The sequence below is a fragment of the Microtus oregoni genome, unplaced genomic scaffold, assembly GCF_018167655.1.
Source record: "Microtus oregoni isolate MIOR12 unplaced genomic scaffold, Mior012 000007F_ref0000211, whole genome shotgun sequence".
NCBI lineage: Eukaryota > Metazoa > Chordata > Mammalia > Rodentia > Cricetidae > Microtus > Microtus oregoni.
The window spans coordinates 58,535,450-58,657,420 of NW_024543066.1; the positions used below are offsets into that span (position 1 = coordinate 58,535,450).

At 45.0% G+C, this 121,971-nt stretch overlaps 3 protein-coding genes across 10 annotated transcripts; all 3 read right to left on the bottom strand.

Moving 5' to 3' along the window:
- Window positions 1-33,505: 33,505 nt before the first annotated feature.
- On the bottom strand, window positions 33,506-39,501 carry LOC121450753 (extracellular matrix protein 1-like). 3 transcript variants are annotated; one of them, XM_041656026.1, is made up of 11 exons: window positions 39,057-39,501; window positions 37,928-37,990; window positions 37,400-37,501; window positions 37,210-37,284; window positions 37,036-37,116; window positions 36,557-36,607; window positions 35,982-36,295; window positions 35,338-35,712; window positions 34,606-34,826; window positions 34,230-34,317; window positions 33,510-33,861 (listed from the first exon to the last, which is right to left on the bottom strand). In XM_041656026.1, exons 1-11 carry the CDS (start codon window positions 39,328-39,330, stop codon window positions 33,628-33,630), a joined length of 1,878 nt encoding a protein of 625 aa, XP_041511960.1. In that variant the 5' UTR covers window positions 39,331-39,501; the 3' UTR covers window positions 33,510-33,627. The 3 variants fall into 3 exon arrangements, with proteins under 3 accessions (XP_041511962.1, XP_041511960.1, XP_041511959.1); XM_041656025.1 differs by having other exon boundaries at window positions 36,557-36,610; XM_041656028.1 differs by lacking the exon at window positions 35,338-35,712 and having other exon boundaries at window positions 33,506-33,861; window positions 36,557-36,610.
- A 132-nt stretch (window positions 39,502-39,633) lies between these two features.
- LOC121450752 (threonine--tRNA ligase, mitochondrial) lies at window positions 39,634-55,452 on the bottom strand. The gene is made up of 18 exons (XM_041656024.1): window positions 55,315-55,452; window positions 54,909-55,105; window positions 52,911-53,034; window positions 51,443-51,567; window positions 50,676-50,793; window positions 50,514-50,578; window positions 50,227-50,305; window positions 48,693-48,839; window positions 48,238-48,336; window positions 47,639-47,856; window positions 46,615-46,777; window positions 46,155-46,292; window positions 45,908-45,985; window positions 42,503-42,603; window positions 42,260-42,361; window positions 42,049-42,121; window positions 40,947-41,061; window positions 39,634-39,961 (listed from the first exon to the last, which is right to left on the bottom strand). The coding sequence occupies exons 1-18, from the start codon at window positions 55,393-55,395 to the stop codon at window positions 39,813-39,815; spliced, it is 2,172 nt and encodes a 723-aa protein (XP_041511958.1). The 5' UTR covers window positions 55,396-55,452; the 3' UTR covers window positions 39,634-39,812.
- Window positions 55,453-60,505: 5,053 nt separating this feature from the next.
- LOC121450414 (regulation of nuclear pre-mRNA domain-containing protein 2-like) lies at window positions 60,506-114,794 on the bottom strand. Of its 6 annotated transcripts, none has more exons than XM_041655260.1 (12): window positions 114,109-114,794; window positions 91,335-91,464; window positions 87,099-87,199; window positions 86,153-86,230; window positions 84,869-84,921; window positions 83,418-83,544; window positions 79,566-79,741; window positions 77,420-77,702; window positions 75,640-75,900; window positions 72,241-72,441; window positions 66,316-66,735; window positions 65,182-65,413 (listed from the first exon to the last, which is right to left on the bottom strand). In XM_041655260.1, the coding sequence occupies exons 1-12, from the start codon at window positions 114,311-114,313 to the stop codon at window positions 65,325-65,327; spliced, it is 2,124 nt and encodes a 707-aa protein (XP_041511194.1). In that variant the 5' UTR covers window positions 114,314-114,794; the 3' UTR covers window positions 65,182-65,324. The 6 variants fall into 6 exon arrangements, with proteins under 6 accessions (XP_041511192.1, XP_041511193.1, XP_041511194.1 ...); XM_041655262.1 differs by having other exon boundaries at window positions 65,554-66,735; XM_041655258.1 differs by having other exon boundaries at window positions 60,506-66,735.
- Between the last annotated feature and the right edge of the window lie 7,177 nt (window positions 114,795-121,971).

The following is a 121,971-nucleotide window of genomic DNA, read 5'->3' on the forward strand; positions in this document are numbered from 1 at the left end:
GGGGGTTACCTGGACAGCTGCACCGCACACCTTTCTGGGGTCCCCCGCCTTACCCCACTTCCGCAGGGCACACTGTCTCTAAAGCTGCCATCCTTCTATAGCAGTAAGAGTAAATTCATTTCATCTAAATTTGAATCGAGTCTCAGTCCTTGGTCTTTCCCAGTAGATTTGAACAAACCCCCAAACAGACCACACCTAGTTCACCTCCCTTTCTTTCATGGGGGAATTTAACTCAGGGCCTCAAGCAAGCTAGTTCTACCTCCCAGTTGCTCTTGGTCTGTCTGGGTGACCAACCTTCCCTTCCTGTAAAGGTGTGAGTCCTGAGAAAGAGAGCTGACTCACGAGCCCCTCCTCTCCTTCACTCAGGGCCTTTGTGACTGCCTGCTTCAAAGCCTGTGCCGGCTAAAGAAGCTCTAGCTTCTGTTTGCTTGCTGTTTGAGACAGGGTTTCTTGTAGCTTTGGGGCATGTCCTGGAGCTCGCTCTGTGACCAGGCTAGCCTCGAACTCACAGAGATCCACCTGCCTCTGTCCCCTTAGTGCTGGGATTAAAGGAGTGCCCCACAACCTGGCAAGAAGCTCTATTTTATGCTAGGCATCCATCTTGGTACCCGTCATCAGCTGTTTGTCTGTGACCCCAGTAACCCAGTGACTCCCAACAAAAATGGACAGTCCTGGTTATGGTATGACTAGTTGCTTTTTTCTGTCTTCTGTAACTTGCTTTCACAGATACCCAAAGATTGTTTGGAGTTGTTTTAACCACTTAACCTGGCACAACAGAACAATTTTCACTAGCTAGCACAGATATTAAAGGACTCTGTGTGCTTTTCCCCACACACCTTTTACATGGCAATCTCAAATTTGGTCCTGAGATTGTTCCTCCTGCTAGCAACTAATCAATAAATCGTTCAATTAATTGGATTAAGTCTATGACCTTTTCCCAGGGGTCACAAACTCCGTAGCAAGCCCATGTACTAAAATCACAACCAAGCAGAGTGGTGATGGCACAAGACTTTAATCCCAGCACTTGGGAGGCAGAGGCAGGTGGATCTCTGTGAGTCTGAGGCCAGCCTGGTCTACAAGAGCTAGTTCCAGCACAGCCAGGGCTACACAGAGAAGCCCTGTCTGGAAAAGAAAACAAAACTAACAACAACAAACCACAGGGAATGACACGGAGATGGGATGGTCCCTGTGACGGTGACATGCTGACTCCTGAAGTGTGTCAGGACTCTCTGCTCCCTGTTTGTTTTTAACCAGGGTCTCCTGTCGCTGAGGCTGGCTTTGAACTTCTGAACCTCCAGGCCTCTAACCTCCCTCAAAGGGCTAAAATTACAGACAAACCCCACCATGCCTGATTAGCTTACAGTTTCATAGCTTAGAGAGAGAGAGACCGACACAGAGAGAGGGAGAAAGAAAAAGAAAGAAAAGAAAACACACACCTAAAACCCAAGACTGAGGCCAGAGAGTCTCAAATTTGGGGCTAGCCTGGGCTATGTGAAGTAATAGCGTCAAAACCGACACAGTGAAACCTTGTCTTGAAAGGCAAAACAAAAAAGAACAAAAAAGTAACCATCAATCCTAAAAGGAATATCTTCATCAAACCCTTGCTCTTAGGGTTCAGGGAACTATAGAGAAGAGGAGAAAGCTTTTTTTTGGGGGGGGGGCGATTTCAAGATAGTCTCTCTGTGTAGTCCTGCGTGTCTTGGAACTCACTCTGTAGACCAGGCTGGTCTGGGACTCACAGAGATCTGCTTACCTCTGCCTCCCGTGTGCTGTGATTAAAAGTGTGTGTCACCAATGCCCTCTAAAAAAAAAATTAAAATCAAAAGTTCAAGGTTACGCTTAGGTCAGGTGGTCATAGCATAAGCTTTAATCTATCCATATATGTAAAGTAAAATAGCTTTACAATATAAATAAACCAGTAAGTGATGACTGGTGGGCAGGAGGGCAGATGTGTCTGACAGCAGCCACGGGGTGGGCAGAACTAGGACTCCTGATTTCAAGATCCCCAGGGCTTTGTCACCCCAGAGTGGGAAAGTCAGGGAGTCCCAAGAGGAAGGAGACAGGGGAGAGGCCTAGGTTTAATCACTTCCTCTCTCTGCGGCTCAGTTCTTCAGCCTGTGGGCTGTGGTGAGAGACAGTCTGTGAGAAGATGCTTTGTAAGCTGAGAAGGTTCCAGAAGACAGAAAGCGTGGGAACCTGGTGGGAAAGGCTTGACTCCTCAAGGAAAGTTAGCCCTGGGGGAGTGACAGTAGCAGAGCTGCCATCTGGGCAGTGAGTCAGCCACCAGAACCCTGGAGAAACCCCACAGCCACCAGGAAGTGTTATTATCACCCTTTCATTTGTCTTTTGGAGACGGGAGCCTGGCTGTGTAGACTGTGTAGACTGTGTAGACTGTGTAGACTGTGGACCCGACTGGTTCAGACTCCCGAGGATCACGATCACAACCGTGGACGACCATGCCTGGTTATTAACTCCTGTTTTAAAGATGAGGAAAATGAGACGCAGAGTGAGGAGACATTTGTCCAGGATCACACAGTGAACACAAGGACAGAGAACGGCTGGATCTCGTGACTTACACAAAATGAGCGGTGTAGATTCTAAGTCAGAGTCATCGTCTTGAACTGTAGATGCCCAGTGTGTGCAGTGTCTTAGGTTTGATCCCCCGGAACCCTAAATATGCACGAAATCTAAAAGTCCTTAGCTGGTCATAGAGCCAGCTGTAGTCCCAGCTGTAGTCCCAGCTGTAGTCCCAGCTGTAGTCCCACCTATAGTCCCAGCTGTAGTCCCAGCTGTAGTCCCAACTGTAGTCCCAGCTGTAGTCTCAGCTGTAGTCCCACCTATAGTCCCAGCTGTAGTCCCAGCTGTAGTCCCACCTGTAGTCCCACCTATAGTCCCAGCTGTAGTCCCAGCTGTAGTCCCAGCTGTAGTCCCAACTGTAGTCCCAGCTGTAGTCCCACCTATAGTCCCAGCTGTAGTCCCAGCTGTAGTCCCAGCTGTAGTCCCAGCTGTAGTCCCAGCTGTAGTCCCAGCTGTAGTCCCAGCTGTAGTCCCACCTATAGTCCCAGCTGTAGTCTCAGCTGTAGTCCCAGCTGTAGGAAAGGATTTCAAGTTTGGGGCCAGCCTCAGCTACTTGAGACCTTGGGTCAAAGCAAAACGGGGCAGAACATGACAGCACAGAGTCTTTATTATTTATTTATTTATTTTTCTGAGACAGGGTTTCTCTGTGTAGCCCTGGTTATCCTGAACTCCCTCTATAGACCAGGCTGGCCTCGAACTCACAGAGATGCTACTGCCTCTGTGTTTATCTCTCTCATTTTAAAGATGAGGAAATGAGGCTCAGATTGATCAAAATCCAGCAATAAACAATAGTTTTTAAATGTTTATTTATGTAATTTATGTATATGGGTGTTTTTGCCTGCAGGTATGTCTGCCTACTGGAACAGTCTGTAGGCTCCCACGGAACTACAGTTATAGACTGTCCTGAGTCACCTTATGGTTGCTGGGAATTGAACTCACGACCTTTGGAAGAGCAGCCAGTGCTCTTAACCACTGAGCCTTCCCTCCAGCCCTAATAATAAGAATTATTAATTAACTAAAAATTAACTAAAAATAAATGTTAGAAGACCTTGGCTCTCCTTTTTTTTTCCTGTCTCTAAAAAAAAAAAAAAAAAGGCCAGGCGGTGGTGGCACACGCCTTTAATCCCAGCACTAGGGAGGCAGAGGCAGGCGGATCTCTGGGAGTTCGAGGCCAGCCTGGTCTACAAGAGCTAGTTCCGGGACAGGCACCAAAGCTACAGAGAAACCCTGTCTCGAAAAACCAAAACCAAAAAAAACAAAACAAAACAAAAAAACTGTGTGTGAATGCCGATCCTGACTCCTCGCTCCTCCACGTTAGTCACACAGACCTTGCACAACCTCCGAATTACATATTCCCGGCTGGTTTGACTGTTAGAACCCTCGAAAGAAGAAAACTCCCCAAGATGTCAAGTAATTTCCTCAAGGTGGTACAGCCCAAGCTCTGGGCTTGACGTCTTTCCCTCCACCTGGGTCACACTCCGGCTTAGGGGCAAGCGGGTTGTGCCCATCAGTCAAGCCCTGACGGGGGATTCTAACCTCATGTTAGCGGGCGCACGGTCGGGACCACAGACCCTACAGGGAAGAGCGCACGCAGGCTCACACTGTCTTATGTTCTCGGGAGCCCGTGGACTCCTCTGCTGTTGTCTAATCGTAACTGCTGGGCAGCTAAGTGGTGAGGGACCGCTTGCAGGACGGATGCTGAAGCCCAGGCAGTGTTCCGTCTGGAGAAAGGATGCGCCTCCAGCTCTGACCGGGTTCATTCCCTGGAAGGAAAAACCCACACTTGCTTCCCCGTGCTCCGTCTAAGAATACAAAGCGGCCAGCTCACAAGCCCTCATTTTTTGATTAATCTAATCAGTTTCTTTCCTACATCCAGGGTGCTGTGGGGGAAACGTCTCCTAATTCTGCCAATTCCTGCCAATGCACATTTACGGTTTCCGGGCGCAGTGACGTCTGTAACACTTCTTGGCAGCTCTCCCTTGAACAGGAGCGCGCACGCCCAGCGGTCTCAAGGCCCTTCTGAATGGGCAATGAAGCTTTACAGGTTTTCCTGTCATTGAAGAAGCACGTGTACATACTTTTAATTCCCACCTCTGTGTTTTTGTCCTGTTCCCTCCCACCGGCTAGTTTGTTTGTTTGCTGAGAGGGATCTCCTGTGACCCGGGCTAATTTCAGAGTTACTATATAGATGAGGCTGGCCTTGAGTTCCCTGTCCTCCTGGCCTGCATTTACTGAGTGCTGGGATTACTGCCTTGTGTCAACACACTTGGTTTTATTTTCTTTTCTTTTAAATTTTTTTTTGAAAGGAGCTGGGCAGTGGTGGCGCACGCCTTTAATGCCAGCATTCAACAAACAGAGGCAAGCGGATCTCTGGGTTCGAGGCCATCCTGGGCTACATAGTAAATTCCAGGACAGCCAAGGCTACACAGAGAAACCCTGTCTTTTAAACAAACAAACAAATAAATATAAATAATAAACATGAAAATTTTTTTGAAAAGGTTTCAGTTTGTAGCACAGCCTAGCCTTGAACTGATAATCCCCCTGCCTCTGCATGTCAAATGCTGGGTTGCAGCTGTGTGCCACCATGACCACTGGGTCTTTTGAGCCTGACGCTGGGGGCGGTGCCGGGATGTTTGCACTAGTCTTGATGCAGGGGACACTTGAAGCAGTAAAACTGACGCTAGGAGGATTTACCAACAAACGCGCTTAACGCGCTTAGGAAATACCAAGTTGCCTGAGGTAGAATTTAGCTCAAGGAAGGCTGCTTCAGGTGACTGGAGGTAAGCAGCGCTCTTGCAGGCTGACTAGACAGTGTACTAAAGAAAATCTGGACCGTGACTGATATTTAGGGTTCCTGAGAAAATTTCTGCTAACATTTTTTTCACCAAGACTGGTCTCCAATGGGCTCCATTCCACAGGACAAACCTGACTTAAAACTGGCCATTAGCCCATTCTCAAATCACAGAACATGCATCTTCCCCGCAGTTCACGGTCACAACCATAGCAAGTCCTGGATGCCGTTAAGCCCTCTTCTCTCTTAACAGGAAAGCATAATCCTACAGGTGGGCACAATAGACCTGTGTAGCAACTGCTCAAAAAGAACAGCATTGGTGGACCTAAGAAATAGTTCTGGGGCTGGAGAGATGGCTCCGTGGCTAAGAGAGGGCACCCACAGGGCAGCTCACTACTGCCTGGAACTCCAGTTCCAGGGGATCCAAGACCCTCACACAGACATACATGCAGGCAAAACACCAATGCACACAAATTAAGGCAATATGTGTAACCTGGGGAGTGGAGAGAGCTTTAAGGATGACAGCATACACGGAATGGAAGAGCCTGTGGTGTATATATATATTGAAATCTTCCCTTCCTGGCCGGCTCCTCTTTGAGCATCATTCAGAGCTGGATGCAGTAATTTCTTCCTTTACTACCTCTAAGTGGACGAGCGCTTTCTCTCTGGAAGGCAGATTAATCCTGTAGCGCTCGTCCTCCTGGGTCCAGAGACAAAGACAGAACTCAGCAAATAATCACAGTGATGGTGAGAGGATTTTGAGGCAAAGTTAAGGGGACTTTAGATTGCTCTAATCTGAGGGTTTCAAGGATGTCTCCTTGAGAAAACGATATTTCAATGCCTTCTTCTTCTCCTTTTTTTTTTTTAAAGACAGTTTCTCTGTAGCTTTGGAGCCTGTCCTGGAACTAGCTCTTGTAGATCAGGTTGGCCTCAAACTCACAGAGATCAGCCTGCCTCTGCCTCCCGAGTGCTGGGATTAAAGGCATGTGCTACCATCACCTGGCTCTCAAAGGGTTCTTCTTTTTTTTTTTTTTTTTTTGGTTTTTTCGAGACAGGGTTTCTCTGTAGCTTTAGTGCCTATCCTGGAACTAGCTCTTGTAGACCAGGCTGGCCTCAAACTCACAGAGATCCACCAGCCTCTGCCTCTCGAGTGCTGGGATTAAAGGCGTGCGCCACCACCTCAAAGGGTTCTTAAGTGATATGAGAATTAGAAAAGCCTGGAGTTGTTTCCCACAGCATGGAGTCCTAGGGATTCCTGCGATTTCCATAACATGGCACGCTCAAGAAAACCCAGAGCCAGGTCTTGAGGCGGGACCCACAGTGCGGAAGGAGGAAACAGCCTCTGGAAAGCTGTCCTTGAACCGACGTGCCAACCACCACCACCAACACACACACACACACACACACACACACACACACACACGTACGCAAAATAGGTAAATAAAGATGTAATAAAAAATACCCAAGGTCACCAACTGACAGCAGTAGTTGTTTTGGTTTCCTTTAGTCAAGAGGGCTGAGGTGAGGGAGACGTCCTTACGGAGAGCAAGGTCTCAAAGCAAAAGTAGAAAGTAAAAAGAGGGGCCGGGCGGTGGTGGCGCACGCCTTTAATCCCAGCACTCGGGAGGCAGAGGCAGGCGGATCTCTGTGAGTTCGAGACCAGCCTGGTCTACAGAGCTAGTTCCAGGACAGGCTCCAAAAACCACAGAGAAACCCTGTCTCGAAAAAACCAAAAAAAAAAAAAAAAAAAAAAAAAAAAAGAAAAAAAAGAAAGAAAAAAAGAAAGTAAAAAGAGTCTAGTCTCAGGAGCGTGGAAATTCATCTTCTTGGGTCTCTGGGTTCCACATAGGTCACATGCCTGCCTCAAATAGGCAAGGAACAAGAGGCAACCAAGACTGATTTGGAACAATCATGATTTATTTTTCAATTGCATGGTATTGTGAAAACCCCATCTTACCAGAGGATAGAGCTGCCCAGGGAAAGATCATGTGAGGGGTAAGAGGTCCTCAAACCCTCTACCAAACAACACTTTATTTTTATTTTATTTATTTATTTTTTTTGAGACAGGGATTCTCTGAGTAGTCCTGGCTGTCCTGGAACTTGGTCTGTAGACCAGGTTGGCTTTGAACTCAGAGATTCACCTGCTTCTGCCTCCTGAGTGCTGGGATTAAAGGTGTGTACCACCACTGCCTGGCTTCTTTCTTTCTTTCTTTCTTCCTTAAAAAAGATTTATTATTATATGTGTATGGCGTTTTGCCTTCATGTATGTCTGGGTATCATGTAAGTTCATGCAGTGCCTGGGGAGGCCATAGGAGGGGCTTAGAGCAGATGCTTGTGAGCTGCCATGTGGGCGCTTGGAACTGAACCCAGATCCTTTGGAAGAGCAGTCAGTGTTGTTAACCGCTGAACCATCTCTCCAGCCCCCAAAGAATACTTTCTTTTTCTTTTTTTTTTAAATATTTATTTATTATGTATACAATATTCTGTCTGTGTATATGTCTGCCGGCCAGAAGAGGGCACCAGACCTTATTACAGATGGTTGTGAGCCACCATGTGGTTGCCGGGAATTGAACTCAGGACCCTTGGAAGAGCAGGCAATGCTCTTAACCACTGAGCCATCTCTCCAGCCCCCAAAGAATACTTTCTTACATAGACTTTTTGTTTTGTTTTTCGAGACAGGGTTTCTCTGTGCAGCCCTGCTGTCCTGCATCTCGCTCTGTAGACCAGGCTGCTCTGTTCTCGCAAAGGACCTGAGTTTGTGTCCAGCCCCCACATTGGAGGATGGTGCCCAGTGCCAGACAGCCCAGCTCCAGCAGATCTGACACTCTCTTCTGGCTTCCGTTGGCTTCCGCATTCACACACCACCCCCTGTACAAACCAGATAAAAACGAAGGATGTGACCGACCCAAGGTACAGTTGAGCAGGAGGTGTGTGTTTTAGATATGAGGGTAGAACAGCCAGAGGCATCTGGAAGACTCCAGAGCAGGGGAATAGTAAACTGAACACTGCACAGACCGGCCTTGGCCCTGAGAGGAGAGACAGGAGGAGAGAGAAAGTCAGAGAGCGTGGGCAAAGGAGACCAAGAAAGCAAGACAAGAAGAGTGCTCATAGTTAAGACAGTAGGATGATCATGATGGAATGAGAGCTGGAGCGGGAGTAGACCATGGGCTGGAGAAGTTTAAGGCAGGTGCGGAGCAAGAAGATCATGGGTGTTCGTTTTGTTTTTTAAAATATGTATTATTATTATTATTTTGCTGTTTCAAGACAGGGTCTCTTCATGTAGCCCTGGCTGTCCTGGAACACACTCTGTAGACCAGGCTGGCCTTGAACTCCCAGAGATCCTCCTGCCTCTGCATCCTGAGTGCTAGGATTAAAGGCATGTGCCACCATGCCTGGCTTATTTTTATTATTTTGGGTGATGTGTTTATGTCTGTGCGTGGGTACACAAGAATGCATGTACCAACAGAGGTCGGAGAAGCCCCAATCTCCTGAGAGCTGGAGTTATAGGTGGTTGTGAGCCACCCAATGTGGGTACAGGGAATTGAACTTGGATTCTCCGGAAGAGAGGAACATGGTTTTCACCACGGAACCAATACTCTAGCACAAACCACAGGTATCTGTGATACCGAGTGAGCCTGGAGGCCAGTATGTGCTTTGTTGTGCTAATAGGTACCACAGACAGACATTTGTTCCAAGTTTCTTTTGGAACCGATCCCCTCAAACATATTATATGATTAAAAATATAAAAAGTCAAGATTCAAGCAGGCTATGGCATTTGCCTTTGATGCCAGCCCTCAGGATGTACAGGCAGCTAGACCTCTGAGCTCCAAGTCAGCAAGGGCTACGTAGTGAGACCCCCATCTCAAAAGAAAATAAGTAGCCCGACAGTGGTGGCACACACCTTTAATGCCAGCACTCAGGAGGTAAAGGCAGCTGGATCTCTGAGTTTGAGGCCAGCTTGGTCTACAGAACAAGTTCCAGGCTCAAAGCTACACAAAGAACCAAGGTTCAATTCCCGGCACCCACATGACAGCTAACAACTGTCTGCAACCCCGGGTCCAGGGGACCTGATGCCTCTTTCTGTCCTCTTTACATTCAGATATACACACAGTCTTTAAAAAGAGCAAGCACCTTTAATCCCAGCTCGTGGGAGGCAGAGGCAGGTGGATCTCAGTTCAAGGCCAGCCTGGTCTCCAAGAGCTAGTTCCAGGACAACTAGAGCTGTTCTACAGAGAAAGCCAGTCTTGAAAAACAAACAAACAAACAAAACAACACCAACAAAACAGTACAGCCTCTTACACACTATTTGCAGTGTAAGAGTCAGCAGAGAGCTAAAGCAGACAAAATTAACAAAGAGAACTTGGGATACCTCAGACGCAGCTGCCTAAGGACTAGTAACCACAGGCCACGGGTCCCCAGAAACAGCAACCTTGACGCCTACAAGGACTGGCTCCAGTGTCAAACAGACAAGTCCATTCCAGGACAAGGACACTGGAATAATGTCCCCTTTGTCCTTCTGTCAGGGTTTTTGAGAAAGTCTTGGGTCAGTCTAGATCCCTGCAGAAATCTAGGCACTATGGCAAACACCTGTGACCCCAGCCCTGGGGAGGTTGAGGCTGGAAAATTGTTGAGTTTAGGGTGTCCTGGAATCCCCATTCTCCTGCCTTCCCTCCCCCAAATGCTGGAATTACAGGCATAGTCACCATCTCGAGCTCAGTTTGAGATCAGCCTGGGCAGCATCCACACTCCGCGTCTCTTTTTAAAGACTGTGTGTGATTGAAGGTGAGGAGGCCAGAGGAGGACTTCAGGTCTCCTAAAACTGGGGCTGCAAACAGTTGTTAGTTGTCATGTGGGTGCTGGGAATCAAACCTTGGTCCTCTGGAAGAGTAACCAGTGCTCTTAACCTCTGATCTGTTTATCCAGCCACCAAACCCAGCCGTTAAGTACGCTTGCAGCTTTTCCAGAGAACTCAAGTTCCGTTCCCAGCATCCAAGTCACGCTTCACAGCTGCCTGTAACTCCAGTTGCATGGGATCCAGTGCCCTCTAACACACACACACACACGCACACACACACACACACACACACACACACACACACACACAAATAAAATTAACTCTTGCCAGGCATAGTGGAAAGTGGCAAATGCCTTTGATCCCAGAACAACATAGTGAGACCCTGTCTCAAAACAAAACAGGACAAAATCTTTAAACAACAACAACGAAGACAACAAAGAACCCGGGTGTGGTGGTGCATACCTGTAACTGCTGCTCCCCAGAGGCAGCTGAGGTGGGGTCCACATGCCTGACACCTCCACTCCACCCCCCAAAGCATCGGAAAATTAGCAGCATTTGAACAGCTACTAAACTGAGACGCTGAACCCTGAAGGGAATGTCTCCTGAAGGAAATGTCTCCTGAAGGGAATGTCTCCTGAAGGGAATGTCTCCTGAAGGAAACGTCTCCTGAAGGAAATGTCGTCTCCTGAAGGAAATGTCGTCTCCTGAAGGAAATGTCGTCTCCTGAAGGGAATGTCTCCTGAAGGAAATGTCTCCTGAAGGAAATGTCGTCTCCTGAAGGGAATGTCTCCTGAAGGAAACGTCTCCTGAAGGAAATGTCGTCTCCTGAAGGAAATGTCATCTCCTGAAGGAAATGTCGTCTCCTGAAGGAAATGTCTCCTGAAGGAAATGTCTCCTGAAGGAAAGGTGGCTTTGGGGCTTTTGTTCTGGAAGAGTCTGAGGTACCATTGTGGCATCTTGGGGTCTCAAATCTATATCTGGGTCTGAGTATGTAGTCTAGTTGCCCTGCCAGCATGCACAAAACCCTGGGTTCAATATCAAGCCCTTCCCAGAGCTGGGCATGGTGGAACATGCCACCAGAGACCTGGTCTCAAAAAAGTAAAAACAAAAACCAGGAGCTGGAGAGGTGATTCAGAGGTTAAGAGCACTGGTTGCTCTTCCAGAGGTCCTGAGTGAGCTCAGTTCCGAGCAACCACATGGTAGCTCACAACCATCTGTGATGAGATCTGGTGCCCTTCTTTGACTGCAGGCATACATGCAGGCAGAACACTGTATACACAATAAATAAATAAATCCAGTTCCGAGTCCTGTTGTCAGTGTCAGGGACAGACAGCTCCACACGTCTGGGACGGACAGGGCTCCACACGGTGAGCACTCTGAGGCTCAGGAAAACCCAGAATTCTTGGCTTCTGAATAAAGAAAAACGCAAGCAAACCAAACAAAAACTTCAGATCAAGCCAGTGTGAGGCCGAGTTGGAGAGGATTTTTGCTTTGTTTTCTTTTATTTAGTGTGTGTGCACGTGTGAGTGTGATATACCGAGTGTACAGAGCACAGCTTTGTGGGCATTGGGCCCGGGCTCCAAGGCACCTACCTGCCACACTAGGGGAAGGTTCCGGGCTCAGAACGCTCAGAACTCTTAGGCCAGCAGCTTACACAGGTGACCTGAACCAGTCAGAGTTTTGATGGCAGGAAGAACTAGAACTCCCATTTAGACCACAGGCAGGAGACAAAGAGCCAAAGGGGCAGGGAACCAAGCTTTTGAAACCTCAAAGCCCAACCCCAGTGACGTACCTCCTCTAGCAAGCAAAACCTAATCCTTCCCAAACAGCTGCCCCATCTAGGGACCACGGAGTCAAATACAGGAGCCTATGGGGGCCGTCCTCGTCCAAACCACCACAGCCTCTTATCTTGTGTCCTAGGCTGGCCAGCTGAGGATGACCTTGAACTTCCTACCCTCCTGCCTCCCACCTCTCCAATGCTGCAGTTGCGGGTGTGTGCCGCCACTGTTGGTTTACTAAGTGTGGAAGAGTGAGCCCGGGGCCTGTGTGGGCTCGGTGAGCACTGTACTAACTGAGGAGATTTTACACAGATTCTAAGCTCAAGAGTTAAGGAAAGAAAAGCCACCCAGAAGAAAGCAAGCATGCTCAACGAAGACGAAGCTTGGTGGCTCCACAATTGCAGGCGCCGCTTTGTGAGGTTTGAAGCTATTATCTTTGAAGAGTTGGTAGAGACCTAAAAGAGATCCCAAGTTCCCGGGATCACAGTTGATAAGGTGAAATCTAGATCTCAGGGGTGCAGGAAGTTGGATTGTCTCCACTGTACACAAAGTTAACGGTCTCGTTTATAATATTTCCAGAAACTGCTCAGGAGAGGAGGCCAACCCTTTTCTCATGGAGTCACTATTTTTTTAAAACCACACAACATAAATGTAACTAAGACATCACGTCACCATGTTTGGTGTTTATCTTGCCTCAGTGCCGAAGGGTGGTCTAGGAGACTTGTGCTCCAGATGTGATGCGGAGGGGTCAGTTAAATCTAAAGTGACACAGAAAACTCAAGCCTGAACTTTACTTAAGGTGGTTAGAGATTGCCAATACCCTCGGTAATTTTTTTATTTTTTATTTATTTATTTATTTTGGTTTTTCGAGACAGGGTTTCTCTGTGGTTTTGAAGCCTGTCCTGGAACTAGCTCTTGTAGATCAGGCTGGTCTTGAACTCACAGAGATCTGCCTGCCTCTGCCTCCCAAGCGCTGGGATTAAAGGCGTGCGCCCACCGCCCAGCTTACCCTCGGTAATTTGGAAACATAGCAAAAAGTTCTCTTTGAAAGGGTGTGGTGCACAGACCAGTGAACTCAGCATTAGACAAGTCAGTGCCCACACCTGCAACCTTGGCACCGGGCAGTCTATGCGCACAGCTGCGACCTCAGCTATGGGCAGTCAGTGAGCACAGCTGCAACCTCGGCACCGGGCAGTCAGTGCGCACAGCTGCGACCTCAGCTATGGGCAGTCAGTGCGCACAGCTGCAACCTCGGCACCGGGCAGTCAGTGCGCACAGCTGCGACCTCAGCTATGGGCAGTCAGTGAGCACAGCTGCGACCTCGGCACCGGGCAGTCAGTGCGCACAGCTGCGACCTCAGCTATGGGCAGTCAGTGAGCACAGCTGCGACCTCGGCACCGGGCAGTCAGTGCGCACAGCTGCGACCTCAGCTATGGGCAGTCAGTGAGCACAGCTGCGACCTCGGCACCGGGCAGTCTATGCGCACAGCTGCGACCTCGGCACCGGGCAGTCAGTGAGCACAGCTGCGACCTCGGCACCGGGCAGTCAGTGCGCACAGCTGCGACCTCGGCACCGGGCAGTCAGTGAGCACAGCTGCGACCTCGGCACCGGGCAGTCAGTGAGCACAGCTGCGACCTCGGCACCGGGCAGTCAATGCGCACAGCTGCGACCTCGGCACCGGGCAGTCAGTGAGCACAACTGCGACCTCGGCACCGGGCAGTCAGTGCGCACAGCTGCGACCTTGGCACCGGACAATGAGTGTGCACAGCTGCGACCTCACCACCAGGCAGTCAGTGCCCACACCTGCGATCTCAGCACCGGACAATGAGTGTGCACAGCTGCGACCTCGTCTCTGGGCGGTCAGAGGCAGGGACTTCTTAGGAGTCTGAGGCTTAGACAGAGACACACAATCAGAAGCTGCTCAGGAGAAAACCAAAACAAGTTCTCCCTGATGGAAGACGATATTGTCTTATCCCTTGTGAACTTTTTTCTTTTACTTTCTCCTCTCTGTCTCTCTCTCCGACAGTCTTATGGAGTGTGGGCTAGGCTCAAACAGCCTGTGAGGCAGAGGGTAATCTTCCTGCCTTCACCTTTCACGTGCTGGGATTAGACACGTGGAACACTGTGCCCAATTTAGTGAATTTCTGCAATTTTTCAAAAGAAAGATTTTATTATTGTGGTTTTTGTTTGTTTGCTTTTTTGCTTTTTTTCTTTCTTTCCTTTTTTTTTCCTCTTTTGCAGACAGGCTCTTACTATTTAGCTCTGCCTGACCTAGAACCCACTATGTAGACCAGGCTGTCCTCCAACACACAGAGATCTGCCTCTCTCTGCTTCCGAAGTGCGGAGATCAAAGACATTCTCTACCACTTCTGGGCAAAGCCAAATTAATTTTTTTAAATTAAACCTGGTCATGGACACTGGAGAGATGGCTCAGTGGTTAAGAACACTGACTGCTCTTCCAGAAGACCTGGATTCAATTCCCAGTACCCACATGGCAGCTCACAACTGACTATAATTCCAGTTTCAGGGGATCTGACACCAATGGCAAAACACCACTGCACATAAAAAATAAAAAAATAGAAAAAATTTAAAAACCTGGACATGGTAGCATCTATTTTTAGGTCCAGCACTCAGAGGCAGAGGCAGGCAGATTTATGGAAATTCCAGACCAAAAGGGAAAGGAAGTCACGCTTAGCAGGCAGAACACCAGAGTTCGGTCTCCAGCTTTGCCTGGGCAGGTGACACACACACCTGTAATCCCAGTACCTAGGAGTGGGAAGCTGGGTATTGGGTGTCCTTAGCTACACAGTGAGTTCAAGGCCAGTGTAGACTAAAGGAACCATTTTTTAAAAAAAAAAATCACAAAATATAAAGCCAAAGCAAACTACAACAAAATACAATATCCTGGAGCCAGATAAAGTGTGTGTAGTCCTGGCTGCCTGGGAGGCTGAGGTAGGAGGATCCCTGTGAGTCCAGAAATTCCAGATCCACCAGGATGACACAGACTCTAAAAATAAAAACAAAACCAAGACCAAATAGAACCCAACATGAGCACACAAAGGTAACTGGAGGGCACAACACAGCCCTCTGAGACTAGAGTGTGGCGGAGATTGTGTGGTGTTTCACGCCCACAGTCCCAACACCAGGGAAGCTATGGCAAGAGGCTCCTGGATTCCAGACCATCCCAGGCTACAGCCAAGCCAAGCCAAGCCAAGGCTTGACCAAAGTAACACCAGCAAAAGATGGTGGGTGTAAGGGTATCATAGACCCTAGGAACAGAGCCACGAGGTTTCCAGATGCTGAAAATGAATAGCATGGATCACAAAACAATCGTACATTGTGCAGTCAAGAGTAAAAGCCAGAATTAGCAAACTGATCGAGAATTAGAAATTTCAAAAAAATGACTGAGCAAGAAGTGAGTGTGGCACACACCCGGGATCCAAGGCCCGGAGGATCGGAGTTCTTTAAGGTCACTATTGACTTTATAGCAATATAGCAAGAGGCTGTTGCACAAATTCTAATTGGTATCAATAATAAAAGCCCAGAGTCAGACACAGGGGTTAATGCTGACTGAAGGTCAGAGAAGCTGAGTGACCAGCCACTAGAGAATTCTTTTACCTCTACCAATGCTCAGACAGAAGGGTGAGTCTGTCCTTAGACTGTCTCCTCAGACTTTATCTTCTCTGCAGGGCGACCCTCAGACTGCAACTGTCTTCACCAAACCTCAGACTTCCCTGAGCTCCTGTCTCCTTCCACCTTATATTCCCCTCTCTGCCCAGCCATATCACTCCTATCTCCACCTCCCCAGTGCTGGGATTAAAGCCTGGGATCCCAAGTGCTGGGGTCACCTTTGTGTGAGTGCTGTTTCTCTTTTAGACAGATTCAACCTTAAGTAGCCCAGGGTGGCCTTGAACTAACAGAGACCCCTCAGCCTCTGTCTCTCTCTCCAGTCCTGGGATGAAAGGTGTGTGCCACCACTCCCTGGCCTCTAGTGGCTTACCTCTGCACTCTGATCTTTAGGCAAGTTTTATTTGTTAAAATATAAACAAAATAAACAAGAGGCTAGCCAGCACCATATGGAATTCTGTCCAAAAAAAGGAGGGTCAGGGGTAGGGTCAGTTCCTACTATGCACACGCTGGTACCTCTGGATTCCTCCATTCTATAGAGACAACCTCAAAGACAGTGGCTGTCTCTCTCGCTAGGTGTCCTCGTTAGAGTGACATCGTCTTTAAACCCTATGTGGCAATCCCTGATACACCACTGTGGTGCCCAGGGAAGACAGGGCGACCTGGAAGTCCAACTACTTCCTTAAGATCATCCAGCTTTTGGATGATTGCCCAAAACGCTTCACTGTGGGAGCAGACAATGTGGGCTCCAAGCAGATGCAGCAGATCCTCATGTCCCTGCGAGGGAAGGCTGTGGTGCTGATGGGCAAGGACACCACGATGCGGAAGGCCATCCGGGGGCACCTGGAGAACCACCCAGCTCTGGAGAGATCTGCACTCTCGCTTCCTAGAGGGTGTACAGAATGTTGCCGGTGTTCCTCTGCAGACTGGCTACCCCACTGTTGCTTCAGCGTCACACTCTAGCGCCCATGGGTATGAGTGGGTTCTGGCTCTGTCAGCCCCAGTAAAGGCTGAAGCCAAGGAAGAGTCGGAGCAGTCAGATGAGAGGATATGGGATTTGGTCTCTTTGACTAATCCTCTCAAAGCAACCAACTCAGACAACTTAATCCGAGAAACATGGAAATAAAGGCTTACTTCTGTTAAAAAGTTGATTGGAAAAGTCCTTTTTGTTTGTTTGTTTGTTTTGACTTTGTTTTTTGGTTTCAGGACAGGATTTCTGTTTCTGGCTGTCCTGGAACTTGCTTGCTTTGTAGACCATGATGGCATCAAGATCCACCTGTCTCTGCCTCCTAAATGCTGGAATTAAAGGTGTGTGCCACCACCACCCTGCTGCCTAAGTCTTTCTTTTTTCTTTTTTTCTTTTTTTTTTTTGATTTTTCGAGACAGGGTTTCTCCGTAGCTTTTGGTTCCTGTCTAGCTCTTGTAGACCAGGCTGGCCTCGAACTCACAGAGATCCGCCTGCCTCTGCCTCCCGAGTGCTGGGATTAAAGGCGTGCGCCACCACCGCCCCGCGCCTAAGTCTTTCTTAACACATTCCACATTCCAAACCTTTCCCTCGGGCCTGGAGCTCTCTGACTATAGTAGACACATAGGTATGGGCCCTGGAATCTCATCCTCCATCCCAGGAGTCTGAGGGGTGGCGACGTTCAAACTGCCTCTAAGTCTGTCTGCAGGTGAAGCCCACAGAGATCAGACAGCCTCTGCAGTTCATACAGGAGCTGGGATTTATTTTAGGTTTATTTTTATTTTATGTGTGCGGATGTATTGCCTGCATGTGTGTCTGTGTGCCATGTGTGCAGCACCTGAGGACGTCGGAAGAGGGTGTCATGTCCCTTGGAACTAGAGTTACAGACATTGGGAGCCTCCACAGTGTTTGAAAAGCTCCATAATACAGTTAGAGGTCACGAGCATTTATTAGTGATAAACAGGACCACAGCAAAAATATTTTTTGAGCCGGGCAGTTGTTGAGGTCTGGCGCCATCCCGGACCATAAATTATTTCTCTGGACCTGAGGGGAGGCAAGGGAATAAATATACAACTCACATGGCTTTATCAGGAAGAGTTCTCAGGGATCCTCATGAAATCTGAGTTCACATCCTGAAAATCACCTGTGTTTATTCTCCAAACAGCTTTTATACCAAAATGCAAACTGAGGGGGAAATTCATCAGCATTCTGTTTCCTAGGTAACCGGGAGAATGGTTGTGGTCATGTCTACACCTTTGACCACACCTTTCTATGCCCATTTTGTCCTCTGTCTTCCTGCTCTGTATGCCAGCTCTGTCATGTAGGCCAGATTAGCATCTCCATCTTAGGCCTCCTTCAAATTACAAAGAAGGAGCAGAACAACATTAGCATATCCTGACCCTTTGTCTGTAAAGACTAGGTGACCTCCTTCTGTGAGGCCAGGTGCAAACTCTGAGCTGGAAGTCTGGCCTTCATCCACTGTAGGGATATGGGCCTGTATGGTCTACGAGCCTACAATCCGCTCTCGGTATTTAATTTTAATAAACCCTGTGTTTCTACAACAGGACAGGTGATCGCGTCTGCCTTGGGCAAAGACTTTTCCCTTTCCCCAAATTTATCCGTTGTTGGAAATTAGGAATATTTTATGTAAGCTCTTGTCTTGGGTTTTTGGGGAGGAGAAGCTTTAAACCTGTCATTGCTGACCTCTGTGAAGAAGAGAGATTAAGAGAGGATACCTTTGGGCTCTGCCTCTTGGAGCCATAATTTTTTGTAGGACAAATTATGATGCTTTATGCATAATCAGGCCATAGTCTCCTATTTAAAGGAGAAGAGAATCACCTGAGTTTAAAATGTTTTTTAGCTAGTTTAGAGCACCTCTTTAATTTTTTTACATTGTATCAAAATCTAAAATTTTTAACATATGCATTAAATCTAAACATTTACAGAGTATGTCAAACCATTCTCAACATCTTACAAGCAGTTACAAACATTATCAGGTCAATACCATAATTTTAGAATGGGAATTAACAATAAATCCACAATTAAACATATCACAGTTTTTTTAAATCCACATTCATCAAAAGACAAGAAAAGCTTTTCTGATGGGTGAGAGTCCAGTGACATTGCTGTTATCAAATACCAGTTCCAGTCTCTGAGCAGTTAAACCCTTAGGCTGCCCCCCTCTTAAGTGAAGAAAGGTTTTAGTCATTTTTTATTTTGAGTCTTTTTTTCCTAAGAGGAAAGCTGTCTTAGTTCTCAGATCCAATATTTTAATCAAAATGAGTTCTGTGTCCCAAAAAGTAAAACAGCCAAATGTTTAGTGTACATTTCTAGTTCAGCTCCAGAGCAAACAGGATTCAGACTGCAGAAAACGGCAGTCATCGTGGCCAGGTCATCTCAGTAGGACTGTGTGTGTCCCGAGTGTCTCGAAGCAGCTCAGCATCTGTCCCTCAGTGCAGCAGGGCATCAGCTGGTCCCACAGACCAGACACTCCTCTCTGTGGGGGCTGGGAAGACTGGACCAAGGTCTCCTCTCCAACTCCTTTCTCCCACTCCTCGATGGGGCGTCTGCAGCTATGATGTCATCAGGTCTGCTGATCCTTCACTGTATACGCAGTCGGATTTTCTTCCTGTGAAAAAGGAACATAAACACCCCAAATTAATAAAGGACCGGGTCTTTTTATAATTCATTGCAAGGGCTTTTTCACCTTGCCTTAGCAAAGGTCACCTTGGTGTCACCATGCCAGATCTGCCTGCATCTTTTATCCTTTTAAGTTGTTTTTTTTTAATGAATTATTTAACTTTATTTTATGTGCATTAGTGTGAAGGTGTCAGATCTCGTGGAACTGCATTTTCAGACAGTTGTGAGCTGCCATGTGGGTGCTAGGAATTGAACCCGGGTCCTCTGGAAGAGCAGTCAGTGCTCTTAACGGCTGAGCCATCTCTCCAGCCCCCTTTTAAGTTGTTTTTAAGGGGCCATGTCAGGCTTCATAATTCCTTTTCATTATTAATCATATAAGCAGTTTTTCCATTGGAAGAATCATGTACAAAATTTTAGCATAACATCCTTTAAGGGATCTTTAGCTATAACATTAGCAAAATATAGTTGTGCAAATTGCAACAACGATCACCTGGGAAAGATTATTACTCTGGCCTTTAAATTGAGCAAAGACAATTGTCCAAGAATCACTATTTTAAACTTATCACTTAATCTATTGCTTAGTATAAGAAACAAGATCACAGTCAGTTCTCTGCTAAAGTACCTCCTGGAATCTGTCCTGCTCTTTTGTATTAGACAAGCTACTGCTTTAAATTAAGAGTTTAACATCTCGGGCTGGAGAGATGGCTCAGCAGTTAAGAGCATTGCCTGCACTTCCGAAGGTCCTGCGTTCAATTCCCAGCAACCACATGGTGGCTCACAACCATCTGTAATGAGGCCTGCAGGAAGAATACTGTATACATAATAAACAAATAAATAAATAAATAAAAAGAATTTAACATCTCAACTGGCAAAATGGGAAGGTGCAGTCATAAAAGACATTTTGTTTTTCCATAAAACTTCCGTAGAATATGTTTTGTACTTAATATACACCCTTGCCATAGCTGAATCATAATTAATATACTGTCCTTGCTGATTATTGTATACTCCACCTGCTTGAGTACCGGTTTGGCAGCTTCTATAAGCGCTCTACTGGTAATTGGCTCATTGCTTCCTTTAAGAATTTTACTTAGTGGCTCAAGGTTTCCTATAAGAATATTATAATCAAGGCTTTAACCATTGTATATCTAATTAAAAGTTTGTAAACTCTCCCCCTATTAAGGTGCAAGTCTGCCTAGCTGATAGGAAAATGGAAAAAGAAAGCACATTCTACTACGGATGCTGGCGTAACTGGACAATCAACACATGGAGGAATGAAAATAGATATATATTCATCTCTATGCACGAAACTCAAGTTTAAATGAATCAAACACCTCAACATAAATCTAACAATACCAAACCCCATAGAGGAAAAGTTAGAAGTACACTTGAATGCATTGGTACATCTCAAACACATCCTCAGTGGCACAGACATTGAGAGAAACGATTAACAAATAAGATCTCCTGAAACTGAGAAGCTTCTGTACAATAAAAATATATGGTACAGACCTAAACCAAAAACTCTCAACAGATGACTGTAAGACACTTAAAAATGCTCAACAGCCTTAGCCATCAGAAAAATACAAATCAAAACTCGGAGATTTCACCTTATCCCTGTAAGAATGACCAAGATTAAAAATACTGCTGACAACTTATGCTGAAGAGAATATGGGGTAAAAAAAAAAAAATTCCTCCACTATTGGTGGAAGTGAAAACTGGCACAGCCGCTTTGAACACTAGTATGGCGATTTCTCAGAAAATTAGGCGACAATCTACCTTAAAACTCAGCAATACCACTTTTGGCCTATACACAAAGGATGCTCAACCATAAGGACACAACTATGTTAATAGCAGAATTATTTTGTCATAGCCAGGACAGTGTTTGGAAAGCTCCGTAGTACAGTTAGAGGTCACGAGCATTATTAGTGATGAGCAGGACCACAATAGCTTCCCGCACGCCTGGCCCTCTGTCAGCTACAGCCTCGCCTCCTACTTCAGTTTGAAGCTGTACGGGGGGTGGGTATAGACTCAGACAGGCCATGGAGGCTGCGCCGTGTAATCTTTTTTTGATATGCGTGTGGAGAGGCCTCCAACACTAATGTAGCTCCAACATAACAAGCAGAAAGGTGTATCTCCACGAAACTTAGAATCTAGCAGATATACAAGTATAAACTCTGTCTCAAAAAACCAAAAACCACCAGGCGGTGGTGGTGCACGCTTTTAATCCCAGCACTCAGGAGGCAGAGGCGGGTGGATCTCTGTGAGTTCAAGGCCAGCCTGATCTACAAGAGCAAGTTCCAGGACAGGCTCCAAAGCTACGGAGAAACCCTGTCTTGAAAAACCAATTATATATATATATATATATATATAAAACAGAGTTTCATGTAGCTCAAGCTGACTGCAAACTCAAAATATAGACCATACTGACTTTGAATTTGTGATTCTCCTGCCTAAGCCTCTTGAGTGCTGGAATTACAGACATGAGCTATGCTCAACCAAATAAGTTTTTAAAAATCCAATAATTACATAAAAATCTATTAAATATTGCCACCTCCCACCATGCATGTGTGTGTGTGCGTGCGCATGTGTGTATGTGTGTGCGTGTGTGTGTGTGTGTGTGTCTCCTAGGAGTCAAACCAAAGGATAAAAGTATGAGTCAAACGCTCTGCCATTAAGTTACATCCCCAGCTGTATTTGTTTTTGTTGTTTTTGCCCTTTTTGTGCTGGTATTAAAGGCGTGCACCACCACTCCCAGTAAACTCATTGTTTTTTTCTTTCTTTCTTATAAGCGGAGACTGCTCTTTCGTTCCCAGAGACCCAGATCTGAATAATCATACAGAATCTTTATTAATTACAACCCTGCTTGGCTTATTAGTTCAGGCTTCTTATTAACTCTTACATCTTAAATTAATCCATTTCTATTATTTTGTAGATCACCATGAGGCTGTGGCCTACTGGTAAGGGTTCTGGTGTCTGTCTCCTTCAGCAGCTACATGGCGTCTCCTCAACTCTGCCTACTCTCTCTCTACATCTCTTCCAGCCTGGCTATATTCTGCCCTGCCATAGGCTGAAGCAGCTTCTTTATTAACCAATGGTAATAAAGCATATTCCTAGTATACAGAGGGGAACCCCACATCACTTTCTTTTTTTTTTAAGGTTTATATTTATTATGTGTACAGTGTTTTGCCTGCCTAATGAGAGCACCAGATCTCTTTACCGATGGTTGTGAGCCACCATGTGGTTGATGGAAATTGAACTCAGGACCTCTAGAAGAGCTGCCACTGCTCTTAACCCCGGAGTCTTCTCTCCAGCCCCTTCTCTTTCTTCTTAAAAAGGTTTTGACCATGTCAATATTGTATAGTGAGCCCATTGCTTCTCCCGTTCCTCATTTTCCACCATCCCGTTGGCGTTGGTCCCCTTTGTCCCAAGTTTTCTTTCTTTCATGGCCTATGCAGGGCCCTCTCCACCTCTCCCCTCCCCCCCGCCTGCTACCTGTGAACCAGATACTACTGCTCCAACGCTGTGCCTGCCTGCTTCCCACCATGACGATCTGCCGCTCTGCAACTGTGGGTAAGTAAGCTCCCAGTTAACTGCTTTCTTTCCTATGGTTATCTTGGCTATGGTGTCTCTTCACAGTGTAGAACATCACAGTATACATCAGTGACTGGGACGGTAACTTGATATGACTGCCCTTCCATTGGCCCAACTTTCTTGAAAATGAAAAAATTAAAAATAAAATAAAAATCCATGTGGGGGCCGGATGGTGGTGGTGCACGCCTTTAATCCCAGCACTTGAGAGGCAGAGGCAGGCGGATCTCTGTGAGTTCGAGGCCAACTTGGTCTACAGAGTGAGTTCCAGGACAGGCTCTAAAGATAATGGAGAAACCCTGTCTCAAAAAAGCCAAAAAAAAAAAAAACAAAACAAACAAAAAAATAAATAAAATCTAAAATCCATGTGGGGGTTGGGAAATGGCTCAGTCGGAAGACACACACACACAATCCTTTGTGCCTGTAATCTAATCTTTAGAGAGGCAGAGATAGGAGACAGGGGATCACTAGAGCTCCATTTCCAGGCAGCCTAAATGAATCAGTGAGAGACCCTGCCTCAAAAAGCTAAGTGATAAGCCGGGCGGTGGTGGCGCACGCCTTTAATCCCAGCACTTGGGAGGCAGAGGCAGGCGGATCTTTGTGAGTTCTAGACCAGCCTGGTCTACAAGAGCTAATTCCAGGACAGGCTCCAAAACCACAGAGAAACCCTGTCTCGAAAAACCAAGAAAAAAAAAAAAAAGCTAAGTGATAGCATTTTCAGAAGAAGCTGAGTCTGCCTCTGGCCTCTGTGTGTGTGAGCATGTGTGTCCTCACACGCACACGCCATATTTCCTGTGTGTCCTCACACGCACACGCCATATTTCCTGTGTGTGCCCTCACACGCACACATCTAGATGTTGTTGGACATCTAGGTTGCTCCCATTCCTTGGCTATTGTGGACAGTGCAGCAGTAAGCATGGGTGGCTGAATGTCTCTGACATGTAAACAGCCGTGAGTGTAAGGGCTGCTGTTAGTGTTCGGGACCTTGGGGTACGCCTCCTCGGCTGCAGCCACTGAGAGCACCTCTGCACATTCACTAGGTTCCATTTTAAAAGGGTCCTTCCCTTGGCTGGACAATGGTGGCATTTGCTGTTAATCCCAGTGCTCGGGAGGCAGAGACAGGCAGATCTCTGTGAGCCTGAGGTCAGTGAGGTCTACAGATCAAGTTCCAGGACAAGTTACAAAGCTACACAGAGAAACCCTGTCTCGAAAAAAAAAAACAAAAAAACAAAAAAGTTCCTGCCCACCTCCCATTTCTGTCTCTGTCTGTCTCTTCTCTCTTCTTTTCTGCCACTCCTGTCCCCAGAGGCCCGGTCTCCCCTCGCCCTTCCTTCCTTTAACGTTCCCTTTCCCTTAATACAAACCCCTCTATATGGACTCTGTCTCACGACGCCTTTCACACGCCACTTTTTCTGAATTACAACACTGGTCTCCTGAGCGGAAAAGGCTTTTCTTCCTGCCCGCAGGCAGTTTAATCCTGGAACCTGCTTCTCCAGATTGCTGGGTCCCTCCATCCCAAACCTTTCTCCCACCTCTGCCTGTTTCCCAGGGAGGGCTCGTCTTGTCTCTTGAGCATGGTTTCTCGCCTTTTGGCCTCATTAAGCCCTGGTACCAGGCAACCACGGCCTTTGGGCTCAGCCCCTTGCCCCACTCTTTGTGTGACGACCTACTGGGCAGCCTGTTTCAGTCGCTTTTCCCGGGACTCTCGGGTCCTTTGCCCCTTGATTGACAGGATCACCACCGCGCAGCTTATGCCTTTCTCATGATCCTTGCTTGATAAAAGCCACCGGTTCTCGTTCTGCCTCACTCACGGGAATAAACCTAAAATCTGCTTCCTGGCACTCTATGTCCTGATGTCAGCGCCCCCGATCTTGTTGCACGTGAGCCCAGCGAAAGACCATCACTGCACACTGGGACCCTACCCACCTGCTGCACCCTCAACAGAGCTGCTCTTTTTCACCTGCAACAATCTGCCGTCTTGTTCTCTGGCGGCCTTGCCTTCCATTCAATATTGTTAATTGGGTCTGACCATCCATGCCCGGGGAGGTGAGGCTTCCTGTCTCGAGCACAGTCCTCTCCTTGCCCTCTGACTTTTCTCGAAGTCCTGGTACAAGGTGACTGTGCCTCTTTCGGGCTCAGAGCCCTTTGCCTCCGCCCTTTGCGTGACGACCCGCTGGACAGCCTGTGCCTGTCTCGAAATTGATCTCTGAATTCCTGGGACGCTAGGAATTGCAGCCCTTTGGGTCTTCTCACTCATGGGAGCTGTGTCGTCGTCTATACCTCCTCGCTCCCACTGGGATGTTTTTGGAGACCCACCGACCATTACCAGCTGTTGGCCACAGAGCCGGAGGCGCAAGAACCATCAAACACGTCCGGGAGACGCTGTGGTGATGAGAAAGGATCAGGTGCTGTAAGCCCTAGGGAGTCGACTTGGATCCACCTGGAACAGCATTTTGCCGGGTCCTAGCAGGCCTGACAGTTCCTCAGAGCCTGGGCAGTGAAGTGAAACATTCAGCTACTTCAGAACGTGGCCAGCACCCCAGTTTTCCCAGGTCCCCCCAAAATGAACAATGCCCCCCCCAGGTCAGCAGCAGGATGTAGTCTTGAGAACTCAGCATCCTCATCCCGCCTCACTTGCTCCCTTTTCTAACTTCTCGCCCTTTTTGTTTTGTTTTGTTTTTGAGATAACAGGTTGTCTCTGTAACTTTGGCTGTCCTGGTCCTGGAACTCACTCTGTAGACCAGGCTGGCTTCAAACTCACAGAGATCCCCTTCTCTGCCTCCTGAGCGCTGGGATTAAAGGTGTGCGCCATCACTGTTTGGCTTCACCTTTTTATAATAAATAAAAAAGGGAGGAATGTTAGCATCCAGACATTTGTACTGGCCTGGCCTTAGGGTATATGTCCTCAGTTGCTGCTGTTTGTCTCTCTCTCTCTTTTTCTCATCTCTCTTCTGCCACTCCGGTCCCCGGAGGCCAGTCTCTCCTCTTCCCTCCCCCCATTTCCCCATTCCCTTTCCCCCTGATAAAATCCTCTCCACCTGAGCTCTTTCGCATGGCATCTTTCTCTCTTGTGCCGTCTTTCTAAATCACAGCATCTGTGTCATAGGAAGACCTCTTTCCGTTTCCTGGGAAACCTCTGTCCTGATGACCTCAGTGGCTGGACTCGGTTTTTACCTCCGCCAGCAGCATATAAGGCTCCTCTCCGTCCACATCCTGGTCAACACTGTGATGTTTTCTTAGTGACTACCATTCTGACTAGGGTGAGATGGAATCCCGGTGTGGCTGCTCGCGCTTCTCTGATGGCCAGAGAGATAAAGCATTTTCCATGTTCTTGGGCCTTTGTGTTCCACCTTTTGAGAATAGTCTGTTCATGTTATGAGCCCATTCCCGAGTGGGTGGGTTGCTTGTTTAGTTACTTGAGTTCTTTGTGTATTCTAGATATTAATCCACACCAGATGTATAACTAGCAAAGACTCTTCCCTACCTGTAGGCTGTCTCTCTCTCTCGAGACAAGGTTTCTTTGTGTAGCTTTGGAGCCTGTCTTTTGCTACTCACTTTGTAGCCCAGGCTGGCCTCGAACTCAGAGATTCCCCTGCCTCTGCCTCCCGAGTGCTGGGATTAAGCCACCACCGCCCAGCTTGTAGGCTGTCTCTTAGCTCTTTGCTCTGCAAAAGCCTTTTAATTTCATGAGGTTCCCTTATCTAATTGTTGGTTCTCTCTCTCTCTCTCTTTGTTTTTTCAAGACAGGGTTTCTCTGTATAATAGTCCTAGCTATCCTGGAAGTCACTCTGTAGACCAGGCTAGCCTTGAACTCACAGAGATCCGCCTGCCTCTGCCCCCCCCCAGTGCTGGGATTAAAGGTGTGCACCACTATGCCAGGCTAATTGATAAAATTTGAAAAGAAGTCAGACAGTAGTGCACACCCATTATCCTAGTACTTGAGAGGTGGGGATGGGAGTTAATTTAAATTCTTTCTTTCTACACAGAAAGCTGAGGTCAACCTGGTTTACGTTAGATAGATCTGTCTCAAAGAAGAAACTCAAGAGAATGCTGTGAACTCTATGCCAAAAGCATGAAAATTTGTAAATTCCCACAGAGGAAAAACTGTTCACAAAAATATAGATATGAGAAATTCTGATTAAACAAGACTTTTTAAAAACTGTGAAGAAGGGCTGTGGTGGCGTGTGCCTTTAATCCCAGCACTTGGAGGCAGAGGCAGGGGAATCTCTGTGAGTTCAAAGCCAGCCTGGTCTATGAAACAAGTTCTTGGACAGCCAGAGCTGTTAAACACAGGGAGACTATGTCTCGAAAAACTAAAGAATAAAAATTAAAAATAAAAAAAATTATGAAAGGGCTGGGTGGTGGGGCACATCCCTTCAATCCCAGCACTCAGGAGGCAGAGGTGGGTGGATCTCTGAGTCTGACACCAGCCTGGTCTACAGTGTGCGTTCCAGGACAGCCAAGGTTATATGGAGAACCCTGTTTTGAAAAACAAAAATCAAAGAGCCAGGCATGGTCCCAGCACTTAAGCCTTTTAGACTAGAAGATCATAAGTTAAAACCAGAGGCTGGAGAGATGGCTCAGTGGTTAAGAGCACAGCTGCTCTTCCAGAGGACCTGAGTTCAATTCCCAGCAACCACATGGTAGCTCCAAACCATCTGTAATGAGATCTGGCACTCCCTTCTGGCCTGCAGGCATATGTGTAGGCAGAACACTGTACATAATAAATAAAACAGATTGGTAGATAAATAAACTTTAAAAGGTTCCCACAAAGCCCAATATCAAATAAACAAATGTAAAATGCCCTGTAGGTTTCTTTTATGCTGGTGATTTATTACTATGTCGCTAATTAGCCCAGCGTTATCACAGATTCCGTGCTTGGGAATTTTGGAAGGGACTTAATTGGATCTGGCTCAGGCACCCACTACAATGTCGCCTTGTAGGGAGGCAGAGCGGTTGCTATGTGTGTGTGGCTTCCGCCGTAAACAACAGTCTCATGCAGATGTAATGCCACTGAGCCACACCACCAACCCTTGGGTCTCTTTCCTTTGCCTTATTTCTTCCTGCTCTTTCTCTCTTCATTTTTGCTTTGTTTTGAAACAGGGTTTGTTGTGGGCCTTGTCTTGCCTGCCTCTCACTCTGTAGATACTCAGATACACCAGCTTCTGCCTTCCACATTCTGGAGCTAACGGTGTGGGCTGCCACTCCACCCTCTTTATTTTTATATTATTATTTGTTTGTTTTATTTTTCAAGACAGGGTTTCTCTGAGTAATTGCTCGGGCTGTCCTGGAACTCACTGTGTAGACCAGGCTGGCCTTGAACTCAGAGACCCACCTGCCTCTGTCTTTGGAGTGCTGGGACCAAAGGCATGCGCCACCTCCACCTTGCTTTATTTTTATATTATTGTTATTTTGTGGCCATTTTCTTGTTCTTTGCTTAATTGCATTTCATGGATACTTTTTTCATTCTAAGTTTCTGGACTATGAGGCACCCGCAGCCCTTCCAATGGTTCAGATGATTGTTACCTTTGTTTAGCCACAATTTTTTTTTAATTATAAAAAAGTGAATTTTAGGGCTGGAGAGATGGTTCAGTGGTTGGGAGTGAGGCTACTCTTCCAGAGGACCCTGGTTCAAGTCCCCTGGGTGCTCACAACTGTTTGTGATTCCTGTCTCAGGGGATCTGACACCCTCCACAGATATGCTGCATGGACGGCAGTGTAAACAGAGGCTGCTCATTCATTTCCCCCGATGCCCAGACCAGAATAATCACACAGAAACTATAGTAATTACAACACTGTTTGGCCAATTCCTAGGTTTTTTTTTTGTTTTTTTTTTTGGGGGGGGGGGGGGTTCGAGACAGGGTTTCTCTGTGGCTTTGGAGCCTGTCCTGGAACTAGCTCTGTAGACCAGGCTGGTCTTGAACTCACAGAGATCCGCCTGCCTCTGCCTCCCGAGTGCTGGGATTAAAGGCGTGCGCCACCACCGCCCGGTTGGCCAATTCCTAGTTAGCTCAACCCAGTTCTTTTATATTTTACCTTGAGGCTTGAGTTCTTTTATATTTTACCTTGGTTTGTTACTGCTCGCTTCTTTGGTAGCTACATGGCGTCTCCGTGACACTGCCTACCCTCTCTATGTCTCTGTTCAGATTTCCTGCCTGACTTGACTTTGCTAAACCATTGGCTGAAATAGCTTTATCAACCAATAAAAGCAACACATATACAAAAGGACATCCCACATCATGGCAAAATACCAATGAACATAAAATATAAATAAAAACTATTTTCTAAAAGTGAATTTTATTCCAATTTAAACATAGATCTCATCTTGAAACAGACATCTGTGTGCTTAGGGTCATGGAAGCTCCATCCTCTGTTTCTACCTAAAAGACCTGGAACTAATTTCCAGTAAACTTAGTGGAGTAGATAATTGTGCCTTAGATGAGCTTACTGAATTAATAATAATTTAATTATTAAAATTAAAGTGTTGCTATCACATCCGGATAGTGCTTTTAAGGTTTTTTTTGTTTTGTTTTGTTTTTTGAGACAGGATCTTTCTGTATAACCTAGGCTGTCCTGGAACACACACACACACACGCACATTTTATAAGATTTTAAAATGTAATTTAACTTTTTAACATGTTTTGTCTGTAGGTCTTCATGTCTGTATGTATGTCTGTTCACCACATACATGCCTGGTATCCATGGAAGTCAGAACAGGGCATAGGATCCCTTGGAACTGGAGTTATAGATTTATAGTGAGCTGCCATGTGGGTGCTGGGAAGAACAGCTGAGCCATCTCTCCAGAGCTATGAATCTCTCTCTCTCTCTCTCTCTCTCTCTCTCTCTCCCTCCATCCTCCAGTTCATGGCTCCTTTTGCCTTCAGCTCCCCAGTTTATTGTTAGAGGCATGGGCTACCATATTTGCTTTCTCATGGCGCTTTGAAGAGTCTGAGTTTCCTAGGCTTGCCTTAAACTCACTCCATAGCCCAAAGAGGCCTTGAAGTCATAATCCTCCTGCCTCAGCCTCCTGAGCACCTGGGACTACAGGTACAGCACACCATGCTCGGTCATTCCCCTTACCTTTTTATTTTTTCTATACTTTTTTCTATATTTTATATTTTTCTATACTTTATTTTTTTTATATTTTTGGTGTGAGTGGGCCCAGCCTACCTTGGGCAGTGCCATCCCTGGAGGTCCTGGGTTGAGCAGACCGTGAGAATCAAGCCAGCAACCTGCTTCAGTTTGTGCCTCTGGCGCCTGCCTTGAGTCCTTTACTGCAGACCTTGGGTTTTAAGCTAAAACAAACCCCTTTCCCCTCAAGTTTACCACAGATTGCCGTGGTAAGCAAACAAACGGGAGCAGGACATCTGTCTACCGTAATTTAACTCTCCACGGAGTCTGGGTGCTGCTCAGGCCAGGCTCAGACCAAGTTCATGTCTTGGTGGTGGATGGGTCTGTAATCCCAGCACTTTGGCAATTGGGAGGCTGAGACAAGAGCATAGTGAGTTCCCCTCCAGCGTTTTTTTTGTTTTGTTTGTGGCTGGGTCTATCTACATAGCGCCAGCTGTCCTGGAACTCACTTTGTTACTCAGGCTGGTCTCAGACTCAGACCTACCTGCCCTGTGAGAGTAAAGGCAGTACTACTACACACCCAGCCTCAGTCCCAGGCTGGCCTTGAACCCGTGGAGATCCACCTGCTCTGCTCTGGAGCGCTGGGGTTGAAGGTGTGCGCCACCACCGCCACTCAGCCTCACTTGATTTCTTTTGATGCTTTTCTTCTAGTTGGGCTTAGATATTTATTTATTCTTGAGTCAGGGGCTCATGTAGCCCTGGCTGTCCTGGAACTCTGTAGACCAGGCTGTCCTGGAACTCTGTAGACCAGGCTGTCCTGGAACTCTGTAGACCAGGCTGTCCTGGAACTCAGTAAGATCCACTGACCTGTGTCTCCCAAGTTTGAGGATTTGAGCTACCACCATCTTTTTTGTTTGTTTGGTTGGTTTTTGGTTTTTTTGAGACATGGTTTCTGTGTGTAGCTTTGGAGGCTGTCCTGGAACTCGCTCTGTGGACCAGGCTGGCCTCACAGAGGTCCTCCTGCCTCTGCCTCCAGAGTGCTGGGATTAAAAGTGTGTGCCACGGCTGCCTGGCCACCACAATCTTATTTCTATTTTGATTGTATGCCGCATATCTGCCACGTATCGCAGGTGCTGGTGGGGGGAGCGGGATCCCAAGATCTGTAACTGCAGGCAGATGTGAGTTGCCTGAGTCCTGGGAACCAAACTCGGGTTTTCCTGACTGCTAAACCAGCTCTCCAATCTCTTCCAATAAAAAAAATCTAAAGTTGTTTATTATTGTTTTTATTCTTTTTTGTTTGTCTTTTTGTTTTTTTGAGACAGGGTTTCTCTGTATAACAGACCCAGCTGTCCCAGAACTCGCTCTGTAGACCAGGGTGGGCTCAAATTCACTGAGATCGTCCTGCCTCTGCTTCCCAAATGCTGGGATCAAAGCCGTACACTACCACCACCCAGCTATTTTTGTAATTTTTAAAAGATTGATTAATTCTCTGCGTTTTGTCTGCATGCCTGTATGTGCCTGGGGCTAGCAGAGGCCAGAAGAGGGCTTGGATTCCCTAGAAGGGCAGTTACAGGGTTGAGAGCCACCCTGTGGATGCTGGAAATCAACCCGAGTCCTCTTCCCGCTCAGTCAGGGCTCTTAGCCACTGAGCCATCTCTCCAGCCCTTTGCGCTTTAGCGGCTCTGTGGAATTCAGCTCTCCCTCAGTTAGAAGCTCTGATTCCTGTGTCTCCCACAAACTTAAACTGTTTTTCTTTTCTTTTGGTTTTTGTTGACAGGGTTTTTCTGTGTAGTCCTGGTTGTCCTGGAACTCTCTCTGTAGACCAAACTGGCCTAGAACTCAGAGATCCACCTGCCAATGTCGCCTGAGTGCTGATGTTAAAAGCGTGCGCCACCACCTGGTTTAAATTCTATCTTAATAGTTAATTTTCACATCTAATTGCTGTGTTTTAATACTTCCCCTTTTCCTTGGTAACCGCAACCCATTTCATGCTGTCCAAACTCACCGCCTAGTTACTATCTCTGGTTCCTTCTTCCCAGCTGCTTACGATTCCTCCATTTCCCTTCTTCCCTCCCAGCACACTGTGTACCGCGGCGGCCGGTGCTGTGCAACTTGCTGCTGCGCTACAGCCGGGTAAAGACAGAAGGGTCAGAGTGCTTGGGACTTCTGCATGGACTGCTGGGGCTCTGGAGCTCAGGACAGGGGCTGGGGTGGGGCGATGAGCCGGCCGCCCGCCTATTGGCCCTAGTGCTGACAGTCAGGAAGGATCTGCTAAGCGGTTGCTTAGGAACAACCACTGACCAAAAAAATAAATAGAAGGCTGTGGCGGTGCAGGAAGCGGCTGGTGTGGGTTGGGTCCTAGCCAGGGTGCATGACCGGTCTTGGTTCGCCCTTTTGGCTAGAACTGGAACTCAGAAGTCTGTGTTTCTGGAAAGATGTTCTGCCACCACCCGGGTTCCAGAGGAAGCCCTCTCCAGGAGTATTCTTCCATCTCCAGCCTTGAGGTTCAGGGTTCCAGGGCAGCTTCGCAGGCCTTGAAGGTCCCCGTCAGTCACTGCCCTTGTCTGACTCACCTCAGGGCTGGAGTTCAACCCCCTTGTCTGGGAACATGGTTGCTGACTAGACATCTCCCAAAGCAAATTTGAGTACGTCCTTTGCTGGAAACTCCAGTGGCCTTGTATCATTCCGGGAGCCAAAGGGGGCCACGAAAGAGTAAAGCCTTGGTGTTCATGCCCCAGGCACTCATCCTGCCGGTCTGGAGTGGAAGCTTTGCCACCCGCTGCCTCAGCTCAGCCTCACCCCACTCAGGTCTTGACCTGCTCAGAGCAGACTGGCACCCTAAGCACCCTGTACAACACACCTGCAAACAGGTTCTTGGACAGTGAATGACCAGGCCGGGGCTGTGTGTTTTAAACTGTGTTTTTCCCAAGTCTGACATGATCACAAATGGGGGGCAAATTGATAATGAGCCAAAGTGGAAACTTTTGTTGTTGTTTTGTTCTTGAAGACAGGGTCTCTCTGTGTAACAGCCCTGGTTGTCCTGGAACTTGCTCTGTAGACCAGGCCTGCCTCTGCTTCCTGAGTGCTAGGATTAAAGGCATGCGCCACCACTGCCCAGCACAAAGCAGGAATTCTTAAAGGACTGAAAGTGATTTAAAATGCCAGGCTGGGGCAGGGAGATGGTACGTGCTTGCCGTTGAGCTGGGATCTCTAGCTGAGGTGCTATTGTGGTCTGTGAGCCAGTGGGCAGCAGAATCCGAGGATCCACATAGCTAGCCGATTGGTTTCCTGGGAAGCTTGTGTGCATACATACATACATACACATACACATATGCACACATGCACATTCACAAACACACACACCCAGAGACCATGCAGCCTAGGCTGGGGACATAGGGACACAGTTCAATGTAATAACGTGATTAGTTGTCAGGACGCTGGTTCCATCCTGAGCACAGCAGGATTAAAATGTCAGCCTGGGCTGTGGCCCATCAAGAACATAGATTACATCTTTTTCACCCTGAATCCCAACAGCCAGTTACAGGGGTGGTGTTTTTTCAAAGAATTGGTCACGATGGCAAGAGACCCAGCTGTTTAACTATGGTCCCCCACCTGAGGAACACCTCCTGTGCAGTCGGTGGGGACGGCACTGGGCCAGTCTTAAGGAGCTTAGGAGGGCGTGTTCGTGCGTTAAGGACAGTGAGGATGCCAAATCCAAGAGGCATTTATTGTAATGAGTGTTCAAGGAGGGTGGAGTAGGGTGGGGTTCCCCATCTAATCCTCCGAGGCTCAGGGTGACTCATTTTTCTTCCTTGGACCCAGGGGTGGGGTTGACATTTGTTCCTCCAGTTGGGCCCTGCTCCCCCTGCCTGGTGGCATCCCTAGTGTCTCCGGACACTAAGGCCACATTTCTCAGATAGTTAACATTGAAGCAGTTGGCTTGCTCATCCCCAGGAGACAGGTTACAGCAGAGGGCAGGATCTTTCCAGGAGTTCCTTCGGGGACCACAGAGATTCTCAACGAAGGCTAGTTTCTGGAAAAGGAGTGTAAAATTGGGTATGGTGAAGTCACAGGTTGGCTCGGGGGCCCTCAGTCCTCCTTGGACCACTTCTGCTGCTTGACCACTGGATTTCCTCCGGAGGCCGAGAAGCTGTGCAAGCCTTCCTAGCACAGCAGGATTCCTTGTGACTGACAGATGTGCACATCTGGAAATGCCAGAAGCTTGAGGCCCAGGGCAGGGATAATAGGTCAAGTCGGGAGGGAAGGCAGGCGTCTGGAACACCGCGGAGGGTATAGCCCTCTAACCCTCTGGTTTCTGGGAGCAGGTTTCAGAGACTGCAGTGAAAGGCCATTTCTACCTCAGCCCTCTCCCCTCCTCCTCTGTTTCCCAGAGTCACCCACCTCGTCTTCACCGCAGCAGGCCTGTTCTGGAAACGGCAGGTCACAGCAGCGGACAGTCATGTTCTGGATCAGCCCAGGAATCTGTTTACTGATTGGTATGAGAAGGGCAGACTCAGGGTCTTGTGCCGTCCAGAGCACCCAAAGGCTGTGTGGGTGGTGGCTTATGCCCACCCTCCTACTACTCAGGGTGCTGAGGCAGGAAAATTGGCTCTGTTCAAGACCAGCCTTGACCGCAGAGTGAAACTCTTTCAAAATAAATAAACAGCCTTCCCCCAAATGGTACTGGGAGATCATGATTTCGTTTTCCCCAAGGATACCCCAGGAGGGAGGAGGTTTGGACAGACAAGAGGGTTGGGAACATCTAGGCAAGACTCACTGCTTGGTGAGAACTCTTCCGTTTCCACAGAGATGGCCCATGAGGTTAGGGGTGACTCGGCTGAGGTCAAGGGTCAAGAGATCCCGGTCATAGTTGGGGTAGGGAGCCCGTTGGGCAAAGCATTCGTCCCGGGCAGGGCTAGGAGGGTAGTGGCAACAGGAGTGGGGGTGGGTCTTTATAGCCAGTTCCCGATCACAGTATTCATCCAGGGTGTCCTCCCACTGTGGAGCAGAAGATTACGTCAGAGGCCCGACTACCTGGCCCCTCTCCCCTGGCCACACCTTATCACTATCATCTAGGAGACGAGGCCCCATGGGCCGAGGGGGAGAGTGAGGAACTGGAGGACCAGAGGGCAGTTATGGCTGTGTGGGCTGGGGAAGGTGCGAGGGAGGAACACAGATGAAGCTCCTAGTTAGCCACTGGAGACGAGCTGCAGCAGCAGGTACAGAGGGTCAGCTGAGGCCAGAGTTGGACAGACGGACTGACGGCAGACAGGTGCGTGTGTGGGGTCACGGGTGGGTCACGGGTGGATACGCCCAGGACGGCAGCATGAAGACTCAGCGTGAACAGACTCAGATGACAGACACAGCGATGGACGGACAATCACAAGCAGATGAACGTGGATGTGCTCACGGGGAAGAGCGTGGATGGGCGGCTGTAGAGTCAGCAGTGGAGCTGGGGGGCAGGTGGGCAGGCAGACAAGCTTCCGAGGTGGCTGGGGTGCCCACTTACGGCCTTCCATGTGCAGGTGTGGTTGTGGCCCTGGCGGCAGCAGCGCTGGAACTCCATCTCCAGCCGGGTCAGAGCCTGCAGCTGCCTCTGGATGGGGTCAGTAGCTAGGAGGTTGCGTGGCACAGAGCGGAAGCGTCTCAGGAGACAGATGTTTTTGACATTGTCCGGAGTGGGCAACCCCGGGGGGAAAGGCAGCTGGGGCCCTGAGGACATGCCAGTCTGGTGGATGGGGCAGGGCTGGAGCTGGTAGTGTGGCCGCGGAGCTTCCTCTTGGAAGCAAGAGAATCGCTCCTCCCCCCGCTGTCTGCAGCACCGGTGAGGTCGGGTCTTGACAGAGAACTCGGCCTCACAGAACCTGGTCATTGTGTCCTCCCACTACAGCGAGAGGGGTGGGTCAGCCTGGAAACCCACTGTCTGCATTCCTGCCTTCCTCCCGCGCTCCAGGAAAGGACCCCAGGCAGGTAAACAAGAAAGCAGCATGGCCGTCCAGTGCTCTTGGGGCACGCTGAGGAGGTCTTTGCGTAGAGCCAGTGAAAGGAGCCTGAGGTCCTCTGTACCCAGGGTGAGGTTCTAGCCCTTCCATACCCCGCCACACACTGTCTGGAGGTTAAGAGACACCCCGGCCCCCGCAGTCAAACCCTTACCACAAGCTTCGCGCAGTCTAGGCGGTTTGTGGGGTTGCGGCAGCGGCAACAGCGGGAATACCCAGTCTCCAGCAAATTGAGGGACTCTCCTTGGCGACTAAGGTGGGAGTAGCCAGTCTGCGGCAGGTTCCAGGGGCCGTACACCACATGCTGGCGCTCAGGAAGGCAGATCTGGTTGAGATTGTCTGGAGAAGGCCGTCCAGGAGGGAAGCCATCCAGCCGGTGGCCCCAGCCTCCTCTCCGGCCCTGTTGGCAGTGCTGCACCGGGTTCGAAGGCTGGGGTTCTGGGGCGCGCTGGCCCACGAAGGGTTTCTCTGAAATTGGAAAAACAGTGGGGAGGGTTATGCTAAGGTGGACTGAGCTGGAAGAATTGGAAGACCGTGGGTTGAACAGGAGGGTTGGGAGCGTGTGTGGAAGCAGGAAGCTAGTCCCGGCTTCTTACCGTGACCCGCACTGAAAGAAAAAGGTTAACTGCACGGACCTGCAGCCCGGGCCTGCATAAGGTCCTTCCTTGAGGCTCAGGTTCTGAGCCTGCGGGCTAATGCGCAGGGGCAGAGACAATTGCTGTCACTCACCCTCTGTCTGCCTGGACTGGAGCATCTCCTCCTGATGCTGGGCATATGGCTCTACTTGGGTAGAAGGAGATGTGTAAGCAAAAGGTTTGTGAGATGGGCACCTCTAGAAAATGGGCCCTTCCTAGTTCCCATGCACGAAAGAACTCGAGAGGCCAATGAGACACAAGCCCTACTTTGTATCACTTACCCTATAGCTATGGAATAGACACCATTTCCTTCCTTCCTTCTTGCCTCCTTTTTTTAAAGAAAGGGCTTCATGTACCCCAGGGTGACCTTTAACTCTGATGGTTAGGCCTCCTCCCAAGTGCTGGGACAACAGGGAACTGCCACAACCAGGTGCTGTGGTGCTGGGGACCAAACCCAGGGCGACAAGGCTCAAAGAAGTGAGCAGTGCACGGGGTCCCACAGGCCTCAGTGGCAGAGCTGCCCACCCCGTCGGCCTCCAAAGCCCATGCTCTGGAGTAAGAGGAGTCACTTACTTTCCTTCTGCTCAATAGGAACTTGGAGAGGGGGCTGCTCTTCCTGTAGGGGGATGGCTTCTTGAGGGACAGGACGACCGACTGCAAGACGGGTGAAGGCACCAGGGTGTGGAGATCAGACAAGCGTCATCAGGACCACAGTGGGGTGGGGCCGGGGACCAGGGAAGCACTCACCTATATTCTCTCCTGACCTTGGGAGAGTGGGCCACTCTTCCTGGACAGGGATGGCTTCTGGAGAAGGGGGCTGCACTACAGAATGGGCAGTGTGAGCAGTCAGTCCACCCCTCTGAGCCAGACAGCAGGGTGGGGGTCCCTCCTTCCCACCTGGAGAGCAGGAAGCACGAGGGGCTTGTGGTAGCCTTACCTTCCCTCTGTTCCTCAAAGAGAGGGTCGGGCTGAGAAGTTTCAAAGTGGTCCACTTGGAGTCTCCGGGTTTGTGATGGGGAAGGAGGGGCTGCATAGCCAACTGGAGGCAAGAAGGGAGACAGTGAGAACCGCAGCTCCTAAACTAGAGGCAAGGGAGACGGTGAGACTAGAGGCAACTGGAGGCAAGGGAGACAGAACCGCAGCTCCTAGACTAGAGGCAAGGGAGACGGTGAGAACCGCAGCTCCTAGACTAGAGGCAAGGGAGACGGTGAGAACCGCAGCTCCTAGACTAGAGGCAAGGGAGACGGTGAGAACCGCAGCTCCTAGACTAGAGGCAAGGGAGACGGTGAGAACCGCAGCTCCTAGACTAGAGGCAAGGGAGACAGTGAGAACCGCAGCTCCTAGACTCGTCATGTGCTTGTTCCCCCAAGTGCATCAGCCATGCACCCTGAACGCTTCTGTCCTCCGACCTCAGTGACCGGGGAAGCTATGGAAGATAGACTTGGTTCTTGGGCAGGGTTCTCACCTTCATGAAGGTGCAGGAACAGGTTCTCTGGCTTCATCTCTTTTTGCTCTGAAGGCTTGAAGGCTGGAGGAAGGAAGAACAAGTCAGAGGCAGTGTTGGGAGGTCCTTTCCTGGTCCTGAGCAAAGGATGGAGAGGCCATGGGGGCCAAGAGTGTAGAAAGACCACTGTGTGACGTCTTCCCCTCAATCTCCCACACCAACCTGTGAGTGGGTTGGGGCCTGAGAAAACCTGAGTTTGTATCTAAAGGGAGTGTGTGTGACATGTGGCTGGGACTCGTGGCTGTCCCCATAGCCACTGCTCTGCTGGTCTCTAGCTTCAGAGGACCTACCTCCCCACCAACCTCCTCCTATAGGCCTTTGGGTAGGAAGGCCAGCTAAGCGTTTAACTGCCGTCTTCAGTCAATCTCAGATCCTAACTTTGTGTGTGTGTGTGTGTGTGTGTGTGTATGCACATATATGGTATATAAAAGATACTTTTCTATGTGCACTGTGTCCCAGTGAGTGTGTGGAGGTCAGAGGACAACTGTGGGAGCCAGTCCTCTCCTTCCATGTGGGTTACTGGGATCGAATTCAGGTCACCGGCCTTGTTGGCAAGTGCCTTTACACACTGAGCCATCTCACTGGCCCTCCTTTAGGCTGTAGCTGGACATAGGACACCAGACTAGGGACCAGGACAATGGGTAGGGTTCTGCCAGGCACAGGCTGCATATACTGGAATCTCAGGGTCTCCCCCCATCCACAGTGAGCATTCCCTTTTGTTCAGACTCCAGCAGTGTGTGGGTGTGCTTAGGAGAGGGTGAATGGGCACCCCTCACTGGCCTTCTAGCCAATGACTCAGAAGGCTCCCAGGGTCAGCAGACTGGTTTTGAGCAGCCTGGGGACCTCTTTTTCTTCCTCACCTCCTGAGAGCCCTCCTCAGACATCTCCAGGCCCCGCAGCCTGTACATTCACCTGTCCCGTGTTGTCAATCTGACTCCAATTTGTGTTTCTTAGCAACTATCCCTAGGTATCCCTCTCCCGCCCCAGCCCCATGGTGAGCATGCTCACAAAAAGGAAGCTCTGAACCCAACTGCTGATGAGATGTTTAGAGCCTGGCTACTAAGCAACTGCTGACCCCACCCCGACTCACCTCCCTCAGAGGCAGCAGAAGCAAGGGCCAAGCAGGCCAAGATCAAGGCTGCTCTGGATAAGGTCCCCATCCTGGGGCAAGAACTGGTCACTGGCCACCCAGAAGCTGGTTGTCCCAGGTAGATCTGGACTTGGAGGTCTGGGCCACTTGCTGCCACTGCTGCTGTGTACTCCAGGGCTGCTGTCTTTTTATATGCTATCTCCCGCCCTCCTGTTTCCTGCCGTGACTCAGGCCCAGCTGCTCCTCCTCTCACAGCCACTCCTCTCAAAGTCATCCTGGAGCCTCCTTACAAGACTGGGAATAATGGAGGTGATGGGAGGGAGCCCTCACAGGACCCCAAAGCTGACGCAGACAATCACAGAGCAACTTGATATCCGAATCTGTAATCTGCACCTTGGTTTTCCATCTGTAAACTGTCTTTGTTGGGAAGGGGTCTGACAGCCTTGGAATGGGACTGGGAATGCTGCCTGAGACACTTCCCGGGCTGCTCAGAGGCCTCAGTATCTCTTTTCCTCAGCTCTGGAGCAGCAGGAAGACAACACAGACCCTTCCCGTCAGATCAGATGAAGACACAGTCTCGGCTTCAAGTTTATTTTTATTCTCCCCCCCACGTAAGCAGCACATCATTCCTTGCTGTGCAGGGCCCTCCAAACCAGGCAGTTCTCAAGAGTCAGGGACGTTCTGGGCTGCCAGCTGGGCTGGGATCTCCCATGATAAGGGGCTCTCAGGAGTCTATGCCTCACCAGGGAACAAAACTCAGAACATTTCTTCCGCATTGGGGACCCGGGCGTCCTGTAACTCCAGCAGCCTCTGCACAGACTCGGCCAAGCCTCGCTCCCCGAGCTGTCGGTTGTCTCGAGTGCGAATGTTCACTGTTCTCTTACTCTGCTCTCTCTGGCCGACCACTGCAGGAAGAGGAAACAACTGCAAACCCAGGAAAGCTCTCCCTATGGGCTATTTCCTTTTACTCTGCAGAAGCTTCAGAGTCCTGAATCTTGAGGCAGGGGGATGGTGGGAGCAGAGTCTAGACGCGGCTTAAAGGAGTACATTCAGTTGTGCCTGCTACGCTGCTGCCTGTCCATTCTGAGGAGATAAGGAAATGGTCCAGGCTCCACTCGACTTACCACTACTGGTCAGGAGACCAGGGCTGGAGAGTCAAAGAAACAGACGAAGAGCTCACACAAAGAAAAAAACGTATGTGTGTGCCCGGGGGAGGGGTACAATACAGGAAGGGAGGGGGCTGGACTGGGGCATAGCTGGCTCTTTGTGCAGGCAAGGCGACTGGCATGTGTGAGCCCATCAGGCAGTTTCTGCTTCTTGCCTCCAGAGTCCTAACAGCCAGAGCAACTTCCTTCCTAGGGCCCTTCTTGTGCCCTAGAGCTGCCTCCACCCACTCAACAACAAACAAGGCCAATCCATTAAAGCTTTCGGTGGTTTTGGTGTTGGGATCAAACTCATGCTCTGGCACAGAGTTACAAGCCCAGCAATTTGTTACTGAAAATCTTGATATATATATATTATATATATATATATATATATATACGCATACATACATACATATATGTACATATACATACGTACATACGTGTACATATAGCTTAAACTTTTGATCCTCCCGCATGCACCTCCCCAATCATGGACTGCAGGTAAGCTTCATCTTAGCCCTCTGCTGTCCCTTTCTCCCTGCTGTTGGCTTGGCTGGGTTAATGAGAAGAAAGCTGTTCTGAGTTGGAAGAGGTTGTGGGAAGGAGCAGGGGAGGCAGATTAGTCAGGCTCCTACCCGGCCTAGGTAATGAGCCCAATTAATCCAATGTACACAAGCCAAACAATAGACTTAATACCGAGAATGCAGAGCCTGGGGCTCTGAGCGCCAAAGCTAACCAAACTTACCAAACTGAAAATTGTAGTGGGCAAGCTGGGCCCGGCGGACTCTCCTGCTGAGAGTCAGTCCAGAGTCGGCATCAAGGTCACCGACAAGCCCTGCAGCCTGTAGGGACTGTTGCACCTGGGACGTGGGGATGGAGGTTTGGTGATAAGTAAACTTTTTTCTTTTTCTTTTTTTTTTGAGACAGGGTTTCTCGTTCTAACCCTGGCTATCCTGGAACTCACTTTGTAGATTAGACTGGCCTTGAACTCACCTGCCTCTGCCTCCTGAAGGTTGGGATTAAAGGCATGTGCCACCATCACCGGCTAGTGATGAGTCAATTTCAATGGAAGCTTGAGCTACAACACTTGGTCGCCTGTCTCATCCCATCCCCCACCTCAGTGCTCTCAGCCTTGCTGACTCCCTGCCTCTTCTGAGACACTGAGGCCTCCTTCCCATCCCGGACCTGAAACTTCTCTGTGTGCTTCTCCTTGCGCGAACCCCGATTAGTTCTGGGCTCTGTGTGCTGTCGCTGTCAGGCACCCACCTTCCCACCAGCTGTTTAACTCTAGTACTTTCCCTGTTATTAGTCTTCCTAAAAGACGATGTCATGCAGCCTGGGTTATGAACCGTGCTGTTTGATGCTCCGGTGTCCCTCCTAGGTGGCAGGATGGCAGGCATGTGCCCGGCTCATCTGGTGCTGGGACCTGAACCCACTGCGTTGTGCATCCTAGGTAAATATGCTACCAGCTGGACTACACCCCTAGGCCCCACCTACTAGGTGTCACTAGTAAGCCCGGGCTGGACTCAAATTTGTGACCCTCCTGCCTCAGCTTCCTAAGTCCGAGTTCTGCACGTGCTGCTGCACCTGCCCGTCAGTTCTCTTTGGAAAGGAAAACTAAGCCCACGTATGTGCTCTGCTGGCAATGTTAAGCATCTATTAGTCAGCTTTCACACATCCCCACAAGGCAGGGGCTGATCTCGTTTCTGAGATAGAGAATGTTCAGCACACAGGACAGCTGCCACTCAGGCCCTTCCCCCCCATCCTGCAGGGCCTCTCTCCCCCAAGGACGCATGTCACACGCCCTACTGTTCCTGTCTTTGCTCTTCCCCTTGCCACCAACTCACCTGCCTAGCATATTCCTCTTGCTCTGTTCCCACAGGGATGACCACCACCTGGAGCGGGGACAGCCACAGGGGCCTGTTGGGAAGAAAGAGGAAATCATTCAGGTACAGCTGCAGGGAGATCTGAGAAGGAAACAGGCAGGATAAGGTCAGAAACTAAGGCTCGAACCGTGAGGCTGGACAGGAGGACGGAAATCTGGTGCTCATGACTCACCATTTCCCCCTGTAGCTTTCTGCCAGCACGCCCAACATCCTTTCCACAGAACCAAGTACTGCTCGGTGAATCAGGACTGGATGCTCCAGGGCCCCTGCCTGCCTTGGAAGGAAAATGGAAGTGAGTGGAACGGGGCAGCGCCACAAACTGAGCCCTAAATCGCCTTCCAGTTATCAAGACACATCTCTGGTGGGGTGGGGTGTGCGGGGCTGGACTGGCTCAGGCTGAGGCAGGGTTCTATACCCCTTGTACTGTAGGTTGAATCTCAGGGGCAGCTGGAAGTCAAGCTGGATCGTTCCACACTGATGGGGCCGCCCCAGGGCATCGTGGAGGTGCACATCAATCTAAAGAGAGATGGGAGCAAGAGAAATCAGGTCCAATAGCTGCCATCACCTTCAACAGCCAACACTTCTACCACCCACGTCACGGGCTACTCCTCTGCTCCTCTTAATCCCCTGAACTCTTCATTGCAGAGGACTATACCCCACCTTCTACACCAGGTTCTGTCACCTCCCTCAAGGCTGCACTTGAGTCCACCGCTCGGTCTGGCTACTCTTTCCTACCCACAGGCTCACCCCTTTACCACAGGCTCACCCCTTTCCCGCTCCACTCAGCTGCAGATCTCTAGTTCATTCCCGCTGTTTTGCTGTCAGATGTGGCAAATCTTACCTATTTCGTCTTCAATTCACCTACTTCCTTAGCCCTGCACAACTGCTCAGTGCCCTCTAACATGTCACATACCGAAGCAGAGGTTGATGCTGCTATGGAAATCAGTGAGTCCCCTGCAATCCCTTGGCTGCCCTGGTCATTATTTTGTCTTGTTCTACTTAATGATTTTCAGATTCTTTCCTCTCTTGGTAACTTTCTTTTTCTTCTTTCTTTTTTGTTTTTTATCAGACAGGGTTTCTCTGCATAGTCTTGGATGTCCTGGAACTCCCTTTAAAGACCAGGCTGGACTCAAACTCACAGAAACCCTCCTGCCTCTGCCTCCCAGGTGCTGAGATTAAGGCCTGCGCCACCACCACCAGACTTTTGTGTGTGTAACGTATGTGTGTGTGCCTGTGCATACACATGTGCACAGGGCTAGAGAGGCTTACCCTGTGTCTTCTACTGTCTCAGGAAAATGGTTAATGTCAGCTGCCAACTTGACAAGACCTAGACTCACCTAGGAAATAGGTCTCTGAGCATGTTTGTAGGGGATGCTCTCACTCAGGTTAACTCGTGTGGGGCCATTCCCTGAGGAAGTCCTGGATTATAAAGTTAAGCATTGGGTCCATCCATTGTTCTCTAACTATGAGGGCAGAGAGACCAGCTGCTGCACTGGGACTATACCCAAACTGGGGGCCAGAATAGACCCTTTCTCCCTTAGGTTGTTTTGTCAAGAGCATCTGGTCACAGACAGCAGCAGGAAATGAACCTAAGACAGGCAGGATCTCTCCCTGAACCTGGAGATTTCCTCCCACCTAGGCTGGTAGCTAGCAAGTCCCAGTGAGGGGCACTGGGGTGAGGGGCACTTGTGAGATCACAGCTAGCTTAAGTGTGTGCTGGGTTCCAAACTCAGGTTCTCATGACTGGACAGCCCTCTTAACTCAGAACCATCTCTCCAGCCCCCTATTCATTCATTCATTCATTCATTTGGTTTTACGAGACAGGGTTTCTCTGTATAGCTTTGGAGACTGTCCTGGAACTTGCTCTGAGGACAAGGCTGGTCTTGAACTCACAGAGATCCGCCTGCCTCTGCCTCTCAAGATTAAAGTGCTTGGATTAAGGCAAGCAGCCACCACCACATCAGGCCACCAACTTTGACTAAGAGCCATTCTTTTTTCCCTAGGATTTTGAGAAGAGGTTTTGTTATATGATTCAGGCTGGATTTGAACTCTATATCCTCTTATCTTAGTCTCCTGAGTGCTGGGGTTATAGGTGTGTACCAACATTATTATTTTTTTAATAAAATTTTTTACATTTATTTACTTTGTGTGTATGTGTATGGGATAAGGATGTAGAAGGCAGAGGACAACTTTTGGGAATTGGTTCTTGCCTTCCACTACACAGGTTCCAAAGACAAGGTGTCACTGTGTAGCCCTCACTAGCCTGAAACTCACTGTGTAGACCAGGCTGGCCTTGAACTCATGCTTGGCTGGCTGCCTCTGCTGCTGGGATTCAAGGTGTGGGCCACTATGCCTGGCTATAGATAAATCTTTTTTTTTAAGAGAGGGTTTTTTTTTTTTTTTTTTTTTTTTTGCTATTCTGGAACTCAATCTGTAGACCAGGCTAGTCTTGAACTCATAGAGGTCCACCTGCTTCTGCCTCCTGAGAGCTGGGATTAAAGGTGTGCACCACCATTGCCCAACTTAAGATAAACCTTCAAAAAAAACTTTTTTAGAACATTTTGTTTTTATTTATGTGAATGCATGTTTTGCCTGCATCTATATATGTACAGCATATGCATGGCACCGACCCCTGGACTGGAGTTAGGACGTATGGCTGTGAGTCAGCAAATAGGAGAACATAGAGAACGCGGTCCTCTGCAAAAGCAACGAGGGCTCTGAACTGCTGAGCAATCTCTCCAGTCCCCAGAAATAAACAAATCTTTAGAAAGAACAATACAGGCTGGAGAGATGGCTCAGAGGTTAAGATCACTGTCTGCTCTTCCAAAGATCATGAGTTCAATTCCCAGCAACCACATGGTGGCTCACAACCATCTGTAATGGGGTCTGGTGCCCTCTTCTAGCCTGCAGGCATACACACAGACAGAATATTGTATACATAATAAATAAATAAATAAATGAACAATACAAACAAAAAAAACTGTAAAAACAAATAAAACCAAACAAACCCAGCAGCCAAGCTGGGGTAGTAGAGAACACAAGTAATCCTAGCACTGGGAGGCAGAGGCAGGATGGATCTCTGAGTTCAGGGCAGCCTGGTCTACAGAGTGAGTTCCAGGACAACCAGAGCTACACAGAGAAAACCTGTCTTGAAAAACTAAAAATAAATAAAGTTCCAGACCAATCTGTGTTCACAGTGTGAGAAACCCAAGGAAACAAGCAGGCCTCACATCCAACAAGGCGACCTCAGGGCCTTGCCTCTTTTTCTTGCACTGTTGGGGATCAAATCTAGAGCCTGTGCAACTTGTCAAGTTATTCTACCACTGAGCCTTATTTCTATCGTCCTGGTTTTGTGGTGAGGTCTTTGTTTGCTACCCTGGCTGGCCTCAAATCCCAGGGCTCATGTGATCCTTTCTGAACCTCCCAAGTACCTACAATTATAGCCCAGTGCCCATAGTAGGCTCCTAACAGCCTTTTTGCCCTATACTTTCTTCTCTTCTAACTTGCTCTGTGAGTTCTTACCCCATCCTCCTACCTCTAGATGCCTATGCCATTCCCTCCTGAGACCCAGTTCCCGCAGGAAGCTTCCCTAGACTGAGTCCTGCTGCACCCTCTGCGCTTCCACGGCGCTACACAGCACGGCTCCACTGGGCTGACGGCCGGTTCACCCAGCTCGCCCTTCAGGGAGCACTAAGCTCCACAGGGCAGACATGCACTGTTTGTTTTATGGCCTACACAAGTTTTAAAGCAGTTCTTTGTAGATACAACTTAATTAAAGAAGACAGACTAAATACAACTCCTAAGTGTGGTTCCAGCTTGCCTTAGGCCCATAGAAAGCACCATCTCCAGGGTTAAGGTCCCAGGGTTCTCCAAATTCCTCCAAGGCTTGTTGTAGGACCTTAGAGAGAGCAAGATGAGGAGTACGAAGGAGACATTAGCAAGATAACCTGCTGGCCCATGAAAATTAACACCCAGAGCTCATGCCTTTCTCTGAAGACCTGGGCTACTCCATCCCCCTCCCCACGGCAGACTGGTTTATCTGCTTGGTTTCCCTTTCTCCTACTCACCTGCTCAGCCTGGTCCCATAGGTGAGGTTCCCCTAGGAAGCCAGACGGCCGGGTAGATAAAGCCAGGTGGAAGGAAAATCCAAGAACAGCATAAACAGATCGGAGAAAATCAAGGCAGCCTCGGATCTCTGCTTCCAGCTAGAAACAGAAAGTCAGGATGTCAGCTAGATGCCAGCTGGAAATCTGAGGTGATAGGTAGTTCTAGGGAAGACAGGGCAGGGGTGGGGTAGTGGTGATGGACCGGGACCAGAGGGATAGCTATACTACAGTATAAAAAAGGCACCCAAAGCCTATGGATGCGGCTCGGTTGGTATACTGCCTGGCTAGCACGCATGATTTCTAGCACTGTATAAATCAGGCATGGTGGCACATGCCAGTAATCCCAGCACTCAAATGAAGATCATTCTCGGCTACATAAAAAGGCAGAGGAAGTTAACACATTTGAAGAACAAGGAGTCACCTGATTTGGTGCACAGAAGATGTGAGCATCATCCTGTTGGAAGCGCCATAGCCGTGTCAATCCTCCCAGACCACCAGAGGCCTCAGCACGATGCAAGACTCCAAAATCAGCCAGTCGCACAGGTAGTTCCCGCCAGGATCTGGGCCGGTGGGCGAACATGAGGCTGAAGTTGGGATGGGAAAAAGTTAGGGCCAGAGGGAAAAGGAGCCATGGCTAACTGTTCCTTTTCCTACTCATTTTTTTTTTTTTTTTTTTTTTTTGGTTTTTCAAGACAGGGTTTCTCTGTGGCTTTGGAACCTGTCCTGGAACTAGCTCTGTAGACCAGGCTGGTCTCGAACTCACAGAGATCCACCTGCCTCTGCCTCCCGAGTGCTGGGATTAAAGGCGTGCGCCACCACCACCCGGCCCTCATTTTTTTTTTTTTTGAGACAAGGTCTTAGTATGCAGCCCTGGCTGGCCTAGAACTTGCTGTGTGGCGTAGGCTGGCCTTTGCCTCTCCAGTCCTGAGACTGCTGCTGCTGTCTACAGTGCTTGTCCTTCCCTCTGCACACTCTCCCACTGGGTCCTGCCAATCCTATCCTGAGTGTCTGGTCAACAGCCGCATTTCGGCAGGGCACGGTGGTGCATGCCTTAACACCACCAGGCAGAGACAAGCGGGTCTCTAAGTGTGAGGCCAGACTGGTCTATGTAGTGAGTCTGGGGCCAGCCAGGGCTGCACAGTTGGACCCTGTCTAGAAGAAGATGAAAAAAAGTTAAACTCTCAGTCATGTAAGAACAGGCATCATTTACTGTGTCCATATTCTGTGATGGGTACAGAGTCTCAATATTGCTAACGAAAAAAGGCCCAAGAAATGGAATAGTTTCCCAAAATTCACTCAGGTAAATACTGAATCTACCTGTAGTAGATTCAAGACCCAAATGAGATGCCCCGATATTCTTTCCAAGGTACTTTATATTACTTTACATTTTTGTGACCTGTTATCCCAGTCCCTGGAGGAACCAGGCTTCTTGGCTCCCAACTCACCAGTGTGCAGGGCAATTCATGGGCTTGAGAGCAAGCGTGTCTTTGGGACACCTGGCAGGGTGGCCACTCTGAGAGCTGTCGGGACCATTAGTGCCTGGGGGCTTCAGGGAAAACATGTCCGCCCTATAATGCTCCCAATGCCCTGACTGTTCCCAGAGTTTTGTAGAAAACAGCGTGGGAGTTTTCACCTCTGAGAAACCACGACGGGCGTACTCGGCCTGAAAAAGTGAACACAGACACCAAAAGTCAGTGTTACTGAGAGGAGAGGAAACACAAGCTTTGTGATTCTCTCAGGGACTCAGACCACGTTGGCCACAGCCACAAGCGATTAAACACCATGCAGACCCTTTAAGCTGCTTCCCTGCAGACCACACAACAGTTAATACCTTGTTCAAAGTCAGCAGAATATTACAGGTTTACGCTCTTTTCCTTTGAGACAGGATCTTGCTATGCGACCCAGGCAGTCCTCAAACTCATGATCCTCTGCTTAGTCTCTGTCCGGGACTACAGGCACATGCCACCATGCCTGAGCCAAACTCAAAGACCTTGGCTTCCTCTAGGCCCCACATGGCTTTCGTCTGCACATGTGCTCTGCTTACCCTGATGAAAGCCACCAGGGCATTATAGACTCTTGTCCCGCGGGGCAGGAAAAAGCAGCTCCCAGGGCTCAGTTCGTGGAAGAAGAAGAGCTCCTGTTCCTAGGGAAAGGATATTACCTGTCACTCAAAGAGGGTAGGGCTTTGGAACTAAAGGAGCAAATGACAGAGCTGCTCCCTGCATTGACTGAATCTTTGGGCAAATTCACAATCACATTCTTTGGTCAGGTGTGGTTGTTTGAGCCTGTAATCCCAGTACTTGGGATGTAAGAGGCAGAGGCAGGGGGGTTAAGAGTTTGGGTCATTCTTGGCTACAGCGGGAGGCCAGCAAGGCTACATGAGACTGTCTAGAGAAATAAAAACTGAAACAAAAATCAAGACAAAACCAACAAAAAGCTCCCATCACATCCCTTCACCTTGCACCCTGTCACCATCCTCCCCTCTTCTGTGCTCTGTACCTTCCCGATGCGCCTGTGGTCTCTCAACTCCGCTTCCTCCCTCCAGGCTTCCCAGCTCCTCAGTAACTCTGCCTTGGGGAAAGAAATTCCTGACACTCTCTGCAGTGTCTCCGGAGCTCCTGAGGACCTCCACACGGCTGAGGAGTTCTGTGAGAGGCAGAGGATATCAAAAAGAAGATGAAAAGGACCAGAGACACCGACCTTCTGTCAAATCTCTGATGCTCTTGCTCTTGGTGACCACCTGAAGACCAGTTCACCTCCGAGTGCTTTCCTTCCACAAGTACCCGCAAGATGGCTTCTCCATCCTTTGGTGACCTGGGTCGTATCTTCTATGCATCCTGGTCAGCTGCAATCTCACAAAGCACTTCTCTACATTCTCACTGCCCCACCAGCGCCTTACAGTAGGCTCCACCTCCTAATAAATCACTGCTTAGGAGAAAAACTAAATGTCCTTTTGTCCACCTTTCCTTATCAGTACTCCAGACAGCTGCTAGAGAAGTCAGACTTCCACACCCATCTATGCCTAGCCGTATGAAATTCAAATGCCCCTGCTTGCGCTTCAACAGTGTTAATAAGAACCTTCGCTGTTGTTTTTAACACAGGGCCTCAGGTAGTCAAAGGTGAGCCCAGATGTGATGTAACACTCAAGGATAACCTTGAATTCCTAATCTTACTGCCTCCATTTCCCAAGTGCTGGGATCACAGGCATGTATTAACATGTCTAGTTTGAAAGAACCAACAATTTATAGCCTTTTTCTTTTCTTTTTTTAAAATATTTTTTATGGTTTATTTAACTTTATTTTATATGCATTGGTGTGAAGGTGTCAGATCCCCTGCAACTGGATCTTCAGACAGTTGTGAGCTGCCATGTGGGTGCTGGGAATTGAACCCGGATCCTCTGGAAGAGCAGTCAGTACTCTTAACCACTAAGCCATCTCTCCAGCCCCTATACCCTTTTTCTTGAACACTGTCCTGAGCTAGCTGACTTTGTTTCTATAATGTGGCTGTACCAGTGGTACAGGAATAGTCAGTCTCATTTCACAGATAGGAGCAGCAGGTAAGGAGATTTGGCTAACGCCACACACCTCACTAGTAGCAGAATAAGATCACGTACATGACTAAGTTTTCAGGAGGTTTTTTCTACACATCTGCCTGTCTCTTGCTACCTTCCATCCCATGCAGTACCACGATGTGTAGGAAGAGTACTTCATGGAATGCCCTTGCCTTGGGTGATCTCCCCGGTATCTGTCAAACAGAAGCACCTGTTCTCCCAGACATGGTCCTTCTCGACACATGCCTTCCTCATATGACCCCGTCACGATCTTGCTTCATTTCCCTTAATCCAGACCCAGACTAGGGAGTCTAAATTGAATTCTGGACCCTGCCATGAAACCTTGAGATTCCAGAATGGGGGAACCTGTCTTCTTCCTAGATTCCCTCATAGTCATCAAGCGGAGAAGGGGCAGAGGGCTTTCTTTCGGCTCTGCAGCTCTCTCCCGAGAGAGCAGGGCATCTAATCACACCGTCAGCTCACCGCCAGCAGCTTCAGAGCTCCAATCTGTCCAGCGTGCCGTAGATGGGGGCCCCGGCAAAGATCCACTGACATGCCACACCTGAGACAGAGAGGCCTCTTAGTGCTCTCCAGGTGTTCCTGTTCAGTTCAGTTCAGCTTCAACTGACAGAACGGGTGTTGATACAGAAGCTGTTTTGCCAACAGAGAGTAAAAGCAAATTCCTCTTCCCACTTCTTTTTCTAGAGCAATACAGATTATCAGCCACCACCCTTCCTTTAGTCCAGTTCTTTGCTCTTGACAAGGCTCACCCATACACTGTTGCTGTTGGGCCTGTCACTTTCTCCTCGATCAGATGAAGCTTGAAGTGGTTATCCTAGAGGAAGGCAGAAAGGCGTGTGGAGCTACAAGGGCATCCTGGAGCCACCCTTTCCTTCAAGTCTCACCAAACTCCTCTCCTACTGCCAACTCACCTTGAAGAGCTGCCGAAGCTGATCCTGAGAAGCCTCTAGCCTCCGGAACGGCGGTGCTGCAGCTATGATCTCCTGGCAAATCCGTTCTAAAAGGGGCAACTCTGGGCTCCGGACTGTCCTGGAAAAGGGAATTGTTGACCTGCTTCTTCAGAGACAACCCGAGTCATGACACATTAGCTAAGAAGTAAAGTTCTGCCCTTTGACGAAGAAATCTATAATTAACTGGCAAAGACAAACTCAGAAAAAACAAATCGGAAATTATGTATAGTTTTTATTTGTTGGATTGTTTTTCAAGATAGCGTTTTTCTTTGTGGCCCTGGCTATCTTGGAACTCACTCTATAGACCATATAGGTTAGCTATGAACTCACAGAGATCCGCCTGCCTCTGCCTCCTGAGTGCTGGGATCAAAGGGCTGCACCAGAACAACAGCATAGATTATTTTGTGTGTGCATGGTGCTGAAGACTAAACACAGGTCTGTGATCATGCTAGGCAAGCACTCTATAGGCAAGACAGGAGGATCATGAGTTCAAGACCAGCCTGGGCTAAAAATGAGAAAGGGAGAGAGAAGGAGCAGAAAGACAGTGTGTGCTGAAGGAAGGAAAGCCGGAGGAATGAGACCACAATAGTAATAAACTCCCACGGACTGGAAGAGGGGGTTCCAGCAGAGTTAGAAGACAAACTTGCTAGAGCTTCTCCTCGAAACTGCACTTGCTCTGAGACCCCGGAAACCACCCCAGAATCAATCCCCTTCCTTGGACGGCTCACCTCTCTTTTCCCAGGAAGAAATCATGGTAAAAGCCAGATTCTGTACTTGGACCTCGGCAGAGAACAGCACCCAGTTGTTGCTCAGCTGCTGCGCCCAGAACGTGGGCACTAGAGTGCCAGAATACCTGGAGGGACAGGACCAAAATGAGCTCGGCAACTGCTGGCTAGGTCCCGGTTCTGCTGCCTTCCTCGGAGCTGGCTGAGAAGCTGTAGCACTTGTTTTAAGATTGCCTGCTGCAAAATGGAGAGTCTAGGTTTATGAGAGTGACTTCTGCACAGTAAACAGTTGTCTAAAGGGGGCTGGAGAGACGCTCTAATGCTCAAGGATGCTGTTCCTGCAGGTGAAGCAGATTTGGGTCCCAGCACCCAGATCGTGGCTCACAGTCACCTGTAACTCTGACTTCAGGGGATCTGACACCCTCTTCTAGACTCCATGGGCACCAGGCACATAGGTAGACATGTACAAACACACAGGCACCGACAGGTATAAAATAAAATCTTTCTTTAAAGCAGAGAGCCAATGTTGTCTCTTCTGCTGCTGGGTGGAAGTGCAGATCCAACTCACACATCTTCAGTGTTCCCGGGCCAGGGGCACAGAAGCAGGAGGCCAGTGCCTCCTGCTTTAGAGCTTCCTGATATAGTACTTAGAAAGAGTGTGGTTCCTGACTGGCTGTGCTGGCACACACAGACAGAAAGCTACGGTTGGCGTCTGCTGTCACTGTTGCTTGTGTGTGTGTGTCGCTACAATTCAGGGCATCATCCATTCGCCATCCGCAGCTTCTGCTTTGCCTTCTGGTGCCACTTTTTTCTAGTCCAGAAATCTAGTGTGATGGAACTATTCTTGGATTTGTTCACTGTCCACATTTGGATGACAAAAGAAATACATTTTTCTGGATCCTAAGTAAGCACGCTCTGTGATACCTGAGCTGACACGGAATGAACAAAGCACCTAGGTTTTATGCTCAGTCATGGAACCCCATGAGAAGTGAGCACACATCACGGGTGACTTGCACTGTGTGTACTCAAGAATTGCAGAGGTTGAAAAGGCACGTTACCCTTCTGCTTCTCAGCTCATTCTCTCCCTTTCACTAGCACACAAGCTGTTTGATCAACAGAACAATGCTAAGTAAATGCCTTCATCAAGGCTTCCAGCTTTGATCAGATGGTGAATATAGTCTGTGGCATGTCTCCTCAGTTGCAAACTGAGAAACTGAGGCAAAAAAAAAATTTGAATTTCGCTAGGTGGTGGTGGTGCAGGCCTTTAATCCCAGCAATGGGGAGGCAGAAGCAGGCAGATCTCTGTGAGTTCAAGGTTAGTCTGCTCTACAGAGTGAGTTCCAGGACAGTCAAGGTTACACAGAGAAACTCTATCCTGAAAAATCAAAATACATAAATAAAAATTAGAATTTCCAGTTTAAAGATCGTTTAGCTAATTAGGTTCTGTTCTTGTTATGTGGAAGAAACTTACCGCTTTGCCTTCTGGGGAATCAAAGGTCAGGAATCTGAGGTGACAGTCTGTCTCCAAGGGCCGCTCCAGGTCATAGAGCTCTCCATCTACTTCAGCAGCCACAGCGGTGTCAGCCAGGGTTGAGCTGCAGCAGGCGAGGGCAGGAGCGATGGAGAAGAGTGAGGTGACAGCCCACAAGGACAAGAGGCAGGTATCTCAGGAGCTTTATGTTTTTTAAGTGGAAATGAGCTTCCAGAACAATAAAACTTACTATTCCTTTGCTCAATGGATAACAGAAGGACAGAGACTCTGAAACTACAAAGATAAATTATCAAGGACCCCTCGCTCCCTTTTAAAGATAGGTCTTGTTATACGGTCCAGGCTGGCCTTGAATTCTGAATCTTTTGCCTCCACTGTCTGAATGTGAAGATTATAGGCCTCTACCACCAAATTTGGCAAGAAAGGCTATTCGGGTATAGTGGCTCACACCTGTAATCCAGCACTTGGGAGGCTTAAGCAGGAAGATTTTCATAAACTCAAGGCCAGCCAAGACTACAGTAAACACTGCCCTGAGTCACCATGAGGTGTGGCTGGGTCTCACTACTCTTCCATAGACAGTAAGCTGCTTTCTCTGATTTCCACAACAACTTAGCAGCCTGGCCTTGCCCCTTCTCTCCTCGTTCTCTTCAGGCAGCTGCTAAGATTTACAGCTTGACTGCCCTGCAGGTAGGTTCGTTCTCTCTCTCTCTCTCTCTCTCTCTTCTAGTTTTTCGCAACAGGGTTTCTCTGTGTAGCTTTGGAGCCTGTCCTGGAACTAGCTCTTATAGACCAGGCTGGCCTCGAATTCACAGAGATCCACCTGCCTCTGCCTCCCTAGTGCTGGAATTAAAGTCGTGTGCCACCACTGTCTGGCTTTATTCATATTTTGAGACAGGATTTCTCTGCATACTCTTGGCTGTACTGGAACTTGCTCTGTAGACCAGACTGACCTCAAACTCACAGAGATCCACCTGCCTCTGTCTCCCAAGTGCTGGGATTAAAGAACAGTGCCACCACTGCCAGGTGGGAGGCTTTTTTCTTTAAGTCAAATAAAACTGTCCTTGAACTTGGAAAAAAAAAAGCATGGGTAGAAGATCTAACTCAGTCTGTAGAAAGCTTGCTTGCATGCAAATAGACCTGGGTTTGATTCCCAGTCTTCTATTAACTAGAAATGGTGGTGCACACCTCTAAGGTCAGAACTCAGGAAGTGGAGGCAGAAGAGTCAAGACAGCTCAAACATGGAGCCCGAGCATGTCTGTAAGGGGTAAGGGTGCTTGTTGTCAAGTCTGATGAAGGAAAGAACTTCCTCCACTGTGCACTGGGTCATGCATGTGTGTGGGCGTGCACAGGCACACGTGTGTGAGCGCGAGGACAGGGAAACATACTAAACACGAAAAATAAATTCTGTACGAAAAAATTTTGGAGACAGACTCTCCCTACACAGCCCAGGTTGCCTGGAACTCACGGTATCCAGCAGGCTGGCCTTGCATTAGAGACCCACCTGCCCCGTGGATGCTGGGATTAAAGGTGCACACCACCATACCCAACAATAGTTTTTCTTTTAAAAGATGCTTCTTTGGGGGTGGGGGGTGTAGGTGTGTATTCTTCCCTGGGAGCCATTAACCATGTTTTTAGAAACAGAGTCTCTCATTGGCAAAGGAGCTCCCCCAGCAGGGTGGGCGGCTGGCCAGACAGTACAGGAATCTGTTGGGATTACAAGAACATGTCATCACATCCACCCTTTTTATTTTTAAACTTAAAATACTATTTCATTTATTTATGGGGGGGGGCATATGCTACAGGCCCTTAGGCTTGTGTGACAATCACTTAGATGACTTCACCTCCTCTTCCTGACCAAACACTACCCTTTTGATAGGAAACAAAGAAAAAAAAAAAAAAACTGTTTTCTTTCCCTGACCAGGTGCAGAGAAAATAATGGACAGAAAAAATAATTCTTGTAAGTAGAGGATGGCTTGATACCTGATCTGCTGGGCTAGTTGGTAAGGGGTTGTGTTCCACGCAACAGCATCTACCTTCTGGCCTTCAGGAAGTGATATCTTAATAGCCTGGGCTTTCTTCTGTGTCACACTCGCTAACCTTTTCACCTGAGCGGCCCATAGCTCCTCAAAGAGGGCAAATCGTTCTGCCAGCCAATGAGGAGGAGTCAGCACAGAGGCCTGAGGAGAAAGGCACAAATTAGGAGGTTATTTCTGGCCGTATTTCCACTACTCCGCAAAGGGGGCGGTGGGGGTTTAAGTTCACAGTAGGCGTCAGGTTGGGAATTCAAGGGGACCGCACATTTCAGAGTGGGGCAGCAGGGTATGGGAAGGCTGGACAGCATGTGCTTTGGACTCTGCTGGGCCGGACGGTTAGGAGCTTTGCGTACCTCATGCACTGTGTGCAGCTCGCAGCCGCGGAACCCCGGCAGCGGGAGCCCGAGCCGGCGCCACCTCAGACAGAGAGCCATGCTGCCTCAAGTCGGTGCCTCCATGCTCAGATCACCGCTTCTTTCTCACCAGAGTCCTCATTGGCGTTTGAGCTAACAATATCCCCTCCTATTGGATAAAGTAGCCGCCACTCGGTCAGGTACCACCCCCACAGGATATCCGCCGAGGCACGTCCCACACCGCAGCAGTCGTTCCGGGAAAGGTTCCGGTTGACCGGAAGGTGGAAGCTGTGGCACATACCTGATGCCCAAAGTGACAGGAAGGTGCCCAACTTTTAGGACAAGGGCAGACCTCCTGAGAGCAAGAGTGAGAGAAAAACAGGAATGGAAATTAGTCATTTTCCTTTAATCATAAATTTTTAAACATCCTTAAAGCAGGAAGGAAACAAGAGTACAGACACTAGAATTAAACATCTAGTGTAAATCCTGGAACTGGTACTAAGTAGTTTTTGGTGAACTGTTTCTGTAATCTCGATTTTCTCATCTATAAAGCTAGAAGAAAAATATCCAGTCCAGCTGGGTGGTGGTGGCACACTCCTTTGAGAACAGCTTGGTCTACAAAGCGAGTTCCAGGACAACAACCCTGTCAGGGTCAGGGGAGTATCTGTTCCAGTTGTTGAGGTACACCTGATGTAAATAGTTAAACTCTCAATGTTTGATATACCATAAGAGGCACCAGCAGCAAAATGCTGCTATTACCATTGGATATAACAACTCTAAGACTGGAACAATCGGGGGAAGCCATTCCTTGGGCCCTTCCTAGTCATTCTTGGTGGAGGGACTTTAAGACACAGCTAGATGTGAATTTTAATTTGTCATTGCTGTGTGTGTATGAAGTATGTTTGTGGGCACAGGCAGCACAGCTGTGGAGGCCAGATGCCACCCTCCTGCAGATGCCACCCTCCTGGAGGCAGCTCTGTACTTTCACATCATGTGGGTTCTAGGCATAGAACTTAGGTTGCCAGGTTTGGGCAGCAGGTGCCTTTATCTGACGAGCCATCTTACTGGTCCCAGAAATGGAATTTGAAAAATCACAGAAGATAGTTTAAGGTCAAAAAGTGCTGATGACCTGGGCGGTGTTGGTGCAGGCCTTTAATCTCAGCACTAGGGAGACAAAGGCAGGTGGATCTCAATGAGTTCGAGGCCAGCTTGGTCTACAAAGTGAGTTCCAGGACAGCCAGGACAGTTCCACAGAGAAACCCTGTCTCAAAAAAAACCAAATAAATAAAATTATAAAAAAAAAATAAGGTGCTGATGAATTTCAGGTTTGCACGCTTCCAGCATTCTGTGTCCTTCCTCTAGCTGACCCCCTCCCTGATCACCTTAGAGGCATTTCTCTGTTCCTCACCTAAACTTTGTGCCTTTCATTACTACTCCAGCCTTCATCTTCCTTTATCTTTTATTCTTCACCATTCAATCTAGGATACAGGGCTAGCTATATTTAGTTAGCTTTATACAGTAAAAACAGAAACATGGTCAGATGTGTGGAGAAGCATAAAGGGAAGGGAACTTGTTAGCGCCTGTTCGGGTTCAATTAGTCCCCTCACCTGGGGGTAAGGATGCTTAGTCCATTCCCAGACTGCAGTGGTGATAGGATCAAGGGGTCTTGTGGAAGAGTTGTCAGAAAAAGCTGCTTAACTTAGGCTTCCAGAGAGGCCCAAAGTTCTCTCTGGGGATGGCAGCTGACTTGCATCATAGCCCACTCTGGGGCTCCATCTTCTGATATCTTAGACATCCTGAAATACAAAGAAAGAGACAAGGCTGTAGAGATTTTGAGTGTGCATTCTTGTGGTGAGAGCACAGCATTTTAAGTAGCATTTAGAAAGGATGGCAATGGCAGAACAAGGTTTTCTTGTGACGATGTAACAGAGACAGGCAACAAAATGGTAGACAGTCAATAATCACTGAGTTAAGTATGTACTGGAAACTCTACCTTTTGACATTAATAAAAATTATTCCACTGTGTCCTTTTGCTAGGATCACAGAGAGATGCCACCCTGCATGACAGCTCCTTACACTCATCCTTCAACATTTATTATGTGCAATGCACTGGGCTGGTGTTGATTGATCAGCTACCACATAATCACATATGTAACTTGTGCTGCAGTAGAGGAAGGAATGTTGTATGCCCATTGAAGCAAACCAGACAGCTAAGACCAATGCATTAATCAATGGTTCTCCTAGTACATGCCTTGGCTTCGGGGAACCCTAAACCTTTAGTCTATCTGAAAAAATATCTCTGAAACTTTTTTTTTTTTGCCCACCCCACTCGTGCCTGAGTCCTTGGGTGCATCACTATTTCATCATTTCATCTCATTCCAAGAACTCAGTCTAGTGTTCTTATGCTCCCTTTAAACCATGGGAAATGATCCCACGGCCAAATCCTAGTCTGTCCAAACCCACAGCCTGGCTTGCTCATACATCCACAATGACACCCTAAGTAAACCCAGATTACTCATAATGAATCGTGCTTGCTAACATGGATTTGCTTCCTTTTCTTTCAAACATCATGACTCAGATGTTTGTGGCCAAAAAGGTCTTTTAGAGTGAAAAGTTTCAAGAAAGTCAAAAAAGGTGATGCCTCCCGACTTGCCTCTATGGTTGTAGAAAATGAATAAACGAGAGTCACAAAAGTGTAAGGAAAGTCTGCAATGAAGGATGTTTTAGATCCTTAATCAAAATTTAGGAATTTCTCTTCTACTCTTAGACCAGGCTTCAATTAAATTAATAAAAAGAAAACAAAAAACAAAGACCAGGGATCCTCACCTGGCTGAAGTTTTGGTAAAAGAAAGAGTTTGTCTTTCTAGCTTTAAGGCACTAGAAGCTATCTCCAATGAGCGGCTTTTTCATCCACCGGGATCAGTGTATAGCCCTCAAATCCATTTTAGCTCCGGGACACGGCCTGAGCCTCACAAACGAGAACACTACCACTCTTACAGCTCCAGCTCATTTAGCAAATGCTGGGAAGTCAAGTTTAGATAGAGGATTCGCTAAGTAATGTGGAAGGTCTAACATGGGACCAATTTTATACTTTACTAACCTCTATTGGCCTCGGCAAGGACTAACTGCTCATGTGGACGCAAAGGGCTCTACCATATGAAAGCAGGCGGGGGAGCAAAACTGGATGTTGTCAATATCCTTTCTTTCCATTTTCACAGATGGCCCAAGAAAAACAGAACCGTCAGGTCCTTTCTTTTCCACAGATCAAACGTCAAAGGACTTGACCATGTTACAAATACAAGAGAATACAATAAGAAACAAAAATTTGGAGAACACTTAGTTTGCCATGAACCCAAACAAGTCCAAGATAGACTGGGTTAGCAACATCCTTTTGAGTCAAACATGAACAGATGATGGTTTCGTTTCTCAGGTGGCACCACAGATCTCCCTATGCTTCTGCCCAAAGAGGCTCCTGCCTAGGTGAGAACAAAGGGACTAGGAAACAAACAAAAAAGGGGAGAGGCTGGGATACCGATTCGTGCTTTATATGTATGAGGTCCTGAGCTTGATTCCAAGCACGCATGCAGAGACACACACCAAAAAAATAAATGAAATTTAAAAAATAAAAATAAAAAAAACCCTCACCCAATCCCCTTTGTTCCTAGACCAGGGCCTTTTAAATGTTAAGCATGTGCTCTACTGCAAATTAGTCCCCTCCTACCCACACAAAAACAAAACAAAAGCAACTTTTTAACTAAGGAAAGCGTTCCTCTGTTCACAGGTTGACTGGGACCTCTAGCTTTGTATTTCTTCTTCCTTTCCCTTGTCATGTTCTCCCCATCTGCACAGAAACAGGTGCTTGAGACAGCTTACAGGTGATCTTCTAGAAGACTTGTCTTTACCACCTCAGTGAGTTACTCCTCAGCAATTGTGAACAGCAACTGATCAGATTTGTCTATAGTTACTCATGAGCAAGAATGAGAAACACCCTAATACCCCCAAACCCATTCTGATGATGTTACTAAGTCTCCACACAAGAGGAGGTAACTCATTCCTGTTGTGTAAGATTGGTCCGAATATACCAGGCGGTAGTGGCACATGCTTTTAATCCCAGCACTCGAGAGGCAGAGGCAGGCAGATGTCTTTGAGTTACAGGCCAGCCTGGTAAAAGAACTAGTTCCAGGACAGGCTCCAAAACTATAAAGAAACCTTGTCTCAAAAAACCAAAATAAGAAAAAAAAATTGATTGGCCCAAATAGAATAAAACAAACTGGAGAAGGGGAGCAGAAGCCACATAGTTTTTCACCAACATGCCCAGAGGCCAAGGCAGAAGTCTAAAAGATGTTGCTCCTTCAGGTGCAGACTTTCAGTGACCAGCTGAGCTTTAGTGGAGACAAGGAAGCAAAGGTGAATCAGACTCCAGAGTCAGTGTAGTGGTACGCCCTGGGAACTGGGTGTGCTCCCTAGACTGCTGCCACTTCTGAGGTCTTGTGACACGGGGAGCTTCACGAAATCAGGGCTGCTATTCAGAGCCTTTTACCCTGCCAGTGACCCAAGCCTGGCCCAGATGTAGTGACTATCCCGTGTGATCCCTTTAAGCCAACATTCCATTTATTAAGCCTCACTGGGTTATGAAAAAGGATGGAGTAAGAGAGGCTACGTATGAGTTCTCCATGGCAGGTCAATCACCCATGTCACCAAGGACAGATATAGATGACCAAAAGGACGCTTTCCCACACATTGCCCTCAACTCTATGCTTGCTTTGAAAATGTTCCCTATAGTTAGATGTCCTTCAATGGTCCGTGCTTGCTTACAATGCACAAGCCGTGGGTTTGATGCTTAGCACCGCAAGCCTGACAACCAAAACATCACCTTTTTCCCTTGGTTCACAGCTGTACAGTATTTGGAAAACACACATATAATCTATACAATATAACCCACTTCACTTATCGATCACTCCCTGAGCACCCTGACCGCATCCCACCCATTACAATGCAGAGGACCAAACAGAACACCGAGGAGGCCATGAAGATCTTACAGGCTCAGCCAGACTTCAGTGACAACGCACAAGTCTAAAGAGGACAGATGGAAAAGTTCAATGTAAGAGGGGAAAAGTTAACCACACAACAAAGAAAACCACATTTTATTAAACTGGAAAACAATATTGGAGGCAATTCCCCCCCCCCCCCCAAAGCTGGGAAAGGTTAAGTGCAAGTGGCTACAGAGAGAACGAACAGGTGGTCTGTGCACACATGCCTTGTGTGTGTGGGTACACATGCCACTTTCTGTCCTTCCCCATATACCCCAGAAGGCATCTTCAGGGCTACCCCCAGCTTTTCTTTCTCCATTCTGTAGCCTGTTTCTCCTTTGACCCTGGAAAGTCACGCCGCATCTTCGATGGAGGAAATTTAGCATCTCTAACCACAGGTCTGTGATACAAAAGTTGCAGTTTTGGCTCTTGAGTAGTTTCTGTTTGCATTCACCAGAGCAGCCAGGGGCCCTTGGTCAAAGCCCGAATCTCAAAGAAAAATGTCAAACCTTTAGAACTGTTATTTTATTAAATGATATTAATACACATTCCAAAAGGATTTCATTGTTCTTGCCTCTTAAAAGCATGTATTTGTTTTCCACACTGAACACATGAGAGTATCAATCCAACATAGCTATTTCCCCCCCTAAATCTTAACAGGTTACCCCACCAATTAAAAATATGGAGGTGGGGGAGGGAGCAGTAATTTACAGCCGATTCAAAACCTAACAGCTGAAGCTTAACTGTGTCAATGGTAATGTTAGGACCGAGTGGATATTCTGCGAGAAGAAAGCTGAGCCAATTCACATTGTCTAGATAGCCTTGCTGTACCATACATAGCATATTGTTTCTGGTATCAGAAAGGATCTGTCCTACACTGCTCACTGCACCCTCCAGGGAACCAACAGAGTTCTGCTGACCTCCATCCTTGGGAGGGCAGAGAGGTGCAGTGAGGAGCTATCATCTAAGCTGACTGGAGAGTGAACTCTCAGGAAACCTTTAAGGATCCTAGTTCTGATCTAGCATCAAGGAATTTTGGGTGGTATAGAGTATTCATAGAATTCTTTGTCTGTGGTTTTACAATGAGCACCAAGGACCTTAGGGACAACTACTTAATTCTGCTTCATGACTCAAGTCCTCGCTGAGACACACTATGTTGTACATTCTTTAAAAAATATCTTGTTTATTTTGTTTAAACTCAGGGGAAAATACAAAAGTCAGAGGATGGTACGGAGTTTAAATCACAGACACAGAAAGAAAATCCCTTGTTTTATCTTTATGAATACCAGAAATGTCTTTTGTTTCACTATATCACATATATACAGTTGTCTTCATTTACTGTTGCAGACAGATTTCCTTAAAATATCCAACAGCTTCATACAATCCTCACTTCCACCCTGAAAAACACTCAAGATTTTGTGGCAAAAACAAAAAATGTCCCACAAAAGCCCAACCCCTGGGGAGTCCACCCTTGAACTGTACAAAGTACTTGTCTCATGTATTGGCCAGTATGTGTTTGAGGACAATTGCTGCTACACTCCAGAAAACACTATCCCGGTACTCCCAGGTTTTCTTAGAAAACCAAATGGTCAGAGAGCCTTTTCAAGTAAACAGCGGAAGAAAGAATTCACATTCTTTTATTCTAGACTGAAGAACATCACTTAATTTCGGGGGGGGGGGACCCAATCCCAAAAGTCACAATTCTCCTGCTCTCCCACCCCCGTTTGATGCTTTTTTACTAAACAAATGTCTTAAGACTGAATATAACTATATTTCCTTTGCTTTGCTATGCTACATACCCAATCCCCTCACAAGGTCATGGAATCATGCATTTTTGTGGACTGAACTACAGAAGTTTGAGAAAGGAAAGAAAGAGCTGGATCAAAAAGGGAAGTGAATGAAGACGATTTCTTGGACCCTTACATGGAACACAGATCCCAGACTATGTTGGACAGTTTTTCTTCTGAAAGTGGTTTGTTCTGAGGCAAAGGATTGTCTTTGATCACATGTTGCACTTTTCTCCATCTTTCCTACCCCACTGAGAAATTCAAAGCACTCCCTTGATTCCTGAAAGTTCTATCCTAACTTGTCAGAATCCCTTCAAAAGCTCATCACTGTTTGACACACCTACCTGGAGATTATTAGCGTTTACCCTGGTGCAACACACCAACAGAAATTGTAGTAAGCGGTATTTGCTTCTCAGATAAAGATAAAAGCACTCCAAACACAGTGATTGTCTTTCCCCTAAGTATAAGATGCAGAAACACAAACAAGCCTTTTAATGTAAGGAAGAAAACTCTTCCCTTCGTGGCAATGACACAGGCAAAACATCTGCAAGTTGACATGGGAGGTGGGCACCGAAAACATCTAGTTACTATCTGCTGAGGGCCAACTTGGATTCAACAGGACCCCACTTCCCCTGTAACAAAGGCCAGCAATACCCACCTGTCTTCTCCTCTGAAGGAACAAGAGCAGGGTAAACAGAGGACTGAGACGGGGAAATTACTCTAAAGGCAAAGTACTTCCTCCGGTAGTTCATGTTTGCAGAAAACCACCAGTGAGGCGGCACTGTAAAACGAACGTCTACGTAAACATTTAAGAAAGCAAGGATAATATTTTAGTTACACTTGTTTAAGAATTTAGTCAGAATTAGTAACTCAGGGAGAAAAAGTCAGGGAAAACAGGGGGTAAGAGCTTAGAACAAATATGCAGACCCATCCAAACGCTTCCTTGTCCACAAAGGACAGATGGTCACACAGCACCATTAATGATCCCTTCCCTAGTTTACATACCATGACCATTCCTCATCTTCATATTGAAATTTTATTAGGCTTCTCACTTAAGGATGAGACTTTTTCTTTCTTTTTGAGACAAAGTTCCACTATATAGCTCAAGCTGGCCTCAAACTTGCCATTCTCTCCCGTCCCTGCCTCCCTGCACTAGGACTATGGGTGTGTGCCACCACACCCAGCAAGAGAAAACTTTCTTCTACATAGACTGAAGTTTGTACTGCCTAGATTCACTGCCTGGTAATAGTGCAGAGGAGAATGCTTAAAAAACAAAAACAAAAGATAATAAAGAACTCTGTCTCAACATGCCTTTAAAATAAAGCAAATACACCTGGCAGGCCCAAAATTGCCCATATTTTGTCCTTCTGCAAACACCTCTTGGCCTTCAGCAGGGCAGAGCATACAAAGGGAGAAAAGCCGGTCCCAGAAGTTGCTTAGCTGGAGGGGGAAGGAGACAGAGATCCTCCCACCACTATTAGCAAGTTCAACCCCCAAATGACACCCCAACATTGCACATGTTATTACCTGTACTGACCGAAGTTTTATTTCAAATGTAAGTTATCTTTCCAATAGAAATGGGATAAAATATTGTTCTCCTTCCTACTCCCCAAACCCACAGCCAAATGAAGTGGACTTAGTTATGTTCACTTTTTTTTTAAAGAAAGGGGGAAAATGCAAGTAATTTGGGAAAGGTCCTAAGTGCACGGCCACCATGTATGCTTTCTGAATTTGGAAGGGAAGCCCTTCATTAAAAACAAACAAACAAACAAAAAATTCAAGAGAGGAAACAAAAACAAGAAACCAAACTACTACTTCCAATGCTCTCTAGACTGTTCAAAATGCCTTCCCTGATTTCCATCAGTACCTGGGAGGGAAGAATGGGCGTTTTGGTGCAAAGAACGGAGGGCCTCTAACAAAAGGTGGCCGGGGTCTCTTTAAACTGTGGAATGGGTCTCTGCCGAGAAAAGCTTCCCTAGGCCGAAAGTCTGGCCGGGGACTCCGTAAAATCATACCACTCCGGCCGATGGCGTCTCTGTGTGCGGGACCCAAGGGAAGGCCACTGCTGCTGGTGTTGCCTCCCCCACCTCCTCCAAGGGCTGGGCCCAGATGCTCCAGAGGGCGGGAAGGCAGGCTCAGGCTCTCTCGTGCACGGCTAAGACCAGGGCCATTGAGGTCCCTGGGTCCTGTGAGCACCCCAAAATGCTCAGCCAAGGTCCCTTGAAGGAGGGAACTATGGTCCTTGGGAAAAACTGCCACAGGCCCAGTCACTCCATGCTCTGGCAGTGGTGGTGTTGGGAAAGGTACAACCCCAGAGTGGTCAACAGGAGGCGGAGGAGGGGGTGGAGTAGCAAAGGGGACACCACTCCCTCCACTGCTGCTAAGTTCCCCAGGGGGTGGAGGAGGGGGTGGGGGAGGGAAAGGAACTCCGCTGTGCTCTCCAGGAGGAGGTGGTGGAGCAGCGTGGGCCAGAGATGCCTCCTTTGTAAAGGGGTTCGAAAGATCCACAGAGGGCAGATGAGTGGGTGCCTCTCGAGAGAAGATACCACCATGATCCTTAGGAGGGGCAGGTGGGGCAGATGACGGCCCCACTGGCTCTCTTTGGAAGGGTGTCCCATGTTCCAAAGGGGATGGGGGGAGATGATGCTCAAATGTTGAGTTGAAACTGCTGGAATGAAAGCTGGCGACACTCTCCTGAAACTGGGGTGCCCGTTCCTTGTATGGCGTTGTCTTAAAGCCAGTGAGGCCTCCGCTGCTCCCACCCCCAAGGGATGCCAACTCAGAGGCACCTGAGGGACCATTGTCAAAAGAGCTGCCTGGTGTGCTCAGATCAAACCAACCTACTCTTGAAACCTCTCGCCCATGTCCTCTATTTCCCTTCCCAGGAACTCGTATGGACTCTACAGTCTGTATTGGCTCCCCTGACATCCTCCTATTGGCTGCATTATGATAACCCAGAGTTTCTATGGGGGCTCCCTTTTCTTCTGTGCTATCAGGCAAGTCTAAACAGGAGGAAGAGACGCGGGTTTCTATGCGATAGTGTTCTTCCTGTTGCTGGTCAGGGGTAGGCAAGCTGGGCTGGGTGAGGTTTGACAGACTGACACCATCACTTGAAGTACCCTTGTTGGGGGTCTGGCCAAAATGCTTATCATCTGAGGGTTTGCGCGAGGCGTTTTTAAGCATATTCTTAAACTCAATCGTCGATGTGGCGGAAATCGTGGAGGCCAGGACTTTTTCCACACCTGATGTGGGAGGGTGTCCAGTTGGAGCAGCAAGGGTATTCTGCGAAGAGAAAAGGGAACGATGTGGGACTGAGTGAGGAGAGTCTGGGTACTGCTTCTGTGGCAAAGTGAGATGCCCAGTAGTAGGCTGAGACAAGTTACTGTGGTTGGAGTCAGGGGTGAAAAATGAATCATTCTTACTCGGTGATGGTGACCGATCAGACCCAGGTTCATTCCCTCTTATGCTGAAGGCACCAAATAGCCCAGGGGGAGATGAGAGCTGATCACAGTTCTCACTAGACTCAAGGAGGGCCCTTACAGATGGAGGGAAGGCAGACTTTACCCCAAACTCTTGGGCCCTGTGGTTATAACTGGACAGAATTGGCTGATACTCAGTGGTGTCAGAAAGCTTGCTTGACTTCAGGATGGATTTGGCTGGTTTCTTCTCTAAGTTCATCACGGCAGAGGGGGGAGGCCCTGAATACTCAAAATCTCGGTAATCCTCATCTTCCTGGAAAGAAGTATCAGGGAAGAACTTTTCCTGTGACGACTCCATCAGGGAAGATGGTCTCTCTACTCCCTCCGAAGGCTGCTTGTAGGGAGAATCACTGGCCAGGCCAAAGGGCCGATACGTAGACACAGAATTGGGGAGCTCTTGAGGGTAGCTTTCATCTCTTCCAGGGGGTGGTGATCTTGTACTGCTGGGTGTTGAGGAACCAGGGCTGATGATCTTAGATAGTAGGGACATAGTATCTACACTGCTGGATGTGGGCTTGTCCATCATCTCATCCTGGGTGGGCGTCCCACTCCGTTCATCCCGAACAGGGGTTCCATCAGTGTTGTCTGCTGAAGTGCTAGTGGGACCACGCTGGAAGTCTGAGGAATGGCTCTCTGATGGGGCACTGGATCCCAAACTGCTCAGGATTGGGATGTTTAAATTTAAGCCACTGAAACCAGGATTACCTTTTAAGAAGTTGTGGATCTTCATTTCCAGGCTTGGGGAAGTGGACTCTGATTCCAGCTTTGGCTTGGAGACCTCTGAGGATTGGCACATGGCAACTTCAGCAGGTGGGGCAGCAGGGCTAGTATTGTGGGTACCTGTAAATCCTAAAGTACTGGACGGTAATTTAAAAGGAGTGCTGGGGAGCACTGGGCTCTGCCCAACCGGCGCCTTGCTTGCTGAAGTTGAAGAGACTTCAGCAGTTGATGAGTTAGGAGAATAGTTGAAGCTTTTGGAAATAAAGGACTGTGTATTGGAGAGCAGGTTTCGCCCCTTTATGGTAGAACCTGTGCTGCTAGCAGGGGACGTTGTAGAGCTCTGGGATGCAGCATCACTGGCTGGCACTGGGTTCCCAGTAACACTCTGAAGTAAAGATGACAGGCCTGCAGAAACACAGAGTAGAGGAGTTAAAGAACACTACCCACATCGTGATGAAAACAAGGCGGGCTTATTAGATATGATCATTCACTCTGGTGATGAAAACAAAGTGGGCTTATTAGATATGATCATTCACTCTGGTGGGAACCAGACAGATTTTAAAACATGAAGTTAAAAGGAATCTAGACTAAGCAGGCAGTGTCTAAATGTCACAGAAAACATCAGGCCTATTTATCAACATAAGACAGCAAAGCATTCAGACATTCCCAGAACAATCCAGATAAAAGTCCAATAATAAAAGGTCACAGGAAAGGGGGATTTTCAATGTCAGAATCATTCATAGTTTAAACAAAGCAAAGCAGGAGAGGAACGGAAGCAAATTCTTAACACAACATTCCAAGCCAGTATCTGTGTCTGAGCTGTGGAATCTCTCTAAACACAAATGAATTTCCCACCTTTCTATTCTTCATAATTTACTCCAATATGTTAGCAAGCACTGCTGTTTTCATGAAGAAAAGAACATATACAAAATTCAGAAATCTGCTTTAATAGAGAATATATGAAGAAGTTTATCTCTTGTTAGATTAGTGTCACTTTTAAAATTATTTTGCATGTGTATGGGTGTTTGGCCCCCCTAGCCTCATGTATGTCTATATGCCACATGCATGGCCAAGGAGGCCAGAAAAAGGTACTGGATCCCCGGAACTGGAGTTACAGACTGCTGAAAGCTATGTGGGCAATGAATTTCATCTCTCCAGCCCTGTCTTTTTTAATTAATTTTTTATTTTATGTGCATTGGTGCTTTGCCATGGGTGTCAGAAGCCCTGGAACTAGAATTACAGACAGTTGTGAGTGTGGGTGCTGGGAATTGAACTTGGGTCCTCTGGAAGAGCAGTCAATGTTCTTAACCACTGAGGATTTTCCTCACCCCAGTCTTGTCTTTTATGGGGGATGGGAGTTTGTAGGAGGGGTCTCATGAAATCTAGGCTGGCATTAAACTCTAATCCTTTTAAGTTGGGATTTTAAGTGTACACTATCACATCCAGTCTTTTTTCCCCTTTAAAATTGGAATTTATTTAATTATTTATATTTGAGGCAGGATGTCAACTACCTAGCTCTGGCTGGCCTTGAACTCATGGAGCTCTGCCTGCCTCTGCTTTCTGAGTACTGAGATTAAAGGCATATGCCACTACAGCCAGCTCTTTTCTTTTTTCTAAATTATTTTTATTTATGTGTATATATTTGTATAAATGTATGTAATATGTGTTCAGGAAGAAGGCATTACATATTCTGGAGCTAGTCACAGGTGGTTGTAATCTACCAGATATGAATGCTGAGAACAGAATTTGAACCCTCTACAAGAACAGGTCACGCTCTTAACTGTTGGGCCACTGTTCCAGCCCCTCTTTTCGTTTTCTTCTAGTTTTTTTTTTTTTTTGAGACAGAGTGTTGCTATGTACGCCAGGCTGTCCTCATTCAGTCTTCCTTTCTCTTAATAAAGGTAGGATCACAGGCATGCATCACAGAGATTGCTTTCAAGACCAAGGCTGTGAAAGACAGCAGTGACAAACAGAAAGCAGGCACCACACAAAGATGGACAAAGCCAGACCAAGAGAAGTGCTGATATTTACATACAAAAATGCACAATTCCTGCTTTACCGCTAGGAAAACCCAAGGATTATTGGTTTGTACAAACTGACAATGATGAGATTCAACTCTGTTCACTAACTGACAAACCTCAGAACCATGAGAAAAAAAACTTTGTTGCAAGCTAAAGTTAATGAAATCAAAGTGCTCTGAAAATGAAACGAAACAAACCCCAGGATCTCCTTACATAGCTGGGATGGACTCATGGTATTCTTCCCTGCCAAAATTACAAATGTATACCGCCATGTCCGGGCAAAAAAACAGTCTAAAAGACAAAAAACTAAAAAGGAAGATCCTGTGAACCAACCATATTTTGTCAAGTTTATTCACTTCCTAGACATAAATGAAAATTTTAGTTCTTGCTAAATCTGCCAAAAGTATCTTTTGGTAAAGAAATATCTAAAGAAAATATTCCTGGGGGCTGGAGAGATGGCTCAGTGGTTAAGAGTGTTGCCTGCTCTTCCAAAGGTCCTGAGTTCAATTCCCAGCAACCACATGGTGGCTCACAACCATCTGTAATGAGGTCTAGTGCCCTCTTCTGGCCTGCAGGCATACAAACAGACAGAATATTGTGTGTGTGTGTGTGTGTGTGTGTGTGTGTGTGTGTGTGTGTGTGTATATATATAATAAATATTTAGAAAAAGAGAAGAAAATATTCCTGATACTTCAGTTAGTGCTTCTTCAAAATATCAATTTAAAATCGTATTTACTAAGGAATTTAAAAATTAACTCTCTTTGTGCACAGGCACATGTGGCACCTACATGTGGGAGCCAGAGGTCAACTTCAGTATCAGCCTCTCAGGAGCCTCCACCTGTCTCTGAGGCAAGGTCTCACTGGGAGCTGGGGCTAACCCATCAGGCCAAGTCAGCTGGCCAACAGGATTCTTTTGTTACTGCTTCTCTGGCACAAGGATTCCAAACACAACTCCAGGCCTGGATTTAATGTGGGTACCATGGATTAAGCTCAGGTCTTCATGCATGCACAGAAAACAATTTACTGCCTGAACAAATCCTAAAGTTAATTTCAGTAAATGGGCCTCATCATGGCACGTTCATACACCACGTGTCATTAAACTTCATTAGTCACCTTTCCACCCTCCACCCTCCTCTCTGTGGACAGGAATTCCATCTGCTGTCATGCCACATCTATTTCACCCCCATCCACGATCTTTTCTTCACCTCTCATGGATCTTTATTTTAACATCTACACAGACAGACACAATTTATTATGCCTTTGACAGAAAATATGGTTATTTGTATTTCTGTGTCTTGCTTAACACAATAATCTCAGTTACACCCATTTCCCTGCAAATGTTGGGTTTTTCAGGTTCTTCATGAGGCTGGATTAAATTAGAAGGGTAGTGTGCATATTTCATCTCTCTTGGCTGGTTCCACTTTCTGCCACTGAAAGCAAGGCAATATTAACAAGGACACACAAGAATCCCTGTGCTGTGTTCATGTGAGTTCTTCAGATGTAGACCCAGGAGCAATCATATCTGAGTTCCATTTTCAGTCAGGAAAGTTCATCCTGACTTCCATGGTGGCTATACCAGCTTACAAACCTACAGACCAGACACAAATTTTATTATTACTGTTTCTGCTTCACATACTGGCATAAATTGTGATCCTTCTGACACTGCCTCTCAGGTAGGGGTCAATTGCAGCATGTCTGTCCTTTGTTTATTCTTTTATTTTTCAAGACTAGATGCTCTAGAACTCACTATATACACCGCACTGGCCTCAGACTCACAGGGATCCACCTACCTATACCTCTCAAGTGCTGTGATTACTGGTGTGAGGTATGTATGACTATTATGTCTCAGACACTGTGGGCATGTGCTTTCACAGAGCACTGTCTTCTCAGATAGACACTGTCAGGCCAGTGCGATGGCTCAGCAGGTAAAACACCTGATGCCAAGCCTGACGATCAGCGTTTGATCCTCAGCACCCACATTGTATGAGAGAACCAATTTCAACAAACTGTCCTTCAACAAATAAATAAATTAAAAAAGATATTAGACTTTCGTAATATTTGTAATATGACGTTTTTGTCACTTTACTACATTTCTTTCACGTCAACAAGCCGTGAAGTCTTTCTTTTGAAAATTTGTCAACAAATTGTGGATAACAAAAACAGAACAAAGTTCTAAGAAATTTTCTTTTCTTGTTTTGAGACAGGCTTTCTGAACTCAGATCTGCCTGCCTTTGCCTCCAGAGCACTGGGATTAAAGGTGTAAAAAAATTGTATTCTCAGGGTGGTAGTGGCACATGCCTTTAATCCCAGCACTCAGGCAGGAGGACTCTAAGATACAGTTATGTATCTGAAGGGAAAAAAAACTAATATGAATGACTTTAAATTTGTTACTCCATCTACAAGATGGTGGTAGAAAGGGAGAATCCAAGAGCACTGTAATCTCTCTTGAGTTGTACAAGATGAGCTATTAGAGATTATCAAACCTTTTTTTGTGCTTAAAACAAAACGACCACCACAACAACACAGTGCTAGAAAGATGGCTCACTGGTTAAGAGCACTGACTGCTTTTCCAGAGGTCCTGAGTTCAATTCCTGGCACCCACATGGTGGCTCACAACTGTTTGTAGCTCCACTTCTAGGGGAATCTGACACCCTTACCCAGACATACATGCAGGCAAAAACACCAATACATATAAAAATAAATTATATATATGCATATTATACATACACACACACACACACACACACACTCACACACCACCACAGAAACAGAATCCCACTGTAGCCTAAGTTAGCCTTCAACTTGAAATCTGAGTATCCTAAGAACTGGGATTACTGGGAACATCAATTCTTTCCTGTTAGTTCCAATAGAGAGAGGTTTCAGATGATCACTGAATAGTATTTACTTTTATAAAATAAAATTCTTTGTCTAAGGATAAACAATAATTTATCCAGAACAGTTTGGAAGTAATACATAGCTGTAGTGCTCTTCTCACAGCACGGGGCTCTTCACTAATACTGACATGTTACACTACATACATTCTGTGGCTGAGACTAGTCTATGCATTATAGGATATTTAACAACATCTGTCTGACCTGGTTTTATAATGCTGACACTGTTCTGGAATTCATAATTGATGGCATAATTATACTGAGATGCTTAAGAAAGGTTGTGCAGGTATCTGGGTAATAAGAATTGAAAGATCAGGTAAGACTCATGAGAAACTGAAGCACTTTTATGTAGAAGATGTAACTGGGAAGGCCAAAAAGAGAAGTTTAAATGAGGCACAGATTACAGATAGAAGAAAAGAAAGATGTATTATAGGTCAACATTAGACCTCAACACATACCAGGTAGTGGTGGTGAACTCCTTTAATATCAGCACTTGGGAGGCAGAGGCAGGTGGATTTCTGTGAGTTCAAGGTCTACAGAATGAGTTCCAGGACAGTCAGGACTACACAGAAAAACCTTGTCTTGAAACCATCCTCATAAGGGGAAAAAAAAAAAAAAAAAAAAAAAAGTCAACACACACTAACCCTATTCTGAAATTAATATAACCCTCCAATGGTGCCATGGTGCAGGTCAGAGTATTAAATAATCAAGAAAACTGGTTTTCAGTTTTAACATCACACATCAGACAGGCTTAACCAACCAAATCACAGCAACAAGCCTAGTTTTCCTATCTCAACGGGATGGTAACAGACTAGATAATATTTAGTCTGTTTCAATGTTGACATTTTCAATTCTGTAAATGCCACTTCACAAGTGGTAACTATAAAGGCACTAAGGAGTTAACTATAGTGTACATTTCATGACTTTGGATTCTCAGAACTAGAATACAAGATTACACTGTTACACAATTCAAGTCCCTCTGGCACATGTCCGTTTACCTTGGAGTGCAGGGGCTGACTGTGTCTGGGTTTTGGAAAGAGCAGAGAGAATGCTCTCTGGGGTGATCTCCACCTTCGAGAGGATATTTGCCAGAGGGTTGTGAGATGTTGTTGTGGCAGGAGCAGGTGTTTTCAGGCCACTGGTGAGGTTGCAGGGACTGGTAGGTGTTGCTGGAGAAGGTCTTGATGCAGAACTGACCCCTGGTGGCAGAAAGATGAACTCAAGAAAATGCAATACTCAATTCATGACACTTTCCACTCAATGAATGATTGTTTAATAGTAATTTTTGTGACTTATGTACAAATTGTGCCCATTCTGACACATACAAAGATAAACACCTGAAAATATGAACTGTTCTATTTATAATATTAAAACAAACAAGCATTATGTTATTTTCACACACATTGGTTTTCACAGCAGCAACCAGACAACCTACTTCTACTCTGATGATATGCCTGGTGTGTGGGCTGTGGTGGGGGGTGTGGAGATCAGTGATGTGGGATGTCCTTCTGTATATGTGTTGCTTTTATTGGTTGACGAATAAAGCTGATTCGGCCAATGGCTTAGCAAAGTAAAGACAGGCAGAAAATCCAAACAGAGATATAGAGAGTGGGTGGAATCAAGGAGATGCCATGTAGAAGCTGAAGGAGAAAGATGCCACAACATTACTAGTAAGCCAGTCTCGTGGCAATACATAGATGCATAAAAATGGGTTAATTTAAGATGTAAGAGCTAGCTTGGAATACACCTGAGCCACTGGCCAAACAGTGTTGTAATTAATATAGTTTCTGTGTGATTATTCCAGTCTGGGAGTCTGGGAAATGAAAGTACAGTCTCTGCCAACAGGTTGGGAAGTGGGGGGAAGGGATGGGATAGTAACGACAAGCCTATGTTATTGGCCAGGGTTTTTCTTTGAAACAACCTTTAAAATGACATTATACAAACAAACTCCTTTACACTTTTACACCTCAAAATATTGGGTTGGTTATTAACACATTAAAAGGGGAAATGCAGACAGGAGAAAATAAGTAAATGAAAAATAGTCTAATTAAAAGAATAGATACTATCTTTTCAAGGTTGACCGTGACAATGGAAAGGGTTGGTAACAGTTAAATTTCCAACTACTAGGTATATAAAGGAGTATACTCTCTTAGGTAACAATTTAGTCCTAACACATGAAAATACTTTAAAAAAATCTACATGCTGTTTTTTGGTTTTGTGTTTTTGAAACAGGGTCTCCAGCTGTGCAGTGATAGCACACACACTTTTTTTTTTTTCCTGGCACACACATTTAATACCAGCACTAGGGAGGCAGACGCAAGCAGATCTCTTTGTGGGTTTGAGGCCAGCCTGGTCTACAGAGTGAGTTCCAGGACAGGCTCCAAAGCTACAGAGAAACCCTGTCTCAAAAAAAAAACCAAAAAACAAACAAACAAACAAAAAACAAACAAACCAAACTGAACAAACAAACAAAAAAGAAATAGGGTCTTAACAATATAACCAATGTTGGCCTAGAATTCTTATTCTTCCTCATGGTTTTCTGAGTGTCAGCATTGTCTAGGCCACATGCTGATCCCTAGCCCCAAATAACACAGAGTGGGCAGAGCACAGATGAAATATCTGTTTCCCCATCTTTCTGCAGTTGTGTGTTGTACATTCTAGTGTTTTTATTGTTGTTGTTGTTACTGTGTGGAGAATGGGGGAAGCGTGTGGAGATCAGATGACAATTCTGTGGAGTCAGATCTCTCCAGTCACATATGATCCTGAGAACAGTCAGGAGGAAGTGGTGCATGCCTTTAATCCCAGCATTTAGGAGGCAGAGACAGACGGATCTCTGAGATTGAGGCCAGCTTGATCTACAAAGCAAGTTCCAGAACAACCAGGATTGACTGCTTTAGAGAGAAACCCTGTCTTGAATTAAAAAAAACAACCAAACAAACAAAAAAAACCCAAACAAACAAACAAAAAACCCAAAAACAATAAAAACAGATCCTGAGAATTGAATGCAGGGCTCATCAGGTTTGCATAGCAAAGATCTCAGCATTCTTTACAAAGCAAAATGCTGAAAACATAGTGATATCTAATAACAAGGACTATCATACATTACAATTAAAGTTGACATAGAGGCCGGGCGGTGGTGGCGCACGCCTTTAATCCCAGCACTCGGGAGGCAGAGGCAGGCGGATCTCTGTGAGTTCGAGGCCAGCCTGGTCTACAAGAGCTAGTTCCAGGACAGGAACCAAAAGCTACGGAGAAACCCTGTCTCGGAAAAAAAAAAAAAAAAAAAAAAAAAAAAAAAAAAAAAAATAAAGTTGACATAGATAAATTTTCTTGTGTATGTGGTATATGCACAGGTACACTCATTCACATGTGTGCACCTGGAGGCCAAGTGATATTGGGTGTCTTCTGTCACTATCTAATTTCTGGAGACAGTGTCTCAAACACTGAATCTGGAGCTTTATGTTTCTTCTAGACTGGTTGCCAATCCCAACCTGTCTCCACTCACTCCAGATGGTGGGGTACACACATATGGCTAAGCCTAGTTTTTACATGGGTGATGGTGACCTGAACTTAGATACTCAGACTTATGCATCAGGCCGTTCTCTGGACCATTTCCCTACCCACTCTCATATTTTTTTCAAGAAAGGGTTTCATGTACCCCAGGCTATCCTTGAACTCCGGATTCTCCTGCTCGTCTTCCAACTGCGGAGACTGTAGATATGCACCATCACAACCAGCTAGCTGTTTAGACAATTATTTAATGACATAAAAATGTGTGATATCATAAAGTTTTTAAGTAAAATGGCTTAAAAATAATATAGACAATGTTTATTTTTTCTTAGTTTTTCGAGACAAAGTTTCTTTGTGTATCGTTGGTTCTCCTGGAACTTACTATATAGAACAGAATGTATTCAACTTCACAGAGATCCATTTGTCTCTGCCTCCAAAGTGCTGGGATTAAAGGTATATAGCACCACTGCCCAGACAACATTTCAACTACTAATAGTATTACAAATATTTAATCCATCAAATTCATGCATCCATGAATATTTGTGGGTGGTTTGTTTTGGCATATTAAGATTATTTTTGAGCTTTTTAAAAATAATGTCTATCCATTTGTTAATGTATTTAAAATGAAAAAATTTGTCGGACGATGATGGCACACCCCTTTAATCCCAGAATTTGGTAGGCAGAGGCAGGCGGATCTCTGTGAGTTTGAGGTCAGCCTGACCTACAGATTGAGTGTCAGGACAAGCTATAAAGCTACGCAGAGAAACCCTCCCACCAAAAAAAAAAAAATTGAAGAAATTTCACCATTAGCAATAAAAAAAAAATTGATGGTTCAGTGAAAACCAAGATGGAATCCAGGTTTTACCATCCTCACTAGGCTCACTTACCAGTGTTTTTCATGACTGAAGTTAAGCTGCTAAGGATGGAACTAATTTTTGCCAGATCCACATTTGCCAGGTTTGGCAAAACCAAAGCAGGGGAAGGGGACAGAAGCGAAGTGTTCATGGGCTTTGGAAGAGGTGGAGCTGCTGTCGTGGGCACAGTTGCTGGGGCACACGATGAGGCCTTCGAGACACTTTCTGTTGACTTTGTGGGTACAGAAGTGGAGACAGCTGGTTTTTCCAGAGGTTTTTCTTTCCTGTCCTCTACTGTTTGAACAAGAGGCAATGTTATAACCTATTTTCTAGATTTTACTTTCAATATGAACCAATATTATGTCCCTAATATTTCCTACTCTGAGGGCAAAAGCCCTACTCTCACTTTATGTTTTAAAAACAAAACAAAACACAAAAGCCCCACCAGTTCCTAGCAGCCATATTAGATGGCTCAAAACCCCTGTAACTGCAACTCCAGGGGAGTAGATGCTCCTTCTGTCTTCTGGGGGTATACACAGATATGTACACTCATACACATAAACAAATATAAGAGAGGGCTGGAGAGATGGCTCAGTGGTTAAGAGTACTGACTGCTCTTCTAGAGGTCCTGAGTTCAATTCCCATCAACCACATGATGGCTCACAACCATCTGTAATGAGATCTGATGCTCTCTGACCTACAGGCATACATGCACACAGAGTACTGTATACATAACAAATAAATAAATCTAAAAAAAATACAAAATAATCAGTCTTTATAGTTTATGATCATTCCCAACATAAATTATCTGTATTTTACTTCTTAACATGAATTATTTTATGCACATGACTGCTTTTTTTGTCGGCACGTTATGTGTATATGTATGCAGCTCCCCAAGAGGCCAGAAGATGTGTCCTCTAAAAGAGCAGCAGTGCTCTTACCTGCTCCAGGCCTTAGGTAGTAATTTGAAACTGCAATTTTTTTAAGTCTTAAATTTTGGACATATACTCCTCTTACTACTTTAAAGAACACAGGGTAAGTAGTGTATTTAATTCAACACAAGCCAAACTACTTAATAAAAATAATTATAAAAGTGCAGAAGTCAGACAAACAACCATTTAAGGTTAGTTCTGAAAATTAATTAATCAACTGCAGCTTTGGAATTCTTTTTCCTTAAATTATTTTTGGATTTATATATGTTATGAGTATTATGTCTCTATTTATGTACACCACATTTTTCCGGGTGTCCAGGGAGGTTACAAGAAAGTGTCGAATCTCTTGGAACTGGAGTTAAAGACAGCTGCGAATTGCCATGCAGGTGTTGGAAACTGAACCCAGGTTCTTTGCCAGAGCAGCAAGTGCTCGTAATTGCTGAGCCATTTCTTCAGACCAGTCAAATTAAAAAAACACAAACAAAAGTTTAAAGTTATAAATTCTTGTAATATATTTTGCTTATCTCAACATATCCAAATTTTGTTTTGTTTGTTCAAGACAGTGTTTCTCTGTGTAGCTCTGGTTGTGCTGGAACTCTCTCTGTAGACCAGGCTGGCCTTGAACTAATAGACAATCCACCTGCTTCTTCTTCCTGAGTGCTGGGATTAAAGGCATGTATTGCTGCCATCACCTGACTTATATCCAAAATATTTTTTTTCAGTAAGGTATAAAAATAAAAATCATTTCTGAGCACTAGGATACGGCTCAGAGTTAAGTGCCTGTGAAAGGCCCTGGGTTTGATTTCCAGTACCATGAAAAAGCAAGCTTGGCTAACTAATTAGCAGGAAAACAAAGTCAATACAGAATATAAGCTACTTACCAATGATTTTTGATCCATCATCTTCTACATCAGAGAGTTCCATGTCTTGCACATCACGGTTATCTGTCACAGGCTCAGGTGTGGCAGATTTTTCACTCTCCATGGCTGGTGACTGGGATTCCTCACCTCCCATTCCCTGAAACGGAGACTCAGAACCAGTTGGGGAAGGAGCATCCATACTTGGAGAAGGAACTGGTGATTCCTCGGGATCAGGAAGGGTTGACTTCAATTGATCCAACTTCTTCTTTAAGTTGTTTACTCTGTTAGCAAAGGTTTTATAAGCCTAAGTAAGAGAGGGGGGAAAAAAATACATTATTTCTCTGAAAAAAACGAACACCCAGCCACCATTTTGACTATGATCACATTTCCTCGTTATTAAAAACAATGAGAACAAAACAAGAATATCATCATCTGTTGAGCACAGAGTAGTCTGGATATCTACTGTGTTCAGTGAATATTACAATCCAGTCATCTGAGTTAAAAATCTGTTTTTTTTTGGGGGGGGGGGTTTCTCTGTGTAGCCCTGGCTGTCCAAGAACTCACTCTGTGGACCAGGCTGGCCTCAAACTCAGAGTTCCACCTGCCTGTCTCCCAGTGTTGGAATTAAAAGTTGTGAGCTACTACTGCCCAGCTTTCCACACATATACACATAACCCTCTCCCCCTCCTTCCCTTTCTATATGTGTACACATGTATATATGCATATATATATAATATATAAAATAACTCAGACACATTTATTTTGGGGGTGGGCATACAGGTATGTAGGTGTCACAGCACACATACAGAGGTCAGAGGAAAATTTGTGGGAAAGCTGGTTTTCTCCTCTCACACTAGTCCCAGGGACTGAACGCAGGTCATCAGGTTTGGCAGCAAGTGCCTTTACCCTCTAAGCCATCTCACCAGCCCCCAAAACTATTATAGTCTATATACTGAGTCATACATGTTTTACCCATATATATTTTTAGTCTTAGTTTTCATTTCTATAACACTGTGAACTCCTAAAAATAAACAAATGAATGAATGAATGAAACAAGGAGGAAAAAAGAACCCATCAAGGCATGATAAGCAAACAATCAAAAGCAGAGGGACCATTACAATAAGTTACTATGGTAACCTAGGCTGTCTAGAGCTTGGAGGAAATCACTTCTTGTTATTTGAAGCTGAAACCTTTAATTAAAACATTCTAGGGAAAAAAAGAAAAACAAAGAAAAAAAACAAAGAAAAAAATTCTAGGAAACAACTGCAGGCTTCTCTTAAGGTCTACCCCTATGAGAATAGAGTCCCCAAACTTTCATATGTTTGTGTTTTCTCTTTGTGAATACGCATGACTTGGAGGGAGGGGTCATTATACCTTCCCCTCAAGAAACCTATTTCGCTCTGGTACCCTGAATCAGCAAATCCTTGCTTCTTCGATCACTTGTATGTTAAAAATTACAAGAGTACTCCTAGTCATTCATGGTACTCCAGCTTTAAAAAAAACCTCTACAGCTGGGCAGAGGTGGTGCACGTCTTTAATTCCAGCACTTGGGAGGCAGAGGCAGGAGGATCACTGAGTTCAAGGCCAGTTTGGTCTACAGAGCAAGTTCCAGGAGAGGCTCCAAAGCCACACAGAGAAACCGGTCTTGAGGGGAAAAAAAAACAACTTTGTAATAGTCCAAATGTATAAGGCACTATAGAAAGAACATAAATATCACACACACACAAAAGGAAAAGGGGAAAACGAGAAAGAAATACTAATGCACAATGGTTAGGATGTTTATAAATGTTAGTATCTGAGGGATCCATGCCTTAATCTAATCAGCACTTTTTACTATTCAAGAGTAATTTCTTTATGTGTCTAATGTCTATTTTTTTTTAAGATTTATTTATTTATTATGTATACAACATTCTGCCTTGATATATGCCCGCACGCCAAAGGAGGGCGCCAGATCTCAGTACTGATGGTTGTGGGCCACCATGTGGTTGCTGGGAATTGAACTCAGGACCTCTGGAAGAGCAGTCAGTGCTCTTAACCTCTGAGCCATCTCTCCAGCCCCTGTGTCTAATGTCTAATGCCTAATGCTTATTCTCAGTGTTACTCACCATATGTAAAAAGTATCTGACATACAGTAAGTATTCAATATAAAATAGTTGCAATTACTTACGTTGGCCACCACTTTCACTTCCTTGTACTGTGCTTCATAGAAAATTCCAGCATTTTCTAGTGCTTCTGTTAGGGAGGGCCCGTTTTTCACCTGTTTATCTAATCCATTCACAAACTCCTCTAGCTTTGAACTTGCTTCTTCAAATTCTTTGGAAAACTTCTTTCCCCCTGTTTTATCTAAAAGAATGGAGAAAATATTTATATTAAAATTAGAAAAGTTAAAAACATTAATCTCAGCCACGTGGTAGTGGCACACGCCTTTAATCCCAGCACTCTGTAGGCAGAGGCAGGTGTATCTCTGAGTTCGAGACCAGTCTGTTCTACAGAGTGAGTTTCAGGACAGCCAAACAGAGAAACCCTGTCTTAAGGGGAAAAAAATATTTTGAGTAAAATTCCTTTCCATGCAACAGTTCTTACTGTTCTGTGACACTTTTCCTGCTGCGTTAGCTGAAAATTATTTTTGTTTTGAGTATGAGACTATGTAGTCAATGCTGGCTTCAAATTCATGGTCTCCTGCCTCAGCTCCCCAAGTGACGAGAGTCCTAGAATGAATGTGCCACCACATCTGTTTTCTAGTGTACGATATTTCTCGTCCCAACTTTAAGACAGAGTTTCAATAAATTGTTTAGGTTGTCCTTCAGTGACTGATATTACAGACTTGTGCCACCAGGCTATAATCACAATAACAGTTTTACCTTTAAGAAGTTAAACCAACACCTCCCCCGAGACACACACACACACAAACACAAACTTGTGATTGTTCCAAATGAAGGTGCCTTTAATAAGATAAAGTTCACCTGAAAGAGTTATTATTTTTCTTTTTTTTAAACATTTATTTTTAGCCAGGCAGTGGTGGTGCATACCTTTAATCCCAGGATGAGGGAACAGAGGCAGGTGGATCTCTGTGAGTTCAAGGCTAGTCTAGTCTACTGAGTAACTTCAGTACAGCCAGGAATAGACAGAGAAACCCTGGTAAAAAACAAACAAAAAACAACAACAACAACAAAAAACAACCAAACAAATTTATTTTTAAATTTTATGTGTATGGGCAAGTGTTTGCATGTATGTGCACCACATGCAGGCCCTTGATGCCCTGGAACTGGAATTACAAGCCAATAGCGGTGAGTCATCCAGCATGGGTACTGAAAACTGAATCTAGGTTCTCCGGAAGGATAGCAAGTGCGCTTAACCACTGAACCACCTCTCTAGCCCCATCGGTCACTTCTTTTAGCCATACTCGTCCTTAGGAATATCATATGAAGCTCCATTCTCTTTACCTGTATCTACTTTCTGTCTCTCATATGAGAAGCCACAGTTCAGAGAAGTCAAGTCATCTCATACAGTATTCACTCTTCTATGAAAGTGTCCTTAAAATTCAACAAGTGCTTCTCTTCTAATGCCTGCTGGAATAGAGCTGTGGATGGATATGGGCATTCATTCTGTCTTTGCCTTTCATTAGCTATGCAACTTGAGCCTACTAATCTCTTCATAAGGCCTGTTTTCTCATGGGTATAACAGAGCTTTATAAAATGCTTCCAGGTTTTGATTGAGATTAAATTAGATGGCCTGTGTTCAAGTTAAAGTATGGTGCAGTGGACAGGGATAATATTCAATATCCAATGGATAATATTCAAGTCACTCTGATTAGCAAGTATAACATCACTTATTCTGTCAAGACTTTTTGTTTATATTCAATGGACACACCCTTAGAGATATTACAGAATAAAAGCCCAAGCATCTTCATCTTTGGTGACTAAATACACATTTATGTATTTAGTAAATTTATATCACCATTGTAGAACATGAGCAGACGCTAGAAGTACCATCTGGGTTGCTGAGAACTGTTTAAAAACAGTGTGCACTGCTTTTATTCCTTTCCCCATCATGGTTTAAGTATAAAGCCTCCCGAGTGCTGGGATTAAAGGCGTGCGCCACCACCGCCCAGCTGCAAAAGGCAGATATTAGGGTTAGTTACAGGTACATGGCTGGTTCTGTTTTACGCGAAAGTGGTCTTGTTCTAATTAATGGTCTACATTCCCCTTCTCCCTCTTTGTAGTCCCTAGCTGCAGTGGTTCAACATAGCTACTCCGTTCTTTAGAGCATGTTCTAACTTTATGTAGATAATGCAGGTGGACAAGCTAGATTGTTAGAGGCAAAAATGGGAACATTAAACAAACACCACAGAGCTCACTAACAGCATTATGATTCTGCTATAAAATGTGGATTTTCCTCTTTTGGGAGAAAGCTTATAACTATTTTGTATGGCTTATCTGGAAACTTCTGTAAATCTTATGTTCTATGACTTTAATCCCAGCACTCTGGAGGCGGAGACAGAGGCAGGTGAATCTCTGAGCTCGAGGCCAGCCTATTCTACAAAGTGAGTCCAGAACAGCCAGGGTTTACACAGATAAACACTGACTCAGAGAACGAAAAAACAAACAAGGAAAGAAAAACTTAAGTCCTAGTAAAATATTGCTATTCCATAAATAATTGAAGTAAAACATGGTACAGAAAGGAACAAAATGGACATATAAATGAACAGCTAACCATTATTTATTCATTATTTCAAAAACATGCATCAAGAGCAACAGATATGTGTAAATGTTCAAGCATTAGAGTATAGAAATAGTCAAGTAAAAGATAATCTCTGATTGTAAGAGGCTTATCTTCTAATAAATTATGAGTATAATTATATAAAATCATAATATAAAAAAGGAGAAGACAATAGAGCAATCTTACTAAAGAATATACTCAAATCAATTAACCACAAAGGGGAAACAAAACTGTTTATATCTAATTCAATATAACAAGGAAGTGAAAAGAGCAGGAATTTAGGGGCTGGAGAAATGGCTCAGTGGTTAAGAGCATTGCCTGCTCTTCCAAAGGTCCTGAGTTCAATTCCCAGCAACCACATGGTGGCTCACAACCATCTGTAATGAGTTCTGGTGTTTTTTTCTGGCCGGCAGACATACACACAGACAGAATATTGTATAATAAATAAATAAATAAATAAATAAAGTTTAAAAAAAGGAGTAGGAATTTATATACAAAGCCAGGTGTGCTGGTATACAAGAGGTTCAGGCAGGCAGATCTTTTTGAGTTCAAAACTAGCCTGGCATATAGAGTGAAACCCTATAACAAGCAAGTAACTCCCTGTCTCAAAAATGAAAAAACAGGGGCTGGAGAGATGGCTCAGGGGTTAAGAGCACTTGCTGCTCTTGCGAAGGACCTGAGTTATTTCTATATTCACACGGTGGCTTACAACCATCCTTAACTCTAGCCCAGGGGATCAATGCCATCTTTTGGCCTCTGTAGGCACGAGGCACAGATGTGATGCACATATAGACAGTCTGGCAAAATACTGATACATATAAAATAAATAAGTCTTTACCGCCACCCCCCCCAAGAAACCCAGGAAACCTCCTCCCCTCAGGGGAATTGATTTATTTATAAAGTTCATACAAATCAAACTGCTACGTCAATGGAACACAATCACTTCTGAAAATTGCTTTACCTGAAGGGGTTGAGGAATTCTCCCCACTCCTCTTTAAATACTCTGTAATGATCCCACCCAGAACTAGGTTTAAAGTTCTTTTTATGGGGCAAACCAGTCCGAAAGGAAGAAAACTTTGAGCTTTTTTTGTTGTTGATATCGCTTTTATGTTGTTGTTGTTTTAATAAAACAGGTTTACTCTGTGTAACTCTGGCTGTCCTGGAACTTGCTTGGTAGACCAGCCTGGCCTTGAACTCACAAAGATTCAACCACCTCTGCCTCTGGAGTGCTGGAATCAAAGGTGTGCACCACCATCACCTGGTTACTTTGAGCTACTTTATTTAAGGATGTGTTTGTTACCTTTTAAACACTTGAGAGTTTCTGTGCTGCAAACATCCACTCTCATAGTTGACAACTGTTTCTCCTTCAGTTCTATCTGATCTTCTGATCGTTTGTACGTCAACAATTCTTCAATGAGGGCCTGAGACTGAACATAGACCACAATCAATTCTCATTCATAAGATCAAATATTCTCTCCCCTAGATATGTAAGACTAATGACTAAAGAAGCCCTAAGAGGAAAAATAAATTCTTTTACTTTTCCTCAGAAAACAGAAATCGATCTTCAACTCCCAGTCAAAAAACATATTCTTAATTACATACTTATTTTAAAACTTACTTTTAGTTCTTGAAGACAGTTTTACTATTTAGCCCTTGCTCCACAGATCAGGCTGACCACAAATTTGTCCCTGCCCCCTGAGTGCTAGGATTAGCCTTCACAACTGCAATCAATAAGTTATAAAAACAAAACCAAAAAAAAAAAAAACCCAAAAACCAAAACTTTTATTTACATTAAAAATGTTGGGCTGTGGGCTGGAGAGATGGCTCAGTGGGTAAGAGCATTGCCTGCTCTTCCAAAGGTCCTGAGTTCAATTCCCAGCAACCACATGGTGGCTCACAACCATCTGCAATGAGGTCTGGTGCCCTCTTCTGACCTTCAGGCATACACGCAGAAAGAATATTGTATACATAATAAATAAATAAATAAATAAATAAATATTTAAAAAAAAAATGTTGGGCTGTCTACAAGAGCTAGTTCCAGGACAGGAACCAAAAAGCTACGGAGAAATCCTGTCTCGGAAAAAAAAAAAAAAATGTTGGGCTGGAGAGATGTCTCAGAGGTTAAGAGCACTGGCTGCTCTTGCAGGGGTCCTGAGTTCAGTTCCCAGCAACCACATGCTAGCTCACAATCTATAATGAGATTTGGTGCCAGAACACTACATAATAAATACATAAATAACTATTAAGAATGTTTTTATCTTCTAATTTAATTTTCATTCTGTACATATGTGTAGGCGCACAGCACCATGGTGCATGTGGAGACCAGAGGATAACTCTTCAAGAGTCAGCTCTCTCCTTTCATCACGTGGATCTCAGTTATGAAACTCAGGCTTGGTGGCTATCTACCCAGTCCCTAATTATTCAAGTTAATTTACAGATATGGGGTTAACATCGAAACAAAAGCCCCTCTCTAAACTTAATTATAGTCCTGTGCTGCTCTAAGAAAATTTTAAGTTTAGTAGCATTAAATTAAAGAAGAAGGCTCCCTGGTAACATACACTAAACACACAGCTTAGCTGGCAACAGATGTTCTACACTGTTGTTTCTTCACTAGGAAAACAGACAGAACTCCAGATAATCTAATCCTATTCAGATTCCCCATGTACACACGAGCAGAAATAAATATGACTGGGAACTGTGACTTCAATGGTGAATAAATGATCTTTACTATACTTAAATTCTGGAACTTACTCGAAACTCAGCAACTATCTTAGATTTGAGAGCAGCTTTTGGATTCGTGGATGCTGTTGAATGAAAAAAAAAATCAATAAGAATACAACACAAAGACTTGACCAAATCTAGGAAAATCTGAGATGTAGAGTTAAGGGTGTACTCTGCAAACATACGGCAGCCATGCACACATAAATCACAATATAATCCTGCAGCAAAATAATTGGCTATGAAATTTAAATACTCCTAAACATAACCAATAGAAAAATAAACTATTTAGATAAGTCTAACAACTTACCTCCAAAAGACTTGTTAAGTCCCAGAATTAATGATTTGGAGACACTGAGGTAGATACATGAAGCACCTCCCTCTAGTCTTATCAACTGTAAGAAAATCTCAGTATCTCAATGTAAGAGTGTCCAGGAACAAGACATCCAATTAATCCTGAGCACTGGCTGAAGAAAATTATTTATCAACTTCCATCTGGCTAAGTTTAGATTTTTTTTTTAGCCGACTTAGTTCATAGCAACAAAAGATCTAAATGCATTATCACTGCACTTGAACTTTGGTCAGACTGATGGCTTCCGTTGTTCCTAAGCATGCAATGTATGACCAAAAGGATGGCAGAGGACTCCCTTAACCATGATGAGTAAGTATCATATGCTTGATGGAGCAAAACATCCCAACTCTCTTGTTTCACCTCCCACTTCTCCACTGTCCTCCACCTTGTTCCCTCCAAACCTTCCAGTCTCTCGACAGTCCTCCGTTTGCCCACAACAGTCTATAACATGCAGCATTCCTCTCCCTTGATATCATGCTGGGTAAATAGGACAAACACAACAGTAGCTCCAGATAGAGAATGAGTTTCTGGCCAAAATTGGAGGCCCATGTCTAATCTGGTAGAGTGTATCCCCAAATCTGAAGGCTTTCATGGCTCCCAGAGAAATGCTTCTTAATGCCTAGTCTCCTCTTCAGCTTTGTGGTGTAAACCAGCCGCCTCTAACTCCGCACATCTCTGAATGTAGAAATTAGCCTGGTACTATCAAGCTTTTTTTTCTTCTTTCAATCCCCCAACTACTCTTGGATCTTCGCTCAAACCCTTTTTCTGCATTTCCTCTGTTTAACAGTAGTTTTTAAAAGAAGTAACTTCATGCTGGCTTGATTAGTCTAAGACTGGGAACCTCCCAGGCCTAGAAACACAGGCTTGCCCATGGTTTATGCCAGGTACGGTGTCAAACGGTCTACAGTTTCTTCTGCTCCAAAAGGAGGAGGTAATTTTATATTAGTTGAGATTTTGTTCCTTACTTTGTGATTTCTTCCACTGCTTATTCGGTTGTTTGTTCAGATTTTCTTTCAGCTGCTTCTGAGTTTTGAAAGTGGTACCTGGAAAACATTGCAGTTTTTGCAGTCTGGCATTATGGGAAGCTGTTCTGTCTGTCCACTTCAGTGCCAAAGATGTAGCAAGAAAAAGGTAATCCAAGACTGTGTAGTTTCTTTCATTTTTTTCTTTTATTTTTATAAAAACAAAAATAGACAATACCCACCAAATCTAAGAAGCTATTAAATAAATGTAATTTCTACAATTAATGAAATCTCCAGTTCTGAAAGAGAATAAGGCAGAGGCTAAAAATAAGTTTCTTTTGAATAGAATACAAACGTGTATGCAGGATTCAACAGCTTCTTAGAAGGTGTTCTTTTAAAAGCCAATTTCTAGTGAAATGATGATCATGGCAATAATTACCATGAACTTCTATTTGGTGGTTTAATAACATAAATCTTATATATAAGAACTAATTTACTTAACACACACATACATACACAAACACACAAAGAATAGATATATAATTATTGCAAAATGAAATCAAATGGAGCTTAGAGACTATACAATTATGTTCACCACCAAACAACTTAAAGATGTGAAACCATGCCCAAACTTCCCCAACAGTAGGAGGACAGAACAGTATTTACCAAACATAATCAATGAATAGTAATATTTAATGAAAGCAAGCACAGAAAAATAACCAGATGACTATCATCATTTAACATATTTACTGTTTTTAGTCAGCAGAAACAAAGGTCCAACTACCTATCCCAACCAATTTAATTAAGTCCAGATAGTCATGTTTTTATGTATTTAATTTTAAACAAATCAGGCCAAATTCCTTTACCACTTTAGTATTATACAACAGGACTGGACCTGTGGATACAGAAGAATTGCAAAGACTGACTTTTAGGGAAAAAAGGCACTTACTTAAAGCTTCTCTCAATGCCACAATCATGTCTTCTGGGTACACATTTCTATCTTCCCAGATTTTAAAGATTCGCTCTATTGACTTAGAGACGGATGGATCCCTAAAAGAAGAGTAAAATATACAAATACTGAGCTAGAGATGGCTCAGTGGTTAACAGCATTGCCTGCTCTTCCAAAGATCCTGAGTTCAATTCCCAACAAACATATGGTAGCTCAAAACCATCCATAATGAGATCTGGTGCACTCTTCTGGCCTGCAGGCATACATACAGGCAGAATACTGTATAAACTAACAAACTAACAAGCCGGGCAGTGATGATGGTGCAGGTACTCTGTGATTTTGAGGACAACCTGGGCTACAGAGTTAAGTACCAGGACAGGCTCCAAAGCTATACAGAGAAACTCTGTCTCAAAAAAAAAACTAATTAATTAGTTAATTAATTAAAATATATAAAAATATTGACATATCCTCAAACTAGAAATCTGTGAATAAAGTTACCAACAATTTAGTATCTAGCAAATTTCTTGTATTATTTTTTTAGTTTTGTTATTTATTTTATTTTAAAAAAAGAAAACAAAGTATTTTTTTCATTTTACATAGCAATCCCAGTTCCCATCCCATCCCCTCCCTTTTCTCCCTTCCCCCATCCACTCCTCAGAGAGGGTAAGGCACATTGCTTTGGGGAAGGTCCTTTTTAATTCTGAGAAAAGATCTACTATTCACTGCACTTTATGTGCTTTGTCTGCATGCACACACATGGGCCACGATATCTCTGAATTAGAGCAACAGATGGTTGTGAGTCCCATGTGGATGCTGGGAACCAAACCTGGGTCCTCTGGAAGGACCAGCTAGTACTCTTTACTGACCCAATCCTCCAGCCATATGTATACCTTTAAATATTTATTCCTACATTACCTATTGCTAAAAAAAATTACCTTATTCAACACTTTATCAATGGCAAAATGAGGCTACAGATATATAGTAAACATTGTGATGCTTGTAAGATACATGTAGTGTGTATACTCATGCAGACACTAGCCAGCCCACACATGTAGTGTGTATACTCACGCAGACACTGGACGGCCCACACATGTAGTGTGTATAGTCACAGACATTGGTCTGCCCACACGTGTAGTGTATACTCACGCAGACACTGGACTGCCCACACATGTAGTGTGTATAGTCACAGACATTGGTCAGCCCACATGTGTAGTGTGTATAGTCACAGACATTGGTCTGCCCACACGTGTAGTGTATACTCACGCAGACACTGGACTGCCCACATGTAGTGTGTATACTCACATAGACACTGGACCGCCCACACATGTAGTGTGTATAGTCACAGACATTGGTCTGCCCACACGTGTAGTGTGTATACTCACGCAGACACTGGACGGCCCACACATGTAGTGTGTATAGTCACAGACATTGGTCTGCCCACACGTGTAGTGTGTATACTCACGTAGACACTGGTCAGCCCACACATGTAGTGTGTATACTCACGCAGACACTGGTCAGCCCACACATGTAGTGTATACTCACACAGACACTTAAATGGAGAGGGAAAAAACGGTATTTATTTATCTTTGTTTTTTTGAGACAGGGTCTCACTCTGTATCCTTGGCTGGCCTGTAATTCAATATGTAGACCAGGCCCTGAACTCAGAGCCACCTCTGCCTCCCAAATGCAGGGATATAAAAGCATATACCACCATGTTCAGTATAAAAAGAAATTTAAGCCAGGCATTGGAAACCTACACCTTTAACCCCAGCACTGGGGGGAAAGGCAGGTGGTTCTCCATGAATTTGAGGCCAGCTTAGTTCACATAGTGATTCCCAGAACAGTCAGGGCTACACAAAGAAACCCTGCCTTTAAAAAAGCAAAACAAGGGGCTGGAGAGATGGCTCAGTGGTTAAGAGCACTGGCTGCTCTTCCAGAGGTCCTGAGTTTAATTCCCAACAACCACATGGTCACTCACAACCATTTGTAATGAGATCTGGCGCCCTCTTCTGGTGTGCGGGTAGACATGGAGGCAGAATGTTGTATACATAAGAAATAAATAAATCTTAAAAAAAAAAAGCAAAACAAGAAAACAACCTCCCACCAAAAGAAAAAAAATAAAAAACATTTTTTTTAAAGGAAGAGATTGTTCAAAAAAGCAAAAGTCGATGGCATTATCGTGGGGTAGTTTTTATAATCCCGGCATATGGGAGGCTGAGGCAGAAGAATCATCAGTTTGAAGTCATGTTAATTACTGTGAGAAACACACATTAAAAAAGATATGGCTCAGAGGTTAAGAGCACTGGCTGCTCTTCCAAAGGTCCTGAGTTCAATTCCCAGCAACCACATGGTGGCTCACAACCATCTGTAATGAGATCTGTTGCACTCTTCTGGCCTGAAGGCATACATACAGGAAGAACCCTGTATACATAATTAATAAATAAGTCTTAACTGGGCGGTGGTGGCGCACGCCTTTAATCCCAGCACTCGGGAGGCAGAGGCAGGCGGATCTCTGTGAGTTCGAGACCAGCCTGGTCTACAAGAGCTAGTTCCAGGACAGGCTCCAAAACCACAGAGAAACCCTGTCTCGAAAAACCACAAAATAAATAAATAAATAAATAAGTCTTAAAAAGAAAAAAAAAATAACAAGGGAGAGCAAGGATGATGACTGGGACCCACAGGGTGAAATGAAGAATTAACTCCTGAAAGTTGTCCTCCGACCGCCACATGCACGCTGTGGCATATGTACACACATGCATAAATACATAAATGTGAAGATAAATCAAAAACAAAACAAACAGTGCTGGAGAGAAGACTAAGTAGTTTAAAGCACTTATTGCTCTTGCAAAGGACCTGGTTTGGTTCTTTTCACCCACATGGAGCTTACAACAGTCTGTAATTCCAGTCTGAGGATCTGGTGACCTCTTCTGGCCTCTACTAGCACTAGGGGTGTGTATGTGTCCACGCGCATGCGCGCGCACGTGCACACAAAGCATTCATATACACATATAAACTTTAACAAAGCTAAGAACTGAGAGGAAGCAGAGTGACAGAGCACTGGCTTACCAAGTGTCCATACAGAAGGCCCTGACTTCCATTCTTAGCACCAAAACAAAACAGAACACGAAACCCAAAATAATTGTACTAGGATATAAATACTGGGTTTGTCTTCCTTTTAAAGTTTACTGAAGGGGCTGGTGGGATGGCTCAGTGGTCAAGAGCACTGACTGCTCCTCCAGAGAACCCAGGTTCAATTCCCAGCACCCACATGGCAGCTCGCAGCTGTCTGTAGCTCCAGTTCAAGAGAATCTGACATCGTTATACCAATGTGCATGAAATAAAGTTGTTGTTTTTTAAAAATAAATAAATAAATAAAAATAAAAAAATAAAGTTTACTGAAAAATAAGCATTAATCAACTCCACACTACAACACATGTTCTAAGAAGAGGATTTCAACCTGATCACATACCGCCGTACATGCAAGCAAAATATACATACATATAAATGCCTATAACATCAGCAACTAGGATGCTGATCTCCAGTTAAAAGCTAGGCTAGAGTATATATGTAGCAAGACTATGCCTTTTAAAACAAAATTTTTATAAAACACTAACTCTGATATTTTCTAGGGGGTTATTAACTGGAACAAACAAATGATACTTCCATTTTCTCTACACACACACACACACATTTGTTTTGTTTTGTTTTTAGAGACAGGGTTTTTCTGTGTAACTTTGGCACCTGTCCTGGAACTTGCTCTGTGACCAGGCTGGCTTTAAATTTACAGAGATCCACCTGCCTCTGCCTCCCAAGTATTAGGATTAAAGGTGTGCACAAGCAATACCCAGCTTTCTCCTATTTTTACATTGAGATTCTTTCATCATTAAAAAAAAAATCTGTAAGTTGAAGAACACTAAAAATTAAATTACAAATGAGTACAGAGAGAGAGATGAAGAATTGGATCCCCCCCCCCTTTGGTTTTTTTTTTTTTTTTTTTGCTTTTTTTAGATAAGGTCTCACTGAATAGCCCCAATGGCCTCAAATTCAAGAAATCTGGCTGAATCTGCTCCCCAGATGCTGGGGTTAAAGAAAGTGCCACTACTCCTGGCCATGAACAAAATATTTTATTTGGATCTTGAAATATGCACAATTATTCAAGTTCTTCCTTATAAGTAGGAAAGAAAAGAAAATTTTTAAATTTTCTTAAATCCCAAAGTACAGTAAAGATTTACTTACTTCACTAGAGCAGCTGCTTCAGGAAGCACATCAGCAAATGATTCACGGAATATGATTGCATTTTTCCTCTTACAATTCTGTATGACATCATTGGCAAGATAAAAGAGATTCAAACGGTGGGGATATGTAGCTGGAGATGAAAGACAATAAAAAAAAAGTTTTTATACTTAGTGAAACTTGTTCCAAATATATTGTTTGCAAACAGCTAACTTTTTAAATTACATTTCATTATCTTAAGCTTATGAGTGTTTTGCCTGCTTGTAGGTATATCACAAACCATGCAGTGCCCACGGAGACCAGAAGAGGGATCAAAGCAGTCAGTGCTCTTAACCTCTAAGCATCTCTCCAGCCCCAGTTAACTGTTTTCATATGGTCTAATTACATGAATGGAATAACAAGTAAACAATTAACTAATGGATTAACTTATCAAATGTACTAAAACCCTAAACCATTTGAGGTTAAATTTCTGCTCAAGGTACTCTTCAAGTAGACCACCTCACTCTGTAGATGTTTGGCACTAAAGGAAAAAAAATCCTTTAGTGGCTTTAGACACACTAAGACAAAATTGTTTCTCCAATTATTTGTGAAGACACAAAGAGAGAGAAAGAGAGAGAGAGAGAGAGAGACAGAGAGAGACAGAGAGAGACAGAGACAGAGAGTTGAATAAACTCAACTTGTTACAAAAATACCAAGCACAACACTGAATTCTAATCATATATCAACCGTGTAAATAATGTTTAATAGTATATTCTACACAAATCCCTAAATCAACCAATCTAAACACCACTCACATTAACACCTAAAAGTCCAAGTCTTCCCGTTTACCAGTTATTTTAATTTTCTGAGTGTTCTGGGGATAATTTGACTTCATATATACATAAAGGTTAAGCTTTTCCAAGGCTCAGCATACCTAAGGTTCACTGTTACATGCTGGGCAATTCCAATTCCAATATTCACTTAGATGATCTGTGTTTCTACAGTTCCACGGGTTCTTCAATCTCAAACTCAGTAACTTCTAAGATCTCTCCCATATTGCTTTCTCTTCAGATAATCTCCTACTCTCATTACACTGGTTCACAATTTCATCAGACATCAGTTCATTTTCCAACTCCTTGGTCTCTTTTAGGATTCACTTATTTCTATTAATTCGAGAGTATTTGATAATTATTTAAGTTACTCTTATTAAATCCCTCATTTTCTCTTTCTTCTTTACCTAATTTAGTTTTCTAGAACATGCATTCAAAAAAGTCCAAAATTAGGATTAGTCTAAATGAATGCTTTTATTGTACCATTCTTTGCTATTTTTAAAAAATTAGATTAGCTGGGTGGCAGTGGGTGGCACACACCTTTAATCCCAGCACTCAGGAGGCAGAGGCAGGCGGATCTCTCTGAGTTCCAGGGCAGCCTGGTCCACAGAGCGAGTTGCGGGACAGGTTCCAAAGCTACACAGAGAAACTGTCTCGAGAACAAACAAACAAAAAAATTAGACTTATTAAGCCAGGCAATGATGTGCACGCCTTTAATCCCAGCACTTGAGAGGCAGAGACAGGTGAGTTCGAGGCCAAACTGGTCTACAGAGTGAGTTCTAGGACAGGCTTCAAAGCTACAGAGAAACCCTGTCTTGGGAGAAAAAATGTTTTTGGCCTGTATGCGCACATGCACCATACATGTGTACCATCCCCTTCTTTTCTGTTTTCTCTCTCCCTCCCCCTTTTCTTTTGAGACAAGGGTTGGTGGCTTGAAAAAGAACGGCCCCTACAGGCTCATATTATTTGAATGCTTAGTCACTAGGGAATAGAAATGTTTGATAGGATTTTTTTCCCCAAATCACTATGGAGAAGTTGAAAGGGCTTAATAATTATAAAAATGAGGGCTATTCATTTTGTTTGAGATAGAGTCTCATATGGTCCAAACAGGTCTCAATATATTATTTAAAGATGACCTTGAGCCGGGAGGTGGTGGCGCACGCCTGTAATCCCAGCACTCGGGAGGCAGAGGCAGGCGGATCTCTGTGAGTTCGAGACCAGCCTGGTCTACAAGAGCTAGTTCCAGGACAGGCTCCAAAACCACAAAAAAAAAAAAAAAAAAAAAAAAAAGCTACGGAGAAACCCTGTCTCGAAAAAAAAAAAAGATGACCTTGAGCTAAACCTCCTGCCTCCCTAATATGAACCTCCCTCACACTGGAATTACAGGTGTGTACCCCCCGCCCATGAGGAGCTGGGGATCAAATGCAGGGCTTTGTGAAGCACCCTAAGCAAGCACTATCAAATGAGCTACATTCCCAACCACTGGATTGCTGATTTAAATGTGGCAATATCAAAATAAAGCTGTTAGCCTGGCAGCAGAACAACTGGGCAAATTTTAGCATGATAATATTACTATTTTATGTCTACCCTGGTGAGGGGCAAAACTAAGAGATGGCTCAGCATCTAAGGGCAAGTGCTCCTCTTTAGAAGACCAAGGTTCACGACTGCTTGTGACTACAACGGATCTCTTATAACCACACTTTGAATAGCGCTGGCACGTGGTGTATACATATTCAGGCACTTCCACACACACAGTAAATAAATAAGCAAATATTTAAAAAGAAAAAGAGGTTAAGTGAGGGCAGGAGAGATGGTTCCTTGGTTAAGTGATTATCTGTTCTTCCAGAGGACCAGGATTAGATTCCCAGCACCCACACAGCAGCTCACACAGCCCAAGGGGATCTGATGCCCTAATCTGGTTTCTGTAGACACTAACATGGTACATAGATAGACATACATGCAGGCAAAACATCCAATTAAACAGAAATGTGGGTCATAGAGAAATACTAATAAAGAAATGGAAAAACAAGTATCTTTACAAAGATAAAGAGACAGAACAGCCCATCAAAATCCCAGCAAAATTCTTCAAAGACCTCGAAAATGGTACTCAATTTCATTTGGAAAAGCAAAAAACCCTGGATAGGCAAAACAATCCTGGGCAATAAAAGAACTTCTGGAGGCATCACAATCTCTGACTTCAAACTCTACTACAGAGCTACAGTACTGACCACAGCCTGGTATTGACATAAGAACAGACAGGAGGACCAATGGAACCGAATAAAAGAACTGGATATCAATCCACACATCTTCGAACACCTGATCTTTGATAAAGAAGCAAAAAATAGCAAATGGAAAAAAGAAAGCATATTTAACAAGTGGTGCTGGCATAACTGGGTATCAACATGTAGAAGAATGAAAATGGACAATGTGCATGCCTGGTGCCCCCAGAGGCCAAAAGAGGGCAACGGAACTAGGGTTAGACAGTTGTGACTCCTATGTGAGTGTAGGAACTGAACCCAGGTCCTCTGGAAGAGCAGTCAGTACTTTTAACCACTGAGCCACCCCTCCCCAACCCCTGAGAAGGGTTTCTCTGTAGCTTTGGAGCCACCACCACCACCAGGTCTGGTAATTGTACTCTAAACACCCATACATATCACAAGAATCTATCTTACTATGTTTCAGAGTCTTTTTTTTCTTTTTTTTTTTTTTTGAGACAGAGTCTCACTGTGTAGCCCAGCCCTAGCTGTCCTGGAACTTGCTATGTAAGTTACGCTTTCTTGGAACTCAGAGATCCTCCTTCCTCTGACTTCAGAGCGCTGGGATTAAATACATGAGCCACCATACCAGACCTCTCAGGATGCTTTTCATTCAAAATATAATCCTCTTGACCTACAATATGTTATACAGTAATTAATCCACCTGAATTTTTTAAAAATTCCACTATTGGAATGGTTGTTGTTATAGTGAATGTCTAAGCCTAGCACTCGGGAGGCAGAGACAGAGGCCAGCGGATCTAAGTTCGAGGCCAGTCTGGTCTAAAGTGAGTTCCAGGACAGCCAGGGCTACATAGAGAAACCCTCTCTCGAATCCCCCACCCCCAAAACAATCCGCTAAAGATAGGCAGTGGTGACACCTGCCTTCAATCCCAGTGCTCAGAAGGCAGAGGCAGATGAATTTCTGTGTTTAAGAACAGGCAGGGCCTTGTCTCACAAAAGAAAACACTAAGCACAAATTTAGTGTTAATTTGGATCTATACTCATAATTACTAGCGTATGTGCTCAGAACTGTATTTGCTTGTTTATGCCTTCATCAAAGATGATTTACCTTCCTTCACCCAAAGAAATAGTCTTTAAAAATCATTAGCTGGGGCTGAATAGATAGCTCAGTGGTTAAGGGCACTTGTCGCTTTTGTAAAAGACTGAAGTTTGGTTCCAAGAACCCACTTGACTGTTAACTCCAGATGCCCAGATTCTGACACCATTTCTGGACTCCTTGAGCATTAGCATATATGCACATGCCCAAGCACATGAACACACATGCTTAAAAAATAAATCGGGGCTCAGTGATTAAGAGCATTTAATCTTGCAGAGGGCTGGGTTTCATTCTCAGCACTCACATGGCAGCTCATAATTATAACTCCAGTTCTTGGGGATCTGATCTCCCACTTGAACTCTGTGATCACAAGGCATACATGCAGTGCACAGACATACATGCAGGCAAAACACTCATACACATAAAATTAAATCTTTTGAAAATAAAATAAAATTTAAAAACTATTAAAAAAACAAATACCATTATTTCTTAAACTAAAGACCAGGTAGGCCCTCTTGTCCAGCTGTATGACCCTTCCAAACATGGCTCTCCTCATTAATACAATAGGGTACTAATATTAGTTTCTATCTGCTCAAAGTAGTTGTCAAGATTATGTGACACAAAACATCCAGCATCTAGTACATGAGCTAAAAGTATAATCAGTATGTTTCTGAGTACCGTGTGTGTGTGTGTGTGTGTGTGTGTGTGTGTATAAAATACCCATATATATGGGTATAACTACACAATTCTTCTCAGGCGACCTACGGACGCCAAAGCCATGTAGTTCAAACCTGCTCTCGTTATCTGTTATTTCCAAATTCCCAGCCACCAAAGATGTAGAGAATTCATCTTCTAAATGTTCCTCTAAATTATAGCAACATTCAACTGCGAAGTTCTGCTTTCTAAATACTTCTAGGGCCGGGCAATGGTGGCGCACGCCTTTAATCCCAGCACTCGGGAGGCAGAGGCAGGCGGATCTCTGTGAGTTCGAGACCAGCCTGGTCTACAGAGCGAGTTCCAGGACAGGCTCCAAAGCCACAGAGAAACCCTGTCTCAAAAAAATAAATAAATAAATAAATAAATAAATACTTCTAGGTATTTCTCCTTCTCTTGTTTCTTTATTTATTTATTATATGCTGTTTTCTGCCTATATGTGTGTCTGCAGGCCAGAAGAAGGCACCAGATCTCACTATGGATGGTTGTGAGCCACCATGTAGTTGCTGGGAATTGAACTCAGAACCTCTGGAAGTGCAGTCAGTGCTCTTAACCTCTGGCCATCTCTCCAGCCCCTCTCCTTCTGTTTTTTATTGTTGTTTTTTTCGAGACAGGGTTTCTCTGTAGCTTTGGAGTCTGTCCTGGAACTAGTTCTTATAGACCAGGCTGGTCTCAAACTCAAGAGATCCCCCTGCCTCTGCCTCCCGAGTGCTGGGATTAAAGGCGTGCGCCACCACTGCCCAGCTCCTTCTCTGTTTTAATTCAAACTTTTTTGGTCAGATTATGTAATAGCCTTCTAACATTTCTTTCACTTTATGTCACTATGTAGTTCAGGTTGGCCTTGAACTCACTATTATATTTAGCAACTAATATCAGTTTCAGATACTGCAGTTTGTGGTTCTCTTTTATTTGAGATAGGGATCTATGTAGCCAGGCTGCTCTTAAACTATGTAATCAAGGCTAGCCTTCAACTTCTTATCCTCCTGCCTCCATTGCCAAGTGCTGAGCTACACAGACCAGGGGTACCTCTGGCTTCACAAAATATACTAATGTTGGTAGAAAATAGAAGCCGCTTCCCATCCTTCACTGACTCACTGTCTAGCTCAGACTGCCCGTAACTTGGTATGTAGCTTAGGCTGGCTCTGATCTTGCTTTGACTCCCCTGGTGCTGGGACTACAGGTATACACCAAGTTTCATTACTTTCTTGATTTTTTTTTTTTTTTAATAATAGAGCTTCACCAAGTAGCCCTAGCCGGCCTCAAACTCAGAAATCCACCTGCCTCTGCCACCACACCAAGCTTCTTTCTTAATGTCATCTATCCCTAATCTCACTTTCACTACAAATCCTATCCTTGCCACCCAGCCTGGGAAACTCCCCTAACTCATTCCTCTCTATTGTGATCAGCTTTTCACCTTCAAGAGTGATGGACATGTATCTTTGTGTAGAGCCTTTGCCCAGGATTACAGTGCCCTGGGTTCAATTCCCAGCACCCTCTTCATATCTCACAGAAAAAGGACCTAACGAGAAAGAAGGGAAGATATCATGATTGAGGTAATCTTTCCTAAATTAGCCAAGAGAAAAATTAGAAGAACTTTTTCTTCCTTCCCCCCCCCCTTTTTGGAGACACAGGCTCATAGGTTGTCCCAATTTACTACAAAGCCAGGAATGACCCTGAATTCTTCTGCCTCCACTTAAATAAAGTTTAGCTATTTTGAAGTGCTGACCAAACAAATGGTTCTGAAAGAACTACTTAAATGTGGCCAAAGATACTGAAATCCAATGCAGCCACGTACAGTACACATAGTAACTACAAAGGTGCTTCAGGCAAAGACTAAAGTCAGATGCAAAGCCTACAACAGCTAATGACTAATCTTAAATGTAATTCTTTTTTAAATTATTTTTATTTTCTGTGTATGGGTGTTTTACATGTATGTATATATGTGTGTGTGTGTGTATGTATGTATGTATGTATGTATGTGTTACATGTGTGTGTATGGTGCTCAAGGCCAGAATAGGGTGTGAGATTCCCACACTGAAGTTACAGAGAGTTCTGAGGCCATGTGGATGGTGGGTCCTCTGAAAGAACATCACGGGCTCTTAACTGCTGAGTCATCACTCCAGTCCCAGCAGATAATGTATTTTGCAATGATAGTCTATGTTTGCTGCTATATTTTTACAAACTCAGGTTTTTATTAGATGGCCTAGAATATGATCACTGATGATATATTAAATTCAGGGATTTGGCACTGCATACCTGTCATCTCAGCACTGGCTGATGCAGATCAGGGGGATCATTGTGAGTTCAAAACTAGCCTGTATAAATAGTGAGTTCTAGGTTAGTTGAGACCCTTTCTCAACACAAAAATCAAACAAAGCTTTAGGACGGCCTTGGCTACATTAGGACCCTGCCTCAGAAATACACACACAGGAAGCAAGTCTTTCACCGTAATTTGACACTGTGTGTACCTCTGACACATGCTCACAGGATGCCTTCTTTCACCTGCTTCCCATTTCTGGAGCCGTGGACACAGATACGGTTACTTTGTGCTCTGCCATTGAGGTATCCTAGAAATTTCTGTGTAACCAAGTTTCCCAACATATGTGCTCTGAAACAACAATCACATGAAGAAGTGGATTCACCGGGCAGGTGGTATACACACCTGTAATCCACTTAGAAAGTGGAGACACAAGCATCAGGAGCCGGAGGCTATTCTTAACCAAATCCTGAGGGACTCCACGGTCAAATAAGTATAGAAAATGCCGAATATCCTACTCTCCAACCCTCAAGGGAGTTCAGGAAACATTTATTAATGGTAATTAAAGTTTCACAGCATAAAAGTATATTTAACAATAATTTGGTAGCGCCTTACTTGTTTGTTTGTTTGTTTGTTTGTTTATTTGAGACAAGGTTCTTTAAGTAACAGCCCTGGCTGTTCTGGAACTCACTCTGTAGACTAGAACTCACAGCGATCCTCTGCCTCCCGAGTGCTGATTTAAAGGCTTGAGCCACCACCGCCCACCTGAATGCCATTTTTTAAAAGATTTATTTTATTTATTATGTACACAGTGTTCTGGGAACTGGATCTCGTTACAGATGGGCATGAGCCATGACATGGTTGCTGGGAATTAAACACAGGACCTCCAGAAGAGCAGTCAGTGCTCTTAATCTCTGAGCCATCTCTCCAGTCCAAGAATGCCATTTTTAAAGTGAAGTGCTAGTTGGGCAGTGGTGGCACACACCTTTAATCCCAGCACTCAGGAGGCAGGGGCAGATGGGTTTCTGTGAGTTTTTTTGAGGCCAGCCTGGTCTACACAAGAGCTTGTTCCAGGACAGGCTCCAAAGTGACGGAGAAATCCTGTTTCGAAAAACACTAAAAAATAAAAAACAAGAATAAATAAAAAGCCATTCTTGGACTGGAGAGATGACTCATACTGGATGCTATTCTAGAGGTCCTGATCTCAATTCCCAGCAATCATATGGTGGCTGGAAACCATCTATGAGATCTGGCGCCCTCTAATGGTGTGCAGACATATGTTGGCAGAACACTGTATACATAATAAATAAATAAATAAATAAATTTTTTTTTTTTTTGAAGAGATGGCATTTTTGGGTTGTAGAGACTCCTCCGAAGTTAAGAGCTCCAGTTCTTAGGGCTCTGGAAACTTTTTCCTGGTCTCCATACACATTCCTCAAATAGGATGCATAGACATACATGTAAGAAAATCACCTATACAAATAAAATAAGGGCCAAAAATGGCATTCTTAACATCACCGTATTTTGGGAAATGTATGATCATGAATCTTTAGTTCTATTTTTGTCACTACTTTACTGTATTTTATGCACTCTTATGCTCATGCATATGGTGCAAACTATAGTCTGAGAAACCTAAGATGAGAGATATAAATTATTAAATCTAATAATAAATAGAAATAAATTATTTTATTTTATTCAACTCTAGAGATTCCACCTAGGGTATGGCACACGCTGATGGGCTTGAGTCCCATCCCTAGTTCTAGAAGTCTATAACCTAGTTGGTCCTCTGAGAAACTGTGAGTTCACATGCTCTTCCCTTGCCTGCTATCAGGATTTTACTTGCCCAGGCTAATCTTAAAGCCCTTGTCTCAAACTGATCCACTGTTCCAGGACAGGCTCCGAAGCTGCACAGAAACACTGTCTCGAAAGACAAATTTCAAGTAACTTAATAGTTTGGAAATTTTTTGCTCTGAGATAATGTGCTTCTAACTCTAACAGTCTGTAAAATAGTAATTATATCAATGGCAGCATTTTTGCTTTTTAGCAAAATAAACTGACAAACTTGAGATTTCACACATTATAAAAAAAAAAAAACTAAATTTGGGAGATTGCTCAGTTGGTAAAAGTACAGCAATGGGGGAAGGAGGCTCTCTCCAGGGTTTGCTGGCAAGACAACCCAGTACCAGGCCAAGGCCAGTGAGTGTGGTTGTGGGTGTTCACGCAGATTCATGGAAAACACAGTGGCACCTCAGGGATGATTTCAGCCGTTTCCAACCACAGAGTGGATTCATCTCTATCGGAGGCTGTGGGAGGATTTACGGCAGGTGACAACTAGTGTTCAGATGTCAACCCACCAACAAATGATTCTCTGATGGAGAAGATTCCTGTCTAGGCAGGGCCTATGGGATCAGCGACTCTGGAAACTGTTGCTCCTGTCTGCAATTACACATTTGCTAAAGCAGCTATGGTGTCTCCAATACCTGTACTGTGGTGTATAATTTCATATGCTATGTATGTGTAATCTCATGTTTGCATCTCAATCAGGAAGATGACTTTTCATTAAACATTATAATTTTGATATATAGAAAATATATTAGGATATGCTTCATAACTACATCTATTGACCCACAAGGACTGGAAGACACTTAAAAACCTTTGTTCTTTTTATTCAAACTACACACAACTAGCTCATTTTTACCTCAGAGCAAGTTCAAACTAGACTGAATGTTTTTGTAAATAAATTCTGTAAGTTAAAAACTTCATAGATATGCACAAGGTCAGAGTTACGGAAGTCTAACCAAGGTTATTAACACAAAGCAACCTAAAAAATCATGTCAAGGAGCTCAGCGGTTAAGAGCACTGCCTGCTCTTCCGAAGGTCCTGAGTTCAATTCCCAGCAACCACATGGTAGCTCACGACCATCTATGATGAGATCTTGTGCCCTCTTCTGGCCTGAAGGCATACAAGTAGACAGAACACTATATATAATAGATAGATAGATAAATCTTTAAAAAAATTTAAAAAAAATCATGTCGATTCTTCACTTGCCAAGTCTGGTTGATAAACACCTATGTCTTGCAGCTTGTCTCACCGGGTACTGTGCCCCCCTCCCCCATCAGTCTCAGCCTCTGGTCAGTCTTACACCAGAAACCTTAAAACCTTGCTTTGTCATGGTAAATGGCTCTGTCCTTATAATATACCAAAATATGTGTTAGGACCGATGAGATGTAACTCTTGTAACTTTTTTTTCTTATTGCCTCAAGTCTCTTATAAAAAATGCATTTAGGGGGGCTGGAGAGATGGCTCAGTGGTTAAGAGCACTGCCTGCTCTTCCAGAGGTCCTGAGTTCAGTTCCCAGCAACCACATGGTGGCTCACAACCATCTGTAATGAGATCTGGTGCCCTCTTCTGGCATTCAGGCATACATGGAGGCAGAATGTTGTATACATAATAAATAAATAAAATCTTTAAAAAAAATGTATTTAGGGGGCTGGAGAGATGGCTCAGAGGTTAAGAGCACTGACTGCTCTTCCAGAGGTCCTGAGTTCAATTCCCAGCAACCACATGGTGGCTCACAACTGTCTATAATGAGATCTGGTGCCCTCTTCTGGCCAGCAAGCATACAGACAGAACACTGTATACATAATAAATAAATAAATCTCTTTAAAATGTATTTAAGCTAGGTAAACAAAGAAACAGGAGAAAATTAGAACAAAAAAAATGAAACAAAAAACTAAAAAGAATTAAAACTTAGAAAAAAATTAGAGAACAAAAGAAAAAAGACAGAAAAATAAAGAACATGACCCAAACATCATATGTATAAATTTATTCTGTACCCCTCAGACAGAAAAACCTTAAATTCAATTTCGCTACACTGTGAAGTTTTTCTTCAAAACCTGGAGGTAGCCTCGAGAGCTCGTCTGTCAACCTACTAATAATATTAAGGACGGCTTTCCCTTCTATTCAGGACTTCTTTATTGTTCTTACACCTTAGCAAGTTAATTTCCATGTCCCCAAAACATTTTAATTAAGCCTCCAAAGGGATAATGCCAAATGAAAATTCTCAATCAGAATACTGCAGTTTTCCAAGTTTTTTTCTAACCAGATTTTGCATAGGTTTTAAGAAGCAAACATGATTCAACATATGTTAAACAGAAGGTCCTGAGGACAAAATGCAGCTTAAAGCATTCAGGAGCCAGCTGCAGCTGTGTAGGGGTAAGCCCTGACAAGTGAGAGATCCTGTCTATTAAAAAAAAAAAAAAAGACTGGGGGTCCTCAGCAGTTAAGGGCAGTGTTGCTCTTGCAGAGGACTTGATTGCTGGCACCTACATGGTGGTTCACAATATGTGACTCCTCCAGTTCCAGAAGCTCTGACTTCTGTGGGCACATCAAGCACAGAGTAGACATACAGACATGGAGGCAAAGAACTCAAACACAAAAACTAAAAGAATAAATCTTAAAAAATAAATAAAATAAACACCACCAAGGATGCTCTCTGGATGAAGGCTACCTAGTACACCCATTCATATGAATACGCACACACACAAGTTAGTTGAGCTGGATACAATGGTGCACATCTGTAATCCCAGTACTAGGGAAGCCAAGGCAGAGGAAATACTAACAGTTTTTTTTACTAACATGAGCTACATACATTAATTCCTCGTCTCAAAACCAAAAGACAGAAGGAAGCAGCAGCAGTTTGCCCCACATGTTGCTAGGTCTTGTGTTCAATTCCTAGTGCTACAAAAGTATATAAAAATAAAAAATAAAGAGGGAGCAAGGTGGCTCAACAGATGCCGCAAAGCCTGATGACAGTTCTAACCCTGGAACCCATGTGATGGAAGTTGTCCTCTAACCTCCAGATAAATGCCGTAGCGTGAGTGCACTCATACGTGCAACACAAACACGCAGTGCAACACACACACACACACACACACACACACAATAAGTAAGTAAGTAACTGGAGGCATTCTGAACACTGGCTCAGACGGTCTTCTCACCCTTCATCAATAACACTTCTTTCAGCAACAGACACCTACAACTGGTAAAACACAGAACATAATAAGCTGTAGGCTGCCCAACCAACACATCTACCACACAACTTCCACACCTAAGGCTCAAGGAGTATCATGAAAGAGAGGGTAAAAGATTTAAGAGCCAGAGGCACAGGACACCTATAGCTAAATTGTGTACCTTAGGAATGGCAGGGAAAATAAACCAATAAAACCTCAAAAAAAATGGTTGCCTGAACAAAATCAGCATGACAACAGTCAGTATGCTAACTTGGACAGCAAAATTTCCCTAGGGTCCCTACCCTAGAAAAAACTACAGGTGGTCAATGGCTACTGAGACAAGAAAAATTAGTTTCCCTCATGGATGAGATCCCAAATGGGATGTCCGCCCTAGACATAGGAACAATACTGAGTCAGTAAGTGTATATACATGTACACGTGCACACACACACAACAATAATCAGAGACCATGAATTTGGAGAGGGGAGGAATTTAGAGGGAAGGAAGGGGTAGAAGTGATGTATGACATTCTCAAAAAGAAAAAAAAATAAGAGGCTGGAGTGATGGCTTTGTTCTTGCAAAAAAATCAAAAACCAGATTCAGTTCCCAGCACCAACATGATGGTTCACAACCACCGTACATACAGTCCAGGGAATCTGACACCCTCTCCTGACCTCTGCAGGTCCCAGGGACAGATGTTCTCATACATACATGCAAGTAAAACACTCATACACATAAAATTAAAAGAGAAAAGTTTAAGGCATGATGGGCTAGCAAAAGACCTCAGGGGCAAAAGAGCTCAGGGGCTAAGAGCACTTAATTATTATGTCTAGAATATATTAAACATTTTTTTTGTTGCTGATACATAGCCCTGGCTGGCTGCAAATTCAGTCCTCACATCTTAACTTTCCAGGTCCTATGGTGATTTAAATAATGCACGGAATACATTAAAACAACTGCAAATGAGGGAGTTACACCTGTGAATTGTCTGTAGCTCAAGGTATTTTAAAAAACAAGACACCCCAAAATTTAACATATTCAAAATTAAATTTCTTTTTCTTTTTTATGATTTCTCTGTGTAACAGCTCTGGCTGTCCTGGAACTTGTTCTGTAGACCAGGCTGGCCTTGAACTCACAGAAATCTGCCTGCCTCTGCCTCCTGAGTGTTGAAAATAAAAGTGTGCGCCACTGTACCTGGCTTCAAGACTAAATTTCTCATCTACCCTTCAAAACCTGCTCTACTTGCAACCTTCACCAGTAACCACTAACTCCTTATAGTTGCTGAGGCAAAAATCAAAGTCATTGAGACAACTCTTGCCCCATATTGAATCCATCCAAAAACATGAGATCTCCCTGTATGAAAAGGTTCTTACGAAACCCATCACTACTTTCAATGAATACTTACCAATAAGATATAAGTAATGAATAAATCTTGTTGGCCAGATGTCGTGACTTAAATCAGAAGCAAGTAATATAGCTCATTTTGTTAGATTTATTTTATTCTATATGTGTATTTATCTGCATGTATGTATACGCACCACATGTGTGCTTGGTGCTCAGAGAAGACAGAAGATGTTGTATCCCCTGGAACTGGAGTTATTATTATTATTTTTTATTTTTTGGTTTTTCGAGACAGGGTTTCTCTGCAGTTTTGGTGCCGGTCCCAGAACTAGCTGGCCTCGAACTCCTAGAGATCCGCCTGCCTCTGCCTCCCGAGTGCTGGGATTAAAGGCGTGTGCCACCACCGCCTGGCCTGGAGTTATTATTGATAGCTATGAGCTACCATGTGAGTGTTGGGAACCAAATCCATGTCCTCTCTCTCTTAACTGCCGAGCCCTCTCTCCAGCTCCTATAGCTGAGTTTGTAGAATGCTTGTCTAGCATTCACAATATCCAAGATTCTATCACAGTCACACAGCAGTGATCCTAGCACTTGAAAGGCAAAGGCAGAAGACCAGTTCAAGATCATTAAGGCTAGCAAGGGCTATGTAAGACTGTCTCAAACAAACACGAGCTAGCACATATTCAGTCAGACACATGTACACCATATTATCATAAATCAGTTACTATCCCTCCTTTGCTAAATGGCTCTCAGTATAAAAGTTCTGGGCTGGGGATATGGCTCAATTCACAGAGGGCTTGCCTAGAATTCACAAGACCTGGGGTTGCTGGGGATTGAACTCAGGACCTCTGAAAGAGTAGACAATCTCTTATCCTCTGATTCATCTCTCCAACCTGGCTATTAATATTTTTTATTATATTTATTTTGTGTGTGTGTATGTGAAACTCCCACAGGAGTTCTCTCCTTCTACCATGTGGGGCCCGGGGACAGAACTCAGGTTGTCAGACTTGGTGGCAAGCACCTGTATACCAACCAAGCCACCCCCTACATACATTGCCCAATTTTTGCCTTCTTCCTCAAAGGTTACCTTCTCAGTCACATTAATCTGATACTCCAACCTCTCTAACACCCTGCAGTCCCCATTTCTGTTTGATAGCATCTATCACCTTCCATAGATTTAATTAACTTGTTATTCACTGCATCTGCTGTCTGTCTCAACTCACTAGAGTAAGCTGTCCGACAGGAAAATGCCCTGCCCACTGTGATCTTAGTGCCCAGACAGTAGCCGGCACAGCAGGTGTTCTGTAAATATTTCTGATGGTTAACAGGCACAGGAGTGCAGCTAGAGGGAGGAACAACCCCCCCCCCCGTTCTACAGCACAGTAAGGAAACTATGCTCGACAACAACTACATTTCAGAACAGCTCATACAAGTTCTTCTGTTCTTTTTTATATATCTGTGTCTCTGTGAACGCATGTGCGCTTGTGTGTGCCCACAGAAGTCAGAAGAGGGCATCAGACTCTTTGGAGCTGAGCTGCAGGTGTTTGTGAGATGCCTAATATAGTTTCTGTGATCCAAACTTGGTTTTCATGCTAGAGCAACAAGCACCTTGAACTGCTAAGTCAACTTTCCAGTGTCTTGTAGAGGATTTTCAATGTTCTAAGTGCAAAGAAATGATGAGCAACTGTGGTGGTGACAAACAACTTTAATCCTGGCACTCAGGAGGCAGAGGCAGGCGGATCTCAGTGAGTTTTAGGCTAGCCTGGTCTACACGAGCTAGTTCCAGGACAGCCTGAACTATTATACAGAGAAACTCTGTCTCGAAAAAAAACAAAAAGAAAACAGTCTGGAGAGATGGCTCAGTAGTCAAGAGCACTAGCTGATCTTCCAGAGGATCCAAGTCCAGTTCCCAACATCCACATGGTGAGTCACAAACATACAGTATACACGCATACATGTAGATAAATGCTCGATGCTGTGGTCTCTCCTCTCATTCAAGCTACTTGGGAGTCTGAGGAAAGAGGATCCTGAGTTCAATGACAACATAGATAACACTCCATCTCAAAATACAAACAAAAAGTATTCTGTAACTCAAAGTTCAATACAGTGTCTACTTCACCTGTATTAGTCATACACTGGGTATGTGTGGTAGTATTGTTAGTATACTCTACAAATCTAGCCTAAGTATCTGCTGCAACAGATAGATTACAAGAAGGTAAACAGTTGAAGGAAGAGACCAGACCTGCACAAAATGCTGTCATGTCTTTGATAAGTATAAAAACCAAAGGTAAATTAGCAGGTTGGGATTAAGTTCAGTGGTACTGGAGATCACATGCCTCTGGTATCTCAAGATTCTGAGGTCAGTCTCAAACTCTTTTATCCCATAAGACTGAACTCTCTACTGACTAGTATGTATCTCAAACATTATCTGACCAAAACCTTTTCATTACTTAATGTAAGTGAACCTCACATTTAGAGAGGTTTTTATTTAGTATGAAACTTAAATATGTTCAACTTGTTTTCCCTTTTTTATTGATAAAAATAGACATGATTTTCAGAACATCAAATAAGTACTTCTCCCACTGTGGGGAAAGAATAAAAAGCAGAACAAACACAGCAGTGGTGGCACACACCTTTAATCCCAGCACTTGGGAGGCAGAGGCAGACGGATCTCTGTAAATTCGAGGTCAGCCTGGTCTACAGAGGGAGTTCCAGGAGAGAGCAACACTGAAAAACCCTGTCACGAAAAACCAAACCAAACCAAATCAAAACATTAAAACCTCAGGATTGGAAAGAGTGCTCAATGGTTAGAGCAATTGCTGCTCTTACAGAGGAACCTATGGTCCACTTTGGAACCTGAAATTTGAACTGGGAAATCATTGCATAGATCAAGACAGTAATTGTGGGGGGCTGGAGAGATGGCTCAGCACCTAAGAGCACTAGCTGTTCTTCCAGAGGACAGGAGTTCAATTCCCAGCATCCGCATACCAGCTCATAATTGTCTGCAACTCCAGTTCCAGGGTACCCGACACCCTCATACAGATATGCATGCAGGCAAAACACCAAGGCAGCACATTAAAAAAAAAATTAAATAAAAAAAAGACAGTAACTGTGATCCCAGGCTAGTTTGGACTAGAGTCAAAAAAGCAACAACAGAGCAGTAACAGTACCACATGGAAGATCACAAACAGCTGTATCCAGTTCTAGAGAACCAACACTCTTCTGGCTCTGCAGGCACCAAGCTCTCAAGTGGTATACACACATACACACACACAGAGGCAGGGAAAACACTCATACACACTCATATACTCATAGTGTGCGCACACATGCACAGTAAATACTAAAACTTCAACAGTCTCCACAAAGATACGTGTTTGAGGAGATAATATTTACCTTGGTTTGAACATTATATATATACATATATATGTTCATAAATATGTAAAATTTTATGTCAATTTAAAAACATAAAAACATGGGCTGGTGAGATGGCTCAGAGGTTAAGAGCATTGCCTGCTCTTCCAAAGGTCCTGAGTTCAATTCCCAGCAACCACATGGTGGCTCACAACCATCTGGTGCCCTCTTCTGACCTGCAGGCATACACACAGACAGAATATTGTATACATAATAAATAAATAAATATTTAAAAAAAACATAAAAACAAAAAAAATTAGGTTTTCAGGGCATATCTTTAATACCAACACTCAGGATGCTGAGGCAGGAGGATCTCTAAGTTTAGTCTCCTGGTCTTCATAATAAGTTCCAGAACAGCCAACACCACACAGTTCATCCCTGGGTTATGCCATACTTTTAAAGGCTAGGCATAGTATATAATCAATCCCACATCTGGAAACAGGAGGATAAGGAGTGTAAGGTCAGCCGAACTACAGGAAACCCTAGCTCAAAAACAAAACAAACCTCTACCAACCTAGAAGATTAAAATAAGAGACACAATACCTCAAATTCTAGCTAATCTACATGGGCTAGGCTTGAATAAGAAGCAAATTATCCAGAGTTTTCTGCACTATAGAAATACTTTATCCTTTCCTCTTTTTTTCCCTTTCTCTCTTCTGTAGACAAGTCCTCCATTAGCCTTAATCCTCCTAGCTCTGCTTCTTAAATATTGTGATTACAGCAAGTCCCACTATACCTAGTTGCCTTTCTATTTTTTGTAATTTTAACTAAAGATGGCTGAAGGGTCAGTGTGACTGTTCAAGTGGGAAAGGAGTCAGTCATCAAGCCTGATGAACTGAGTTCCATCCCTGGAACCCACAGGATGAAGGAAGAGAACTGACTCCTACAAGTTATCCTCTGACTGACCATACATGCACTGTGGCATGGATATACCCTTGGGCCTCAAAACAGATAAATGCAAAAAAATATATTCTTTAATAGCTGAATGAAGTCTTATGCAATGTTTTGGTTTATAATTGATTGTTAATTAAGACTTCTACTTTTCCTGCAGAACTCATTTAAATTTTCATTTTTGTTTCCTAAAACATCAAACCACTCAATGATTAAAAATAAGGGATGGAGCTGGGGGGGTCCCAGCACTCGGGAGGCAGAGGCAGGTGGATCTCTGTGAGCTCGAGGCCAGCCTGGTCTACAAGAAAGAGTTCCAGGACAGGCTCCAAAGCTACAGAGAAAATCTGTCTAGAAAAACCAAAAAAATAAATTATTATTATTATTATTAATAATAATAATAATAGATGGGCAGTGGTGGTACATGCCTTTAATCCCAGCACTAGGGAGGGAGATGCAGGCAGATCTCTGTGAGTGAGGCCAGTGTGGTCTACAAGAGTTAGTTCCGGGACAGCAAAGCTATCACACAGAGAAACCCTGTCTCAAAAAAAAAAAAAAAAGACTGAGTCTGAGTGGCTAAGAGTGCATACTGCTCTTATACAGGACCTGAGTTCAGTTCCCAGCATGCACATCGACATTCACAACTCCAGGTCCAGGGAATCCAACTCACATACCCCCAAGGCAGGCACATGTGTAGAATAAAAATAAAAATAAATTATCCCGGCCAGCAGGATACGAATAGGGGTCCCTGATAAACCTAGAGGAGAAAAAGGAATGGAGGGGACAAGAGACTCAAGAAATGACAGCAAAACAGGCTTTCTGATCCAGGTGCCACTTTATTATTGGGGAGGGTGTCAGGTCTGCTGGAATTCAGGTCTGGAGACGTCCCTAGCTGATAAGGAAATACGGAGGGTCTGTGATTGTTCACTAATAAAGGAAATGTTCAAGGCTTCTAAAGCCTGGGGCCTGCAGGTCTCACTAGGCTAATTTCCTAGGTGCAGAACTTGCCCTGCAAAGGTGAATATTTTACTTGTGAACTTAAGATTGCATAAATAAAATCAGGTCTCAAAATACAGGTCCTTGCTTCCAACAGTAAATCATTTTTTTAAAAGATAAAACAGAGGTCTCAGGAAACAGGGTTTCACTTTTGTCCCTTTTGTCCCTTTTGTTCAGACCACCTTCTAATTCACTAAGAGGTTGATCTAAGTTTCTCCCAGAGGGGTAACCTCACCTCAGTACTCCAAGCAAAGCTAAGGATCTCAGCAGAAAATAATTCATGTTTCTGAGGGTTAATTCTATACTAAGATAGTTGCATTATCTCCTTAAACTCAGCCCATAAATTCTGTGAGTACAATGCTCCCTGTATCTCTTTATCTCTTAAGATAAAGGCCATGGTTTAAGTACTTTGCACCCCCAGGATGAATCAATGGAGCTAAAATCTGAACATAGCTCTAATTCTAAAGTTTTTCTATCTTTCTATACTGACTCTTGTTTTATACTTAAAATGGGAGAAAAAAATATAATACATCCTGACCCAGCAAGCAAGCCATCCCTAATGTTTCACTAAATTATAAACACTTTCATAATCAGGAATTTTAAAAAATTGTTCAAGTTTTTTGGGGGTGGGGTTTTAAGACTGTATAGCTCAGGTTGGCCTCAAACTTGTAATTCTCCTGTTTCAGAATTCCAAGTGACTGGACTGCAGGCATGTGCAACCAGGCCAGGAGTATTTTTTTACTCATTTTGCAATACTATTTTGGCAAATATTTACTGATCTATATCAAGTGCTTGGGGATATAGGGACAAACAAGACATAACCCTGACAATTGAGAAAAATAGGTAATAAAGATATAACAAGTAAATACAGTAATTTAGCATGCTGAAAATAAGATGATAAGCCTGCCAGGTGTGGTGCTGAATGCCTTAAACACTAGCACTCAGGAAACAGAGGCAGGCAGATCACAATGAATTGGAAATCAGCCTGGTAGACATGGCAAGCAAGTCCAGGCTTCTCTGTGAGTTTGAGGCCAGCCTGGTCTACATAGTGAGTTCCAGGCCAGCCAGAGATAGATAATGACTTCCCACCTTGAAAAAACTGAACGAAAAAAGAAAGGGGAAAAAAAGGAAAAAAACAATAGGAATTGAAGGTAATGAGAAAAGGCCTTCCTGAGGAGGGTAATACTTGAAGTGAGATCCACAAGAGAAGGTGGCAGGAGCTGAAGAAGGCTGGACAGGTAACACAGGCTCTTGGAGGGGCCACAGTACAAAAAACTTAACTCTACTGCAACAATATCACTGGTAGGTTAAAAAGAAGAGGCATGAGCTGGGCGTGGTAGCCCACTCCTTTAATTGAACACTCCAGAGGCAGAAACAGGCTGATCTCGTTTAGATTGAGGCTAGCCTGGTCTACATAGCAAGTTCAAGCACAGTCAGGACTACACAGAGAGAGACCGTGTCTTTAAAAAAGAAAAAAAAAAGTAGAGGCCTACTATCTGTTCATAACGTAGAAAGATCACATCAGAAAACAAGCACGGTGGTGAACTACAAACCAGCAACAGGGAGGCTGAGACCAATGTGGGCGACACACTCAATATCAAACCAGCCAGGGTAGCTCAGACAGAAGATAATAAATGCTACAGACATACCTAGATGAAATCAATGAAACCTGCCTATCGAATCCATCTCCAGAAAGCATGCTTGCTCATTGTTTTCATTACAATGCATAAAAAAGCCTGTTATTACTACACATCGTAAGATTGAGGAACCAGTGAAAACATCTGGGGACTTGAGGTGTGTGTAGTCTAGTGGTAGTGACTGTCTGCACAGAACTCAGGAGGCCCTGGGTTAGATGCCTCATAAAATGACAGAAAGAAAACATCTCCTGAACGTCTATAGCACAGTCACTTAAAGTTAACTGAGGTCTAAATGACTAAGAACCGATGTCAAAAGAAAAGGGAGAAGCAAAAGTGCCATCAGGAAAATGGACAGGGATTGGGAGTGCCCAGATACCTACCTCACAATTTTGCCTAAGCAAACTTAGCAACCAAACTCTGCCAAGATTTACACAAAAATAAGTGATAATGCAGGCCTAAAACTATTTGTGTCTTACTTTTCAGCACCCAGGTTCCGTAAGCCAGAAATCCATCAGGTGTAAATGCGAATGTCCACAAATTATTCTCAGCTATGTTAGAAAGTTAAATTCCACTCCAGCAGATTTTTTAAAAAAAAAATGCATTTAACTTTATTTACATTGTGTAGAATGTACTTTTGAAATGAAATATTGCTCTCCTACTCTTAGTACCAACATACCAACAAAGGAAATAAGCTCAGACACAAAACAGCAGCAGGAGCAGGAAAAATTCTGGTCTCATTGCTGACTAAGAAAAAAACAGCATTGTCACTTGTGATCCCACAAAGCAGAGATAGGAACCAACTTATTCTTGAAAATGGCATAAGCATAGAGTTTAAGGACCAGGGAGCAACAGCAGGAAATGAAGGCTGCTTCCTAACTGAAGACAGGGTGGAAGATGATCTCGTCACATCAGCACTGTCTACTACACTGATGGACCCAAAACATCAAACACTGCTCCAGAGTTAATGACAGACTCGAATCCTAAATACATTCTACTGAGTAACCTTTAGCAAAATCACATTTCTGAGCCCTAATTTCCTTAGTTATAAGTTAGATTATAAAGTACATTAAAAGGTTTAAGGATATGGCTGGCATGCGGCAGATACTTAACATGTGAATCTGTGAAGGTAATAGCATTATTTAATATTGCAGATTCTAATTTGGCAAGAAATAAATGAAGAAGAGATCTGATAATAGTCAACAGAGATTACCTAATCTGTCTTTTTCTTGAGTATCCTTCTCAGCACTGTATTTCAAAGAACTGTCCCATCAATAACTTTAAATACAAAAGCTTTCAAGTTTGGGGCCTTTAATTTTGTTCACAAACAAGTAAACTCAAAACTATTCCAGAAGCAAAGACAGCGGTGCAATAAGCAAACTGTTAAATGGGTGGCACGGGCAAAAGGCCAGAAGGGGGAGAGCAAACTATAACTCTAATAAATATGTATGGAACTGGGATTAGGGTTGCTTGGAATTTACTATATAGCCCAAACTTCAAACTTGTGGCAATCCTCCTGCCTCAGCCTCCAGAAAGGCGTGAGCCACCACGCCCAGTTTAACAATCTATAGTTTTAAAAGACCGCTTTTCTACACTAAAGCGGCGATGCGGGGAGAGCCCCACAGGTTGAAGGGAAGAAGAAACTATAACTGGGGGGGGGACGTATATGCTAAAATAAAGAATACTGAGAAGCCTACACGCCCCATTTTGATTGCCTATGCAAACCAACTCGGTTCTCTAAAATGTAGTTCAGGTGGCTGGAAGTGGCCGGAGACAGTGTATGTTTCGGTAGCAACGGTGATGCCGACTACAGCTTCCCAGCGAGCCTGACTTTTCTGCTGCACACACACAGGTGAAGGGAAAACAGGTGGCCGCCTCCCAGCCCCGTCGGCGCTCAGCCCGCTTCACAGGCACCGCCGGCCAGGAGAAGGCCCCTTCCCCGATCGGCACAGCCCCAGGGTCGCGGCGACAGCAAACCCTGAACGGCCCCGCAGGTCCCGGGGAAGGGGGACAGCTCAGAGCTCCACGACCAGGAAACCCAGAAATCGCCAACACGCCAAGGCCTCGAAGGAACGAACGGACGCTACGATTTCCGTGAAGGCTCAGAAAAATCAACAGGACACCTTCCGAGGCTCGGGAGAGAAACTCGCGGACGCCCGTGGGTCTAGGCCCAACGGCCCAAGGTCACGCCAAAGGAGCCGCGGAAAAATTCCAAGCAATGAGCCCCCTGCAGACCAGGGCAACCCTGCCTAGGAATGGAGTCTGGGCTCGGGGGCACCCGCGCCCGAGCTGTAATGGGAACCCCAACTGAATGCAGCGGCTCCGCGGGCAAAGCCCCGAGGATCGGGGGCCGCACAGCCTCCATTTCGCCAGCATCCCCCTTCCCGGTGCCCCCACACTCACATCTCCGCAGCCACTTCATCCAATGGTAGACGATCGTGCTGTGGTGCTTCTTGTTCTCTATACACCAGGAAGACAGGCCCTGAATGGATTCCATGGTGTTGGTCACCGACTGGAATTTTCGATCCAACGAGGACTCCAGGGCCCCAGCGGACGAGGCCGACGAGGAGGAGGCCTTACTGCTGCCTCCGCCGCCGCCGGCCGCCATCTTCCCGGTTTGCACAAGCGCCGCTGGTCCTGTGGCGGCGGCGACGGCGGCGGGAGCGGGCAAAACAATCAGTGCGAGTGCGTGAGAGCCGTGGGAGGGAGGGAGGCCAGGGGGTGGGGGATGCTGCACGCGCCGGGCTCTCCGGGAGGCAGGACGACTAGCGGGGCACGCGGGCGGCCCCCACGCGCGCCGAGGCGGGGCTGCGGCGGCCCAGGGTTGTCACTAGGGTTCGGGGGTCGTGCTTGAACCGGCGGCCGGGACCATGCGACGCCCTGCCAAACGCCCGGCGGCCGAAGCCAACACGTTTAGCCGCACGGCCCTCAACTCTCAAGGCCCTTCCCTCATCCCGTCGGCCGGACTCCGGCGAGCCCGGGCGGCCTCGGCATCGGGAGCGCAACGCCGCCGGACCGTCCCTCTGGTGGCGGGACGCTGTCCTCTAAGCTCGCTGCCCCAGAGAAGGCCCACGGCGCCCGAGTCACTATTTTTTTTTTTTTTTGCAACGCAATAGCAGCAGAGGACCAGCTAAAGCAACGCGCACGCGCGCGCTAGCCCCGCCCCTCCGCTTCCTCCTGGCCCTTGAGGCCCTGATGGCCCTGCGATCTGGCCAATCACGGGAGGCGTCGGGGAAGCGCGCGCAAGAGTCGCCCAGCCCTGAGCGCTGAGGAGGTGCGGCATTCCCTCGTGCGCCTGCGCGTTAGGTCTGCGCCGAGCGGGTTGGGAGGAAAACCTGGGGAAGGGAGATACGTAGCGCTCCCGCCCTGCCTTTCGCTTCCTAGCGGGGTTGCTCCCTTGGAGCCTTTAGCTCGCACAAGACTGGGAAATTTACACCGTCTTGTGGCCGCTGTTTCCGGAAGCCGCGGCTGCGTCCGCTAGCACCCCTAAATCGGGGATGTGCGGGTGACAAAATGGCTGGCGTCCATCGTACGGCGTGGTAGGCGGTGCGCATGCGCCTGTCCCGCTAGCCGTTCTCTACGCAGACTCCGGGACTAAACGGAGTTACACACCCGACTTGGGTGATATCATTCACAGCCGCTAGTCGACCGTCAGCACTCTAGAAAGAGGGAATAAGGAAATTGAACAAAAATTTCTCTGTAAAGTTCTCGAGGCGAGGAAAGAGTAATTGACAAGATGTGGCTTCTTTGGTCGATTATAATAATCTCACAATTCTGTAAAGCACTATAGTTTACAAGTCTTAAATATTGCGTGTATTAGCCTAGACTCAGATTAACAATTAAATATCATCTGCCTATGTTAATCTTTTGGGAATATTTGGGGGTTCGTGTATTCCTACTAAATAGGCCAATTTCATTTTAATTATGCCTCAATAGAAGAGAGGGGTTTTTTGTTTGTTGTTTTTTAATATTTATTTATTATATATAATATTCTCTCTGTATGCCTACAGGCCAGAATTACAGATGGCTGTGAGCCACCAGGTGGTTGCTGGGAATTGAACTCAGGACCTTTGGAAAAGCAGGCAATGCTCTTAACCTCTGAGCCATCTCTCTAGCCCCAGAAGAGAGGTTTTTGCGGCAAGGAACTGTTTCATCAAGTTCACATTTAGTATTCATTAATGTCGTTGTGCCAAGAACTGTTTTAGGATTGGGGAAATGATAGCAAAAACAAAATTCCTCCGAATTGACTTGATATTGTGAGGGCCAGCCATGATAATCTAAGTCTGGGCAGGTCACCCAAAGAAAGTTCTTCCTCCAACCCTTATCACATGGGACTCTGGCCATTGATGAAATTCAATGGAGGCTGGGGTCTCAAATGTTTACCCTGAGACAATGCCTAGATGAAATCACGGGACCCCCACCCAAGAACAGACCATCCACAGGAAATTCCTGGCGTTCCAACCACTGCACATAGAAACACCTACCAGCACAGTCACCAGGAAACCCTATACAAATGTCAGCCAATCAGGGGTCTTAAAACCTCAAAAAAAGCTCACCCCCACCTTTACTACTATAAAACCCTATTCTAACTGAGCTCGGGGCTCTCAGGTTATTCCAATAGGTTAGACATGCAGAGAGACCGAGTTTGCAAACTTGATTAAAATAAAGGCTCTTTGCTTTTACATATGGGACTCTTGGTTTCCTTGTGGGCTTGAGGGGATTGTGAATTTGGGCATAACAATATCAGCATCAAATCACGAGTATATTAGGGAGTAAGGAGTCATAAAAAGGCATAGAATAGGATTAAGGGGGAAAGACTGAGTATATGAATAAAAATGGTGTGAACCAGTTTTTAAAAGAAATACTTGAAGCCAGGAGGCGGTGGCCTGCACCTTTAATCCCACCAGAGGCAGAGGCAGGTGGATTTCTGTGAGTTCGAGGCCAGCCTGGTCTACAGAGTGAGTTCCAGGACAGCCAAGGCTACATAGACAAACCTTGTCTAGAGAAACCAAAAATAAATGAATAAATAAATAAAATATCTTTAAGCAAATGTCTACTAGATATAACTTACCTTGCTGTCCATCTTGCATTGTTACAATATAGGGCTGGCCAATGCCTCCAGTAAGGAGTGAGGTCTGGATATTACCCAGAGGCCCTCCATCAGTCACTATGGTGATGACCCTCTGGCCGCCACTCCCCACCACTTGCTGGATTGATGAGTCAAGTGAATTTCCTTCTTCGATTTCCTCTAAATTAGCTAGGGATAACAAAAGTGAATTTAAAATTTATATATATATATGTGTGTGTGTGTGTGTATATATATATACATATACATACATATATGAATACAAGTTTCATCATCCTCTTTTTGGAAAATAAAATTTTTGGTTGACTTTTTTTTTTTTTTTTTTTTTTGAAATAGGGTCTTCTGTACCCAAGCAACTCAGCCAGTCTCAGCCTTCTAAGTCCAGGACGACAGGACTGAGCACCAATAATCTTCCAGAAAAAGCTTTAATGAGTAACAAGTCAGGAGAGAAGAACACAGGGACTTTGCTAGAACAGTATTTTCTAAAAACGTCCTTACCTAGATGTTAGCAGTGTTCAATAAAGAGGTCTTTGGTGCTGTTGGCAGCGTACACTGCAATCACAGCACTGAGGATCCTGAGGCAGGAGAACTGCCTTGACTTCCAGGCCAGCTTGGGCTATGTGGTGAGATTCCTTCTCAAGAAACAGAAAAACAAAAAAACAAAAACAAACAAAGATCCAACTCCCAAATAAAAAGAGATCGGTGCTACGAATAAATACATTTTGAAAGGCTAGTTCGTATGCACTTAAACTTTCCAGGTGTGACAGGGCATGATAAATCCTATTTGGGAGACAAAGGCAGGAGGATGTCAAGTTCCAAGCTGCATATAGAGTCTGAGGCCAGCCTGGGCTACGTGAGACCCCTTGTCGAAGAAAACCAAGCTATATATTTACTTTTTAGGGTAGTGGGGTAGAGGACAGGGTCTCATTGTGTAGTCCTGCCTTACTTGGAACTGTGTAAACCTGACTGGCTTCAAAGAGATACACCAGACTCTGCCTCCTGAGTAATGGAATTTACCAAGAGCTTCAGCGTGAATGGCTGTTTATGGTCTTACCTTTCCAGTTTTCTTAGATAAGTTAACAGTTTCAGAACAAGATTGTTGAATCCCACCAGCCATTGAGGCTAAATCTTCGGGATGGACATGCTGAAGGCCAGCCTTGGTGGTAAAATAGGGACTCAAGAGTAGTGAAAACAGAGGCCCGGAAGATGGCTCCGAGGTTAGGAACACTGGCTGCTGCTCTTCCAGAGGTCCAGAGTTTAAATCTCAACTAGTATCATGGGGGCATATGATGCTCTTCTTTAGTAAGAGACATGTAAACTAGATTAGGGACTTTAGGATGCGTAAATACTTAGTATAAATATTGTGGGGCGGTGGTGGCACATACCTTTAATCCCCCCACTTGGGAGGCAGAGATAGTCAAATCTTTGAGTTCAAGGTCTACAGAGTGAGCTCCAGGACAGGACAGGCTTCAAAAATACAGAGGAAACCCTATCTCAAAAAACCAAGATAAATAAATATGTCTTTGTATGGCTGTTAGGGGTTCAGTTCATCAGAGCCTGGACCTTCCCTCTGCCATATAGGCCTTAAAATTCCATCTTGGAGTGCTTTCACACCCTGACACCTTGTTCTCCTCCCACCCTCCTGCCAACTCCACACATCCTCTTTCAGACCTGAACCCCTCCATTTCCCCCCTAAGCAGGTCTTTGGCGGAAATCACTGGTGTATGTGTGTGGGTGAGGGGTTTGTGCATGTCCCAGTCCACCTGTGGAAGTCAGAGGACAACTTGCAGTTTTTCTCTTTGTGGGGGCTAAACACATTATTGATTAACTCCAAGTTACCAATAATGTATTGGTTTTGCATTAAGAGATCAAAGCACTTCTCGCTTGGGGTCATCTAACCAAGAGTAAGTCCAGATTTGAATCCTCTACTTCATGTTTCCTGTGTCTTCCATCCTGTCTGCCTGTTGAGTGAGTCTGAATCTGTGCCTGCCTGAAGGCTGTTTTGTCACTCTGACTCTTGGCTTTGCTGTCTTTACTGAACAGCTTGAAAAGTGTCACATGGGGAAGGACTATGGGGTACTTATCAGAAACCTTTAACAGAGTTTAACAAGATGTCATTGACTGCAAAGACCCCAGCTGACCCAGAAAACATTACGATAAACATCACTGTTTTACCATTCAATGTCCAAATGTGTTACATTTATGATGGACGTTCATTTTAGAAGATTGCTTTCAGCCTCCATTTTTTTAAATATTTATTTATTATTATGTATACAATATTCTGTCTGTGTATGTCTGCAGGCCAGAAGACGGCACCAGACCTCATTACAGATGGTTGTGAGCCACCATGTGGTTGCTGGGAATTGAACTCAGGACCTTTGGAAGAGCAGGCAATGCTTTTAACCACTGAGCCATCTCTCCAGCCCCCCCCTTTTTTTTTTTTTTTTTTGGTTTTTTGAGACAGGGTTTCTCTGTGGTTTTGGAGCCTGTCCTGGAACTAGCTCTTGTAGACCAGGCTGGTCTCGAACTCACAGAGATCCGCCTGCCTCTGCCTCCCGAGTGCTGGGATTAAAGGCTAAAGGCGTGCGCCACCACTGCCCAGCTCAGCCTCCATTTTTGCTGCTTTCAGCAACTGATATACATGCACTATGGATGGTGACTTGGAAGAGCGAGCACCCAATTTGAGCTTCCAGCTGTATATTGGCTTAGGATGTAAAAGCTGATCATGGGAAAAACCTAAGACAAGTAAGGTTGTGTGTTACATTCTCATAAAGGTACGTTAAGGAGGAGTCTGAGTAGCTTATCGGTCTTAAGTGACCTCAAGGTGTATTATTAACTCTGGCTGTGAGGTCCAGCCATATTCCAGTCTCCTAGAATTAAGACGTATTTTCATAACATTGCATCAGCATACTCTCCTTCTACCATGTGAGTCCTGGGAATTGAACTCAGACTATCAGGCTGGGCAGTAGCCCATTTTGTTCTCTTAAAAACATAACAAGGCGGGGCTGGAGAGATGGCTCAGTGGTTAAGAGCATTGCCTGCTCTTCCAAAGGTCCTGTGTTCAGTTCCCAGCAACCACATGGTGGCTCACAACCATCTGTAATGGGGTCTGGTGCCCTCTTCTGGCCTGCAGGCATACAGACAGAACATTGTATACATAATAAATAATAAATAAAAAAAAAAAAACAAGGTTAGGCAGTAGTGGCTAAAGCCTTTAATCCCAGCACTCAGGAGGCAGAGGCAAGAGGATCTTTGCAAGTTAAAGGCCTGCCTGGTCTACAGAGTGATGTCCAGGACAGTCAAAGTTACACAGAGAATATCCTGTCTCAGAAAACAAAACAAAACCAAATCCAGGGGCTCTATGTAACCCAGGTTGGGTTCAAACTCATGATCTTCTTGCTTCAGTCTCCTAAAGTTAAGATTACAGATGTGTACCACCTTCTATGACTATTCTGTTTGGACAAATGTAGTATATGTATCCTCTTAGCTCTTCACAATTATTAATCTTTACAATTGTAATTTGTAATTTGTATTTTAGTTTATCATTCCACGTGCAACAGTGTTTGCCTGCATATTTGTGCACTATCCACATTCAGTGCCCATGGAGGTCAGAAGAGGGCACTGGATCCCCTGGAAATGGAATTAAATATGGTTGTGATCCATGATATGGGTATTGGGAATTGAATCCAGGTCCTCTGCAAGGGCAACAAGTGCTTAGTCACTGAGCCAACTCCTATTTTAGAGTACATTCATTGTACAAAGCAGTGGGTTTCATTTAGATGCATTCCATGCTGTCCATGATGGTGTACAGCTGTAGTCCTTGCTCTCATGAGACAGAAGACCAGGCTGGTCTTGAACTCAAGAGATCGACCTTATTCTGCTTCTCAAATCCTGGGTTTAAAGTTGTGTGCCACACCAGGCTTTTCCCCTTCTAGAGACAGAGTTCTCACACATCATAGGTTAGACTTGAATTACATAGCTCAAGGATCATTCTGAACTTCTGATGCACCTGTCTCCACCTCCAGTGTTGAGATTATAGGTGTTCACCACACTTTTATGGGGTTCTAGACATAAGCCAAGACTGTACATTCAACATGAGTATTTGCTGACCTACATTCCAAGTCCACATATTATCTTTTAGAAAAGGATTTGGTTGGATTTAAGAATATGGCCACATTCACTATGGAGGAAAGATTTTGTAGTAATAAGACGGGCAAAATTGGGCTTTTTTGCCCTACACAGGGCCTTATCATGGACTTCAATTACCCTCAAATTCTGCCACTCTTGCTACCCAAGGGCTGGACATACAGAGGCTTGTGTGCATCACAATGCATGGCAAAAATGGGCTAAGGGTTTCTTCTGTTGTTTTGACTCAAATGAGCAATGTCTTCATGGGTTTATGTATTTGAACACTTGGCCCTTGGTGGTAGAGTACTATTTGGGAAGCTTCAGGGCTTGGAGGAAGAATATGACTGGGGTCCACAGCCTTGAGGGTTTTGCCAATTTCCCTGCTTCCTGTGTACAGGTGAAAAGTGATCAGCCAGTTTCCTGTTCCCAGGCTTTCCTCAATACTCCTTTGAAAGCATAAACCAAAATAACCATTGGTCATGGTGTTCCATCACAGCAACAAAAAGGAGCTAGTAGGGGGTGTTTGAGATAGGATCTCAGCCTGTAGCCCAGGCTGTTCTGGAATCACACACATCTCAGCTTGGCCTTGAATCTGCAGGGGTCCGCTTGACGTAGCCTCCTTAGTGCAGATTATAGACCTAAGCAAGCCACTGTGCCTGGCTTTTTGTTTTCTTTTAAAAGACAAAATGTTAAGTTAGGGGCTGTGAATGGAACTCAGCAGGTACAGTGCTTGCCTAGTATGCACAAACCCTTGAAATCGATATGCACAACAACATATAATCCTGGGCTTGGTAATAAAGGCTGTAATCCCAGTATGTGGGAAGTGAAGTAGGGTAAGAAGTTCACAGTATCATTGAACATAGCAAGTTTGAAGCTCGTCTAGGTTATATGAGATCCCTAACTTTGTCTTTTTGAGAGGGTTTTACTGTGTAGCCCTGGCTGTCCTGGAACTCACTCTGTGGACCAGGCTAGCCTTGAACTCACAGAGATCTGCCTGCCTCTGTCTCCTGAGGACTAGGATCTGCTAGGATTAAAGGCATGCACCACCACTG

What these genes read in the sequence shown, in the direction of transcription:
- LOC121450752 (XM_041656024.1), bottom strand. Translation starts at nt 55,395, where the DNA reads ATGGCTCTCTGTCTGAGGTGGCGCCGGCTCGGGCTCCCGCTGCCGGGG. An exon ending in TTCTTCCTGGGAAAAGAGAG is followed by an intron (nt 50,794 to 51,442) that starts GTGAGCCGTCCA and finishes TCCCTTTTCCAG; the next exon opens with GACAGTCCGGAGCCCAGAGT. An exon ending in AGCTTCGGCAGCTCTTCAAG is followed by an intron (nt 50,579 to 50,675) that starts GTGAGTTGGCAG and finishes GCCTTCCTCTAG; the next exon opens with GATAACCACTTCAAGCTTCA.
- LOC121450753 (XM_041656025.1), bottom strand. Translation starts at nt 39,330, where the DNA reads ATGACTTTGAGAGGAGTGGCTGTGAGAGGAGGAGCAGCTGGGCCTGAG. An exon ending in TCCTATTGAGCAGAAGGAAA is followed by an intron (nt 36,611 to 37,035) that starts GTAAGTGACTCC and finishes CTTCTACCCAAG; the next exon opens with TAGAGCCATATGCCCAGCAT. An exon ending in GGAAGAGTTCTCACCAAGCA is followed by an intron (nt 34,318 to 34,605) that starts GTGAGTCTTGCC and finishes CATACCAATCAG; the next exon opens with TAAACAGATTCCTGGGCTGA.
- LOC121450414 (XM_041655258.1), bottom strand. Translation starts at nt 114,313, where the DNA reads ATGGCGGCCGGCGGCGGCGGAGGCAGCAGTAAGGCCTCCTCCTCGTCG. An exon ending in GAAGCAGCTGCTCTAGTGAA is followed by an intron (nt 87,200 to 91,334) that starts GTAAGTAAATCT and finishes CTCTTCTTTTAG; the next exon opens with GGATCCATCCGTCTCTAAGT. An exon ending in TTCAGTCATGAAAAACACTG is followed by an intron (nt 72,442 to 75,639) that starts GTAAGTGAGCCT and finishes TTCTGCCACCAG; the next exon opens with GGGTCAGTTCTGCATCAAGA.